Source organism: Macaca thibetana, chromosome 6 (assembly GCF_024542745.1).
Source record: "Macaca thibetana thibetana isolate TM-01 chromosome 6, ASM2454274v1, whole genome shotgun sequence".
Lineage (NCBI taxonomy): Eukaryota > Metazoa > Chordata > Mammalia > Primates > Cercopithecidae > Macaca > Macaca thibetana.
This window is the reverse complement of record NC_065583.1, coordinates 122,535,534-122,679,712: the sequence shown is the minus strand read 5'-3', so window position 1 is coordinate 122,679,712 and position 144,179 is coordinate 122,535,534. Positions and strand designations below refer to the sequence as shown.

The following is a 144,179-nucleotide window of genomic DNA, read 5'->3' as shown; positions in this document are numbered from 1 at the left end:
CATTGAGCTGACCAATCTATCATAGTCTTTCATTTCTTTCACATTGCCATAAAATGTTGAGTGCTTCTCATTATTAGTTAGTTTTTAGATAAGAGAAATGAGTTATATACCTGGCAGGGTTCTCGAGCTAGCTCCAGCCTTTAACTCAAGTCTTTACATACTTTACTTCCTTATGGATCTGCATTTCTTTTGAGAGCAGATACTTATTTCGTATTAGGAATGTCAAGCATATTTTTATATTTTCTATTTTCATTTAGTTTTACTTTTTCTTGTAATGCCTCTTCCAAAATAGATGAATTTTTTTTTCTTACTTTGTGAATTTGTAGGTGCATGTACTTGTAATCAAAAGAGTGAGGGTGGCCATATTCAAAGGGAACTCTGAGATATATGAAAAATGTGGGTGCTCTTCCAAATTATGATTAGGAATTTGGCAAATTGGATGACATACTGCAGATGTATTGAGTTCCTTTTACTCTCCAAACTGTTAAAAGTCTTTCAGGCCGGGCATGGTGGCTCACGTCTGTAATTCCAGCACTTTGGGAAGCTGAGAAAGGCAGACCACTTGAAGTCAGGAGTTTAAGACCAGCCTGGCCATCATGGTGAAACCCTGTTTCTACTAAAAATACAAAAATTAGCTGGGCATGGTGGTGGGCACCTGTAATACCAGGTACTTGGGAAGCTGAGGCAGGAGAATCATTTGAACCTGGTAGGTGAAGGTTGCAGTGAGTCAAGATTGTCACACTGCAGTTCAGCCTAGGTGACAGAGTAAGACTGTCTCAAAAAAAAAAAAAAAGTCTTTCAGATCAATCAATGGCCACTATATTGGAATGAACCATGAGTGAGACACTTGCTTTAGGGATGTTTGATTCAGGTTCAAGGATATGTGAAGAACCTGGATATATATGTGTTTGTATATATATGTGTGTATATACACACATATATATGTATTTTAGAGGTTCATCAAACTGAAGGTTGGGAGGACTAAAATTCTGTAACCAAGGAAAAGTCCGGGGTAGAGACATCCACCAAGGAAGTACATTTACAATATGGCCACCTTCCATTATTTAAACGTTTATTCATTTGCTCAACCAATAGTTACAGACTCTAATACGTAATTTCAACTGTTGTGTATCTGGGAATATTTTTGTATTTGGAAATACAGATATTAAAAAAGGAGGCCTATCCTTCACGAAGCTCTTCCTCTAGTAAGGAGACAGTGAAGTTAACTAGGCAGCATCATGAGCGCTATGACAAGCATAAAAGCAAGTTAATAGAAGAATCTGATTCAAGCTGGTACAGTGGCATGCACTTGTCATCCCAGCTACGTAGGAGGCTGAGAGGATTGCTTGAGTTACAGGCTACAGTAAGCTATTGTGTCTGGAATTGGTTCCTTCCAGTGGGTTCTTGGTCTCACTGACTTCAAGTATGAAGCTGCGGACTCTCATGCTGAGTGTTACAGTTCTTAAAGATGGTGTGTCTGGAGTTCGTTCCTTCAGATATTCAGATGTGTCTGGAGTTTCTTCTTTCCGGTGGGTTCATGGCCTCGCTGACTTCAGGAGTGAAGCCACAGACTTTTCGCAGTGAGTATTACAGTCCTTAAAGGAGGCGCATCCAGAATTGTTTGTTCCCCGGGTCTCGCTGACTTCAGCCCGGAAACCTCAGACCTTCATAGTGAGTGTTACAGTTCATAAAGCTAGTGCAGGCCCAAAGACTAAGCAGCAATAAAATTTATTGTGAAGAGCAAAAGAACAAAACACCCACAGCAGGAAGGGGACCCAAGTGAGTTGTCGCTGGTTGCTGTGGTGGCCAGCTTTTATTCCCTTATTTGGCCCCACCCACATCCTGCTGATTGGTTCGTTTTACAGAGTGCTGATTGGTCCATTTTACAGAGTGTTTACAGAGTGCTGATTGGTCCGTTTTTACAGCATGCTGATTGGTGTGTTTACAAACCTTTAGCTAGACACAGAGCGCTGATTGGTGTGTTTTTACAGAGTGCTGGTTGGTATGTTTACAAACGTTTAGCTAGACACAGAGCCCTGATTGGTGCATTTACAATCCTTTAGTTAGACAGAAAACTCCAAGTCCCCACCTGACCCAGAAGCCCAGCTGGCTTCACCTCTCACTATGATTGCACCACTGCACTCCAACCTGGGTAATAGAGTGAGACCCTGTCTTAAAAACAAAAAAGGAAAGGAAAGGAAAATAATCCGATCTTTGTTTTGAAGAACAATTAGGTGTTAGCTGTATGGTGGAAAAAAAGGTGTTTCAATAGAGGGGCTAGTGTGTGAACGACATTGGAGGAGTGCATGTGGAGGAGTAGATGAAGGCTAGAAAGGCTGGTTGCGTTGGCTCACACCTGTAATCCTAACACTTTGGGAGGCCAAGGTGAGAGAATCACTTGAGGCCAGCAGTTCAAGACCAGCCTGGCCAACATGGCGAAATCATGTCCCTACTGAAAATGCAATTATTAGCTAGGCATGGTGGCACAGGCCTGTAGCCCCAGCTACTCAGGAGGCTGAGGCATAAGAATTGAACCCTGGGAGCAGAGGTTACAGTGAGCTGAGATTGCATTCCTGCACTCTAGCCTGGGTGACAGAGCGAAACTCTGTCTCAAAAAACAAAACAAAACAAAAAATATAGAATAAAAAAAAGGCTAGAAAGGCAGGTAGAAATCTTGAGACTCTAACTAAACATCTGGAATGCTTTCCTGGAGGCCAAAGAAATACTGCAGGTTACACTTTGGCCACAGTATAAAGAAAAGATTGGGCCGGGCACAGTGGCTAACACATGTATTTCTAGCACTTTGGGAGGTCAAAGTGGGGGGACTGCTTGAGGCCAAGAGTTCAAGACCAACCTGGCCAACATAGCAAGACCCCATCTCTATTATTTTTAAAAATTAAAAAATTAAAAAAGGAAAAGATTGGAAGGGGTAAACTAAGAAATATGGAGGCAGTTAAAATGTTGCAATGCTACTAGAAAGGAATGAAAAAGAAGTAAGGTCATTGTAGTGGGAGTAAATTGAGATGTTAAGGAGACAGATCAATAGGGTTTGGTTGGTAAGGGAGTGAAGATGATAAGGATGCCTGCGCTGTACTTGGCTTATATGGTTGTGCCATCCATTATGATGAGAAATTCAAAAAGAAGAGTGTATTTTTGAGGGGCAGGGGAAAAGAGTTCAGCTTTGAATGTTGAATTTAAGACATTCAAATTGCAGTTTGTCATACAGTTTGAGAAGTCACAAGTGGTGTACTGGAGGGAGACCACCCAGCAAAATCAGGCAGGGAGTTAGCCCTGGAAGAAATGAATGGCATTGGCTGAGTTTCCTCTTTTCATGGCCTTTAAGTCAAGCCTTAATCAGGAACAGCTAAAACTCCAACAGAAAACCTGCAATCTTTTTGGCTTAAAGAAGCACAGAACAGACCTTGAGGCAACCACAGTTGCTGGAACTTTACTGGAAGACTTCTAGAAATAAGAAACCTACAGATGAGGAGGTTCATTTTCAATGTCCTTTCTTGATATCCATGGGAGATTGGTTCCAGGACCCCCACAGATACCAAGATCCAAAGATGCTCAAGTAACTAATGTAAAATGGCGTAGGATTTGCATATAACATATATAATCCTCCCATATACTTTATATCACCTCTGGATTACTTGTAATACTTAATACAATATAAATGCTATGTAAATAGTTATATTTTTAACTTATATTATTTTTAATTGTTTCTTCATTGGTTTTTAAATAATATTTTTGATCCATGGTTGGCTGAGTTAGCAGATGCAGAACCCAAGGATATAGAGGGCCAACTGTATAAACTCTGCCAACATCCATTGGGAAGACTTAGGTTTGAGCCTTAGTAGATGACCTGGGTCAAGGTACTTCACCCTTTAGTTTCCTCATTTTTAAAATGCAAAAATAATATTTTTCAGAGTAGTTATGAGCAGTAAAAACAAGTACTTGTAAGATATTTAACACAGTCTTGCCACATAGCTGACTCTCAATAAATGACTGCTGTATTAATCAGTACCCCGCTAGTGGCAAGTGACAGGAACTGAACTCCAGCTTGCTTAAGTGGCAAAGGAAGTTGATCAATGGCAAGGTAGAACAGGAGGCAGAGTCAGGGTCTCAGTGTCATCAGGTCTCTCTCTCACCCAGTCACACCTTGCCTTATCTCCTGAAGTTTATCTTTCACTTCTGTGGATGGCCTCCTCCTTTGGGAATGGGTGTGGGTACAAGTGTGGGTGTGGGTGTGGAGATGCCTGATCCAGGATTACACCCTCAATGATAGGCAGAAGAAAAGCCCCCAAATAAGCTAATTTCTTAATCTCAGAAACCTGTAAATATGTTTCCTTCATAGCAAAAGGGAATTAAGACTGCAGATGAAATTAAAATGGTTAACCAACTGATTTTAAAATAGAGAATTTATCCTGGATTAGCTAGGTTGGCTAAATGTTATCACTAGGGTCCTTAGAAGCAGAAGAGGGAGGCAGGAGAGAGTCAGAGGGAAGTATGACCACAGAAGGCCAGAGTGATATGATGTGAGGACTCGACTGCTGTGGCTCGCTTTGAAGATGGAGAAAGGGGCCATGAGCCAAGGAATGGGGGAAACCTCTAGAATCTGGAAAAAGCAAGGAAACCAATTTTCCTCTGGAGCCTCCGGAAGGAATGCAGCCCTGCCACTAATTTTAGCCTAGTGAGACCCATGTCGGACTTTTGATCTACACAACTATGAGACAATACATACGTATTGTTTAAGCCTCTAAGTTGTGGTAGTTTGTTAAAGCAACTATATAAAACGAATATGCCATCCCAGTTTTGTTGGGGTGATATGTGTTTTGTGGAGCCTAAAATGTATGCATTTTGGGGGTCTCTCTTTAAGGAAAATTCAAAATCACAAAATAAAGAGAATATTTAGAATGAGAAAGATCACAAAAAATTGCAAAATTTAAAAAGATGACAGGCAAGAACGCAGAATAGATGGCTCCACCTATCATTCCCCCAACAAGGGCAACAGTTTAACAACTGTCTATGTAAAAAAACGCCTTCATAAGAACAAAAAATTAGGTGAGCACTCACAATACCTGGTTTTAACTTATCACTGAAAGAAGCACTGAAGACATAGAAAAAACCGTCTTGAATCATTAATGCCACTGATATTAGTGGCATCTGTGTGCCCACCCAAATCTCATGTTGAATTGTAATTCCCAGTGTTGGAGGTGGGGCCTGGTGAAAGGTGATTGGATTATGAGGGTGGTTTCTAATGATTTAGCATCATTCCACTAGTGCTGTTTCGGATAGAGTTCTCATGGTATTTGGTTGTTTAAAAGTGTGTAGCAGGCCAGGCGCGGTGGCTCAAGCCTGTAATCCCAGCACTTTGGGAGGCTGAGGTGGGCAAATCATCTGAGGCTGGGAGTTTGAGATCAGCCTGACCAACATAGAGAAACCCTGTCTCTACTAAAAATACAAAATTAGCTGGGCATAGAGGCGCATGCCTGTAATCCCAGCTACTCAGGAGGCTGAGGCAGGAGAATCACTTGAACCTGGGAGGCCGAGGTTGTGGTGAGCCGAGATTGTGCCATTGCACACCAGCCTGGGCAAGAAGAGCGAAACTCCATCTCAAAAAAAAAAAAAAAAAAAAAAAAAAAGTGTGTAGCACCTCCCCCTTCACTCTCTTCCTCCTCTTTTGGCATGTAAAATGTGTCTGCTTCTCCTTTTCCTTCCACCATGATTGTAAGTTTCCTGAGGCCTCCCCAGTCATACTTCCTGTACAGCCTGCAGAACCTTTTAAGTCAATTAAACATTTTTTCTTATAAATTACCCAGTCTCAGGTAGTTCTTCATAGCAATGCAAGAACAGACACTCCTCCTCCAACCCCTGGAAGTGGTGGCATGGTGTGGCAAGTGTTTTGATGTTCTTGGGAGAGAGAGATTGCAGCATTTGTGAGGCATTGAACTCAGTGCTGCCCTATTATAACAGAAAACAAAACTGGACCAAACTCAGCTGATGTCCACCACAGAGGCAGAATTTAAATCAGCCATAACCAGAGGGGAATTGCTGATCCCAGTGATCTGAACTTGAGTTCCTGCAAGCCTCGCCACTGTGGGCTAAAGTGTTCTGGGGCCCTAAATAAACTTGAAAGGCAGTCTAGGCCACAAGGACCGAAACTCCTAGGTGAGTTCTAGTGCTGAACTGGGCCGAGACAGTGGACTAAGGGGGCATGTGACCTACTGAGACCCCAACCTGGGCAGCCAAGGGAGTGTTGGTCTCACCCCTACCCTAACCCCAGACTGCACAGTTTGCAGTTGCAAAAGCGACTACTTCCCTCCACTTGAGGAAAGGAGAGGGGAGAATGGGGAGGACTCCGTCTTGCATCGTGGATACCAGCTCAGCCACAGGAGGATAGGGTACCAGTCAGAACTGTGAGGTCTCCTTTCCAGACCTTAGTTCCTGGATGACATTTCTAGACACATCCTGGGCTAGAAGGGAACCTGTTGCCTTGAAGAGGACGACCTAGTCCTGGAAGGATTTATCACCTGCTAACTGAAGAGCTGTTGGGCCCTGAATTACCAGCAGCAATACCCAGATACTACGTCAAGGGCCTTGGGTGAGCCTCTGAGACTTGCTGACTTCAGGCAAGACTGAGCAACACTCCCCGCTATGGTTGCTGCAGGGCAAGATTCCTTCCACGTGAGAAAAGTGTAGGGAAAAGCAAAGGGGAGGTTGTCTTGCAGCTTACATACCAGCTCAGCCATGGGAGAGTAGAACACAAACGAGCTCTTGGAGGTCTCTGATTCCAGGACTTGACCCTTGGATGGCATTTCTGGAACTGCCCTTGACCAGAGAGGAGCCACTGCCATGAAGGTGAGTCCCAGGCCAGGCAGCATTCACCACGAGCTGACTGAATGGCACTTGGACCTTAAGGGGACATTGGTGGTGGCCTGGCAGTATTCCCTGTGGGCCAGTGTTGGTGGTAATCATTGGGGGAGGTTCCCTTACCTTTGGAAAGGGGAGGGAAGGGAAGAAATAACTGCATCTTGTGGTTTGAGTGCCAGCTCAGCCACAGGACAGTAAAATACCAGGTAGACACCTAAAGTTTTTGACTGTAGTCCCTGGCTCCCGGATGGGACCTCTGGACCTACTTGGGGCCTGAAGGAATTCGCTGCCTTGAAGAGAGCATAGGCCTGTCTGGCTTTGCCATCTGCTGATTGTAGAGCCCTAGGGCCTTGAGCTCCAGGGCTCTGAACATGGGCCATAGCCAGGGAGTGGTTACAGCAGGCCTTGGGTGAGACCTAGCTGTCTTTAGGTCTGACCCAGTGCAGTACCTGTGGTGGTGGCCACAGGGGTGTTGTGTCACATCACCCCCAGCTGCAGGTGGCTCAGAGCAAAAGGAGAGATATTCTATTCATTTGGAAGAAAGCAAGATAACAGAATAAGAGTCTCTGTTTGGTAATCCAGATAATTATTCTGGATCTTTTCCAAGACCATCAAGGCAGTACCTCTATGAATCTGCAAGAACCACAGTGTTACTGGGCTTGGGGTGCCCCCTAAAGCAGATACAGCTTAGATCACAACACTCAAGTCCTTTAGAATACCTGGAGAGCCTTGCTAAGAAGGACAGGTACAAACAAGCCCAGACTACAAAGACTACAATAAATACCTAACTCTTCAATGCCAAGACACTGAAGAACATCTACCAGCATCAACACCACCCAGGAAAATATGATCCCCTCACCAAGTGAACTAAATAAGGCACCAGGGACCAATCCTGGAGAAACAGAGATATGTGATCTTTCAGGCAGAGAATTCAAAATAGCTGTGTTGAGGAAACTCAAACAAATTCAAGATAACATAGAGAAGTAATTAATTCAGAATGTTATCAGGTACATTTAATAAAGAGATTGAAATAATTAAAAATAATTGGCTGGGCACGGTGGCTCATGCCTCAGCACTTTGGGAGGCCGAGGCAGGTGGATCACCTGAGGTCGGCAGTTTGAGACCAGCGTGACCAACATGGAGAAACCCCGTCTCTACTAAAAATACAAAATTAGCTGGGCATGGTGGTACATGCCTGTAATCCCAGCTACTCAGGAGGCTGAGGCAGGAGAATTGCTTGAACCTGAGAGGCAGAGGTTGCAGTGAGCTGAGATTGTGCCATTGCATTATAACCTGGGCAACAAGAGCGAAACTCCGTCTAAAAAAAAAAAAAAAATTAATAATAATCAAACAAAAATTCTGTAGCTGAAAAATGCAATTGGCATACTGAAAAATGCATCAGAATATCTTAACAGCAGAATTGATCAAGCAGAAGAAGGAGTTAGCTTGAAGACAGGCTATTTAAAAAAACACAGTCAGAGAAGATGAAAGAAAAAAGAATAAAAAAAAAAGCATGCCTACAGGATCTAAAAAATAGCCTCGAAAGGGCAAATCTAAGAGTTATTGACTTTAAAGAGGAGGTAGAGAAAGAGATAGGGGTAGAAAGTTTATTTAAAAATATAGTAACAGAGAACCTTCCAAACATAGAGAAAAATATCAATATTCAAGTACAAGAAGGTTATAGAACACCAAACAGATTTAACACAAGGAAGACTACCTTCATTTAAAAATGAAACTCCCAAAGGTCAAGGATAAAGAAAGGATTCTAAAAGCAAGAAGGGAAAAGAAACAAATAACATAAAATCAAACTCCAATATGTCTGATGGCAGACTTTTCAGTGGAAAACTTACAGGCCAGGAGAGAGTGGCATGACATATTCAAAGTGCTGAAGGAAAAAAAGCCTTTTATCCTAGAATAGTATATCTGGGGAAAATATCCTTCAAACATGAAGGAGAAATAAAGTCTTTCCCAGATAAACAAAAGCTGAGAGATTGGATCAACACCAGACCTGTCCTACAAGAAATGCTAAAGGGAGTACTTCAATCAGAAAGAAAGACATACTAATGATCAATAAGAAATCCTCTGAAGGTACTAAACTCAGAGGTAATTGTGACTACACAGAAAAACACATAATATTATAATACTGTAATTGTGTTGTATAAACTACACTTAGGTAGAAAGACTGAACAATGAACCAACCAAAAATAACTACAGCAATTGTTCAATATAGGCAGTACAATAAGATGTAAATACAAACAACAAAAAAAGGTGGGATGATGAAGTGAAGGCATCAGTCTTTATTAGTTTTCTTTTTGCTTGCTTGTTTGTTTATGCAAACAGTGTTAAGCTGTTAGCTTAAAAATAATTGTTTATAAGATAGTATTTGCAAGCCTCTTGGTAACCTTAAGCCAAAAAACATACAACGGAGACACAAAAAATAAAAAGCAGGAAACTAAATCATATCACCAGAGAAAATCACCTTCACTAAAAGGAAGACAGAAAGCAAAGAAAAAAGGAAGAGAAGACTGCAAAACAACCACAAGACAAACAACAAAATGGCAGGAGTAAGTCCTTACTTATCAATAATAACATTGCATGTAAATGGACTGAACTCAACAATTAAAAGACTTAGAATAGCTGAATTGATATAAAAAAAAGACCCAGTGATCTCTTGCCTACAAGAAACACACTTTACCTATAAAGACACAAATAGCCTGAAATAAAGGAATGTAAAAAGATATTCCATGCCAATGGAAATCAAAAAAGAGAAAGAGCAGCTATACATACTTCAGATAAAACAGATTTTAAGGCAAAATTAGAAGAAGAGACAAAGAAGGTCACTATATAATGATAAAGAGGTGAATTTAGCAAGAGGATGTAACAATTTCAAATCTATATGCACTGAACGCTGGGCACCCAGATATATAAAGCAAATATTATTAGAGCTAAAGACAGAGATAGGCCCCATTACAATAATAGCTGGAGACTTCAACTCCCCACTTTCAGCATTGGATACATCTTCCAGACAGAAAATCAACAAACATTGGACTTAATCTGCACTATGGACCAAATGGATCTAATAGTTACTTACAAAATATTTCATCCAATCGCTGCAGAATACACTTTCTTTTCCTAAGCACATGAATCATTCCCAAGGATAGACCATATATTAGGCCACAAAACAATTTTTTTTTTTTTTTTTTGAGACGGAGTCTCACCCTGTCACCCAGGCTGGAGTGCAGTGGTGCGAACTTGGCTCACTGCAACCTCCACCTCCTGGGTTCAAGCAATTCTCCTGCCTCAGCCTCCCAAGTAGCTGGGACTACAGGCATATGCCACCATGCTTGGCTAATTTTTGTACTTTTAGTAGAGATGGGTTTCACCATGTTGGCCAGGCTGGTCTCAAACTCCTGACCTCAAGTCATCCGCCTGCCTCAGCCTCCCACAGTGTTAGGATTACAGGCACTAGCCACTGTGCCTGGCACAAAACAAGTCTTAAAACATCCAAGGAAATTAAACTTTTTTTTTTTTTTTTTTTTTTTTTTTTTTTTTTTTTTTTTTTTGAGACGGAGTCTTCTCTGTTGTCCAGGCTGGAGTGCAATGGCACGATCTCAGCTTACTGCAACATCTACCTCTCAGGTTCAAGTGATTCTCCCTGCGTCAGCCCCAAGTAACTGGGATTATAGGTGCCTGCCACCACACCCAGCTAATTTTTTGTATTTTTGGTTGAGGCAGGGTTTCATCACGTTGGCCAGGCTGGTCTTGAACTCCTGACCTCAGGCAATCCGCCCACCTTGACCTCTCAAAGTGCTGGGATTACAGGCGTGAGCCGCTGTGCCCAGCCAAAATTAAACTAATTTTAAGCATTTTCTCTCTGACCACAATGGAATAAAACTAGAAATTAATGACAAGAGGAATTTTGAGAACTATACAAACACATGGAAATTAAACAATATGCTCCTAATGACCAGTGGGTCAAGTAACAAATTAAGAAGGAAATTGGAAAATTTCTTGAAACAAATGATAATGGAAACACAACATGCCAATATCTATAGGATATATAGCACGGCAGAAGCAGTGCTAAGAAGTTACTAAGGGGGCCATTTATAGCTATTTAAATACCTATATCAAAAAAGAAGAAAAACTTCAAATAAACGATCTAACAATGCATCTTAAAGAACTAAAAAGCAAGAACAAAGAAAACTCCAAATTAGTAGAAGAAAAGAAGCAATAAAGAATAGAGCAGAGATAAATGACATTGAAATGAAGAAAATACAAAAGATCAATGAAACAAACAGTTGGTTTTTTGAAAGTTAAACAAAATTGACAAACTTTTAGCCCAACTAACTAAAAAAAAGAGAGAAGATCCAAATAAATAAAGTCAGAGATGAAAAAGAAGACATTACAACCAATAGTGCAGAAATTCAAAGGATCGTTATTGTCTACCATGTGCAACTATATGCCAATTGGAAAATTGGAAAATCTAGAAGAAATGGACAAATTTCTAGACACATACGACCTACCAAGATTGAACCATGAAGAAATCCAAAAGCTGAACAGACCAATAACAAGTAACAAGATGGAAGCTGTAAAAAAAGTCTCCCAGTAAAGAAAAGCCTGTGACCTGATGGCTTCACTGCTGAGTTTCACCAAACATTTAAATAAAAAATAATACTAATCCTACTCAAACTATTCTGAAAAACAGAGGAGGAAGGAACACTTCCAAACTCATTCTACAAGGCCAGGGTTACCCTGATACCAAACCCAGACAAAGACATAACAACAACAACAACGACAACAAAACTACAGGCTGATATCTTTGATGAATATTGATACAAAAATCTTCAACAAAGTACTAGAAAACTGAATTTAATAATACACTTAAAGATCATTTATTATGACCAAGTGGGGTTTATCTCTGGGATACGAGGATGGTTAAACATACACACATCAATCAGTGCAATACATCATATCAACAGAATGAAGGACAAAAACCATATGATCATTTCGATAGATGCTAAAAGAACCATTTGATAAAATTCAACATCCTTTTAAATCCTCAAAATTTAAATCCTCAAAAAACTGAGTATAGACTAAGAATATCTTAACATAATAAAAGCCATATATGACAGACCCACAGTTAGTATCATACTGAATGGGGGAAAACTGAAAGCCTTTCCTTTAAGATCTGGAACATGACAAGGATGCCCATTTTTACCACTGTTATTCAACAGTACTGGAAGTCCTAGCTAGAGAAATCAGAAAGGGGAAAGAAATAAAGTATATCCAAATTAGAAAAGAAGAAGTAAAATTATCCTTGTTTGCAGATGATATGATCTTATATTTGGGGAAACCTAAACACTCTGCTAAAAAACTAATTCAGTAAAGTTGCAGGATACAAAATCAACATATGAAAATCAGTAGCATTAAAAAAGAAGTAGTCCCATTTGCAGTAGCCATAAATAAAATTCGATACCTAGAAATTAACCAAAGTAAAAGAGTACTATAATGAAAACTATAAAACACTACTACTAATACAAGAAATTGAAGAATACATGAAGAAAGGAAAAGCTATTCCACGTTCATGGATTGGAAGAATCAACATTGTTAAAATGTTCATACTACCCATAGCCGTCTCCAGATTCAGTGCAATTCTTATAAAAATACTGATGACATTCTTCACAGAATTAAAAAAAATCCTAAAATTTATATGGATCAACAAAAGTCCCAGAGTAGCCAAAGCTATCCTAAGCAAAAAGAACAAAACTGGAGGAATCACATTACCTAACATCAAATTATATTACAGAGCTATAGTCACCAAAACAGCATGGTACTGGCATAAAAACAGACACATAGACCAATGGAACAGAATAGGGAACCCAGAAACAAATACACACAGCTACAGTGAACTCATTTTCAACAAAAGTGCTAATAACACATGCTAGGGAAAAGACAGTCTCTTCAATACATAGTGTTGGGAAAACTGGATATCCGTATGTAAAAGAATGAAACTAGTCCCCTATCACCATATACAAAAATCAAATCAAAATGGGCTAAAGACCTAAATCTAAGACCTCATACTGTGAAACTATTACAGAAAAACATTGTGGAAACTCTCCAAAAACTTTTTGAGCTAGTACCTCACAAGCACAGGCAATCAAACCAAAAATGGACAAATGGGATCACATCAAATTAAAAGGCTTCTGCACACTAAAGGAAGCAATCAACAAAGTGAAGAAACAACCCAGAGAATGGAAGAAAATGTTTGCAAACTACCCATCTGACAAGGGATTAATAACCAGAATATATAAGGAGTTCAAACAATTCTATAGGAAAAAATCTAATAATCGGATTAAAAAATGGGCAAAAGGTCTGAATTTCTCAAAAGAAGATATACAAACGGCAAATAGGCATATGAAAAGGTTCTCAACATCACTGATCATCAGAGAAATGCAAATCAAAACTATAATGAGATATCATCTCATCCCAATTAAAATGGCTTATATCCAAAAGACAGGCAATAATAAATGCCGGCAAGGATGTGGAGAAAAGGGAACCCTTGTAAATGGCTGGTGAGAATGTAAATTAGTACAGCCACTATGGAGAACAGTTCAGAGGTTCCTCAAAAAACTAAAAAGAGGGCCAGGTGCGGTGGCTCATGCCTGTAATCCCAGCACTTGGGAGGCTGAGGTGGGTGGATCACCTAAGGTCAGGAGTTCGAGACCAGCCTGGTCAACATGCTAAAACCCTGTCTCTACTAGTAATACAACAGTTAACTGGTGGTGGTGGTGCATGCCTATAATCCCAGCTACTCGGGAGGCTGAGGCAGGAGAATCGTTTGAATCCAAGAGGCAGAGGTTGCAATGAGCCAAGATCATGCCATTGGACTCCAGCCTGGGCAACAAGAGCAAAACTCCATCTCAAACAACCAAACAAAACCCCTGAAAATAGAACTATCACGTGATCCAGCAATTCTACTGCTAGGTATATACTCCAAAGAAAAGAAATCAGCGTATTGAAGAGACATCAACATTCCCATGACTGTTGCAGCACAATAGCCAAGGTTTGGAAGCAACCTAAGTGTCTATCATCATATGAATAAAGAAAATGTGGTAGTGCTTATATACAATGAAGTACTATTCAGCCACAAAAAAGAATGAGATTCTGTCATTTGCAACAACATGGATGGGACTGGGGGTCATTATGCTAAGTGAAATAAGCCAGGCACAGAAAGACAAACATCACATATTCTCACATATTTGTGGCATCTGAAAATCAAAACAATTGAACTCATGGGGCTAGAGAGCAGAAGGATGGTTACCAGGGCTGGGAAGGGTAGTGGGATGGGGGAGAGGAGTGGGATGGTTAATGCATATAAAAAAATACTTAGAATGAATAAAACCTAGTGTTTTTTAAATAGAGAGAATAAAAAGATAATCCACTCTTCCCTCTTTAATTATTGATAGTTAAGAAAAGTTTCTTTTGGTTTAATGACTTGTAAACTTTTAGAACAGTTAACTTTGAGATACCCTCTATCAAGTGTGTTTCACATATAAGTGAGCTGTTAGGCATTTAAAGTTTTCTTGTTCAGTTACTAATGTTAAATAATCTTTGAAATGATGACACTTATTAACCAGTTTATTGCCAATGTTCTTGTAGGAATATGTTCTAAATTATGTATTTTCTTTAAGTAGGTATTTCATTTTAAAAATCAGCAATAAATTAACAAGAAATGTATAGATGGGATCGGGCAGAGGAGGAGCCTGTGCAGAGGGGTGGGCTGGCAAAACAGGGGCTACAGGGGGCCTGAGAAGAGTGAACATGCAGGGCAGCAAGTGGGTAATGAGACCAAAAAAGTATATTGGAGCCAGGTGCTGTTTGTGCTGAAGAGAGATCATGTTTTAAGTTAAACAACCCAAAGCCCAAGATGGACTCCTAACCAGTTGAAGAACATCATGGAAATATTAAGGTCATTAACAGCAGAGTTGGAAAAACTCTGGTCTGAATCCTGACCCTGTCACTTACTAACCTATGGCAGCAGGAATAACTTGCTAGCAGTAACTTTCCTATATACATAACTGGCAGTGAATAACATAAATATGTCCCTTAAACCCAAACTAACATAACTATGTCCCACTACAACCTAAACACAAACTAAATGTGTCCCTGATTCAACTTCTCCTTCACCAGGTTTCAAAAGTGCCTGTGGCTGTTTCACATGCCAAGCACGCATTGTTTCATTTAAAAGGAGAGCTCCCCAGTCCTTTATGTTGTGCTGTGTTTGTTGATCTCTCTCCCAAGAGACAGAGAGCTCACAGAAGTCAGGGACTGGAAGCTCTTCATCTTTACACTTCCCAGCACTTGGCATAGTGCCTGCACATAGGGGGTACTCATGCTCTATTTGTATATTGAGGGACTCCACTCCACGCAAGCATTATGGCGTGTTTGGTTTGATGTGAGGATATCTGTATGGGCCTCAACGCTGGCCTAACTGTACTTCTGATAAAGTCGGTATTCTCTAGCCTGACCCAGAATAAGGAAACCCTTTAGAGCAAGGGTTGCCAAACGTTTTCTGTAAAGGACCAAATACTAAATATTTCTGGCTTTGTGGGCCATTTGATCTCTGTTGCAGTGAATTGACTTTACCTTTGTAGTGAGAAAGCAGCCATAGGCAATATATAAACAAGTAGGTATGGACATGCTTGAATAAAACTTTATTTATAAAAACAAGTGGTCACCCTTGCTGTGGATCACCAGGCTGATAACTGGTTCATGTTATGAACCAGCCATTTGGCTCAGCCTCCCAGGTAGCTGGGATTACAGACATACCACAATGCCTGGCTAATTTTGTATTTTAGTAGAGATGGGGTTTTACCATGTTGGCCAAGCTGGTCTCGAACTCCTGACCTCAAGGTGATCCTCGGCCTCCCAAAGTGCTAGGATTACAGGCATGAGCCACTGCGCCCAGCCATAATATGAACTTTCTTTCCAGGGTCAGAACAAAGAGCCAGAGGTACTATTCATCCTGGTATTTATTTATCTCTAAATGACCTGCATAATCTTGAAAATTTCTACAGAACATTGTACTTTTAGAATATGCTTATATCTTACCAACTATGCATTCAATTTTTTTTTTTTTCCTGTCAAACTTAAATTCATTCTGCTTTTAACTTAAACATGATCCTTCTTATTCTACTCAAGGAAAGGAGTCCACCAGCCTGGGAACCTGGGTATTACTTTATCAAATAGTTACTTCTCTTATGCTTTCAGGTAGTTCTTTGTTTTGTATAGTTTTCTAGCATATCAATGTATTTAAAAACAACTTGCCACGTGTGGGGACTCATGCCTGTAATCCCAGTGCTTTGGGAGGCCAAAGTGAGGTGATTGTTTGAGCCTAGGAATTCAAAAAACAAAAACAGCCTGGGCAATACAGGAGACCTCGTCCCTACAAAAAAAAAAAAAAAAAAAAAAAAAAAAAAAAAAAAAAAAAAATTAGCCAGGTGTGGTGGTATGTACATATCATGCCAGCTACTTGGGAGGCTGAGGTGGGAGGACCACTTAAACTGGGAGGTTGAGGCTGCAGTGAGCCGTGATCACACCATTGCCCTCCAGCCTGAGCAACAGAGTGAGAGATTGCTTCAAAAAAACGTAGTAAGGCTGGGCGCAGTGGCTCACGTGTGTAATCCCAGTACTTTGGGATGCTGAGATGGGCGGATCACCTGAGGTCAGGAGTTCGAGACCAGCCTGGCCAACACAGCGAAGCCCTGTCTCTACTAAAATACAAAAATTAGCTGGGTGTGGTGGTGAGTGCCTGTAATCCCAGCTACTCAGGAGGCTGAGGCAAGAGAATCACTTGAACCCGGGAGGTGGAGGTTTCAGTGAGCTGAGGTGGCGCCACTGCACTCCAACCTGGGCGACAGAGCAAGACTCCATCTCAAAACGAAATAAAACTTAAAATGATCTTCAGAAAGAATCATAACGACGAAAGCACATGACTGGGAATTTGTTGAATTAAAAATTTTTTAGGCTACAAATGATAAAAAAACAAGCTGAAATTGTCTTCACATTCAGATGGATCGAATTCTAAAATAACATGTAGGGGAGGGGCCTGTTTCTGCCTTCTCTCAGCTCTGTCCATTTCTGTATCACTCTGTTCTCAGACAGGGTGTCCACTCATGGTGGCCCCAGGCAGCCCCAAGCTTACATTTTTGCCAGTAAAGCCCAGTGAAAAATAGAAATTCCGTTTTCCAGTTAGTTCCAATACAAGTTCTGAGTCTGACTTTCATGGGTCAATACTGAAGATCTTCCAATCATAGAGGCCTGAGATGGTGTATGTATGCTGATCACCAGAGCCTGGGCCATTTGCCCTAGGCTGACTTTTCTGTAGTCCTCATCCAAGCTACAGAGATGGGAGTGGGCAGCGGTGTTCCCTCCCATGTTAGTTTCTTATTGCTGCTGTAACTATTTACCACCAACTGAGTGGCTTAAAACAACACAGATTGGTTAATCTTACAGTTCTGGAGGTCGGAATTCTGAAATGGCTTCTACCGGACAAAAATCAAGGTGTTGGCAGGGCTGTGCTCTTTCAGGAGGCTCTCAGGACAGTCTGTTTCTTTGCCTTCTGTGGCTTCTAGAGGTCACGTGCATTTCTTGGCTCATGGCTTTCTTCTCCCTGGGAAGCCAGCAGTCACTTCGCTCCAATCTTTGCTTCTGCCCTCACCTCTCCTCCCCCTGACTCCTCCTCCTCTTTCACTTATTAGGATCCTTGTGATTACATTGAGCTCACCTGGATAATCTCCCTGTTCCAAGACCCTTAATCACATCTGAAAAGTCCTTTTGTCATGTAAGGTGGCATATTCAGATTCCAGCCATTTGGAAGTGGGCATCTTTAGGGGGTCATGATTCTGCCTTCCACATCCCTTAAATCAGGTAGCTGTTACTAGGTGAAAGGGGGATCAGATTCTTAGGCAGGTGAACCTGCAGGCTAGTTTCCAATTCAATTATTTTGGTAGCTGCATGATTTAGGTAGATAACTTAATCTTTTTAGGTCTTAGCTTTCCCACTTGTAAAACAAGAAAGTTGTAATGGGAAATCTTGCTTAGACTCCCTTCCACATCTCACATTTGGTAATAGATGGGTAGCATCCAAAGCTGGTGAGTGTGTGGTGGAATGAGGACTTCATGCACTGTTGGTGGGAACGTGCATCTGTTGGGAATATAGCCTCGTTATCTAATCAAATCATAAATTTGTACACCTTTGATCCAGCACCCCCAGAAAAAACTGCCAGAATATAAAGATAATTAGTTCTATTTTTTCTTTTTGCTGTTTCATATAAGTATATATTTCTATATATACATCTGAATCTTTGCAGCCATGTTATGTATATATGACACATGTATGTCACAGTAGCTCACATCTGTAATTCCAGCACTTTGGGAGGCTGAGTAAGGAGGATCATTGAAGCCCAGGAATTCAACCTGGGCAACAGAGTGAGACTCTGTCTTTAAAAAAAAAATTAGCTTGGCATGGTGGCATGCGCTTGTGGTCCCAGTTAGTTGGTAGGCTGAGGTGGGCAGATCATTTGAGCCAGGGAGCTCAAGGCTGCAGTGAGCCATGCCATGGCACTCTAGCCTGGGTGACAAAGTGAGACCCTGTCTCAACCAAAAAAAAAAAAAAAAGACACGTATATGTATCATATACATGTATCATGGTAGCAAAAAAATCACTTGTTTCTTCAGTTGTTTCTACAATGGAAAGGTTCAAAAATAAGGAAATTTAGAATAAATTATGATATATCTGGCTGGGCGCAGTGGCTCACACCTGTAATCCCAGTACTTTGGAAGGCTGTGGTGGGCAGATCACTTGAGGTCAGGAGTTTGAGACCACCCTGGCCAATGTGGTGAAACCCTGTCTCTACTAAAAATACAAAAATTAGCTGGGTGTGGTGGCTTGTGCTCGTAGTCCCAGCTACTTGGGAGGCTGAGGCAGGAGAATCACTTGAACCTGGGAGGCAGAGGATGCAGTGAGCTGAGATCATGTCATTGCACTCCAGCCTGGGCGATAGAGGGAGACTCCATCTGAAAAGCAAAAATCAAAAAACAAAAGAATCCAGTATGTCTATATATTAGTTCAAATTACTTTGAAATTTTATTAGGTAAAAAAAGAAAATTGTAGAATATTATGTATAGTCTGATCCTATTTTAGAAAATTAAAAAACAGAAGAGAAAAAAGTATATGTGCATATGTTAGGGTAGGTAGCTAGGCAGACATGAGCAGGGCAAGAGAGCCTCCCAAAAGGAATGTCAGGTGACCATCACGTGATTACCAGGTGGTTGTTAAACTGTCTTTCTGCAATAATTGATCACAGCGGTGCCAGGGGAAGGCAACCTCCAACAGATAGAAAATACCTGAAGCTAGTGATCAGCAGCTTCCTAATAAGATCTTGGGAGTTGGAAGAGTGAGCTCAAGCATGTGCACTAAGAAGCAAAATGGCAGAGTTTAACTGGTATATGACCTTCCCCTAGGAACAACTGACTGGTAAGGGAAAAATGCCTCAAATGAGCATGTGTACAACTTCAGTAAGTGCACTGCACATGCAGCCCCTCCCAAGTGCTGGCAGGCCATTGCACATGCAGACAGCCCAGCCCAAGGAAAAATTAGAGGAGACACACAAAACCCCAGCAGCATGACAATATATAAAACCCCATGTCAAAGGTCAAACAGGGCACTTGGATCTTTCAAGTTGCCCATTTGGCCCTCTTCCAAGTGTATTTTACTTCCTTTCATTCCTGCTCTAAAACTTTCATAATAGACTCTCACTCCTGCTCAAAAAACTTGCCTTATGCCCCTTGGATATATTCTTTGCTCTGAGGAGGCAAGAATTGAGTTGCTGCAGACCCCTAAGGGTTCGCTGCTGCTAACACATCTGTATTTGTGTATCTTTGTATGAGCATAGAGAAAGTTATGAAAGCCTCTTAAAAGTGATTACTTTTGGGAAGGTGTGATTGGATGGGGGTGGAGAGGTCGTTACCTTTTTAAATTACTCAAGTAATTAACAAAGCCATTATGTTTGAAAACAAAACTTTAGAGCCAAGGCTGGCCCTATTAAATACACGCCCCGTCCTCTTTCCTCCCTTGTTATATGTGGGTTTCCTGAGATTTTCTGTGTATTTGCATGGGTATATATGTACATGGGGAGAATTTAGAATTTTTAAAAATACATGATACCACGTTGTATGGCTCTTTCTATAATACACCTTTTCACTCCACAGTGGTTTTTTTGTTGTTGTTGTTATGTGTCCATGTTAGTACATGTAAACTCTCTAATCCCTTTTTAATTGCTGCATAGGATGCCTTAGCAAATAACCATCTATTTAGCTATTCCTCTACTGATGGGCAGTTAGACTGTTGCCATTTTTTAGCTATTAGAAACAGTGCTACAGGGGCCACTCGTGTACAAGCCTCCTTGAACGCATGTTTATGTTTCTCTAGGAGAGACACCAGTAGTAAAATTGCTGGGTAATAGTGTATGACACTTGAAAAATAGTTTTAAAGTAGATTCAGGCCCAGTGTGGTGTCTCTCGCCTGTAATCCCAGCACTTTAGGAGGGCGAGGTAGGAGGATTGCTAAGGCCAGGAGTTTGTGACCAGCCTGGGAAACACAGTGAGAATTCATTTCTACAAAAACTTAAAAGAAAAGAGACTACAGCATATTCTGTAGAATTGCCTTTAAAAGACGCCATGACAATTTATATTTTATAATCTGAAGGATATTTTAAACATTATTGTCTAATTTAAAGCAGGCATGTCTTACGTAATAAAAAACAAAGAAAATCCATAAAATTGTTCTTGAATTCCCTTTGTTCTCCAAATGTGTAAAAGAGATACGTGGATTTTCACCTTTCCTGGCTTCCTCCAGGGAGTCCTCCCAGGTGAGCAGGAGATGGAGAAGGTAGCTTCAGACAGCAAAGATTAATGAGAGTCTTTAGAGAGCTTGTTTCTGTCCCCTGGAACTTACCTGACAAGCAAGAAAAAGTCACAAATTTACTACATATTGAGTATGCCTAGTCTCAAAATCTGAAGTCCCAAAGGCCCCAAATCTAAAACGTTTTGAATGCTGACCAGCATAAAATAAATGCTCCTTGGGGCATTTCAGATTTTCCCACTGGGAATGCTTTGCCAGTGTAAAGTAAGAATTCCAAAACCCAAAAGGTTTTGAAATGCCAAATACTTCTGGTCCCAAGCAGTCCCAAGAATTTCGACCAAAGGATGCTCAACCTGGGCCGGGCGCAGTGGCTCAAGCCTATAATCCCAGCACTTTGGGAGGCCGAGATGGGCTGATCACGAGGTCAGGAGATTGAGACCATCCTGGCTAACATGGTGAAACCCCGTCTCTACTAAAAAATACAAAAAAACTAGCCGGGTGAGGTGGCGGGCGCCTGTAGTCCCAGCTACTCGGGAGGCTGAGGCAGGAGAATGGCGGGAACCCGGGAGGCGGAGCTTGCAGTGAGCTGAAATCCGGCCACTGCTCTCCAACCTGGGCGAAAGAGCGAGACTCCGTCTCAAAAAAAAAAAAAAAAAAAAAAAAAAAAAAGGATGCTCAACCTGCATTTGGTGTTTTATTTATAGTTCCAGCATGAGAGAAAGGCATCTCTGAGTTTCAGAAAAGATTTTGATTGAGCATATGAAAATATTAGCTGAAGAAAGAAAAGGCCTTTGGAATTTACAGAAACATGAAATGGAAATGGCTCTTCCTCTGACTTAGGCAGTGAATGTAGAACACACCCGGAGAGCTCAATGGGATCTTTCCTAGAAATGAAACTCCTCAACAAATGTTCCTCAGCTTAGGTGAGGTTCTTAGCTAAGGCACCTGTAGTGGACTTCAATATTCTTTTACAAGTGTATCACTCACCAGCAGAGGGGGCCAAAGAGCTTTCCACGGTTTGGAAACTTCCTGGCGTCAGAGAAAGCATCAGTATCACCTTTGCCTAACAGTGCAGCACATATAAAAATGTTTAAATTTGGTGTCCAACAAGAAATGCCATAGCGGTCATTTTCTTAAAGAAGTAATTTTAACTTATATATAGAATGACATACGCACATTGTCAAACTGCAAATGCAAAGAATTAATGCAAGAAGGCTTTTTGTATATAAAAACATAAAATGTTTTAAAAGGCAGCGTGGGGCTAAGGTTCAGAACTCTGTATTTTAGACACAGCTCCCCCAATAACCAGTTTGGAAACCTCCGGGGCAGCTAATAGCTTCCCTTAGGTAGGGAGTTGTCCTCTCCTTAAAAAGTCCCTGCTGGAGGGACAGAAAAGGTGACTTTTGTGGTTCTGGCTTTGTCCTATGGCCCTTTGGATTCCTTCCCACCTTAGTGGTCATGGCAGTGGAGTGGGTGGTGGCTGGAGGAGAGGCAGAAAGAGCATGTTTCTGTTCTAAACAACTGTCATGTAGGGGCTCTGTGTTGATAAAAACACCCATGCTTTTAATTTAACATAATTTGTGGTTTAATTTGGCTATTGCAGTGACAGTCAAGAGATGATTTTCTTGAAGAGGCTGAGAAGAAAAGGAGAGACTCCTATCAGGGTGTGTTAAACTGTTTAAATAAACGAACACTAGGGGGCAGCAAACCACAGTTCGGAGGAGCGTTTGCACAAAATTTCGTGAGGCCGAAAGATTGATTTCCTGAACACGTGATGTGTTTGTTAAACATCATATAAAAAGAGATGTCGGCTGTCAGGCTGCTTTTACGCTGTCTTTACTTTTCATTTCCCTCCACACGTTATCTGCCATCTTCTCATGGAGCACATTCACATGCGACACTCAGCGTTGCCGCACACTGGGCTTTTTTTTTTTTTTTTTTTTTTTTGAGACGGAGTCTCGCTCTGTGGCCCAGGCTGGAGTGCAGTGGCCGGATCTCAGCTCACCGCAAGCTCCGCCTCCCGGGTTTACGCCATTCTCCTGCCTCAGCCTCCCGAGTAGGTGGGACTACAGGCGCCCGCCACCTCACACACTGGGCTTCTTACAGGGAGCCCTCTTAGGGCCTCCCACAAAGACAGCTACCACTGATCCTCCAAAACCACGCACCTCGTGGGGGAACAGGCGGCTTGAACAGCTCACTTCCTGCATCTTGAGGGATGAGGAGCTGGAGGCCTCCACCCGGTGGGTCTCTGTATTAGTCTGTTTTCACACTGCTGATAAAGACATATCAGAGACTGGGTAATTTATAAAGAAAAAGAGGTTTAATGGACTCACAGTTCCACGTGGCTGGGGAGGCCTCACAATCATGGCGGAAGGTGAAAGGCACACAAGAGACAAAAGAGAACCAAGTAAAAGGGATTTCCCCTTTTAAAACCAACAGATCTCCCCAGACTTATTTGCTACCGCAAGAACAGTATGGGGGAAACTGCCCCCATGATCCAATTATCTCCCACCGGGTCCCTCCCACAACATGTGGGAATTACGGAAGCTATAATTCAAGATGAGATTTGGGTGGGGACACTGCCAAACCGTGTCAGTCTCTAAGTTAATACAGATTCTGCCAAGACCTCCTCCTGCCCCCCAGGTGATAGGAGAACTCTAGGGGTCCTATTCAAGTAAGCATGTTCACAGGGGTGACCTTGCACTGTCCCGAGGGACGTTCCATATAGGCAAAAGCTTCATTGTGTTTGCCTAGATATTTTATTCTAAATCACCTAAGCCTATTTCCTCTGTGGACTCTGGGAATTAGTCCCAAGATATATATAATTATATAATATATGTTAATTTTAGTTAATTATTCATTTTTAATTTCAATTTTTACTTTAGATTCAGAGGGTACCTCTGTAGGTTTCTACATGGGTATATTGCACCCCTGTAGTGAATATAGTAGCCAGTAGATAGTTTTTCAACCCATGCCCCTCTTCTTCCCTCTCCCCTCTAATAGTCTGTTTTTCTCATGTTATGTGCATGTGTGCTCAGTGTTTAGCTCCCACTTATAAGTGAGACTATGCAGCATTTGGTTTTCTGTTCCTGTGTTAATTCCCTTAGGATTATGGCCTCCAGCTTCATCCATGTTGCTGCAAAGGATATGATATACTTCTCTTATATGGCTGTGTAGTATTCTGTGGTGTATATGTACCACATTTTCTTGACAGGATACCTTTGCATAATTAAATTATTATTATTATTATTTTCAAATTAAAACTTTGCACAATTTGTCCAAGTTGGTGGGGGGCGGGTGAAGAAGGCACGTTGCCTTTTGCTTGTATGAAGTGGTCAAATATAGCTGTTATTGGCAAGAGGAAGGCGCTTTTCAGCTAGGACTCATATGGGCCTTGGTACCATGTGATGTTTTCTGGTAAGTGCTGCTGAGGTGCCATCAGAGTCCAGAGTATTGGGTTATAGTGTCATTTATCCGTGAGCTGTGTGGCCTTGAACAGACCATGGAACCTCTGTTTCCTCATTTGTAAAATGAAGAAGCGAGCCTGGAAGTGAGCCTAGAAGGGCACCTCTGAATCTGATTTGAAGCAAGTAGATCCCCATGCCCCATATTCTTTTACAGGATCACATTTGTAACTGCCTCTGATGGTTAATATTGAGTGTCAACTTGACTGGATTAAAGGTTGCAAAGTATTGTTCCTGGCTGTGTCTGTGCCAAAGGAGATGCACATTTAATTCAGTGGACCGGGAGAGGCAGGCCCACTCTCAATGTGAGTGGGCACAATCTAACCAGCTGCCAGCGTGGCTAGATTAAAGCAGGCAGAAGAATGTGGAAGGACTACACTGGCAGAGTCTTCCATTCTTCGTCTTTCTCCAGTGCTGGAGGCTGCCTGCCCTCGAACATCGGACTCCACATTCTTCAACTTTTGGACTGTTTGACTTACATCAGTGGTTTGCCAGGGGCTCTTGGACCTTGGGTCACACACTGAAGGCTGCATTGTCAGCTTCCCTAGTTTCGAGGTTTTGGGACTTGGACTGGCTTCCTTGCTCCCCAGCTTGCAGACAGCCTATTGTGGGACTTCATCTTGTGATTGTGTGAGTCAATATTCCTTAAAAAACTCTCTTTCATATATACATCTATCCTATTAGTCCTATCTCTCCAGAGAGCCCTGACTAATTACACTGCTCACTGGGTTCTTCTTGCTCACTGCCCAGATGAATTGATTTACTAAGACAGGATAATTATGATAGAGAGAGAGTTTAATACACATAGAACCAGCTAAACGGGAGATCAGAATCAGCCTTCCTGAAAATGTGGAGGCTAGGGTTTTTCAAGGATAGTTTGGTGAGTAGGGTGAACTCACCCTACTGATTGGTTGGGGATGCGATCAGGGGAGTGGGTAAATCAGTTCTCATGCGCTGAGTCCACTTCTGGGTGGGGACCACAGAGGAGGTGCTGGTCTAGGTGGAGTCATCCAGTTGTCAGAAATGCAAAAGGCTGAAAAGACATCTTAAAAGGCCAATCTTAGGTTCTAATAATTGGGGAAACTGCAATTCTTGTGACCTTTGGAACAATGACTGGTAATCGTTTATGCCTACATTTGACAGAATTTAGGCCCCTCTCATAATCCTAAACTCATGGCCTTTTATTAGTTTAACAAAGGTAGCATAATTTTGGGAAGCACTATTATCATTTAAACTATAAACTAAATTTCTCCCAAAGTTAGTTCAGCCCATGCTCAGGAATGACCAAGGGCTGTTTGGAGGTTAAAGGCAAGATGGAGTTTGTTAGTTCAGGTCTCTTGCACTGTCATGATTTTCTCAATGTTGTAACTTTTGCAAAGGTAGTTTCACAGTCTCCAGTGGTGGGCCCCTGGTATGCATTTGCGTGTGGTGGTGGTGGTAATAGTGGGGGGACCCCCAGGTAATTCTGGTTTGCTCCCCAGGATGTGAACATCTAGGCTAGATCATTGCTAGTATTCCTTCTGACATTCATTCATTCATTCATTCATTCATTCATCAGATATTCATCAAAAATATGTTGATATAAAGGTCTTTATGAGTCAATTTTGAATTCTGATCCAGTAAAAAGTTGCCAGATAGATTATACAGACTATGCCAAGCACACCTACACACACACACACACATGCACACATACACAATTTTTGGTGTGTTCCAATTAATATGGTAATAAGTACTTGGTTAGGTTACATTAATATCATTATTTATTTTCCAAGTCAGAGTGACTTCACCGTAGTTGACAAAATGAGACCTCCTAGGACACATAAACCAAGAAATGAGTAAAATTGAATTAAGTAGTTGTACTAGTCCATTCTCACGCTGCTAATAAAGACATGCTTGAAACTAGGTAATTTATAAAGGGAAGAGATTTAATTGACTCACCGTTCAGCATAGCTGTGAATCATAAAGAGCTATAACCCTTAATATTAATCTTGCCTTATTGCTATCACTACTCTATCAAGCAGGGGCAGTGGTATTTTCCTTTCAGGTTATGACTCTTAAAAGTAGCAATAGATGATCTTGGTTTTAGTTTTTAAGTGGTGAATAATCTCTCTGGGTTTTCTGTCACTTTCCATGAAGTGTAACAACCCATGTCTTCATATTATTGGCCTTAGCTGACACCTCTCCAAAGCTTCCTCCAGCCTCATCCACTAAAAAATGCACCTTGTGGTCCCCAGTGCCTCAGCTGAAGCCTTTTCCACTATGGTTCTGTAAATGTGAGGCTTTGTGGTGAGCTGTGGCCGTGGAGATACAAAAGCTGCATCGTGGTTTATTTGGGACTGGCTTTCTAGGAAAACAAAGCAGAGTGGGAGAGATGCTGGCTTCAGTGTGTTTGTGCATTGTCCTCCTTATCCCTTCCCTGAGGCGTGGGGGACTTTTGCAGCCCCATTTTGGGCCTCAAATTAAGCCTTTCCTGCTTCATATGTTGAGGGTCCTCATCATGCTCCCTCTTCCTTTCTGGATTGAGAAGAAGGGTTGGTGCATTTGTGTCCTGCCTTACAAGAGGGATGAATACAAACAGCATATTTACTGAGAGACACATTTTTGATGTCAGATAGACTAATGGAATGGGTCTGGAGGTGCACACAGCAGGATGCTATGATTCCTGGGGAATGTGGTGCCTTGTCTCCTCATGTTTCTCTTCCCCAAGGGAAAGGGGAAGCATTAGATGACCTTATCAGGGTCACTCTTAGTATTCATTCTCTAATGAAGGCTCTTCGAGCAGCTGAACCACAATTTATTTGTAACTTTACACACACACTAGTGGCGGAAATTTTGGGATCACCAAAGATGACTTAGGAGATGGCCAACCTCGTACCCTGCACCACTAACTCCTGTAGCCCCTATACCTTCTCTGTGGGGCAGTGGCTCTGTCCTGGGACACATGCTCTGCCATTAGCAGTGGTTCCTACTGAAGACAGGTGGGATGTCGGGTCCTTCTCGTCAGTACTGAACTTGGGCAGTCTCTGAGCTTTGGGATCAGGGCTCCTCACACTCTCCGTGGTGGAGGAACAGCTTTAACAAAATTTCCAATCCATCACAGACTGATATTTGTGTAAAAAGAAATTTTTGCCTTTGTAAAAAATGAAATGAAAAAACCCAATACAAGCCCCATTTAAAGATTATTTGATTTTTAACAGATATAATAGTCTGTCAAATTGCTGTCAAAGCTTTAGAAGACTTTCCATTACTGGCACACTTAGTTTCTCAAGCTGCCCACTTGGCCCTCTTCCAAGTTGTACTTTTCTTCTTCTTTTTCTTTCCTTACTGTTCTAAAGCTTTTAAATAAACTTTGACACCTGCTTTGAAAAAAAGAGACTTTACATTACTACAGGAAACAATTCAGGAACAAATGTTTCTCCCCCCTGGGGCAGGTGCATTGACCACACTTTGGGAAGCCCTGCTCTCCCGTCTGGGGCCCACCACCATGTGACAGGCAGAGGGCACACTCCTGGTGCCTCAGCTTCTTTACCTGTAGAACAGGGGTCCTGACAGTGCCTCCCTCATAGAGTTGCTGTTGTGAAGATAAAATGGGTTAGTACGTGTGCGTCTTAGAATAGAACATGGCTACTGTGCTCAGGTGTGAGCCAAATGTGATCAGTCTTCATTTACAATCAACTCCTTAGGCTGGAGGCTGTTTGTATCACTGGGATAGGAGCTGAGCCACCTGAATTTTTGAGCCACCTGTCTTGTGCTCTTCTTGTTGGATAGCAAGACTTTGCTTTTCTTACAAATACTCATTTAGGCACATTGCAACTGTTGGAACTGCAAACATTTTAGGCTTTTGCTTTTTCTCCTTTTTTTTTTTTTTTTTTTTTTTTTTTTTTTTTTTTTTTTTTTTTTTTTTTACAGTTTGCCTGTATTTTTGCTTGGAAAAGGAGACTTTATTGAGCGAATCTGTTTATCTTCTTTATTTCTGGTTAGTTTCTCTTTCTAGTTAAAATATACAAAAATTTTTAGACTCATAGTATGGCAGGGGGATGTTTAGATCTAAAATAAACTGTTTTGTCAAAACCAAAAAACAACAAGAACTCGTTTAATCCATGTACCTTTTCCTTTAGGAATCACAAATTTTCTTTTAGACTAAGAGCACTATTCCTTTTAATTAGTATAGAACATCTTAATTCTGGTGATGTTTTAGGTTTTTACATGCCCTAAAGGCAGAACACATTAGTGCGATGTTTTAAACAACTAAATCATTCTTATCAAGTCATTGATCTAAAACTGAAATCTATAGCATAAACATGCTAAAATGACTGTTTTACTGTATTTCACCAGAACTTAGCCTCATGTTTGCATTAGACTTTTTCTAAAATACAACCAAAAAAACCGAGTGAGAAATTTCTACTTACATTGTGAATCCTATTTCTCCACAGGCTTCTGTTTTGTTTAGGAGTTGCCTTTCACAGTGTTTTGATTTGAGCACAAAATAAAGGCTGTGCAGTATTTCTATGTTCTAATGTCGCATTCAATTCTGGAGGGAAAAGTTAGTCATATGAACAATTGATCTTTCTCTATGCAGAGTAAATACACTACAGTAACATCATTCCCAGGGATCTCAGTTTTCTATGGTGATTCCTAAATACTTCACCTGTGTGTTACTAGGACTCACCTGCTCATGAGTTATGAAGAAGCTAAATGGACAATAATAATTCACTACTCACAGGGTTGGGTATCCACTTCAAGTGCTAATGGGCACCTGCTTCACAATGGCTCCTGCCTCTGCTTCGGGCTGTCCTCTAAAAGGTGTGCCCAGGGTGCTTTGCTTGCTCCTCCGGAGTTGCTGACTGATTGCTTCATTCCTTAAAATCTTGACTGAACAATTGCCAAGCTGTGTTCCCTGATGAACTGGCGGCCGCCAACTGCCAACTCTGAACTATCCTCTGTCTCATGTGTAGCAAAGCAGTCTGCACTTCCTATAACTTCTGCCAGAAGGCCATCTCAGGATGGAGTCCAATCCTAAGTCTTGGGTGCTTGATTGTGAGGACAATGGACAGACTGTGCTGTTGGCTCCTCTTTTGTCTTTCCCTTCAGGCACAGCTACCCAAGATTCCTTAACTGTACTCATTCGGCTGATAATGCCCATTCAAATCAACTCTTGCAAAACCCTTCTCCCAGTCTTCTGGATTTATTCAGACATAGTATATAAATGTACATGATGAATTTATATACATATGTATTATTTTATATAATATATAATAATATATATTATATTATATATATATCAGCTCACTGCAGCCTTGACCTCCAGGGCTCAAGTGATCCTTCCACCTTAGCCTCCAGAGTAGCTTGGACCATTGGTGTCTGCTACCACACCTGGTTAATTTTGTGTATTTTTTGTAGAGATGAAGTCTTACTATGTTGCCCAGGCTGGTCTCAACCTCCTGGGTTCAAGTGATCCTCCCACCTTGGCCTCCCAAAGTGCTGGTATCACAGGTGTAAGCTACTGTGCCCAGCCTTGCATGATACATTTGATTAGAGTGTTTCTTTTTGGATAATCTGGTAACTAACCACTGGTGTCAAATTTATTATTTGAAGTAGTCATGAGAAAATAATGTAAATATCTGAAGCATTTCAACTGTATTGATTGAAGAAATATTTATTTGAAATGGATAAATACTATTGGTCCCTCTCTAACCCTTTCAGGCACAATGTCTGCCACTAAGTGGTAGAGTGTGGAATCACTTCCAAGAGCCCCATGAAAGTCATCATCTTGTCTGACAGAAAAGGGAAGTCACCTGAGCATATCTGCTCTGGCCCATTGTCTCTTCTCTTTTCTGGGTCTCCAATTTAACCTACATTTGATCTTCTCACTGTGGCCTTTATGTCTCTCATCCTCCTTTCTACATTCCATTCCTTTGGCTCTCTGTGTTTCATTCTATTTCTTGTGACATATCTTCCAGTGCACTAATTCTTTCTTCAGCTTCCTTTACACTGCTGATAACTCAGTACAATGTTTTAAATTTTGGTTATTGTATTCTTTACTTCCTGAATTTCAACTTGTTTCCTTTTCAAATCTGCAACGTAACTTTCTACCTTTTCCAGTTCTTTGCTGAAATCATTTAGTTTTTGTTTTGATCTCTTTGAGCACATTAATTATAGTAGTTTTATAGTTTGTGTCTCATAATTTCATTATCTGGACTACCTGTGTGTACAATTCTGTTGCCATTTGTGCTGGCTGTTGTTCATGTTGCCCTGTCTCCTTGAGGACTGATTATATTTTATTGGATGTTGGACCATTGTCTTTGAAAACATTTCTTGCAGAAATAATTTGAGACCTAGAATATATATTTTCCCAAGGAGAATTTTCTTTTGCTTCTGCTAGGTGTTAGAGGTACCTGGAAGTGCAATCCAGGATCACATTAATTTAATTGCAGGGCTTGAGACTTTGTGGGCCACACAAATGACTTGCAGTTAGACTGCAAGTGAGAGCAGGTTTAATTGCAGTTTGCACTTATTTCTAGGATGCAGCCCTCAGCATACCAACCCCAAGCACTGAAGTCTCCTTTTAACAGGGTCTAGATGCTGCCTTTCCCCCCGCTATTCTCATAAGGTGTCAAAAGTCTTGCTTTGCCTTTTATCTGTCTCTTCAGGACAAAGGTAGCCCAGGTATGGGTCCCTCTCTCTGAATTTTTATTTTTTACTAGATCATGGCCAAATAATTCCTCACTCTCTTGTTAGCTGTTTGATCCTTTTACATTTTTTTTTTGTCTATTTCATCTGGCTTTTAAAAATTCAGTTCAGCAGAAGAGTTAGTTTGAATTATCCAGTCTATCTTTAATGGAAATAGAATGTGGGAACAGATCTGTAAAGTCTGGCTAGTGCCTGTCTTCAAAGAGAAAAATTTCCAGCTGCTTGCTTTCTGCTCCAAAGCCCATCAGAAGTCAGCTCTGAGCCCACCAGAGCCCTCAGGTGCAACAAATAAAGCAAATTGCCTGAGGTCCTGTGGCCCCGTGATTTGATATCACATAGCCAGGCAAAATAAAACTTGCATGAGTCTTTTTTTTTTTTTTTTTTTTTGAGGTGGAGTCTGGCTCTCTTGCCTAGGCTGGAGTGCAGTGGCCGGATCTCAGCTCACTGCAAGCTCCGCCTCCTGGGTTCACGTCATTCTCCTGCCTCAGCCTCCCGAGTACCTGGGACTACAGGCGCCCGCCACCTCGCCCAGCTAGTTTTTTTGGGTATTTTTTTAGTAGAGACGGGGTTTCACTGTGTTAGCCAGGATGGTCTCGATCTGCTGACCTCGTGATCCGCCCGACTTGGCCTCCCAAAGTGCTGGGATTACAGGCTTGAGCCACCGCGCCCGGCCATGAGTCTTGTACAGTATTAGCCATTACAGTCTCACTCTGGTGCCAACAACCCAAGCCTGTGAAATGTGAGGAAAGCACCTGGTGGCTAAGATAAGACAACAAAATGATGCTCTCCAGACCTGAGCTGTAGCTCAGGCAAAGCAAGTGCCTACTTTTGCACTGCCTTGTAATATAGACTGTGCATTTGTATGATAGTTTCTCATTTTTTTTCAAGTGTCAACTGCACTAGCTTTCAAAATTTAGCATGTATGAGAGTTTTAGGAGAGCTTGTTACAACATAGATTGCTGACTATACCCTGAGTTTTCAATTTGGTAAGTCTTGCCTAGTGTCTGCAAATTTGTATCTCTCCCAAGTTTCCATGTGATGCTGCTGGTTTGGAAACCACATTTTGAGAATTGAGAAACCAAATTGAGAATCCCATGTCTACTCCATTCTTTGGACTGTAAGACTTAGGTAGGGACTGTAACTCATCCTCCTTGGTCTCTCTTACCAGCTAACTCAGTACTATGATCCACGTAGGACCTTTTAATGTAATAATCTGATATGGTTTGGCTCTGCATCCTCACCCAAACTTCACCGTGAATTGTACTGCCATAATTCCCACATGTTGTGAGAGTGACCTGGTGGGAGATAATTTGAATCATGGGGGCAGTTTCCCCCATCCTGTTCTCATGATAGTGAATAGATCTCATGAAATCTGATGGTTTTATCAGGGATTTCTGCTTTTGCATCTTCCTCATTTTCTCTTGCTGCCACCATGTAAGAAGTGCCTTTCACCTCCCACCATGATTCTGAGGCCTCCCCAGCCATGTGGAACTGTAAGTCCAATTAAACCTCTTTTTCTTCTCAGTCTTGGGTATGTCTTTTTTAGCAGTGTGAAAACAGACAAATACAGTAAATTGGTACCAGTAGAGTGGAGCATTGCTGAAAAGATACCTGAAAATGTGGAAGTGAGTTTGGAACTGGGCAAAAGGCAGCAGTTGGGACAGTTTAGAGGGTTCAGAAGAAGACAGGAAAATGTGGGAAAGTTTGGAACTTCCTAGAGACTTGTTGAATGGCTTTGACAAAAATACTGATAATGATATAGATAATGAAATCCAGGCTGAGGTGTCCTCAGATGGAAATGAGAAACTTGTTGGGAACTGGAGCAAAGGTGACTCTTGTTACGTTTTATCAAAGAGACATTTTGCCTGTACCCTAGAGACTTGTGGAACTTGAACTTGAGAGATGATTTAGGGTATCTGGCAGAAGAAATTTCTAAGCAGCAAAGTATTCAAGAGGTGACTTGCGTGTTATTAAAAGCATTCAGTTTTAAAAGGGAAGCAGAGCATAAAAGTTTGGAGAATTTGCAGCCTGACAATGTAATAGAAAATAAAATCCCATTTTCTGAGTAGAAATTCAAACTGACTGCAGATATTTGCATAAGTAACAAGGAGCTGAATGTTAATCCCCCACACAATGGGAAAAATGTCTCCAGGGCACGTCAGAGACCTTTGTGGCAGCCTCTCCCATCACAGGCCCAGAGGTCTAGGAGGAAAAAATGGTTTTGTGGGCAGGTTCCAGGATCCCCACGCTGCATGCAGTCTAGGGATTTGGTGTCCTGTGTCTCAGCTGATCCAGCTATGGCTGAAAGGGGCCAACATAGAGCTTGGGCCATGGCTTCAGAGGGTACAAGCCCCAACCCTTGGTAGCTTCCACATGGTGTTGAGCCTGATGTTGCAAAGAAGTCAAGAATTGGGGTTTGGGAACCTCCACCTAGATTTCAGAAGATGTATGGAAATGCCTGAATGCCCAGGAAGAAGTTTGCTGCAGGGGCAGGGCCATCATGGAGAACCTCTGCTATGACAATGCAGAAGGGAAATGTGGGGTTGGAACCCCTACACAGAGTCCCTACTGGGGCACCATGTAGTGGAGCTGTGAGAAGAGGGCCACCGTCCTCCAGACCCCAGAATGGTAGATCCACCTACAACTTGCACTGTGCACCTGGAAAAGCCACAGACACTCAACACTAGCCCATGAAAGCAGCTGGGATGGAGACTGTACCCTGAAAAGCCACAGGGCAGAGCTGTCCAAGGCCATGGGAACCCACCTCTTGCAGCAGTGTGACCTGGATGTGAGACCCAGAGTCAAAGGAGATAATTTTGGAACTTTAAAATTTGACAGCCCGCTGGATTTTGGACTTGCATGGGCTCTGTAATCCTTTTGTTTTGGCCAATTTCTCCCATTTGGAATGGCTGTATTTACCCAATACCTGTATCCCCATTGTATCTAGGAAGTAACTAGCTTGTTTTTGATTTTACAGGCTCATAGGCAGAAGGGACTTGTCTTGCCTCAGATGAGACTTTGGGCTTTTGGATTAATGCTGACTTGAGTTAAGACTTTGGGGGACTGTTGGGAAGGTGTGATTGGTTTTGAAATGTGAGGACATGAGATTTGGAGGGGCCAGGAGTGGAATGACATGGTTTGGCTCTGTGTCCCCACCTAAATCTCATCTTGAATTGTACTCCCATAATTCCCACATGTTGTGGGAGGGACCCAGTGGGAGATAATTTGAATCATGGGGGATAGTTTACCCCATACTGTTCTCATGGTAGTGAATAGGTCTCACGAGATCTGATGGTTTTATCAGGGGTTTCTGCTTTTGCATCTTCCTCATTTTCTTTTGCCACCGCCATGTAAGAAGTGCCCTTTGCTCCCCTCTGCCACGATTTTGAGGCCTTCCCAGCCATGTGGAACTGTAAGTCCAATTAAACCTCTTTTTCTTCCCAGTCTCAGGTATGTCTTTGTCAGTAGCATGAAAACAAACTAATAAATAATCATTGACTGAATAATTCAGGGGTTTTCTTTGGGTTGTTGTTTTTGTATGTTTCTATATGGAATTTCCTAGGGTGTACTAGAGGTTTCATGGTAGCTCTGCTGTCTATAGTAAGAATCATAGTCTATAGTAAGAATTATAGTAAGGACCATTGACTTTTAGGTTTTCCTCACTCCATTTGTGGAGAGAGGCAGCATCAGGATCAATAACTGTTGTTGAGGAACTTTCCCATTGAGGATAACTCTTCACTTTGCTTTCAGAAATGCACATACTCTTTTTTATGAACAAATGCTAGTTGTGGCAGGCTATGATTGCTAAAAATCAGGGGTGGTTGATTTAATCTGATTACAGAGACAAAAGCGTGTGGAGCCAGGAAGAGAAGCAAAATATGTGGGAAGATAAAGAGTCTAAAAAAGAGATAAAGAAAGAACCTTCAGAGCCTGAGCAGGTGGCCACATATGACCCCTGGTGCTGCCTGAGTGTATCTGAGATAAAGATCCCTGTAGGCAGGCCTTGTGTTTACTACTCTCCCTGCTGGTGGGTGGAAACAGACTGCCTGGTGGGGTAGAAGTGGTGCTATGATTTGGGTGTGGTTTGTCCCCACCATACTCAGGTTGAAATGCAATTACCAATGTAATGGTGTTGGGAGGTGGGACCCTTGAAAGGTAATTGGGTCATTCAGAGGGATTAACGTCTTCCTTGCAAGATTGCATTAGTTCTCGTGGAGATGGTTTCATTGTCAAGAAGAGTTGGTTGTAATAAAGCAGATTGGCCTTCTCCTTTGTCCCCTCTCTTGTGCCTGTGCCTGCTGCTGCTCTCACATGTGCTCCCACCACGTGATGACTTCTGCCACGTTATGACCACAGCACGAGGCCCTCACAATAAGCTGAACAGGTGCAGCTCCCTGATTTTGGACTTCCCAGCCTCCAGAACTATAACGAGTACGTTTATTTTTTAAATAACTTACTCAGGCTGGGTACAGTGGCTCATGCCTGTAATCCCAACACTTTGGGAGGCTGAAGTAGGAGGATTGCTGGAACCCAGGAGTTTGAGACCAGTCTGGGCAACATAGTGAGACCATGTCTCTGCAAAAAATGAAAAAAAAAAAATAACCAAGTGTGGTGATGCACATCTGTGGTTTCTGCTACTTGGGAGTCTGAGGAGGGAGGATTGCTTGAGCCTGGGAGGTTGAGGCTGCAGTGATCATGCCACTGCACCCCAGCCTAGGCCACAGAGTGAGACACTGTCTCAAAAAAAGAATTACCTAGTCTCAGATAGTCTGTTATAGCAACAGAAAATAGGCTAAGATGGGGGTAAAATAGGTAAAGTCTTTTTTGGCACTTGCTAGTCTTTTTTGGTGGGTTCATCTATCCTCTATTGCCCCAGTGTTCTGATATTTGGGGTCCCTCCTTTCTGGTAAGCTGGTAAGTGATTGGACAGTATAGTGTTAATGACTGAAGAACATTTCTATTTAATTTAGCTAAATTCAACAAATTACTGGTTAGCTGCCATATGCCAGGCATCTCTAGCCACTGGAAGTAAAAAAAGAAATGCAACACAGTCTCTATTGCTTTCATTCTAATGGGAGATGCAAGGCACTATGGCAGGGGCAGGCAGAGGACAAGAATGAATAAGTAAGTTGACCATGAACTTTTTAATCAAAATTGAGAAATTTTAGAAAGTGAAAGAGAAAGCTAAAAAATTATAGTGGATCAATGGAAAGGAAGATGCAGGGTCACTCTATCTTTTCAGGGCCTATGAGAGCAATGAGAAGGGGCTATTCAGTACAGCTCGGCCTAGCCAGTAGGTTGTGGGTGGGGGCTTAGAGCAGAAATGTAGAGCACTACTTAGTGGATATTGTGCTTGAGTTGAGTCTTGGGCCTGAACTTATGCATTTTAAAGCAAGACCCCCTGAAAAGGAGCATTGTTTTCCCCAGATGACTCTACTGGTGGAATTTAAGGTGTTATGATCCCTGGGAGTGCAAAAGGAGAAAATTTCCAAATCGTACTACTTTGAGTGATGAGTGATAGACCTCATGTTCTTAATAAACATTTATCATGTGTACAGGGAGCAAAAATCACTTGGTAGTTCACGATTCCTCATTTCAGAAAAATGGAAGTTCAGTTGATTCACTCAGAACTCTTAGAAAAAAAAGAGAAGCAATTTACTCATTCCTCCTCAACCCTGTCATACCTCTCTAACATTCTCTCTCTATCTGTCTCTCTCTTTTAGTACACAAAGTCAGTAAAGCTGATCCTTGAACCAAGGTTGTAAAATGATCAGTCCCAGGTTGAAAACAACTAATCTCATTGTAAGACAGCTCTCAATATTTAGACAAAGCTAAAATCTTTGCATTAGAGCTCAACGGTATCTCCTTGAAGTCTGTATTTCGTTACCTAGTCTCTGCCCCAAGCTTTCCCTTCATTGCTAAGTTTCTTTCCTAATTACCTTGCCTGCATTTACTTTCTCACCTGCTGAGAACATATTCTCACAGTAGCATAATTGCGTAGCTGTGGCTTATATTTTGCTACTACCTTGGGTACTGTTTGCTGCAAGTAAGGACATTTACAATCCCTGAGAGATGTTGAAACAGTCCCAAAATAACAGACATGCAAACGCTTTGCCTGATTAGCTGCTACTTATTAAAACATGGTTTAAGGGCTGAGTTGCCAACTTTATGTTTCCATAAAGTACTGCATGGTCTTGAATAATGAAGCAAATTGCAGAATACTGATGTTTATGAGCGGTCAAATCTGGGTTTCCAGAGGCACAGACCATGACTTCTTACTTGTAGTTTCAATAGTTTCAAGTTAATACAAACTTTTTGCATTATGTATTTTTAACCTCTTTTGCTCTTATAAGGATTGGGCTCTATTTGTTTTCTTTGTTGTGTTGTATCTTAGTCTGCTACTGTCTTTGACCTTGTTGATGTTGCTGGGTACAAGCAAAATGGAAAAGGCTTAAAGTTTTCCTTTCAGAGGTTTTGCATAAAAGCCCGGTGTTTGGCTATTACAGGTTGAATTGTGTCCTTGAAAAGGATACATTGAAGACTTGGCCTCCAGAACCTCAGAATGTGACCTTATTTGGACACAGGTTGACTGAAAGTGTAATTAGTTAAGACGTAATACTGGAGTGGACAGGGCTCCTTATCCAATATGACTGGTGTCCTTATATGAAGCTGGTTATGTGAAGACACAGACACACAGGGAGAATGCCATGAAGATGGGAGACGGTGCAACTACAAGCCAAGGAATGCCGAAGACTGCTGGCAACCACCGCAAGAAGCTAGGAAGAGACAAGCAAGGATTTCCCTCCAGGTTTCAGAAAGAGTATGGCCCTGCCAACACCATCCTCTGAGACTTCTAGCCCCCAGAACTGTGAGAAAATACATTTCTTTGTTTAAAATCACCCAGTTTATGGTACTCTGTTCCTGCAGCCCTAGGAATCTAATGGCTAATGAAGTCTGGGCCCGTGGTTCCCCCCTCTGGATGCCTCTTTCACAGAAATGGTTCCAGGTGACCCAGGTGGTGTACAGCAGTCCTTGCTTATCTGCAGTTTCACTTTTCACAGTTTAAGTTCACCTATGGTCAACAGCAGTCTAAAAATATTAAAGGGAATAATTCCCAAAATAGGCAATTCAAATAAGTTTTAAAATTCTGAATCGAGAGCTGAAATCCGGCACTGTGCCCACTGAGTCCTGCGGGGGACATGAATCGTACCTTTGTGCAGTGTGTCAGCGCTGCCTCTGCTCCTTGTCAGTTAGCCACCTAGGAGCCATCTCGGTTATCAGATCGACTGCCACGGTTTCAGAGCGCTCGTGTTCAAGTCACCCTTATTTTACTTCATAATGACCCCAAAGCACAGGAGCAGTGATGCTGGCATAGTGTTTTAATTGTTCTATGTTATTATTGTTACTCTGCCTAATATATAGATTAAACTTTCTCATAGGTGTATTATATATGTACTGTATAGAATAAAACATAGCATTTATAGGGCTTGGTATGATTTGTGGTTTCAGGCATCCACTGGGATTCTTAGAATGTGTCCCCTGCAGATAAGAGAGGACTAGTATAATATGAGCAGACAGCAACAGGGCTGGACAGGAAGGTGGACAGCCACCCTTCACTTAGGCGGATCCATCTGCCTGGTAGTTCGGAGCCTCCTGTAGTGGTGACTGTTCTGCTCAGTAGCTTTTCCTTCCCCCTTCTTTTTGGTTTCAGCCCCTTTAATGATGAGTGTGGGGATAAGCAGGGTGCTCAGGACCCTGGCCTGGCTAATGGATGGGTTGCATCCCCTGCCAGCAGTGGCACGGAACTCAAACAGAGCCCAAATGGTTCTTCCTGGAATGGATGGAGAGGCATTGGGAGAGAAAGCTCTTTTTTCCCACTGGTGCTGCTAAGCTGGGATGGCAGGCAGCCAGGCATATGTTTTTCTGAAGTGGAGAGGGCTTGCCTGCGGTGACTGTGTCATGGAAGCCTCATGCTTCCGAGTCTCTGGGTCTCATTCCCAGGTCCCAGCTCCTGCAGTTCTGACCTTCATCTTGTGAACTACTCCAGGAATCCTCCCAGGTATAAGATTCACTGCATTTCATTTCTACTTAGTTAGAATTTCTTCTTGTGATAAAGGCTATTTTTTTTTTTTGCTTCCGTCTCACTTGTAATTCCCTCTCTTAGAATATTGAGCAGTCGTTATTCGGTTTACATGCAGTTGGATCCCATTACACCATGAGTTTCTTGAGAATAAGGCCTGCATTATTTTTTTTTGTTACTTCTTAGTGACATGCCTGGATAATATCTGGGCACTCCAGTTGTTTTGGGGAGGGTGATTGGCTGCCAAAATGATCAAATGAATAATAGGCAAGATCTACTGGGATCACAGAATGTTTAAGTGGTAAAGGAATGTACAGTTGTTCCTAATCTAGTGGTTTTCAAAGTTTAGATGCAGAATCCTTTCCTCAAGTGGAGTGTTAGGTGGAAGCCCACATGGAGAGCACAGGGCGTAGAGTTGCTCTGGTTGGGGTGGAGGTGGCGGCCCAGGGGGCTGCCCTCTCTTCATTTCCTCAGCATGGCCTCTGTGAGGCTTTTAGAGTTTGCTGGGGGCCACTGTTTTATCCTCATTGAGCTACAATTTTCCACCTCCAATCCCTGCTGCCCTCTCCTCATTTCCTCAGCATGGCCTCTGTGGAGGCTTTTGGAGTTTGCCGGGGGCCACATTTATCCTCATTGAGCTGCAGTTGTCCCTCTCCAATCCTGGCTTCCTTTCCTTAAAAAGTGGTTGTGAGACATCATAAGTTGATGCTACTGCACTACAGCTACTTTCTTTCTCTCTGTCTCTCTGTCTCTCTGTCTCTCTCTCTCTCTCTGTCTCTCTCTCTCTCTCTCTCACACACACACACACACACACACACACACACACACCCCTCTCTAGGATCCTGGTAAAAATAATGATGAGTGTGATATGTAATGCTAAAAGTCTCAAAGAATGATCGATGAATTTCACAGTAGCTTTTGGACTTTTGGGAATAGGATCAGCTCAAAGGATCCAAATTTAACCAAAGTTTTAGTGAGAGAATCTCTTTCCTGAATTATGACACCTTTTCCAAACCGTGCTTAATTCTTAATTCTACTTTCCCATCTACCACCTACCATCAACAGAACACTCCATGTCCTGTCATAAACCACTGCCCTGTCATCAAGGCACCAGGCTGGTGCTATTTTTCTTTATTATTATCAGTTTTTTTTTATTGTGGTAAAAACACATAAGGTAAAATTTACCATCTTAACCATTTCTGAATGTATAGTTCAGTAGTGTTCGTTACATTCGTATTGTCATGCAACCAATCTCTAGAACTCTTTTCATCTTGCGAAACTGGAACTCTGTGTCCATTGAACAACAACTCCCCACATCCCTCTTCCCTCAGCTCCTGGGAACCACCCTTCTATTCTTGTGTCTCTGAATTTGAATACTCTAGGGACCTTATGTAAGTGGAATCACACAGTATTTGTCATTTTCTGCCTGGCTTATTTTACTTAGAATAATGTCTTCAAGGTTCATCTATATTGTAGCATATGACATGATTTCTTTACTATTTATTTATTTCCAGACAGGGCCTTGCTTTTTTCCCGGCTGGAATGCAGTGGCATGATCACAGCTCATGCAACCTCCATCTCTCAGGCTCAAGCCATCCTCCCAACTCAGTCGCCCGAGTAGCTGGGACTACAGATGTGTGCCACCATGCTTGACTAATTTTTTAATTTTTTGTAGTGACAAGGTCTCACTATATTGACCAGGCCAGTCTCGAACTCCTGGGATCAAGTGATCCTCCTGCCTTGGCTTCCCAAAGTGTTGGGATTATAGACGTGAGCCACCATGACTGGCCTCCCTCCTTTTTTTTTTTTTTTTTTTTTTTTTTTTTTTGAGACGGAGTCTCGCTCTGTCACCCAGGCTGGAGTGCAGTGGCCAGATCTCAGCTCACTGTAAGCTCCGCCTCCCGGGTTCACGCCATTCTCCTCCCTCAGCCTCCCGAGTAGTTGGGACTACAGGCGCCCGCCACCGCGCCCGGCTAGTTTTCTGTATTTTTTAGTAGAGACGGGGTTTCACCGTGTTAGCCAGGATGGTCTCGATCTCCTGACCTCGTGATCCGCCCGTCTCGGCCTCCCAAAGTGCTGGGATTACAGGCTTGAGCCACCGCGCCCGGCCTCCCTCCTTTTTAAGGCTGATGGGACAGAAAGCTTTTAAAGAATCTAGGCAGGAGACCACGTTGGGGGCACATAAAGAACACTTATACTGAATACTCACTGGATGATTTTAATTTTTCTGGTAATGTCTTTTTTTTTTTTTTTGAGACAGAGTCTTGCTCTGTTGCCCAGGCTGGAGTGCAGTGGCACGATCTCTGCTCACTACAAGCTCCACCTCCCAGGTTCATGCCATTCTCCTGCCTCAGCCTCCTGAATAGCTGGGACTAAAGGCGCCTGCCACCGTGCCCGGCTAACTTTTTGTATTTTTAGTGAGACTCTGGTAATGTCTTTTAAATATTTGTGTTTTCTAGTTTCAATGTCAGATTCCCTGTGGACATGGATGAAAGAAGAGACCAATCTGAGGATGCTTTGAGAGTACCTGAATGTTCTACAAACTGTCCTGTCCTTCCTGGCCTTCATAAAAAGAATGTTGCTTTTAACTTTGAGTAGTAGTTCTCAATGCAGGTGAGTGGGTGGAGGGTGGTTTTCTCCCCTCCCCAGAGGACATTTGGCAATGTCTGTAGGCAGTTTTGATTGTCAGGACTTGTGGGAGGGTGCTACTGGCATTTAATGGGTAGAGGTCAGGTTGCTGCTAAGCATCCGGCAATGCACTGGACGGCCCACAACAAAGCATGACTCAGTCCTGTGGTGATAGTGCTGAGCTTGAGAAACCTGATGCGGAAACAGCAACTCAAGAAGGTCATGCCGCGTATGGAGGGTTTGCCAATGGGGGACTTCCAACCATTACACAGAGCGATGATTTGCCTCTTTAAGAAGGCCTGGCATATATTGAAATAGAACAACCTCCATCTACGTCAAAAGCTCAAAGTTGATACAAAACATCACATCAACAGTGGCTTTCTTATCTAAACACCATTTGTCAAAACAGAAAGCCCTTCAAACAGCTCACATTCAGGGAGTGCAGCCTCTGCCCTGCTCTGGGAGCTTCAACCCGGGATATTTCATGTTAACGTAAACAGGATAAGCCTTTTCAGCTGCAGCGCTGTTTACCGGGAACCTGCTGGAATAAACTAGGTTGTTAAGTTTAATTTACTGAGCAGCAGTAATCACCGTAGTTCTTCCATTTGTTGAGAAACAACAAATGCGTGGGCACATCTGACAGAATCTGGATTTGCCAAATGGTGAGGGTGACTTTGGAGTGCTATCCCAGCAGATGAGGAACGTAAGGATGACGGGCTCCCTCCCTCAGAGGAAAGAATCAACTTAAAAGCAAAAGAAGCAAGCCTCACTGCCCTCCCTGCTCTGAGGCAGGAATGGAAACGCATTCTGGAAACACATTGCTGTCAAAGCCAAACATCAGCAAGTCAGTGACTAAGCTGAAAAGGAAATGTGGTCAAAGGGTACAAAGTTTCAACGACACTGGGGGAATATCCTTTAGTGATCTATTGTACAACACGGTGAGCACAGTTATTAATAATACATTGTGTTTATGCATTTATTTTTATTTCAGTAAGATTTAATAGCTTTTTGGATTAAGTAGTAGAAAAACTTCCATACTTAGCTGAGACATTTTGTTAAGGCCAAAAAAAATGTCTCACAAAATGGCGCAGCAGACTGACAGGCTGACGCAGAAAATCAACTTTGCCCAGTCACAACTTGTGACTCCTCTCCCTGGAGTGCTGACTGGCACCAGTAAGACAGAATCTCTTTAAATCCATTACTCCATGCCCAACTGAGGTACTGTTGAAGAAATCTCACTTTTCACTCAAGATGCTGGTTCTGGTACACTTGGATCATAAGTCCATTTGGTGAAAACTCGTTTGTAGAGGTTCATCAGTTCTGCGTTCTGAGATTTTAGCTTCCCATCAAAGCTGCACTTCATGTGGCCATGGGTACCTAAAGGCTCCTGGATGTGTCCTCTGCGGCCCCACTTTGTTCTCAATTTCACCGGTTTAAAACACTGCACATCCTTTCTATTGAAGAACATACCACTGCCATCTTAGTACAAATTTTGAAAGGATGACCACTCAGGACAACTCTCTTAATGACCATTCTGTTTGGATCCACCAACAAAAGATGGCCTGTAGCAATGAGATTGTGCATTCCATTGTTTTCCTGCTTGAAAAGCAGCAAAGATGAATGAGGAAAAGTGATTGGCAGATATACCGTCACCGCCAGGGCCATGTCAGCAGTCAGGAATCTCTGAAATTTAGGTTTGTCTGCTGCAGCGTGCTGAGAGAATAAAGGTGAGGCTTGGCAGTGCCTGGATCGACAGTGGAATATGAGCTCCTCCTTAGCTTTCACAGAGTCAGGGCTGCCAGGGTCATGCCTCACCACCATATTCAATACTGACATCTTCTGTTCATGAGGTAGTGAAGAAAATGCAGTCAAGGGTGCTCCTTGCCTGAAGCACTCAACCCCTGAGACAAGGACTTCAAAGACATGAAGTGTGACATACCAGCCAAAATCAGCTCCTTCAACCTCTTTTTCTTCAATCTCTTTAAAGATGCTTTTCCTACTAGTAGTAAAGTTCTGCAACTGAAATATTCAAGCATAATCTTGAGGAAGATTTTTCCTTAGGTTCCCATGGAGATGTCCGGAAGCTCTTGAGGCCTTTGTATTTCTGAAATTGAATTCTGGCAGCCGCATAAGGGGAGGTGTCCACTTTATCTGGAAACATCTCTTCCAGTCTTTCTTGTTTACATTTCTCCAACGTTTTTGCCTCAGCTTCTTCATCCACTTTCTCATCATAGAGATCATCATGCACAGACTCCCTTGTAGTCATAGTTTCACATTCCTTCTCTTCTTCATCTTCACACTTTCTTCCTGAGATTCCTCCTCCACAAAATCCTCATGTTCTATATCATCATATTCTTTACCACTTTAGAAACTCCCTTCAAGAAATCCTTTGTCTCACTCAACTCCTCCTCATTGGGCCAGGTTTACTCCCCCTGCCTTGGATCTGGGATAACCTGTTTGTCAGGATTCCTGTCTAGCAGGGTCTGCCTTCATTAGGACTTTAAGGTCTTCTTCCATATCATCGACAGTATCCATGGCACAAATCTCTATTGCCATGTCTGGGTCCTTTTGGGATTTAATTACTCTAGGATTTAAAGGGAAAGGGTCCATGGGGGCATCTATGTGTTTCATCTGGAAATCACCACGTCCAGTGATATGCAGCAACCTATTTACATTCAGAGTCTGCCCACAAACATAGCCTGAAATTTCCAAGGTGCCCACCAAGTTATTCTCTTCACTAGAAACAAAATCAGCAGTATGGTCAAATAGGTAGGCCTGCTGATCTCAAAAAGCAAGATGCCATTGCTTCTGGTTAGCCAACTGCCTAAACAGCATCCCTGTCTCCTGTTGAGTGTCTAACGAGAGGAGTTTGTCATCCAGAAAGTGCTTCTCCACTGCTTTACTTAGCTTCTTTCTGGCATCTATTTGTTTCTTCAGTGGGAGACCAGATAATCCCTGGACAGCTAGTGCTAATGAGGAGGGCCATCCTTGCTTCCCAGCTGTCTCTTCTCTGCCAGAACCGCCTCCTTCTTCTGCTTTTGGAGCTGGCTGGCAGGATGCCTCTGGTCTACTCTGCTGAGTTCTTTTCTCACCTTCTTGCTTAGGGTGTTCAGTGCTAGACAGCCCTTGCCATCCTGCTGTGCAGATCCCCAACCCTGATGCCACCCACTTTTATGAGCTTTATTCTGCGGCTTGAGTGGGCTGGAGTGGTGGGCTGCCATGCTGCAACTCACGTGTACAGAGTCAGCCCATTGTATTTATTTTATTTTATTCTTTAATTTTTTTTTGGTAAAGTCGGGGACAACACTATGTTGTCCAGGCTGGTCTTGAACTCCTGGACTCAAGTGATTGTCCCACCTTGGCCTCCCAAAGTGCTGGGATTACAGACATGAGCCACCACACCCAGCCAATAATGTATTGCATATTCCAAAATTGCTAAAATAGAGTTTTAATGTTCTCATCACAAAAACATGGTAAATTAGTGAGGCAATGCATATGTTAACCAGTTAGATTTAATCCTTCTATAACGTATGCATAGATCAAAACATCACATTGCCTCCTTTTCCACTGTATAGCAGAGGGATGGCACAGATACTTTGAAGGGAGCAAATAATACACAACAAACACACCAACAAATGAGTGGAAAACATTGTACTCCATAAATATATACAATAAAATAATTAAAAATTAAAGAATAAAATGTGGAAGATTTGGATATTGTTTTTCTTTCCAGAGTTAAAATAATACCCTTTAATAAAATTTGTACAAGCTTTCTTTTTTTTTTTTTTTTTTTTTTTTTTTTTTTGTGTTTGCCATGTTAGAATTCCCATACAGAAGACCAGGGAAAGAATGAACGTTCTTAGCAGTAAGAGGAAATATAGTCTAGCCCAGCAGCACTCGGAGATCCAGTACTCTCTCAAGTACCACCAATCGAGTGGATGCATCCCTTTTTGATAACCATAACTATCCTTCCGTGCCAAAATTTACTGTTTTGTCTAATCTCTGGCCAGCCCAGTTGAGCTAGAGAAAGGTTGTGTTTAAGTGCAGTAAATACCTCACAGAGAAACAAGTGAGTTTTCATACAGGTGGTTCCCCTTTCAGCGGCAACTTAATTTCCTCTCGTTTTTTGCTCCATTGACATAGTATAGTTACCATCGGTCCTCAGTGCAGTGGTTAGCAGTTCAGACTCTGGATTAGACTAGCAATGTTTGAATCCCAGCTCTGCTGGTTACTAGCTGAGTGCCTTTAGGCAAGCTACTAAACCTTTTTGTGTGTCTTGTTCCTCACCTTTAAAACAAGAATCACAATGCTGGTACCTATCTCATATAGTTGTGCTGACTTAAGTGATTTAATATTTGTAAAGCACATGGAATAGTTTAGGTGAATGGTGAATACTATATTTGGTAAATAAATAAAAATAACACCTACTATCTTAAACTGGTATCTCTAAATTCACACATTAGACTGCAACTAAACAGACTTTGGAGTCTGGAGCTAAATTGTAACAGGGAACAGGTATCCTAAAAACAAACACGAATTTACCAAACAGCCCTCAGTGTCCCCGGGGCTGATTTTTAACTGCTATTGCAAAGCATTCCACCCTCCCAGGGCCTGTAGATGCTGAGGGTATACGGCGGCCTGGAAAAAGTGTCGACTGGTTTTCATAAGCTCGGCACTGACTGATCATCTAATTTCTTATCCGTTGGGTAGGTGCTAACTGTAAGTTGAGTAAAATAGAAGTTTTACGGGAGCAGGGGGCTGGGACGTCAGAGAACAAGCCCTGCACTCCCTCTGACACGGAGGTGATAACAGCAATTCAGTCAGGAGGTGACAGTCTGGACCAAGGGTGTGGTTAAAATGGCACAGGAGGGACAGAATCGGGAGCAGGTATAAGCTGCAGGCCAGGACTGTCCTTAGGGGCAGTAATGATGGGAGAGACCAACCCAACAGCCCCATTCAGTGATGAAAGTTGACTTGGGCATGGCCAAGGAGGGAAAAGACCAGCACCTCTGTCTCAGCCCTGGCAGTGGCTCATCCACCTGCTCTCCCTGGAGCCTCCTTTTCCACTGTGTGGCAGAGGGATGGCACAGATACTTTGAAGGGAGCAAATAATACACGACCAACACACAAACAAATGATTGGAAAACAATTCTACACAGCAGTTCTTGCCTACTCCCTTGAGGCCTGACAAAGTTCAATCAAAATCAGAATTAAAGAATGCCCGTACTGGCCACCACAAGCAGGGGCTCATGGGCTTTGGAATCCAGGAGAGAGAGAGGACTCGGGAACGTCAAACACGTTGCTGACTGCAGAAGTTTCACTTTTTCACTCTACTGTTTTCCTTAAAATTTCCCATGGATGGTATTCTTGGTTTTTGGGGTGGAAGAGAGAGAGGCAGAAGGGAAACAGGAAGGAAATATTTCAAGGGGGAACAAAGTTGAATTAAGACTGGAGGTTGAAGGCTGGTGATTAATGCCCCATCTCTTACTTCTCTCCTTCCATTAATGTCTAAGGGGAAGCAACAGAAAAGGTCGGTTCTGAGTAGGGGAAGCAAAGGCTGAGCGGTCACACTGCTCTCATCAGATTTAGTGAGATTTTTGCCCAGCTGTTTGCTGAAAGAAAAGCAGGAAAATGAAGAACCAGAGGGCGCAGGCAGGACCACTCTGTCTTGAATGGTCTCATTCCTCATTCTCAAAGAGAATCTTTCAGGTGTTAGCTCTTCCTTGAGAATTTCTGTGGCTCAGAAAACTGCCCTTTGAAGCCCAGGATGACCACTTTTTTTTAACGTTCATTTTTTGAGATGGAGTCTAGCTCTGTCGCCCAGCAGGCTGGAGTGAAGTGGCACCATCTCGGCTCATAGCAAACTCTGCCTCTTGGTTTCAAGCAATTCTCCTGCCTCAGCCTCCCAAGTAGCTGGAACTACAGGCATGTATCACCACGCCCGACTAATTTTTGCATTTTTAGTAGAGACGGGGTTTCACCATGTTGGCCAGACTGGTCTTGAACTCCTGACCTCAGGAGATCCGCCTGCCTTGGCTTCCCAAAGTGCTGGGATTACAGGCGTGAGCCACCACGCCTGGCCATTTTTTTTTTTGGAAAGACCTATCTGTGATCCTCCCACTGGCTGCCCCAGGCAGGGCTGTCAGCTTTGTTGTCAGGATGTTTCATGTTGGACACTGTTATAGATTGAGTTGTGTCCCCTACAATTTATGTGTTGAAGTCCTAACCCTTAGCAGCAGTGAATGTAACCTTATTTGGAAATAGGATTTTTGCAGATGTTATTAGTTAAGGTGGGCCCTCATCTGCCGTGACTGGTATCCTTAAAAAAAGGGGGAATTTGGGCCGGGTGTGGTGACTCACGTCTGTAGTCCCAGCACTATGGGAGGCTGAGGTGGGCAGATCACGAGGTCAGGAGATCGAGACCATCCTGGCTAAGATGGTGAAACCCCATCTCTACTAAAAATACAAAAAAAATTAGCCGGGCATGGTGGTGGGTGCCTGTAGTCCCAGCTACTCAGGAGGCTGAGGCAGGAGAATGGCACGAACCTGGGAGGTGGAGCTTGCAGTGAACCGAGATTGCGCTACTGCAGCCTGGGTGACAGAGCAAGACTCTGTCTCAAAAAAAAAAAAAAAAAAAAAAAAAAGGGAGATAGGGGGAGGTGAAATTTGGATGCAGACACATGCACCCAGGGAGAATGCCATGTTCAGATGAAGGCAGAGTTGAGGGCAATGCTTCTACAAGCCAAGAGATACTGAGGATTGCCAACACACCACCAGAAGCTAGGAGAGAGAACACATTCTTCCTCACCGCATTCTAACCTCCAGAACTCCAGAACTATGAAACAGGGAATGCCTGCTATTTTAACCCACCACTTTGTGGTACTTTGTTATAGCAGCCATAGCAAACTAATACAGGCACCAACTTGAAGGTTTGGACTTACTGGAAATAAACAAACTTTTCCGTGGCAGGTGGATCTACTCCACATTGTCCCTCAGCCTTATATTTGACTTTTGCCAGTAACGGCTCGTACAATGACCCTTGGTGTGCTTCTGCTCCAGATCCCCCTATATCTCTCTGGTGGAAAATTTCCTAGCTGCTCCAGGCTGTGTGGGGGGGATCAAGAATGGAGTTCTTTGTTTAGAGTTTGCGTGGTGTACATAAATAACGAGCATATGGGGAATTTTCAAGCCAGAGGCATTTCAGAACTAGGCAAGGGAAGAGAGGTTTCATTTGTTAAAGACGTTTCCTGTTAAAATTCATCACAAGCTTCTCTACATCCTCCCTTTCCAGTGTCCTGCCCCCTCCCCACACACCCCAAATATGTAAGAGACTTTCTTAGCAGCGTAGGCCCAACAGGATGTTGTGAGAATGAATAAGAAAAAACTAATACATCAAACCAGATGAATGGAAAAAGCTCTGTTTCTTTTTGTGCATATAACTTCAGAACTGTAAAAAGGAAACGAGTAAGAGAATTTCTCATAAGTGAACATGCTGTCAAGTGTGTCTAAATTGTTTATACTAAGGGTTGCCTTCAGAAAATCACCCCAGTTGTTCCTTTTAGGTTATGGGGACATGCACTGAAATTCTACCTTCAGGATTTTAATGGAGACTTCTTGTGTTACTAGCTTATGTGCCTAGCTGCCCCAGGCTGTAAAGTAGGGGGGTCAAGTTTCAGGTGTAAGAGCTGGTCTACTCCAAGGCAGTCCACCCAGAAAGCAGGAGGTGGGCCTGGCCCTGGGGAATAATTTTGGATTCGCTGAACGCAGGGTGCCCCACTTAGTTACTGCTATTTCCTATTATCCTGTGGATGCTTGACAGCAACCACATCTATTGGCTCGGTAAAAGCCCTTTTAAATAAAAATATTTCATTAGCTGCCAGGGAATTGGTGAGGCAAGCTGTGTAAAAGGCAGCTCCATTTGCTTGGGTCTGGGAAGGAGGTTGACTCCTGGTTAGCACAAGCATCCCAGTTTCACACCCCATTAACAAGGTGTCAGTTGGATTTCTCCCTTTTAACCCAAACCACAGCCCTGGGGAAGCTGGCCAGCCTTCCAGTTGCTTCTGGTACAGATATTCATGGTTTCATGGTCTGACTTAGTTGAAGTGATTTCTTGCAACGGTTTCAGAATAGGCACGTCCACATTCAGATGTAACCATAGGAACATATGGCAATGATAAATGTTCATCACACAAGGATTGCCTCGTATTTTGAATTATGGTGCTTTCTGGACAAACCTCCTGAAGATCAATATGTATAATTGGTGATTTGCAGTAATGTTAGGAAATCAAATAGAAAAAGTAACAAAAAATAACAAAAAGTAACAAAAGAGTAATAATTCCTACTCTTAAAAATATTTGTTAAATGGTAAGGTGCAAGAGAGAATACAGAATATAAAGCATAAAACCGAAGGAAGTCAGATTAGGGTACAATTTATTGAAGAGCTACAATGAGCCAGGAAATGCACTAAGTTCTTTATTGTGTATCCTTATCTTGGGAGGTGAGAGAGAGGGGTGGGGGGTGAGGGAGAGAGAGAGAATATGAATAGATCCATTTGGATAATTTATCCTGAATTATTGAAGAAGGGTAATTTATAAGAGTGTCATGTAGGAGTTTGAGGGGCAACAGAAGAGAGGTAATTATGTATCCCCAAACCCTAAACTCAACAATCACATTTTTCTGATTTACAGAAGGGTCTAATCCCTGAGTAATGTTTTTAAGATCAAGGTCCAAACTCTGGCTTTGGAATAATTGGCCTGTTGCCTGGAGTCAGGGCTTTGGCTTTTAGAGACAAAAACAGTAATCAAAAACAGCTTTCAGAAAGATGTCACTCTACTCCAAGCCTACCACAGTGACTTGCACATAGTATGACCTGAAATAAGAGTTTGTGTAATGGATGAACAGAGGATTTTATATTGAAATGCTGTTTGTAGCAGACAATTCCTGTACTTCTTTTTCCACTTGAAGATGATGAAGAAAGACTTGTCTGAATTGCAATAAGAGAAAATAGGTTAGAATTCCCAGCTGCAAGCAGAAAGAAATCTTGGTAAGAGCTTCAGGAGGGTTAATGAAGTTCTTTCTGGAGTATCTATGGCAACAGAAAGGCTAAACATAGCCCTATGTACTATGTAGAAGAATAGGGTAGATTTTTTTCTTTTTTGAGACAGAGTTTCACTCTTGTTGCCCACGCTGGAGTGCAATGGCACAATCTCGGCTCACTGCAACCTCTGCATCCCAGGTTCAAGTGGTTTTCCTGTCTCAGCCTCCCCAGTAGCTGGGATTACAGGCATGCAGCACCACGCCCAGCTAATTTTTTGTATTTTTAGTAGAGATGGTGTTTTACCATGTTACCCAGGCTGGTCTTGAACTCCTGACCTCAGGTGATCCACCCGCCTCGGCCTCCCAAAGTGCTGGGATTACCAGCGTGAGCCACTGCACCTGGCCAGATCTTTAAAATCTGCTCCTTACCCCTTTCCTGCGTGCCTTTTCATTTACTACTTTGTGGGAGACATAGTCACCTAGAATTATACTAAATCTCCCGGAATGATGGAACTCTTTCTTTTGGTCAAGATGCTCAGTCTTTTTGAGGACACAAGTATCATGCAGCTGATGTTGCCTGACCCATGTTATGGTATAAAAGGATGCATATCAGTTAGGGATTGGTTCAGCTGAGAATGAAGGCAAACCCCAAATAAAATGGCATAAACAAAATAGAAATTGAAGAAGTTCAGAGGAAAGTATCCTGTTCATGACATTGTCAGGAGCCACCTTTTTCATCTTGTGGCTTCTCTACCTCATAGCCCAAGGTGGTTGCTTGAGCTCCAGCCATCATGTCTACATTCTAGCAAGGAGGAAAGAAAGATACATTTCATTTTTTGAGACACGGCCTTGCTCTGTTACCCAGGCTGGAGTCTCGTGCCATAATCACGACTCACAGCAGTCTTGACCTCTCCTGGGCTCAGGTGACCTCTCACCTCAGCCTCCTGAGTAGCTGGGACTACAGGCATGTGCCACCATGCCTAGCTAATTTTCGTATTTTTAGTATTGATAGGTTTTGACATGTTGCCCAGGCTGGTCTCGAACTCCTGAGCTCAAGCAATCTGCCTGTCTTCGCTTCCCAAAGTGCTGGGATTATAGGTGTGAGCCACCACGCCCAGCCATATTCTATTCTTACAAGGACACTTCCTAGAAGTTGCAAGAAGTACCTTTGCTTTTATAGCATTGGCTAAAACTTACACATAGACATCCCACTTTCAGGGAAGGCTAGTAATGTGGTCTCTATTTTGGACATTAAGCACTAGTGAAATACAAGGGATTCTATTATGAAGAAAGCAGACGAATTGGGTTAGAAGGGGACAACTTGCAGTCTCTACCATGAAAGTAAAATGGGCATCTGAGAGGTTTAATGACAAGGCTTGTCACCCTGGCCATGAAAACACTACTTTCCTTCCTAACTGTTCATTGTTAGCTTCTCGTTTGAGAGTAGGCACCAAAGGGAATCCCTCTACACTCACCTTGGTTTTTCTCTCAGTTTTAACTTGATTTTGAAATCTTGACAGTAGGAACATCTTGGCAAACCCTGAAGGTGTTCACTGGACTCTTGGAGGCAGCCTAGGTTCTCAGGAGAAGAGCACTACTTTCAAACTCTAATGGAAAAATGCACTGTGAGGCAGTAGGTCTGGACTAGGGCCTGAAATTCTACATCTCTAACAAGGTCCCTAGTGACGCAGTGCTGCACTGCACAGACCATGTTTTCAGTGCAAAGGTTTAGAGAACGTTCTCTATGGCTATCTGAGTCCCAGTCTGTAGTAGGATATTCAGGAAAGGATAGCGTAATTGCCCAGTGAGTTCTTCTTGCCTGCTGTACAAATAGAGTCTATTCACTGAGACAGTGCTGTTTCAGTAGAGAAAGAGCTTACTAAATGCAGAGCTAGCCAAGCCAGAACGATGGGAGTCTGTTACTCAGAACAGCTTCCCTAAAAGGTCAGAGGCTAGGGTTTTTCAAAGACAGTTTGGCAGGAAGAGGGGTAGGGAATGGAAAATGCTGATTGGTTGGGGATCATAGGGGTGGGAAAATGGTCCTCTTGCACTGAGTCAGCTTCTGGGTGGAGGCCTCAGGACCGGTTGAGTCATGACTCACCAGTCCAGGTAGAGTCAGCTGGTCACCAGAATGCAAAGGCCTGAAAGAAAATATCAAAAGACCCATCTTAGGTAACACTCTAGTGATGTTATCTATAGGGGCAATTAGGGAAGTTACAAATCTTGTGACCTCTTCGAACGATGGCTGGTTATTGTTTAAGTATGCCCACTTTTAGCGGAGTTCTGGCCCCTCCCATAATTCTAATCTTGTGGCCTTCCTTTAGTTTTACACAGGCAGTTTCCGTTCCCAACAAGAAGGGGGTAGTTTTGGGAATAGCTATTGTCATCCTTGCTTTAAGGTATATTATAAACTAAATTCCTTCCAAAGTTAGCTTGGTCTATTGTCCAGGAATGAACAAGGACAGCCTGGAGGTTAGAAGCAAGATGGAGTCAGCTATGTCAGATTTCTCTTACCATCATAATTTTGCAAAGGTGGTTTCAATGGGGGTGGTAGTGACCAGTATATCTGTTAGTGGTTTTCATATACTACTGTTCATAAGAATGCCCTTATGGAGCTTGGTAAAATACAGACTTCTAGGATCTTGACAATCGCTTTCAATGTGACAGGTATACAGTATACAGGTATACAGTAACAGATGTCTGATTTTTATAACAGGCACTCTGAGTTACTTCTGATAAAAGTGGTCAAGGAGCAGCATTTTGAGAAATATTGGTAGTCTGTGTGGGTGAGGGTCTTGACTTCTCGGATCATAAGTTTACAGAGATCCTGGTGTTCTGGGAAATGTGAGTTTTAGATAGTCTGGTTTAATTTATTAAAGGAGACACATATTGCTAATCTTCGTGGCCCAGGAAAATTTTATCAAAGGTACATTTTCCTCCATTTTGGAGTTAAGGGTTTTGTTCTTGCAGGAAGTTTGAGGGTGTCTTGGTCAGCTCAGCTGCCATAACAAAAGGCCATATATGCAGTGGCTTAGATAATAGATATGTATTTCTCACAACTCTGAAGAGTGGAGATCTGAGATCAGGGTGCCAGCATGGTTGGATTTTGGCAAGGGCTCTCTTCCTGGCTTGCAGATAGTCTCCTTCTATAGCCACCTTCTTGCTGCGTTCCCACATGGCAGAGAGGGAGTGAGCTCCCATCTCTTTCTCTTCTTATAAGGACATTAACCCCATGAGAATTTCATCCTCATGACCTCATCTAAACCAAATGGCCTCCCAAAGGCTCCATGTGAAATACTGTCACATTAGGGGTTAGGGCTTCCACATACAACTTTTTGGGGAACCCAAGCATTCAATCCATAACAGGAGATTCTGCATCACTATGAATGGTACTGGCTGATTAACAAGAGGTTTGGTGTGGATAGAGGTGGATGTGAGGGCAGGGGCAGGGGAGAATCAGAAAAGGGAAGAAGGAGAAGGGGCGGGGCAGAAGCTGATCTCTAGAGGGCATTGATGCATGCAGTCATGGTGCTGGCCATTGTAGAGGTGTTACTTCCTTTAACATGGTAGAGGTAGTGGGGAGTGTTTCATTTTACCTTAGACATTTGTTTTAATATTCTGTTTGCACATATTAAATATTTAATCTACAAAAGGGTTGGAGGAAAGAAATCGCTTTTCTGATGACCGAGTACCAGGACTCCTTTTTGCCTCTTCATCTTCATACCATGTACACTGCCTGAAAGGTGTTCCTCCCTCCCTTCCTCCTGCCTCCTTCCCATTCCCAGATCCACATCTCCAGTTCGGTCTTTGAATCCCATTCCCAGATCCACATTTCCAGTTTGGTCTTTGAATCCTCTGTACCTATAAGGGACTAGTTCAAGTGCTAGGTTGATACCTCTGTCACCCTTTTCAGGAGTCCCAGATCATAGTCCCTTCCATGGATTCAATCCTTCATTCATGTGGATTAAGTTTCCCACATTTCTGCAATCAGCCTGGGATTCAGGTCAAACCCCAAATACCAGTAATCCCAAACCAAGCAGCGATGGTGTTCTGAGATTGAAGAGTTGGTGGATGATTCATTCTCGTTTGGTTGCTTCTCCAGTGCACTCAATAGCTTCAGGCCCTGTTTCCCAGGAGATTACTGTTCCACCTCTGAGGAGAGAAAAATGTGGTGGCCCTAGGGGTTCATTTCTTTTGATCTTTCAGTAAATTAGCAGACAGCTGGCTCAGTGGGTCTGCATTAGCTTGATTAAAGAACAGGCTGATTCCAGCCCTGGGCTCCAGAGGCTCCATTTCCAATAAGGACACTTCCTTGACAAGAGAGCACCCAGTATTTATAGCTATATAGATATTTCCTGTCCTTGTCCCCAAAAATGTTTGGAACTTGATGCTGGCGAGCTCTATTCTACCTATCAATGTATTGCATTGATCAGGGTGTAGATTCCAGTCTGGGTCTGAAGACCTGAGAACAAAAAGCGGCAAAGGCAGAGAATATCAATATTCAATATTCAAGCTCAAGCAGTCAGACAGAGAGTGAATGGGACCTTCCTCTGCCTTTTTCTTCCGTTTGGTCCCTCTACAGATTGCATCATGCCCACCCACATTGGGGAGGGCCATCTGCTTTCTTATTCCACCAATTCAAATGCTCATCTCTTCCAGAAACACCCTCATAGACACACTAAGAAATAATGTTGGATCAGGCTGGGTGTGGTGGCTCATGCTTGTACTTCTGACACTATAGGATCATTTGAGGTCAGGAGTTTGAGACCAGCCTGGCCAACATGGCAAAACCCTGTTTCTACTAAAAATATAAAAATTAACCAGGTGTGGTGGAGCATGCCTGTAGTCCCAGCTACTTCAGTGGCTGAGCCAGAAGAATAGCTTAAACCTGGGAGGTGGAGGTTGCAGCGAGCCCAGATTGTGCCACTGCACTCCAGACTGGGCAACAGAGCGAGACTTCATCTAAAAAAAATAAAGTTTAATCAGCAATCTGGGCATTCCATGGCCCAGGCACGATGACACATAAAATTAATCATCACATGTATTGTATATATATTTAAAATGTCTGTATACTAATATGCCTTGGCATCTTAAAAAATGTTTCCAGCTGGGCACGGTGGCTTATGCCTATAATCCCAGCACTTTGGGAGGCCAAGGTGGGTGGATCATGAGGTCAGGAGTTCGGGACCAGCCTGGCCAACATGGTGAAACCCCATCTCTACTAAAAATCCAAAGATTAGCTGGAAGTGGTGGCACACACCTGTAATCTCAGTTACTCAGGAGACTGAGGCAGGATAATTGCTTGAACCCAGGAGGCGGAGGTTGCAGTGAGCCGAGATTGTGCCACTGCACTCTAACCTGGGCAACAGAGCAAGACTCCATCTCGAAAAGCAAAGAAATCCCCAAAAAACAAAAACCTGTTTCCATCTCAGGATAGGCTGTCCCTCCCACTGCTGGCCCATTCTGGGATACAGCAAAGGGCTCATCTGGGAGCATGCTCTAGGTATTCAAATTGCCCAATCCAGGGCCTTATCTCCTCTATCTGGTCCATGCACCCCAGGAAGCAATATTCTTCTGCCTTAATCATCCCAGGGCCTGGTACCGGGCAACTAGGGGCACACTTATAGCTTTCAGCTTGCTGAAATTATTCAAACTAGCCAATCCTAGTTTGTCTTTCCTATGGAAACTTCAATAAAGACTCTAGCATAAACCTTTTACTTGCTTCTATCTTCTGCTTCCTGACCACCCGGGTGTCTTTCCTCGTGGCCCTGAGTGGCCTGTTGTAGCTCCTGTCTCTAGGACCTGTGAGTATAATACACTTTGTTTTCTTGACACTCACCTCTGTCTCCTCTTGTGGTGGGCACCGGCTGAACATTTCATAAAAGAATGCAAAACAGTTGACCATGGGCTTGGGACTTACATATGCCTGGCCGAAGCTTTTGGGATAATGAGGGCTCAGGGAACTCTGTGCCCTGTGCTACTTCTCTGCTTGTCATCTTCCCCCTTCCACAAAGCCTATTTTCTATCTGTATCATGAGGCATAAATGATGTATGTCTATGGCTTCTCTGTAAAACAGTTTCCAAGTTTTGGTTATTAACCACTCCTGCATTTGAGGATAAAGTGACCTCTGTGGTGACAGATCATGGGATTAATAACAAATGGTTGGACCATTGCTTTCTTCCCACTTAATAAATATTCCATGAGTAATTGAATCCTGTTGAATTAGTTGGGCCATAAAGGCTTCTTCCTCCTTTGCTAGAAATGCAGCCAGAGTTGTGCTTTAAAAGACACGTGCACACGTGCTTACACTGAACAAATTCCCTGGCAGAAAGAAAGTGGTGGAGGAGTTAGAAAGGCAGAGAAAAGCAGAAGGCAGCACCAGAGGAAGGATGTACGTGAAAGCTTCAGTACATTTTACAAATGAAATGGTGATATTCCCCAGTAGAAGGAGACAATGCTGTTTGGGGCTTCATACATCCTGTTTCTTCTTGTGGTTAAATTGAAAGAAATTAATGATGTTGGGAAGGAGGGAAAGCTGAAGGAAGACCAGAGCCTGATGCCTTGGGGTAATGATGCTGCCTCCGTCTGTGTCTTTTTAATGTTGAAAGGAGCCACCCCTTCGGCCTAATGGAGAAACATACCCAGTTTCCATGCAGCTTAGAATAGCTGGGGTTGAAGAGAAGGTGCAGGGTTTTCCTTTTTTTGGCTCAGTGCCTTTTTAGTTAGTTCCACCAACTCAGCTGGGGGACACTGGAGATAGAAGTGGGACTGCTGTTCCCCATCCATAGGGGCAGGCCACATGGGCAGACTACCTGACATTTGTATCCTGCTTCCCTGCAGGGTGAGGCAGTCTCATGAACAGAATCCCCCAAGCTGAAGCAGGGAGAGGGCTCTGGAGAAAGAGGGCCTGGGTGCAGATCCTGCCCATTTAGTGATCCCAAGACCTTGGGCAAATTTCGCTATCAACTTGCCAGGGAGAATTTCCAGTGCTGAGGATAGGGTGGTGAACAAAGGAACTTTGGTTCTTGCGGGGAAACAGTCTAAGAATAAGTAGCAAGAAAAGAAAAGAATGGCAAATTTTAATAAAGATTTCAAAGGGCACACTGAGGGGCTGAAAGAGTGATGCTGGGGTGGGCTGGGAAGAGGACCAAGATATACTTCCTACATTCCGGGCACTCATATCCTACTGGGAGTGAGACACACACATACATACACACCTGCACACATGGTGGAATGCTGCAAAGAAAGCAAACAAGGGCCTAAGAGAGGAAAAGGCAGGGGATGCAGGTGGATGAATCCACTTCAGGTGGGTTGGTCAGGGGAGGCCTCTAGGAGGTGACCATCGAGCTGATAGAAGATGAGAAGGCTGCCCTTCAACAACAGGAGCAGAGCATTCAATCTGAAAACCAAGAACAGCCTATGCAAAGGGACTGAGGAGGGAACGAGCTGGGAGCACCCAAGGAAGTGAAGGAGGCTCAGTGCAGCTGGAGCCTGTGAAACAGGTTGTCCGAGGAGAAGCTGAAGCCAGGAGCCAGGTTGGAGTCCCATCACATGAAGTTGTGTGGGCTCTGATGGGGACTTTAGAGTCTCTTCTAAGTGCAGAAGAAAGCACTTTAGGCAGGAAAGTGATCTAATCCAGTTTATTTTAGAAGACATTCATGCTTGCTGTTCTTCTTAAACCTCTGTATAGTGGGAATAGTCATAGTACCTACTTCAGAGGGTTGTGTGAGGGTTAAGTGAGGCCTGAATATAATGCACTTGGCCCAGTGTCCAGCACACAGCAAGTTCAGGGCACATTACCTATTATTGGTATTCATTTACATGCAAAGCTGGCTTCAAAGCCATTGAGCCCTCCTTATTCTAACTTTGGCTGTTCTTGCCATAGCCACTTGGAGCTGCCTTACAAGGTGAGGTCAGATCGTGTTTGTGTGTCTATGTCTCTCTACCTACCTGCCTGCCTACCTCTATCTCAGTCATCTTTATATATAACTGGAGTAGCCAGAGGTAGGGTTTAGATGTTTCTCAGAACACAAATTTGGATCTAATCCAACAGTCAGACAAATGGGCAGTCAAGTTCCCAGGTTCTTGCTGTTGTTATCATTTTCACCCAGGGGCTATGAAATACATACTTTGGTCATAACATTCATGGCAGGCCACCATAGAATACTAAACTTTAAGCTAAAACTATCAATGTTGGACATTTTCTTCCACCTCTTTTTTGTTCTCTACCCTGCTGTCTGTGCTGGGGTTGACCTCCAGGGACCACATCCCTTCTGACTGCTGGATGATGTGGCCAAACGCAGGAGACTGGAGGACAGACTGACTGAGAGGTCAGGATATGTATTCCTTCTGCTTCCTCCCTACCCAGCCACCTTCCTCTACCAAAAGCCACAGCCACTGTTGTGGTGAACTCCTCTACATTGCTGGTTTCTCTGGGTCCAGGTGACCTCTCTTTCCTCTTAGATCTTCAGGTCAGGGATTGTAGCAATTTTCTGCTATTTCTAGCCCAGAGGTGCTTGCTGGTTTCCCTCGATCCTGATAAATAGTCTCTTTGATAAATAGTCTCTTTGATAAATAGTCTCTTCATTGAAATTATTTTAAATCACCCCTTTCTGTGTGTGACATCTATTTCCTACTGGGACCCAACCCATATACTCTCTAAGATCAAATGTTTTAAAAATGTACCCTGGTTATTAGGGCAATAGCCAGCTAAATGCAGGTATATTTTAACTTTCATAATATTTTAGTGTTTCTAAGATGTGCCCCCCACACACATATTTTAGCACTTCTGAAATCAGGATCAGATTTGCAAATGGTGATGTTTTACTCTTGCTACTGGCTTGGCATCTGTGGGTGTTTTCTTGTGCATGTGTGAACTTGGTCATTCATTGCTGGTCATGGAGTCCTCATTTTAATGGAGTTATGTTTGTTGTTGGTACTACTCACTGGTGTTTAAAGTATTTCAGTAGGTTTACAATATGATTCAGCTCTGGAATGAAGTCATTATGTACACAGAGGCAAGAAACAGAGCAGCGAAGCTTAATTTTGATGTCAGTGAAGCAAATATCCGTCTTGGCAGAATGGAGGAAATTCCATATTTTTAAAGGGTTTTATGGGGCTTAAAAAAGGAAGATACTGATAAGTAGTTGGAACTGTGTTATATGTGTTACTGAGATATGTGCAAAAGGATTGCCTATAATAGGATGAGCAATGTGACTAAAGGAAGTAGGAATTCCCAAATCCTTTGGAATAAATCAAAGAAATTTCAAAGAAGCAAGGAGTTGGTGTCATTGATTGGCAGTGTTTTTTTTTTTCTTTTTCTTTCTTAGTGGCACATACAATAATGGTGTACCTTACAGATTGTTGACATCTTAGATTTGATGAACTATGGTATTTCCTAGAATGCTATTTTCCGGTCTCTAGCCCATTTATTGACTCCAGTCTTACCTCTCTGGCAAATTTACAGAGAAACAAAGGCATAGGATTCATCTCCAGGCTGGTGGAGGATGTGCTTCTTAAGTCTCCTTCTTCTAGCCCCTGATCCCACATACTCTAAGGGTTTGAAATTTGAAGGTTGATGAGTTACTGAACCTCTAGGGGAGTCTAGAACCTCTCAGAGGCCAAAGGCTTGCTGAATGTGCTGGGGTAGAGAAAAGACTGCTGCCTCAGGAATGTTCTCCTTAGCTGAGGTAATTGAACATTTTATCTCATGGTCTTCATGGAATAACAGAATAGGCCTTAAAATATAATTCTAGAAAGAAATTAGGGGGCAATCAAGTAACAATTCAGTGGAGTAAGAACATTCAACCCGGGGCATCACTGCTCTTTTCTTCCAAGATTCCAGTGCAAGACCACCTGTGTCTTATGGCCCTGCTGGGTAAGCTGGGGAGGGAATTACCAACAAGGCTGCCCCTCAGATCCAGGATGCAGATTCAAAGCACTTTATTTAGGAAGAGTTGAAGGTACTTACACACACCTATTTCCCCAAATGGCAAGAAATATGATCTGTTTGAGTATACATTTTGAAAGTATTTGAAATACCCCTTTTGAAAAATACCCCTTTTCAAATATGATCTTCCCAAGGGCCATGTGCTGATGGAGAAATGACTTGAGTGCAGAGTGAATTTGTGAGATGCCTTTAGAACTCTGTCCTCAAAATTGAAAAAATAAAAAAAGCAGAATAAACTTAGTACTTAACTCTAAAGGTCTGCTAACAGGTCATATACATAAAGATGGGAAAGAGGTTCAGAGACAGATGAAGAAATTCATGAGGGACAGATTCTGTTCTAAAGATAGTTCAACTGCTATGCCAGCCTCCTTTTGTCCCTGGTCCCTCCATCTCCCCTCCCCGATTCTCCCACTTTTTGCATCTGTCTTTCTGCTCAGAAAAACTGGCCTATATGGACCCATAAAGGGTTTCCATGTCTTCATCTTCTGGGTTTGTCCAGCGAAGAAGGAATCCCAGGACGAGATGAGAAGGAAGGGATTAATGGGGTCAAATTTTGATTGCCCCGGCTCCCTGCCTGCTAGGTTGCCTGGAACTGCTGTGTGCATCTATGGAAGGTCACAGCTCTTCTCAAGGTGTGGTCTCTGCATAGTCTCTTCTTTGGTAACTTCTCCTCTTCTTTTTAGGCCCAGTCAGTCCCAGTTCTACTAACTATTAAACTGCAGGTTACAGCGCTATCTCTGTGGCTCCTCTACACCTACAGCTCTGTAAGTATATCCTCCTCAGAATATGCTATTTGAAGAGTGCCATCTGCTTCTCAGTGGAACCCTGATGTTCGGGTGCCACATACTCCCATTTTCATGGAAGATATTATCTGCTATAAAGTTCGAGAGATTGAATTACCCTGGTTCAGTTTCTTTAGCCTTGAATTTCAGGAGGTAAATGCAAAGCCCTGACAATGATGACCTAATTCCCTCAGTTCTTCTTGGTGTCAGAGATTTGGATGAGTTTAGAACATTGATTTTTGGACTGGGCACGGTGGCTCAACCTGTAATCCCAGCACTTTGGGAGGCCGAGGTGGGCAGATCACCTGAGGTCAGGAGTTTGAGACCGGCCTGGCCAAAATGGCAAAACCCCATCTCTACTAAAAATATGAAAATTAGCCAGACGTGGTGGCACATGCTTGTAATCCCAGCTACTCAGGAGGCTGAGGCAGGAGAATTGCTTGAACCCAAGAGATGGAGGTTGCAGTGAGCCGAGATCACGCCACTGCACTCCAGCCTGGGCGACAGAGTGAGACTCTGTCTCAAACCAAAACAAACAAACAACAACAACAAAAACATTGATTTGAGTTTTGGGAATTTGGAGCTCTAGGTCTGGGACAAGGAGTGTGATTTGTTTGTAAAGTGATGTGTTGGGCTTCAATGTTCATTTGAATAAGTCATTTAGTGATGGTCATTTCTATATCTCTTATTATTCAGTCCCTCCAACTTACCTAAGAATAACAAAATCACAGATAATTTGTAGGCTAAAATTAGTCTGAAAAGCTATTTTTGGCTGGGAGTGGTGGCTCATGCCTGTAATCCCTACACTTTGGGAGGCCGAAGCGGGTGGATCACTTGAGGTCAGGAGTTTGGGACCAGCCTGGCCAACATGATGAAACCCTGTCTCTACTAAAAATACAAAACATTAGCCGGGCGTGGTAGTGCACGCCTGCAGTCCCAGCTACTCAGGAGGCCGAGGCAGGAGAATTGCTTGAACCCAGGAGGTGGAGGCTGCAGTGAGCCCAGATGGTGCCACTGTACTCCATGGGCAACAAGGGCAAAACTCCACAATTTTTTTTGTCTCCCCTCAACAGACCTTGAATAACAGTGCAAATTTGCTGAATATAGAGTTTGGTGAGTTTATCTTTCCAAACAGATTAGACTTTGACATTTCATAATTACAATTGCAAGTGATACCTAAAGGGAAGTTGGACTGCTGCGGACAGTTGTTGAGGATGTGCACTGATACCTGTAGGGGGCACCATTCATATATACTGTGAATTCGCATGCAACTTGCACAACTGTGTGCAGTGACCCTAGGAGGGGCCATAATCACCTCCAGCACCGATGGGCAGAACAAGGTGGAGTTTAACCATTGCCCACACTGCCTCTGGTTATCTGCATTTTAAGCTTATGCCTTAACCTCAAATATCTGATTCACGGTGTGAATTTTGCCTTTACTGTAGCTCTTTGTATATTGCAGCTAAATATTTCACATACGATGTTTCAATGCTTGAGAATATTCTATGGCAAATTTAATTTAGGGTGCACCAAGATGAAGAGAAGAAGCACTGGATCTAGCGCTGGGTACCTGGATTCAAACCTTGGCAGAACAATCATGAAGCAGTTCTATCGGGACTCTCAGAATCTCAGGCTTCTAAACTGTAAAACAGGGTAAATAGTAGCTTTCTTATAGGTTTTGATGAATAAACAAGATTACATATTTGAAAGAGCCTTACACACAATAAATGCTGAGTAAATATTGGTTTACTCTTACAAGGCAAAACCTGTATAAGTGACATTTTCAGAAAGGATTAATAGGTGAATCTCTCAGGCATCAGTTTACAATAGATTTTTTTAATGCAACAGAAACTGTTTGGGAGGCTTGAAAGAGTAGGTTAGCTGGGCTTGAGGCTAACTGCACATGACACTCAGCTCCAGGGGCAGAGGCCTGATACCTAGAGGTTCAAAACTATTCCTGGCTTTTGCGCTTTTCTCTGACATCTTGAGTTTTCCTATTTATCAACAGGGCCAACTGGCAAAGAGGTATTCTTCTTTGCCTTTGAATGTTTGTACAGCCTCCTCTTCTGATTAGAGAAATCAGGTAGAGCTGGGATCTTTCACCTTTACCTTAATTGGTACATAGCACATTGCAACATTGTGTCTATTGGAGTAGAGTATGTGGGCGAGGATTTTTTTTTTTTCAGAGTCATACTTTGTCTGGATCTACAAGTGCACACCACCACGGCCAGCTAATTTTTAAAATTTTTTGTAGAGATGAGGTCTCATGTTGCTCAGGCAGCTCCTGGGCTCAAGCAAACCTCCCACCTTGGCCTCCGAAAGAGTTGGGATTCCAGGTTTGAGCCACTGCACCCAGCCTAGACATTATTTTCTATGGTGATAGGATTAGGGAGTGGAAGTGAAGGATGTTATAATGTAGGCTTTAACTTGAAAAGGGATATAATCTACTCCCTCTTTTAGGTGACTCCTCATTCTCAAAGCCAAATTTTTCCATCTTCTTTTGTAATTCCAGGAGCCAAAACAACCAAGGAAGTTCCAGTAATAATAATGATATCTTATATTTGTATAATGCTTTGTACTTTGGAAAGCAGCTCTATAATCTCATTTGACTCTCACATAAACCCAGTGAGGTGGCTTGGGAGGCATTCATTCCTTTATTTTACCGTTACGAAATCCAAGAAGATATTAAGTGTCTCGCCATATGATCTCATAACATGTAAGTGATAGAGTCCAGGTCTCCTGGATACTAGTCCAGCATATTTTACTGTACACTGCATCATCTTGAGCATTCACATTCTTTTAAAAAATTATAATAAAATTTTTAATGAATATATAATGTGTGTTCATGGTTTCAAATTTAAAAAGGTACGAAAGGATATACGGTCAAAATTAAGCCCTCTTCCTTCTTTTCTACTCTCTTAAGAATGTATTGCCCCTTCTGGATATGACCACTATTCCCTGTTTCTCATGTCTTCTTTGGTGATATTCTGGGCATTTTAAAGCATAAATGTATATTTTCCCCTTCCCCGATGGACTTAAAAAAAAATACGACAGTGGAAATACCCTAGAGAAGTGGGCTTGGAGAAGTTGGTAAGTAATCCCACTTGGGCTTTTGTTAGAAATATACCTAATCTTTGTGGCTTTGCTTTTGGGAATCTAAATGGTATATTTTAGCTTTTTTTTTTTTTTTTTTTTAGATGGAGTCTCACTGTGTCACTCAGGCTGGAGTGCATTGGAGCTATCTCAGCTCACTGAAACCTCTGCCTCCCAGGTTCAAGCAATTTTAATGTCTCAGCCTCCCAAGCAGTAGCTTGGATTACAGGTGTGCACGATCACGCCAAGATAATTTTTATATTTTTAGTAGAGACGGAGTTTTGCCTTGTTGGTTAGGCTGGTCTCGAACTCCTGGCCTCAAGGGATCTGCCTGCCTTGGCCTCCCAAAAGTGCTGGGATTATAGGCATGAGCCACCATGCTTGGCCCCTAAGTCTTTCTCTTCTTCTGCCTAACATTATGCTTGAGGATCAGGAGTTTGCTTTCTGGTTCATAAAGTTATTTCCCATCTTCCTCCATAATTCGTAAACCAGGGCCATAAGGGCTTCCTCTCCTGTAAGTATCGGATATTGTTTTCTGGAACATGAAATCATCAAGATAGTACTTGAGAATTGGAAGTTGGAGAAAACCACCAAGCATAATAGAAATGTGAGTCCCTACATTCCTGGTCTTTAAATTAGCTCCTCTGATAGTGCCTCGCTATTCCACAATATCACAATGCCTCAGCTCTTCGGATACGGTGTGTTATTTATGGCTCCGCTATAGGGCCAGGTTGGTTTTTCCCAATCTATCACACACCAATGCTAATACTCAGTTCATCCTACCTGAAACTCACCAAGAAAGCTCCATGCCTGAACTGGCCCACACCTTTTTCAACAAGATGAATCTGCTGGAGCTTGTACTTGGGTATCGTGTCACAGTCTAGTTGCAGACACTTCTAAGCACTGACATTTTGCAAATCAACAGTGGGGACTGGCAGTGGTGTGAGGACCACACTTTAAGCAGTCCCGTGTACAAAATGCTGTGAACGGTTCAGCCAAGTAAATGAATGCTGGCACTGGCTGCTTAATTAGGAGAATAAAGCTAGTGCTTTCATCTTATTTCTTCATAGCTTTTGATGAGGTGATGCTCTCCTATTTATTGTCCCTCTTTTTACTGTTTTTCTTTTTCTTTTCTTTTTTTTTGAGACAAGGTCTCGCTCTGTTGCCTAGGCTGCAGTGTAACAGTGTGAATACAGCTCACTCCTGCAGCCTCAACTCCTGGACTCGACTAATCTCCCACATCAGCTTCTCAATTAGCTGGGACTGCAGGTGAGCACCACCATGCCAGACTAATTTTTTTTTAATTTTTTGTTTTGTAGAGACAGGGGTCTCACTACATTGCCCAGGCTGGTCTCGAACTCCTGGGCTCAAGTGATCCTCCTGCCTAGGCCTCCCAAAGCACTGGGATTACGGTCGTGAGCCACTGTGCCTGACTCATTTTACTTTTCTTCTTTTGGGATGGATTGGTGGACATAACTTGTGTCTGACTCTACCAGAACAAGAAATCCTACTACAAAGATGAAATTAAGTTGACTGTGTGTTGAAGCACACAGTTTTCACCCTTATGTGTTGCTGGAAAAAAATTCATATGTGGCAGATGGGGAAGACCAAATAGACACATAGCAAAGGAGAAATCTACACACTAAAGAGAGACACCCAGTCATTGTTCAGGCTGTGGCAGGCTCAACCTGCTGAGTACCTGTCATTCATCCCAAGCCACCCTGTTGCCAACCACCAAGAAGAGAATCTGCCATTTAGTTGACAACCTGGAATCCAGTTCCTGGGGACTTAGTCTCTAGGTTATTCCATTATAAAAGTGATATCTGTAACCAAAATTTCTTTCCCATGGGTCAGTGAAAGAATTTCCAGAAATACTGTTGATAATTTCTGAGCATCATTAACCGATCCATGGATCCCAGAGACTTTTTTGCTCTGTGAGGAAGAAAGTCCCTGTGATACTTTATGGTAAGCTTGGACCACTTAGGCTATGCAAGAGACTCTGACACCCAGCTCCCTACTATGGTGAATGTTGCTGCACATTGTTGCAAATTTCCTTCTTCTCCATCAGTACATAGGGATAAGCTGAAAACCTCATCAGAATTAACAGGGAGACGGGAACTGCTTTTCATGAAAGGCCAAGAAGAGAAAGCTCTCAAAGTACTGAGTATTGTCCAGTCCAGATCACCGGTTGCTTGTAAAAAATGCAGATACCAGAGCCACTGAATCAAAATCTCTAGAGGTGGGATTGTGGAATCTAAAATGTTAACAACCTCCCTGTGGAGTCTTAAGCACGCTAAAGTTTAATAACCACTAGTTTAGGGGTCCTCATTTTAACTTAATCCTTAGCATCTGCCTACACACTTCCAGGTGCTTCTCCAGACTCCATCATCCCCAGTGTGTTAAAATGGAGGAATCTGTGTCAAAATAACGCTAGCAGCAATGAAGAGGCCTCATCTTCCCAATTGTCTGAAGTGTCCCCTCTGAAGCTGTCATTGTTGCTGATGGCTCCCAGTTCTGGCTCCCCTTGCTGTCTGCTTTCTCACCTGCATGGCGCAGCTTTGCCCCTAGCCCAGGCTACCAGAACTTTCTTGTGAGTGCATCACTGGCTGGGTTGCTGGCAGCATGTAATAGCTCAGATTTGGTGGTCTGACAGACTTGGGGTAGATCCTGCCTCTTTTGCTTGCCAAGTGACTCTTGCTGGTTAAATTCTCAGGCTCAGGTTCCTTATTTCTAAAAGAGAAAATGGTTTATACCTTAAAGGATTGTGTTAAGATTTAATAAGATAATTCATGTGTCTAACATATAATGAACACTCAGTACATTTTAGGTGTCATGATATTAATATTACATATGAAACCACAGCATTTGTCATGATTCTTGCCAACATCCCTAGATACAGGACTCTATCTTTGAGCTTGAGCCTCAGTTCAGGTGGTGACCTCTCAGCTCAGTCCAAGGGCAGAGCAGTTCTTGCCACATGGACATTGTCTGACTTGGTTAGAACACCGCTCATGGATACACAAGTCCACTGATTATTCAACTGGCTGCTCAACATCTTTTGTCTGGAGCTCCTAAAGGATGCTCAAACTCAAATGTCCAACGGTAAGCTTGGCATCTTCCTCTCCCAGGCTGTCCCCTGTCAGCTTTCCTTTCTTGGAGAAGAGTACCATGGTTTCCATGGTTGCATAAAACAAAAAATCTGGAAATCATCCTTGACAACACTTTGGAATCTATCACCAAGGCCAGTCAGCTATACTTTATAAATTTATCTCCAACCCATTTCTCTCATGTCCACTGCCACTGCTCTGATTCAAGTGGTTGTATATATGTATTTTTAAACATATATATATCTTTTAAAACACACACATATATACATATGTTTTTTTTTAAACTGGGCCACCAGTTTAAAAATCTAGTTAAAAATCTCTTAACTAGTTTTCTGATCTCACTAGTATACCCTGTGCCATACAGAATAATTAAAACACGAATCTAATTATAGCACTATCCACCCCTCTCTAGTCATTTATTCTAGCAAATTCTTTTTGATATTTATTTTGCTTGACAGGCTTGACAAATATATTAGTTGATATTATATTGCATATTTTTTGTTTATGGCCTGGCTTTCCCACTGGAATATAAGTTCCATGAGGGCAGGAACTTTGTTTTATTCACTATAGATGAGTGCCTGGTGCTGGCAGGCATGCAATGAGCATTTGTTCCATGAAAGGTCTTACTCCCTTTCCATGCTTTCCCACTGGTTTCAGGATACAGAGCAAATGTGTAGCACAACCCATGAGGCCCTGTACACAGTGGCACATATAATCTCTCTAGCTTTAGCTCCTCTCCTCTTCTCATGCTTGACCTTTCTTGAATAGGTTAGGCCTCCCCTGTGCTTCAGGGCCTTTGCACATGCTGCTCACTCTGCCAGGAAACCTGCCTAACAAATACTTCTCAATTGCATCTTAGCTTTGTGGGGATGTCTATACCAGCCTTTTCAACCCTGTAATTTTTTTGTAGCACTCATCACAGTATGCAATTATATACCTGTTTCATGGATTATTTAATTAATATCTCTGTTCTGGTAGAACAGAGATTGGCAAACTATGGCCATATGCCATACTGGGCATCCCATCTACTTTGTATGATCTGCAAATATATCTATGCTTGTTCATCTATGGATTGTCTGTGGATGCTTTCATGTTACAGTGGCAGAGTATGTGACCTCATGGACTGCAAAGCTTAGATATTTACTATCTGGCTCTTTATAGAAAAATTATGCTGACTCTTCTCTAGATTGTAAACTCCAGGAGAGCAGGGGATATTTCTGTTTTATTCATTAGAGCACATATGATGTGTTCCATAAATGTTACATAGATGAACAAATGATTTCGAGTAGGCCAACATTATTTTCCTACTGCTTCTCTAGAAAGTAATAATAACCTCCATTACAGGTATATTCCTAAACTTTTGATAATTGGCTCACATTAGTAATTGCAAAAGGTAAAATTATGACTCTCAGGCATTCATTGTGATTAATATTGCTTAAATGTGATGAATTGTGGGGCTGGGTGTAGTGCATGTTCCACAGTGGCTAGTGCGATGGGTATATGAGCAGAACTGTGAACAGTATTTACATATAGAGATCAACCAAAGACAATAGAATAAATATCTATTGTCATTTATTTATAATGAAAGTATCATATAACTTTAAGAGAAATGTTTTAGGTAAAGTAGAAGTGAGTGAATGAGAGGCAAAGGAAAGATCTGAATACTTAAAATTCTATCCCATTAGTTCTTTGCTTACCTTGCTCTGTGACACTGAACTCTTCAGTAATGGCTCCAGGCTATAGAAAACATCACTTATTGGAAAATAAAGTATCCAATGACCAAATACTAGAAAGCTTTCTGGGTCAAACTAATGTTTTTTTTTTTTTTTCTTTTCTTTCTTTTTCTATCTATTTTTATAGACAGCAATGGCATCTAGTAAATTCTACTTGGGTGATTTCCTGGGATTACATAGAATAGTATATTTGATGTTCATTTTACCAATTAGAATACAGTGGGCTGCAAGTAACACAATATCTTTATTCAAGTGGAGTGCTTTGATAAAGACAGGTATGGCTTCACAAATGAGAAGTTCAGAGGTGAGGCAGCTCTAGGCATGGGGCATTTGCTTATTAAACAAATACATCCACTATGAGCCAGGCATTGTTTTAGGAGCTAGAAACATGGAAATAGATAAAACTGACAAAAATCTCTGCTTTCTCAGAGATTATATTCTAGTGGGGTGAGGGAAGATCATTACTGGCCTCACTAGGCCATTGTAAGACTTTGGGTTTTACTCTGAGTGAAATTGGGAGCCACTGAAGGGCTTTGAGTGGATGATGAACATAATAAACTGATTTAGTTTCTAGGGGGCAAACTGGCAAGAGTAGAAGTGGGGATCTCTTGGCTAGTCATATGGCTATTGCAACAATTTAGGTGAGAGACAACCAGGGCTCGGACCAGGGTGGGAGTGGTGGAAGTGGGAGGAGGTAGTTGGAATCCACATACTTCAAGATAAAATATACTCACATTTCAAGGGCTAGAGATGACCCTATGGCTTTGAGGATTGTGAAATGAGCCTGGAAGAAACGTTTGGCAATGAAAATCTTTGTAGGCATAGAAAGGTTTTCATTAAAACAACAATAACAACAACAGAAACATGAAAAAGAGACTCAAATTCTACAAACCACTGAAGGGTGTTTGTGTAAGTTATCAACTTACTGCTTCTCAGTTCAGTTCCATATGAGTCCTTCATTACCTGCTCTGAGATAATGAACCTGGACCCTGTTTAGCATTTCTCCTCTGCAGCAAACATGATAATGTTGAGCTTTGTTAACAGACAGCCCTGGAGGGGCATTGCTGGAGGAAGGGGGTTTCTCTTGCTGGTTCCCGTACACTTGGCTCATGAGGCTTCCACCCTGACAATGGCTGATGAGTATTGATACTGTGTGCCTGAAATGACATTTTGGCAAGCTTGTCTGACATAAGGACCATAGGCAGCATGGTGGGTGATAAGGTAATGTCCATTCTACTCCTAATGATTAGAATATGCCACAAAACAACCGTATGTTTACCTTATTTGGCTCAGTCATGATGATGATCTGATGCTATGACCCCCTGGCCCACATCAAATGGTCTCTACCCCAGTCCTAGCCTTTTCTTGTTGTTCAGAATGAACGCCGACTGTATTTCCTCTGCCCTTTTCTCAGAACAAACAGAGGGCAAATGAGCAGGTATTCGCAGTGGTGATTGTGGATTTAAAAATATTTATTCTCTTTTACTCTTTTGTGTTAAATTTTCTGCAACACATACACATTACTTTTGTTATAAGAAAATAAGAAAGTTGTTTTCATTTTTTTAATAAAGAAAAGAAATGTATTTTTTACCGTTTTGGAGGCTGGAAATTCCAGGGTCAAGGGGCTGCATCTGGAGGGTCTCCTGCTGGTGGGGACCTTCTGAAGGGTCCTAAGATGGTGCAGCACATCACGTGGTGAGACGACTTACGAGAGGCAGCCACACTGGCTTTACAGCGGACTCATCTTCTTGATACCCAGCCCACTCCTGTGATAACCCATTCACACGTCAACCCACTAATCCATTAATTCATGAATGGATCAATCAACCGGTGAAGGCAGAGTCCACATAACCCAGTCACCTCCCGAGTGTTCCAGCTCTCAACACTGCCGCATTGTAGATCAAGCCTCCAACACAAGAACTTTTGGGGGACACATTATTTATTTAAAAAATATTTTTATTTTTATTTTCGTTTCAGAGGTACATGGTCAGGTTTGCTGCATGGGTAAACTCGTGACTCAGGGGTTTGTGATGAAATAATCTGTACAGAAAGTTATTTTTAGTTAAAAAATGTGTAGCAACTCTTCCTTTTCTACAATGAAAAACAATGGCATGCATTCCTGATTCTTTTTTTATTTTTTTGAGACGGAATCTCACTTGGCTAGAATGCAGTGGTGTGATCTCGGTTCACAGCAACAATCTCCACCTCCTGGGTTCAAGCAGTCCTCCTGCCTCAGCCTCCTGAGTAGCTGGGACTACAGGCAAGCAGCACCACGTCAGGCTAATGTTTGTAATTTTAGTAGAGACAAGGTATCGCCATGTTGGTCAGGCTGAGCTCGAACTCCTGACCTCAGGTGATCTGCCTGCCTTGGTCTCCCAAAGTGCTGGGATTACAGGTGTGAGCCACTGCACACCTGGCTGCATTCCTGATTTTTTTTTTTTTTTTCTGAGACGGAGTCTGGCTCTGTTGCCCTCCTGATTCTTTATGTTACAATTTCCATAACACAGAAATAATTTGGAGATAATGTCATTTAGCTACGATTAGGGAAGGGAAAACTTTTTGAGCTCTCTAAAGGAGGTAAATCTTATTTTTATAATTTTGCCTTGTTTTATTTTCATTGCCATATGCACAGCTCCAGGGAAAAGTTATCTTTTTTGGACATTTGAACTTCCTGAATACAGCCTAGTTAGAATAAACAGCTTTCATTGTTAGAGGGACCTCAGGGACTAAGTGTTACTGAGAATTTGAATATGTCCTCCAGTTTGGAAGACAGGCTATAATAAGGACATGCCTACAGTCGTCTTGGGACCTCATTTGCAACTCTTTCCTAGCATACTTGCAGTTTGGACAGGGCTCATGTGCCAAGGTGTAGGATGAAAGATAACCAGATCCAAAATAAACCAGGCAGTAGGACAAGTTTTGAATTTTAATGCGTATTAAAAATGTTGCCCTGTCCTGGGGCTGCATTTCAAAGAGAGATTTAAAGATAAATGTAGGTATTTGAATGTTGCTACAGTGCAATGAAGGTTGACAACAGCTGCTCTGGACACAGCTACTTAGAGACTCAATCACCATGAGTTTAGTTCTGAATTCGTGGAATGCAGGGGTTAAGAGCATGGATTCTGAAACTAAGCTGCCTGGATTTGACTCTGTCACTTACCAGCTGAGTGACTTTGGGAAAGCTACTTACCTTATCTGTGCCTGTTTCTTCTTCTGTAAGTTAGAAATAGTAATAGACTCTAACTATCCAGTTAGGAGGATTATTCTTTGGTGAACTTGGTGGATGAAGAATTGCTGGGGACTACAATACAGCAGAGGTTCTTTGGCTAAACTGGCAGTCATTCTCCATCCCTTTTTTTCCTCAAGCTTTTCACCACAGAGGCAAGACAAGCTAACATTTGCTCATTTGTTTGCCCTTGCAGATGGTGATGGCTATTTATACAGTTAGCCAATGAAACATAAGTGAAACTCTCCCCAGAAAAGGGACAGTTGCAAGCTGCACTGCTTCCTCCTCTGCTTGTCTTGAACATGATGTGATGTCTGGAACTATGGCAGGCAATTATTAACCATGAGGTGACAAGCAAACAAGAAGCCAAGATAGTCTCAGAGATGCCAATCCTAACATCCATGAACTGCTGAACCAGTGCTAAAACCTAAATATTACAGACTTCTTGCTTCAGCAGCTCAGGCTTTCTGTTACTTACAGCAGAAAACATTCTTCTTAACTGATATGTATGGTAGATACTCCAGAGTTACCACTCTTTTTGTCCTAGTCCTGTGTTTCTCAAAATGTGGTTTTTAGAACACCTCCCTTAAAATCACTTTGGGCTCCCGCCAGTGATTCAGAAATCTCTGGGAGTGGGGTCTTTGAATCTGTACGTGAAAGAAGTTCCCTAGGTGATCCTGATGCACGTTCCAATTTGAGAACTCTTAATCGGGTGTTGGCTTACCGAGTTCATTTTTGTCAGGCAATCATTGAGCGTTTACTACGGGCTAAGCACTGCATTAGGCATTGTGAATGACAAGATGAATAAAATCACCTTGCTTTTGAGGGGCTTACATTCTCGTGGCAATTTCAGTACAAGGTGGTAATTGCTTTAAAAATAAAAAAAGGTTAGCAAAGCAGTAGGCCAGTCTGAGAGATCAAGAAACTCTACCTGGAAGGGAAGGCTATTTAAAGTCCACAGTTTCAATCAAATGGATGTTTTTAAACTGCTAATTTGACTCCATAGATGTTCCTTTTCTGTATTTGTGAATGTAAACTTTTAAACAGCATTACACCAATTTTGATAACATTTCATGACCACATATTGTGTGGAGCTAATTCTGTAAAGCTACCTCAATGCCTTAATCAATTTTATCTTCTGGGCAGTTAAAATTATTCATTATTTTCAATTTTCATTATGATTTTACCAACATTATTTTTCATGGAAAATTCACAAGGACAATTTTCCAGTTTATAGTTATTGTCATATTGCTTCATTTTGTGGTTATTATAACAACTAAGCCCAATTTGCCCAATTAAAATGTTACAGATCCAAATTCAGTGAAGAAGGACTTGTCTGTCAACTGTTTACCATATGAAGTTTTAGTTGTGGCTAGTTTCATATTCTTTTGATGAATATTTCCCCATGACAATTTTTAGTTATTGAGAAAATGTGATTCTTCAATCAAGCTTAAAAATAAATCTGTTAAAAATTCTCTATGCACATTTTTAGTTTGTCAGTTATGTTGAGTTTACTATTTCTAGTGGTAATATTTATTACAAATTTAATGCAAATTAAGAGTTTATATGATATTTTTCTCAGCTAATCCAGGAGGACACTGGAGCAATACTTCTCAGCTATTTCAAGGCTGACCTGTTAGGCGGATTGGCCTATTATTTTGAGAATCCAGTCATTCTATTCGTTTTGAATGACTTTATGTGCTGGATACCAAAGGTCCAGACTTGGTGGAGAGAAGAGAAACTGGTAATGCCAAAATGGTGTGGGTATTGAAGCAGGTGGGTTGGGAGTGGAGAAGTGTTTTGCATGGTTCAAGTCCCTGGAAGTGGATGGGCAGTGGGTCCAGAAGCCAGTTTGCTGTGACATTGTGGTTACAATGAGAAGCAAGTGCAGAGAGTAAGGATTGTACCTTGAAGAAGCCTGACTGAGAAGAGGGGGGGGAAATACACACAAGAGCTAGAGGTTTGAAACTTTTTAGGATGGTGCGGATTTGACATGTTTGTGGGCTAGCAGGAAAGCATCAGTTGGGAGAAAAGATGAAAATGCAGGAAAAGGAGATTACCAACAAAACGGTACCAATGAAGAAAAATGAAGGAACAAGAGCAAGTCCTCACGTGGAGAGCTAGCTTTGAGTTGGAGGAAAGGAGATTAAAATTGTTGCAGGTGTAGGTAAAATATTCTTAATGTTCTCAGTGAGCCAGGAGGCAGAAGTGGCCTGCTGAGTGGGCTTAGTTGAAGCTGGGTTAGTAATGGGCTTGACAACTCTTGCTTTTGGTTTGCCCTGCAGGTTTTCCCATCTCCCTTCTGGTAATGACATCCTCTTTCATTTGGGGAGCTCTCCCTGTGGATCAGAGGATTTGGCATGTAACCCAAACTGGGTCGTTTACTGAATGGGGGAAGCCTGCTGTAAGAGTAAGTGAATAGAATAAGAAGGTTAATTTGGGTCCTACTAGATTTAAGATGTCTATTACACATCCAAAAGGAAATGTTAAGTAGGCAGTTGGATATATAAGTTCATAGCTCAGGGGACAGGTTAGACATCATCTGAGGAAATGGCATGACCTAGAACTGGATGAGATCATCTATGGGGTTAGTCTCTGTTAGTTGGAGAGAGGGCCATACAAGAAGTCCTGGGGAGTTCAAGGCTGCAGTGAACTGTGATTGCACCACTGCACTCCAGCTTGGGTAACAGAACCAGATGCTGTCTCTAATAAATAAATACAATTTAAAATGAAGGAGAAAAGAAGTCCTGGTGCATCATTCAGCACTCAAAGATGAGGAAGAGGAGAAAAATGTTCTGAGCTAGGAATAAACCTGGAGAGTAGGCTGGGTGTGGAGGCTCATGCCTGCAATCCCAACACTTTGAGGGGTCAAGGTGGTAGGCTTGCTTGAGCCCAGGAGTTAGAGACCAGCCTGGACAACATAACGAGAACTCGTCTCTACAAAACACAAACAAAAAGTTAGCAGGGCACAGTGATGCGTGTTTATAGTCCCGGCTACTCAGCTACTCTGGAGGCTGAGCTGTGAGGTTTGTTTCTGCCCGGGAGATTAAAGCTGCAGTGAGCTGGATAGCACCACTGTACTCCAGCGTGGGTGGCAGTGTGAGACCCTGTCTCAGTGAAAAACAAACAAAATCGCCTGGAGAATATGGATTTTATTGAAGGCATGTGAAGAAAGCAAAGAGGGAGGTCAAGGGGAGAGGATAGCTTGAAGCCAGGACTTTGAGACCAGCCTGGGTAATATAGCAAGACCCCCATCTCTAAAAAAAAAAAAAAAAAAGAGAAAAAAAAGAAAAATTAGCTTAGTATGGTGGCACATGGCTGGGATCCTAGCTACTTGGGAGGCTGAGATGGGAGGATCCCCCCAGAAGTTGGACGTTACAGTGAGCAGATTGTGCCACGCCTCTGTACTCCAGCCTGGTGGAGGGATCAACTGTGAAAATGATGCTGGAGGTCAAGTGAATTGAGGGCTGCATTAATGATTGGATTTGGCAAGGTGGAAGTCATTGGCTTCGATAAGAGCAATTTTAGTGGAGAGGTGGAAATTAAAAGCCTCCTTAGAGTGGGTTGAGAGAGGGAGAGAGTGGGTTGAACAAGAGGAGGCAGGAAGCATAGTAATCCTTCGAGGAGTTTTGTTCTAAAGGGAAGCAGAGAAATGGAGCAGTGATTGGAAGAGGAATGAAAACAAGGGAGAGGTTTTGTTTTGTTTTGCTTTTTAATAAGGAGGTATTACAGCATGTATATACGCTGCTGGGAAAGATTCCATAGAAAGGGGGAAAATTGAAGATGTAGGGCAGAGAGGGAATAACTGTTACAGCAAAGAGAGGATGGAATCAGTATCAAGTGGAGAGTTTGGGCTTAGGTAGGATTACGTATGGTTTATTTTTTGTCATTAGGATGTGTTACAATATACAGTATAGTTGAAGCCAAGTTGGCAAAACTGCTGATAAGAAAATGAGGCCATTTCATATTAATTGCTTTTAGTTTCTCAGTGAAATAAGAAATAAGATCACTGGCTGTGGGATTAGCTGTGGTGCTTTCCTAGGGTAAGGGAGACAATCAGTTTGGATAATGTGAGGAGTGTAAATAGACCACTGGATTTGGAAAAGTGCAGGTCATTGGTGACTTTGGCGAGGGCCTTCTCTGAGGCAGTTTGTAGTGGTGAGGTGGGTAGTGTTGAGGCTGGGGAAGGAACTATCCCTCCAGGAGCAGGGGTTCTGTGCACCTCTCTAATATGCTGATGGCAGAACTAAGGCTGGAGGAGGGGGCAGGTGCTGGTGGTGACAGCAGTGGTTGAGGATATTACCAACGAGAGAAATTGGCAGAGGAGAGTTCTTAAGTTGTAACATGTAAGTCTGGTACTTTGCATACCTACTTGGAAGAAGGCAGACTCTAGAAGGGGAGAATAGCGCTGATACTCAGAGGGTGGCTAAGGCAAGCAATGGAGAGAGTGAGTTTTGGGGGCCTCACTTGAACTGCTGGATCCAGTGGAACCCTAGCTTCATCCTTCCATTAATTTCAAGCTGTGGGAATAAAGACTACTCAAATGAGAACAAGCAAAGACTATTTGTTCGGTGCTTGCAAAGGAGTCAGCTACCATGATTTGTGTTTGGCAGAGACCCAGAAGCAGGCAGATGAGAGGGAAAGCTTTACAGTGGAAAAATGAGGAGGCTTCAGGTATGCCCTGATTGGAAGTTGCTGGCATGGGGAAACTGGAGGCAGGCTAACCGAAGTGGGGGCATCCTTTGTGGTTGGCTAGGGGAACACATATGCATACATATATTTTTTTCCTGGTTGGTTCTAAGTTGGAAGCATGGTCAAAGAAGGAAAGCTGGAAGTTATTGACCAAATATTAATGTTTTGGGCTGATTGCTGCAGAGGTTGTGGTTTGGCTTTCTAGGATGGTTGCTGCAGAGGTTGTAAATCAGAGTTCATCTTTTATGTATGATCTGTTTGTATATTCAATCTCTCATGCCTGTATGTTCTTTTTTTCTGCTTAAATTACTCTGTGTGTTGAGTGTTTGTTGTTTGCAATGGAAGGAGTCCTGTCCTTCAATATAGAGACAGAGTTTGAGCATAATTTGAAAATGAGTCTGCAGATGGAAGCCTGGGTGAGTAAGCAAAATAAACCCCATGGAGGATAATCAGCACATTTGAACACCTACTTTCTGCCAGAACCCTACATAAACCATCTCATTTAATTCTCTACAACTTATAGTTTAAACCTCTTCGCTTTCAGACGGAGAAAGGGACTCACAGTGGGCAAGTACGTTGCCTCATGTGGCAAAGACAAGGATTCAGTCTTGTGTTGTGAGGTTGAGTATCTGTTCTCAGGTTGTGCTACTTTGGATCAAACAGGAAATGGATTTTCCTCCTTCAAGGTCACCCACGACACCTACATATTATCATTATATTTACTGCATTCTAAATACAGGGTCCCCACGAACATGTGTTAACACATCCCTGTGGCTGATTCACTGGACTGATGTCTATTTTGTGATTGTGCCTTTTTAAAGAACAGTTGTGATTTGGATGAAAACTTAATTTCGAATCCAGATATTTTCTAATCCTCATAATATTATTTTGAAAATCACATAGTGTTCAAAAATGAGTTATTGATGTTAACAAAGATTATGATGGATAATTAATTCTGCTATGCAAGTTGATCAATAAAACTCACATCTCGTGGCCCAAAACAGACCATGTCTTGATGTTAGTAGGTATATATTAAAATAAATAAACAAACAATAAGAAAACAAATGATCTCTGTGTTACTGAAGGAATGTTTGGTGGGAAAGTTATTTTCAAAGGTCCAGAAAAAGTCGATGGGATGTTGGGGCTTATGCCTATAATCCCAGCAGTTTGGGAGGCCGAGGCAGGCAGATAGCTTGAGCCTGGAGTTTGAGACAAGCCTGGCAACATAGTGAGATCTCATCTCTACGAAAAAGAAGCAAAATTAGCCGGGTGTGGTGGTGCATGCCAGTAGTCTCAGCTACTCAGGAGGCTGAGGTGGGAGGATCGCCTGAGCCCAGGAAGCAGAGGCTACCGTGAGCCAAAATTGTGCCACTGCACTCCAGCCTGGGTGACCCTGTCTCAAAAAAAAAAAAAAAAAAAAAAATGTACGTCCCTTGGGATGGCTGTGGGGTAGTGAGAGAAACAATATGAGAGTGGGAGAGTTCAGTAGAACCAATTAGAAATTGCTTCGTCTGATTGGAGGGTCCCTCTCTCCACTAGGGGTAGATTGCATTGCCTTAGCCAAAAAAGAATCTGTTTTTTCACCCTCTAAGGATGGCTAGGAAAGTTCACTGCTTTCTGGATCCGGATGGAATAAGTAAAACAAATTCACCTTTCCTCTTATGTAAGATCCCTGTTCAGAACTCAATTTTTCACTTATTTAATATTTCCCGCTTTCTATCATTCTCCCTTAGAAACTTGTTGCAAAGCTAACATGCTTATTATGTGCAGGTGATAAAATTATTGATGTCCCTAATGAGGCATTCTTAGTCTGTAAGACATACAGGACATTTCTTTTAAGATTTGCATGCATGGTAGACTTCAGTCGTTTGGCATATCAAAACATTATAGGAGGGGGAGAAAAGACGCACCTGGATGGTTATAATCATTTGCAGGGTGGTCCAGATTCTCAGACCTTGTGAATTTGTTGTGGTCTACCATGTGTGAATTTGGTTAGCACCTCATTAATTTATTAAAGCCAAAGAACAAAAAAAAATAAAATAATGGCTGTGTTCCCGGAAAAATTTTCCACAGATGGCTAAGTGAGTCTAGTAAACAAAATAAAACAAAACAAAATCAAGGGTATCATTTGGCTTGTCTGTTGATAATAGCCTGTAAAATTTTATATTTCCTCTTTAATGCTTTGGAGATAGAATGAATAACCAGCCAATGTTTCAGCAGTACTCAGTACTGGTTTTAGCAGTCGTCAAAGTATCCGTTTTGTGATAATGGACAACCAGGAGCCTTTACTGGGTTTTGTCTGCTGAAAGCCATAGTGGCTTCTTTTGGGGATATTTTACCTGATGACCATCTGGGTAGAAGTGATTTCAAGTGGTGACATGTAAGCTTCCGTGTAAAGGGTAAATATTGATATTTTTCTTTTTCCTTTTTTTTTTGAGACGGAGTCTTGCTCTGTCGCCCAGGCTGGAGTGCAGTGGCTGGATCTCGGCTCACTGCAAGCTCCGCCTCCCGGGTTTACGCCATTCTCCTGCTTCAGCCTCCCGAGTAGCTGGAACTACAGGCGCCCCCCACCTCGCCCGGCTAGTTTTTTTGTATTTTTTGATAGAGACAGGATTTCACCGTGTTAGCCGGGATGGTCTCGATCTCCTGACCTCGTGATCTGCCCGTCTCGGCCTCCCAAAGTGCTGGGATTACAGGCTTGAGCCACCACGCCCGGCCGATATTTTTCTTGCAGTGAACAACTTAGTGGCTTGTTTTAAAAATTATGAATATTTTGTACATATAAGAAAATATTGATAATATAAAGACTAGCAAAATAGCACTCATGTATTCAATATTCAGCACAAAAACTAGAACATTACTGATAAGAATTAACCCCTTCCATGTCAGTCTTTCACCCCAATCTCATTTCTTTTCCATTCCACACACCTCCCCAGGAAACCACTATCCTCAATTCTGTATTTATCATTCCATTGATTATGTTTTTCCACACACGTATAATTTGTAAACAATGTATTATTTAGTTTTGCATTTAAAAAGTTTTATACAACAATATCTATGTTCTGTAATTTTCTTTTCCACCTCTCAATATAATATTTGTCAGATGGTGTTTGTTGATCATTCCGGGACGTGTACATCAAGGGCTATGAATTCCATGGAGAGGACCAGAAGCAGATACACAGATGACTGAAGTTTCAGAAAACAGAATCTGCGAAAAGAATAAAGGTACTAGACTGATATATGTGCAAACTAAAAGGTGGTTGGCAAGATATGTGTGTGCGTGTGTGTGTGTGTGTGTGTCTATACATAACAAGTGCTTTTATAATGGATTTTTTGTTTAGTTTTAAAATGATTTTACTCCTGATCTGTATTAAATCAAGTCGACTCATATGGTACCCTTGCAAATACTCTATCTCAAGTAATATTCAAGACTATAGTTCTTCTGAATCATGCTCAAGAAGCTGATGATATGCATTTTGGCAGTTTCCAAGAAACAGTGGTCAAACTATAATAAAATTGCAATGTATCAGTTAATATTTACCAAGCACCCCTCTTGCAGTTAGCATGGGACTAGGTGCTTAGGACAAATAGTTTGACTCAATAAATTAAAAAAATACACACTTAAGGCTTATTCTTCATAGATTCATGGCATAGTTTTACTTAAATTTCTACTGCTGAGAAATGTGAGGTTTTGTTGTTGCTCTCTCAGCCCCCAAAACTCCAGTTCGAGTTCTCCAGGCTTTGTTGGAATTTCAGATATTATCAGATCCAGTGGGTGGGACCTGTTTACCACTTCCGCTCCTTGTGCACATGGCCAGGAGGCTGGCTGCAAGCATTTTCAGATGGACAGAGACGTGCCTCAGGCACTGTCAGTGGGTGTGAAACACACAGGGGCTGGGCAGCAGGCCAGAGGGCAGGCGGAAGTCTGTAATTGGTTATTATAAGACTCTGAATTCAAGCAGGCCTAGATTCAAATCCTACTTTCACCACTGCAGGGAATTCTAAAATATGTATATAATTTTGCCTTTGGAAAAAGTAGGGTGAAAATCATTCTGAAAAAGTTTAGGTTAAGATATTGAAGATAGTTTGGATTTGAGTGATTTATTTTGAATAAATAAAATCTCACCTACCTCGCAGAATCTGTCCTGGAAAGATTGTTCAGGATGAAAATATTCTGTCTTGGGGTCCTGGTAGGATGTTTTGGGTCAAGGTGAGGTGGGCACAAGTGGTGGGATGAAACATTAAATACATTTCCTCCACTTTTTCTCCTTTGACTTATTTCTTTTTTAAATGTGTCTAGTAATAAGAGCTCGATTCAATTGCCCTTGATGGATGAGTTAGAGAAAATCTGGATGTGCCCCAGTTCATGTTTCTCTGGCTAGTTCATTGATTTCATTTAGAAGAACCACATACTCACCATGTGATCCCTGTCAAGTGTCTTGCCTTTTCAAAGACTTAGTTTTCTCATCTGTAATGCAGAGATCTTATCTGAATTGTCACTGTAACAAATGATGATGCATGTGAAAATGCTTTGTCCATAGTTGAACTATTATTACTATTATTATTTCTATGACTTATCTTAAAGACTCAATAAAGGAGTCATTGAACTATGGAAGTCTTCCCTGACTTTTCTCTGTCCCCCATTGGGACAGATCATCTTCCCAAATCTTTTATGTGATGTGTCTTTTAAGCACTTCGTGGTTTTTTTTTTTTTTTTTTTTTTTTTTTTTAGCATTCATTGTTTATGCCATTTGTAGTGCAAAGCTTGCTTACTGGTTGTCTTTCTCACTAGACTGTGAGTTCCTTCAAGGGAGCAATAGTACCCAATCCCATATCCAGAATATCAAGCTACTCAATAATTTTTGCTGCATGAATGATAAAAATTAGTATTCTTTAAGATATGAATATTGTATTTATTAAATATGAACTCAAAAGATGCTCTCATTTTCAAATAATTTATGAGTGACAGTTTGTTAACATTTATTTAGGGTCTGTGTGGTTATTTATTTTTAGATATAGGGTCTCTCTATGCTGTCCAGGCTAGCCTCAATCTCCTGGGCTCAGCTATCCTCCCACCTCAGCCTCCAGAGTAGCTGGGATTACTAGTGCATGCCATCAATCCTGGCTTATGAGCTGTTAACTGTCCTAAACACTGGATCCAGAAAGCATCAGGTGACACAGTAGCCTTGTATCATCATGAATGGGGAGCCAAAATAAGACACAGAATACAACACTGGGAAAATACATATCACCCTCAAAGAGTGGCTAATGCAGAACAATGAAAACAACAAATTAGGGCTCAAAACACGCTCCTCAAGTGAAAACATCTATCTGTGTTTTCTAAAAGTCTGAAAGTTTTAAAACTTGTATTATTAGTTTAATTGAGAATCTGTTAAATAAATCTGGGGGAATCATTCTCATCTCTGACGAATTGCTTCTATGATCCCCAGTCCAACAGGATAGCTGTAGATGGGAGGAAAATGCTTACCAAAATAAGGCATTTTAAAACCCATTTTTGGCCACCCTTTTTACAAGAGCTTAGATTCTTCCTTTTTTAAAGAACAAAGCTCTGAAGCTCAAGGTAGTTCACAAATTTATCCAAGAAAATTTTCAGGGTGGCAAATTATAGTTTCAGGTTTTACATTATTTTTCTTAATTTGATTAAAAAGTTCCAGTCTGTTCTGATGTGCATGGGCCCCCAGGCATGATGGCCCTTGGAGGGTACTGGAGCATCTGCACCTGGTGTCATTAGCGGGGTAAGATACTCTAGGCCATAAGTCACAGTTAAAATGTTCCTTAGAATTAGAAACTGCCTTTGTGTGATTTTGTTTTTGAGGGTTTAACCAAATGGCCCTGGAATATGGGCCCACTCTCCCTTTTGGATTGAGTCTCTGTGTTCGAGCCTGATAACTGTTTTGAGCAGGAAGAGGAGGAAGGGGAACCAGCCACCTCTAGGAATGAGTTTAGGTCCTATTTACATAGCGGGTCAAGAGTGTGAAGTCCAAGGGGAACTCTAGCAGGGTCAATGAGATGGGTGGAGAACCTAGCTGGTCTGTTTGTTTTTCCACAAAATATTCCAGGAGCAAGACAACATCCGCTGAGGAACAACATTAAGAAGTGGCATCTTTCATCAGAAGCACTCAAAGCATTCATGAAGACTTACTCATTGAGCTGTGAGCCACACCTATGTTGTATCTGTGGCTCCCTTAAAGATTAAGACACCAAATTCCAGAAAGTTTGACCCTGTGGCTGAAAGGGAGGCTGGGGAATGAACAGATACAGACACAGGTTCCAAATCTCACTCAAAATTAACCTGGCATAGAATGGGATGTCGAGAAATGACAGTGAGCGACATTGTTATTGCTGACATCAATTGGCCATTATTTTTGACTATGAGGATTCTACACAGTGAAGAGGCAGAGTTTCTGCCATAGGAGCTTCTGATCAGTTTGGGAGCTTTGTCTCGTGCAAAACCGAGAAGTATGTGAACCTACCCTATGTTAGGTGCCAAATACAAAAATACAGATAGCAAGTTCAGAGGAGGAGCCATCACCCAGGCTGTGGCGGGCGTGGAAACTTCATGGAAAAAGACCTCGAGTTGGGCTTTGGAGAAAGATAAGATTCGTGCATGCAGGAGGTGTGGGAAGGTGATTTTCAGTCTGAAAGACAGGAGGGAGGTTGGGGAATGCGTGGAGTAATTGAGGGTACTAGAGGCACCCAACTGTGGTGGACCAGCTGTGTGTAAGATCCCCCACAGGGATCCATGGAGTGTCAACCTCACTGGTTTTTAGAATCTGTGACCAAGGGAATAAGTTCCTTTTTCTCTGAATTCTGTGACATTTAATTTGCTTCAGTCAGAGGTAAACATCTGACCCTGCCTGGTAATCCCTTCCTAGGTTGTTATGATGAACAGTCAGCGGTTCAACTTTATCACCCAATTTCTTACTGATCAGAATTCCAGTTAGAGACGTAGTTCCCTCACTGTTTCCTCCTTCTGAACAGTGAAATTGTTCTTGCCTACAAGAAGTAGCCTGAAGCAAAGTACAGTTTTGTGAAAATCAAAAGAAGAAAGGATATTAAAAAGGAGAGAATAGTCAACAGTTTTCATGGACGTGGAGAAATCAGGGAGAATCAGGTTAGATGTGTCTAATTTTCTATGGTCAGTAAAGTAGAACCACATGTTAGCTTCTTGGATTAAGGGAGAGCAGATGCTATGAGTCAGTCATTGCCAGCTCTCCTTCACAAGCTCGAATACACTCTCCTATGATTCCTGTTTATGTGATTAAGACATTTAACTGTCATCTATATATATGTTAAAAATTAAACTCAGCTGTGATTTTCCCTCCCCGAGATGCATATAACTGATGTATATGTTCTGTAGGATTTTATGTTAAAGAGTTACTGCCACCTCTTATTAAAATTGAGTGCCTTATTTTGACATTAGGCAGAGGAATTTGACGGATGTTAACTTTCTGAGAGAAATATGTGGGAAACGATTTTGAGGGTAAAATACTGATGCAACTGATACTAATTGCTAACATCCCAGTAAAGCTCTTAAGAATCTATTTTGTGGCTGGGCGTGGTGGCTCACGCCTGTAATCCCAGCACTTTGGGAGGCCAAGGAGGGCGAATCACGAGGTCAGGAGATTGAGACCATCCTGGCTAACAACGTGAAACCCCGTCTCTACTGAAAATACAAAAAATTAGCTGGGCATGGCGGCGGGTGCTTGTAGTCCCAGCTACTCGGGAGGCTGAGGCAGGAGAATGGTGTGAACCCGGGAGGCGGAGCTTGCAGTGAGCTGAGATCGTGCCACTGCACTCCAGCCTAGGTAATAGAGTGAGACTCCGTCTCAAAAAAAAAAAAAAAAAAAAAAAAAAAATTCTATTTCTATGGAAATTGAAAAGGACCATCAAATGGAAGAAGGGCTCAATTTATTTGGAAATTTTAGAAAGTCCAGTAATAAAGAAATGATTTGATAAGGGAAGTAGAAGAAAACCAAAATGAGCAGATTATTTTGAAAATGTTACATTGTAATAGAAAAACATTAAAGAAAAAAATGACACAAATCCTACCACAGTATCATAGCAATTATTATGATCTTTTGAATTTTTAAAAAGAGATGGTGTTTTACTCTCTTATCCAGGCTGGAGTGCAGTGGTGCAATCATCACTTGCTGCAGTCTTGAACTCCTGTGCTCAAACGATCCTCCCATCTTAGCCTCCCAAGTAGCTGGGGCTACAGGCGCTCACCACCACACCTGGCTGACAGCACTTATTTTTGCTTTTTGAAAATATCCTGTCCTTGCCTTACCAAGTTTTAAATCCATAGTCATGTGTTTTTCAGAAACATTGTTGCAACATGAGAGACAAAATTAAGTATTTTGCATCATTTTATGCTTCAGGACTTCAGGCATGCCCAACACATGTCACTATTCCTACTTAGTCTTCATGATTATCTTTTGAAATTGCTCTATAATATTCCAGTAGGGGTTTCTTCTCGTTTCTTGCGTCTGGCCACTGACTTCTGATTCTCTCTGGATGGTTATCATCTTGCAGTCTAGATGTAGAGCCAGTGGGAAGTTTGTTTAGGATCTTGAAGATAATTGCTTGTAGATGTTCTTGCCAGGGGTATGCTGTCACGGGGTGTCTCATGCCACCCTCAGGCTGGGTGTGATAAAGGAGCAAGAGGAACAGTGCTGTAGAGTGGGAGAGAAGGGGGAGAGAGGGAAGGCTGGGGAAGACGACTTCCCCTCCCAGCTTTGCCCTGACTCTTTCTTCCTTGGCTTTCTCCTTCTGCCATATACAGTCCTTCTCGTACCCATCATAGCTTTTCCTCTCTTTTGTTCTGGTTCCTTCTTCTGCCTCTCTTTCCAGGGACCTCCCCTGCGCTTGCCGTAGTTCAGAGATTCTCAACCCTGTCTATGCCTACCCTTTAAAACGTATTTTGTAATGTCCCCTTTATCCTGAAATGAAATTTGTAGGTTATAGATGCTCAACACATATAATTTAAAAATTAATCTAATAGTCTAGTTGTAATATAAAGAAGAAACAAAAGGAAACCACTGTGAAATAAATGATGTAAATGCTCAGGCACAGCTGTATTAGAAGTCATATAGAAGGAAACAGATGTTGGCACATGATGAATACGCTTGTCAGAGAAACAGACAACATTCAACTGGATATTGCTGATACTTAAAAATATATGTGACACTGTGTAATAAGGACTAGAGAAACACGGCACCTTCCTATCCAGGCATCTGTGCTCGGGTAAGCAGTCTGTGCTGCACCAGGGCACCTGGCAGAGGGACCAGTGGTCGATGCAGCTCTTGCTTTTCTTTCAAAGCTGTGGGCCCCTGGGACTCTGTCTATTGGAGCCTTAAAATGGTCACAAAGCATCTACGTAAGTTACTGGCTGTCCTGGCATGCCCTGTCCCCACACATGCACGTACACATATATACATGTGCACTTAGATTAATAGTGGAGTGAGCCCTACAAAACGCAGAGTAATACAGGTGTGCTATTTTCGTGACTCAAATACTATGAAAGGTGTTGCTCTTTGTGACATAATCTTCTGAAATGAATAATTTTTGATATAGTTGGGAATAAAAGCAAGTGCAGTCTTCCCTGGATTTACATGGTAGTTGTATTCCTGGAAAACTCAATGTATATATAAACATTGCAAAAATATTTATATAAAATAGAGTTAGATTCTAGGCTCAGATAATTAGAAGCAGATTTTTTTTCATTTTAGTTCAACAGTCATGGTGACCAGAAAAGTTCTTAGTTTTCAGGGTTTAGCATCCTTGACTCCTGCTCATTAAATTCCAATAGCACTCCCAGTCATTGTGACAATCGAGAACACCTTTTAGAGTATGATACAACTTCCACTGACAATCACCTATGTATTGAAGAGAAGGCTGAATTCTCAGCTGGGAAACGTGGATCTAAGTTTTACTTTCCTCCAGCTATTATTTCTGGGTGAAGAGGAATAGTGACTTTTTTTATGGTGCTGCACTTCCTGATTGGTCTCTGGGAAGGGCTGCTTGAGTGGGAGCCAATCTTGTAGGGAGAACCCCTGTACCCTGATCTCTAAAAAACAGTGGCACAGTGTTCTTGGCCTAGTATGCATGCATCTCCCCATTTTATGGGAAATGCACAGCCTTTTTTTTTTATTTTAATGAATCTCCTCTCCACTCCAGGCATGAGATTCTCATGTGGACTCTCAGGAACACAGCATATAATGCATACCACAGTGCGGGATTCCAGGCAGTACCCTGCCCTCCTACCCACAAAAGTGAATATGGCATCCAGTCTGAGCCAATCAGAGATCTTCCCTGGGAGTTCTTTACATTGCAGTTGATGGAGAAAAACTTTTTCTGTTCTGGGAGTGATGTTGGGTAATATAAGTCCAGAACCTTCTGGCAATTGTACTTCTAGCCTGTGAGGAAAGTTTGAGTGAGGGAGCAAACCTAGTAAGGGGAAGAAGCAGAAATGAGAGAGAGATTGATATCTGATAGTGATATTATTTTATTTTATTTTTGTAGGTTTTTAGGGCAGAGGTGGTGTTTTGTTACGTGAGTAAGTTCTTCAGTGGTGATTTGTGAGATTTTGGTGCACCCATCACCTGAGCAGTATACACTGTCCCCAATGTGTAGTCTTTTATTGCTCACTTCCCTCCCACCCTTTCTCTTAAGTCCCCAAAGTTCAATGTATCATTCTTATGCCTTTGTATCCTCATAGCTTAACTTTCACTTATGAGTGAGAACATGCGATGTTTGGTTTTCCATTCCTGAGTTACTTCACTTAGAATAATGGTCTCCAATTCCATCCAGGTTGCTGCGAATGCCATTATTTTATTCCTTTTTATGGCTGACTAGTATTCCATCATACATACATACCACAATTTCTTTATCCACTCATTGATTGATGGGCATTTGGGCTAGTTCCATGTTTTTGCAATTATGAATTGTGCTGCCATAGACATGCATATGCAAGTATCTTTTTTGTATAACGACTCCTTTTCCCTGGGTAAATGCCCAGTAGTGGGATTGCTGGATCAAATAGTAGTTCTACTTTTAGTTCTTTAGGGAATCCCCACACTGATTTCAATAGTGGTTGTACTACTTTACATTCCCATCAGAAGGGTAAGTTCCCTTTTCACCGCATCCATGCCAACGTGATTATTTTTTGATTTTTTGATTATAGCCATTCTTGCAGGAGTAAGATGGTATCGCATTGTGGTTTTCATTTGCATTTCCCTGATCATTAGTGATTTTGAGCATTTTTTCATATGTTTATTGGCCATTTGTTTATTTTCTGTTGAGAATTGTCTGTTCATCTCCTTAGCCTATTTTTTTTTGGGGGATGGGATTGTTTGTTTTTTTCTTGCTAATTTGTTTGAGTTTGTTGTAGATTCTGGAAATTACTACTATGTTGAATGTATAGATTATGAAGACTTTCTCCCATTCTGGGGATTGTCTGTTTACTCTGCTGATTGTTTCTTTTGTTGTGCAGAAATATTATAGTTTAATTAAGTCACACCTATTTATCATTGTTTTTGTTGCACTTGCTTTTGGATTTTTGGTCATGAAATCTTTGCCTATGCCAGTGTCTAGGAGGGTGTTTCTGATGTTATCTTCTAGAATTTTTATGGTTTCAGGTCTTAGATTGAGTCCTTGATCCATCTTGAGTTGATTTTTGTATAAGGTGAGACATAAGGATCCAGTTTCATTCTTCTTCATGTGGCTTGCCAATTATCCCAGCTCTATTTGTTGAATAGGGTGTCCTTTCCCCATGTTGTTTTTGTTTGCTTTGTCGAAGATCAGTTTGTTGTAAGTATTTGGCTTTATTTCTGGGTTCTCTATTCTGTTCCATTGGTCTATGTGCCTATTTTTATACCAGTACCATGCTGTTTTGGTGACTGTGGCCTTATAGAATTGTTTCAAGTCAGGTAATGTGATGCCTTCAGATTTATTCTTTTTACTTAGTCTGATTTTAGATTTTATAGCTATTATGCTTCTTTTTTTAAAAGAAAAAGCTGGCATTTAGAAACTTTTCTGCTAGAAATAAGGCACCAAAATAGAGCCAAAAGTCACTCTAAACTCTTTAACAATGAAAATTATGACATCAAAATGAAAACATAAACTCAAGAGCAATAGCAAACTTATTGAGTGCACCAAGTCACCTTTATTAACTCATCCCATTAAAAGAAACCTACAATCTGTAATATCTGAGTTAAGCTCTGCATCACCCTAATACCAAAACCAGGAAAGGACATAACAAAAAAGGAAAACTACAGACCAATATCCCTAATGAACATAGATGGAAAAATCCTTAACAAAATATTAGCTAACTGAATCCAACAGCACATCAAAAAGATAATCCACCATGATCCAGTGGATTTCATATCAGGGATGCAGGGATAGTTTAACATACACAAGTCAATGAATATGATACACCACATAAACAGAATTAAAAACAAAAATCACATGATCATCTCAATAGATGCAGGAAAAGCATTTGACAAAATCCAGCATCTCTTTATGATTACAACCCTCAGCAAAATTGGCATAGAAGGGGCATATCTTAATGTAATAAAAGCCATCTATGACAAATCCACAACCAAGATAATACTGAATGGGGAAAAGTTGAAAGCATTCCCCCTGAGAACTAGAACAAGACGAGGATGCCCACTCTCACCACTTCTATTCAACACAGTACTGGAAATCCTAGCTGGAGCAATCACACAAGAGAAAGAAATAAGGGCATCCAAATCAGTAAAGAGGAAGTCAAACTGTTGCTGTTTGCTGGTGATATGATCATATACCTAGAAAACCCTAAAGACTCCTCCAAAAAACTCCTAGAACTGATAAATGAGTTCAGCAAAGTTTCGGGATACAAAATTAATGTACACAAATTAGTAGCTCTGCCATATGCAAACAGTGACCAAGCTGAGAATCAAATCAAGAACTCAATCCCTTTTACAATATCTGCAAAAAAAAAAAAAAAAAAAAAAAAAAAAAAAAACTTAGGAATATACTTAACAAAGAAGGTGAAAGAACTCTACAAGGAAAACTGCAAAACACTGCTGAAAGAAATCATAAAACAAATGGAAACACATCCTATGCTCATAGATGGGTAAATCAGTGCTGTGAAAATGACCATACTGCCAAAAGCAATCTACAAACTCCATGCATTTGCCAACAAAATACCACCATCATCCTTCACAAAACAAGAAAGACAATTCCAAAATTCATATGGAATCAAAAAAGAGCCTCGCGTAGCCAAAGCAAGACTGATAGTGGTATTGATACCTGCAATTGCTCAGGCTAATTTAAATTGCATTTCTGAGACGGGCAACCCAAAGAATCCTGGCTGACATGAGTGCGTTTCCATTCAACCTTTTCCTTATCCAGGGCTCTATGAGACAGTCACTAGGGACGTGTAACTTTTGAGTGCTTGAAATGTGATTAGTCCAAATTAAGATGAAGTTGTAAAGTACACACTGTTTCAAAGACTTAGTACTAAAAAAGTAAAGCATCTCAATAATTTTTATATTGATTATATGTCAAAATGATACTCTTTTGGATATATTGGTTAAGTACAATATATTGTCAAAATTAATTTTACTTCTTTCTATTGTCCTTTTTAATGTGGCTATTAGAAAATTAAAAATTACCTAGTGACCCACAGTGTATTTCTTTTGGATAGCTGTGTTCTAGAATATCTACCTCAATGCTTACCTCCCTCTATCAAATTTCTAGTAATTGAATCAATAGGTTAATTTCAGAGACTCATATACCAGAAGAGATGGGCAACTCAAATAACCCTGGCTAATACAACTGCATTTCCATACAATTGTATATGCAGATTCTGACTTACGAGTGAGTTTTTGGTGCTATTTATGCGTGAGCTTTTGCAGGACTGAATGGATTTCCAGGAACACACAGAGGTTCAGCTTCTTGTTCCTCATAAACACCTATGTCTGAAGTGGCAAGCAGTGCCGTGGCTTAACAATCCTGGTTAATGACACGCTGCTGGTTTTCAGCCAGTAGACAGTAGTATTTTTCTATGAGAAGAAAGAAGCCTATAATCTGCACCCATCACATCATTGACATTTATTAGAGCTTTTCAAACAGTAACACATGGAGCTGTATTGTTCAGAGAGAGAGAGAGAGAGAGAGAGACGGAGACAGAGGGAGAGAGAGAGAGAGGGAAGAGAGAGAGAGAGAGAAAGAGAGAGAGAGAGAGAGAGAGAGTGAGAGAGAGAGAGAGAGAGAGAGAGAGAGAGAAGCAACACAGATTAAGGAATGCAAGTTGCAAGTGCAGTTTCCACTGTATTTTACAGCGATGTTGATGGAACAAGAGATTTTATGAGGCTGTCAGCACCTCCAGTTTAGTCGCTAAAAGTAATTGTGGGGTTCGTGAACATCAGAGATCCTTAAATTATAGTTTGACACTTCATACAAATTTGGTCCTGATTAACCCCTGGAGGGGTTTGGTGGTAATTTATTGAGAGAGGTGATTTGGTATGTGCACACATGCATGAACGTGTGTGCGTGCACACACACACACAGATACACAAATGCATATATGTGTGTATTTATTATCTAAAATGTTCCTCCTTCCTGGAAAATGATTGAGTTCTTATAAGTGAGCATATTTAGTCTAGATGCAGATGAATTCACTTATTCAGAGAACATTTATTAGGGTTATGAGCATTTATTGAGGGCCCCAGAGCTAGGCAGAGTGCACTGATTAGTATATGGCTGTTTGGGGACTAATGAAAGTAATAGTCCCTTTTAGAAGACTTATATGTAGGAGTCTACAGAATCACTAACCTAGCAGAAAATGGGAAAATGCAGAAAGATTTTTTGAAAGAATTATAGTGCAGTGAAAAGAATGTGAAATACTAAATTATAAGACCCTAGAATTCATCATTTACTAGCTGCTCTGACTTCAGGGAAGTTGATTAGCATAGTTTTCAAACCTATAAAATAGTAATGGTGTTAATAAAATGAAATAATAATCCCCAACTTACGGGGTTGTTTTGTAGATGTGAGATGACATATCTAAAAGCAATTTTGTTAATAGAAAATTAACTCCAGAATGTTAGATTAACACATTTTATTGTGATGTGGTGCCAGCTTCATTTTATTTGCAAGCACTAGAGGGTCCCAAATTTATAAGTTAGCCTGTAGCAATAATCAGAACCTTAGATTTCCTACTTGAAGCATGCAACATTATTTTGAATTAATGCGTAATCTGAAATGAGGTAGAAGATGTAGTAGTATAATGCAATAAGATTTAGTATAATGAAGGAAATGACTGCACAGGTCACAAGATCGCATACATTTGAATGATACGAAGCTTAATTAAAATTAATTTGTTTTATCCTTACTGATGAGGCCAAAGCATAACATTATTTTTCTGTATTTTACAAGTGATGTCAAATAACTAATTCTGAAGCAAGAATTAGGTTAAAAGTAAAATTTACCAAAATCTGTGAATTTGATAGGGAAAATAATGTCCTATATTGCAGTATTGAAGTTTATAAGAATCAGACTACACTTTATACTTACATTTTTTCCCTTTGGTTCATCTAAGGCAGCTACTTGCTGGGACTTTGCATACTTTTATTTATCTATCAATCAGCCTGTACTCTGGCTTTTAAGCAGGTTGGTGAAAATCCTTACCATGTGATTATGAAATGATTTCTTTTTTTGATGAAAATGGTAGGAAATTTAAAAGAAAAAGAAAATTAACTTTATAAGTATTACTTAACTTCTTAATTAATAAATAAATTGGTTACAGAAAATTGTCACATAGCATAATGTATATATATAGGGTGGCAATTTTCCAAAAATTTGAACACAATGAAATACATTAGTAGAAAAATTCCACAGAGCATTTAATATTTTTGGATTATTCTGAAGGCATGTTGGGGTTTTTGCACGTCTTTAAATTGCCATACCAATTACCCCAGTAGATACGGGATAGTAGGATAATCAGATACAAGACTTTACTACACAGTGTTTAAAAATAAACCTTGTCTATCCTATGATTTTCATAGATGCTCTGATTATCATCTTTAGCTAAAATCTAAGACCCATTATAATTTGCAACATTGTCCCTTCTCAATGATTCTGTTTTAAAATATAATTCCCTTGAGAGGGCACCAGCATGTTATTGGGAATTAGTTTTTATCTGCTTTTTAGACTTCTTCCGTAACGGGAACAAGGCAGGATAAACACCCTCATTCTCTGTGGGATGAAATGAGGTTTAGAAAGATGGAGTTTTTCTAAGTGGAAGTAGAAGTATGAAGCGGGTGAACATGTTTGCAGTGACTTCTACTTACTGGAATTGTTGCACATTAATCTTCCCAGATCCCAGATCCTGTCATGTTACTCACGCACTCAACAACCTTCAATGGCTCCGCATTGACTCCAAACTTTCCACTCTCCCATTACTCCCCTCTACACCTTATCCTATCTTTCATTTAAACTGGACATCTTATTCTTTCTTAAACATGGCCTAGTGTCCTTCTTCTATTTCTTTGCTTCTCCATTATCTCCCTCTTCTCTAATCTAGTTTATGTTTCATGACCCCACTCAAATCTACTTTCTTCATGAGTTTTACTTTCCCCCTCCGTCACCCCATCCAAATAAATATATTACCTTCCCTCTCATTCCCAAGGCACTTTCTTTGTGTCTTTTTCACATCATGTATCACAGTGCGCCTTTTATCATAATTATTTTAGTGTTTGACTAATCCAGTCACACACTGTAAGCTTATTGAAAGCAGAAAGAGACTGTGTCTCCCTCAACTTTTTAACATATGCATAATATGTTGCAATTATAATCCAGGTGAAATGGATTATAAATAAATTTTCACTGATTATTTAAATTTAATGTACATGTTTTATCTCCCCCATTAAAGGAGATGTTCCTTGATGGTGGGGATCATATCTAACTTACTGCCATATCCTCCAGAGCATTTAACCAGGGTTCTGCACAGAAGCAAAGTTCTCAATACACATGAATGAAACGAGCAAGGTGATAGATTGGACACATGAATGAAAGAATAGATGAATGGACAAATAGATGAAAAGATGGATGGATGGATAGATAGATGGATGGATGATGGATGGATGGAGAAAATTTATCCACTTCTCTCTAGTTCCTTGGCTATTAGGTCTTCTAGTCATTGGCCCAGTAGCCAACTGAGTTTGAAAGAAGCAATACTCAGCAGGGACCGTTGATGCAAAAATGGAGCATAGAGGAAATTTCTGACCCACTTTTGGCAATGTGGACACACATAGACCCAGCCCTTCTCTCTGAAAGACCGACAAACTGGGAGGGGATGACCTCCCAGCAAGGTGAATGTGGCTCTGTATCTGACAATGGTGACCAACTGAGGGAGAGCAGCTGGGCCAAAGTGACCTGTCCAGCCGTTGCCCAGAGCAGGCTCTAATCCTCACTGTGAACAAGCCCACTGAGTTTGCTTGTGGAGGATAAATGCAAGACTGACTGTATAGAAAGCTAAAGAAGCATCACCTTGGCCAGGGAAACCCCGGACAAAATCAAGAAGCAGGTGAATATGTTTGCAGTGACTTCTACTTATCCTTTTTGCCCAGTGTCTCCACCTTTCTAAACCTCATTTCATCCCACAGGGAATGAGAGTGTTTATCCCGCCTTGTTCCCATTATGGAAGAAGTCTAATAAAGCAGAGTAATGCTAAGCATTCATTGTTACTCTCGTGACTTTGCAGGTTGGCTGCAGCCTGGCTGAGCTAGGCTGGGCTTGACTGGGTGGCTCTGCTTCAGCTGCAAGCCTGGCTAGGCTTGACCTTTTGCTGTGAGTTGGACTCATGTCTACCCCCATATGATCATGTTAGAGTCCAGGCTCAAAGGGCAGCAGCAACCTGAAGAAAGCTCTTGTCAAGGTAATGGCAGAAGCATAGGACAGGTGTTAGTTTCCTAGGGCTGTCATAACAAAATACTTCAAGCTTGGTGCCTTAAAATAATGAAAATTTATTCTTCTACAGTTCTGGGGGTAGAAGTTAAAAATCAATGTGTAGGCAGGGCTATGATCCCCCCAAAAGTTCTAGGAAAGTGTCCTTTCTTGTCTCTTGCAGTTTTGGTGGCTGCAGGTTTTCTGTGGCTTGTAGCAGCATTACTCCAATCTCTACCTCCGGCCTCTGACATTCTTCTCATGTTTCTGTGTCTTGTCTCATACAAGGGCACTCTTACTGGATTTAGGGTCCGCTTTACTTTAGTATGACAGTATGATCATATTCCTTTCAATCCTGACCTTAATTACATCCACAAAGACCCTAATCCCAAATAGGGTCATATTCTGAGGTTCCAGGCAGATGCACATTTTTAGGAGACATGATTCAATACACTACAGGAGGGCAAACCCAAACAGGCAAACACATTATGTCTGCTCACATCTCATGAGCAAAACCAAGTCACATCAGTTGGTAATTATCTTCTATCTCTAGTGTGAGGAATTGTAAAGTCACATGGAACAGATGTGGATACACAGGGAGGGAAAGAAATGGGGCCAATAATTCAACCTACTACAAAAGCCTAGTTTGCTGTGAACCCAGAAGAGGAGATGGTTGGTGGTTCTGCAGTGCTTCCTAGCCCTCCAGACTCTCATCTGTATAAATGGGTTTGCTGAGAAGTCCGTGCCTCATGGGGTTACGGTAATGATTCAATGTTAATACATGCAAGTTGCTTAGCACAGTATGTGCCACACAGTAAGCACAGAATTAACGTTAACTGCTATGATCCTTATGAACCTACCATCCTTTCTCTACCATCCCCTTCGCCACTCTCTGTTATTCCTTATGCTTCCCCCTCCTTTCCTAGTTTTCAACACACGTAATTTCCATTTTGCATAATTCACATAAACCAGCAAAGAAATTCTCCTGGTGAAGAGTCTTGTTATACTAGAATTTGGAAAAAAGGGGGTCCCAATTATAGGGAGAGATAACTATTTAGGACATTAACTATTAAGACAGTGGATAATTGTGGGCAATAAACAAGCTAAACTAGTGCTTTGATCTCCTGAAAGGGAACTTGCTGTAGGTTGAGGGATTTCTGTGGCTTTCATCAAAGAAGTGGGAATCACGCTGGGCCATTACCTTTGCAGAGCGGAAATGATCCAGCTCAGTTTTGAAGCAAAAGCTGATCAGATAAGGGCAAGACAGCAAAGGATGCTGCATCATCACCCGGGCTGGCCTCTTGGCCAGCAGGCGGAGAGATAAGAACATTGCTCTGGGGAATGAGTTCCCCAGCAGTAATTGCAGTCTCTGTTTGGAATATGAGTTGTTTCATGCTAATGAGTCATATTTCATCATTTCCGGGAGTTGATGCCCCAGAAGGCAGTGTTGTCACATAAAACCTTTTTATAAAAACTGTTTATTTGGTGGAGTCTTTATGTTTAGCTTTTGCACCAAAATAATTTCTAAATGATGATTCACTTCCAACCTACATGACATGCATAGACGCAGCTAATGCAAAATAGTGTTGATGCACGTTTTTTACATTTTTTTCATTTTAAAGAACCATTGTACAGTTTTTGCTAAGGTCTCAGGATTTCTTGAGATTCCTGTGAACACAGTGCTGCAGAGCTGCACCTGGGACAGGATCTGATGGGAAAGAGTGCTGACCTGTTAAGGGCTGGATGATCATTGTGGATAGAATGTGCAGGAAGCTCAAACACTGAAAATGGACTTAGGGACTGTCTTTGCCTCTGTTGGCTGTTAATGATCTTGGTAATCCTGAGAATTTTAGAAAAGAGAGCAATAATTTTTACTAGTTGTATGGTTGCTAATTTCTAATCATCCAAATATAACCTTTTATATTAAAATAGGTGTGATTACGGGCACAGAAAACCAAACATCACATGTTCTCACTTACAAAAGGGAGTTGAGCAATGAGAACACATGGAAACAGGGAGGGGAATAACACACACTAGGCCTGTCTGAGGGCGGATTTGGGGGCATCAGGACAAATATCTAATGCAAGTGGGGGTTAATAACTGGGTGATGGGTTGATAGGTGCAGCAAACCACCATGGCACATGTTTATCTATGTAACAAACCTGCATGTCCCACACATGTATCCTGAAACAAAATAAAATAAAATAAAATGATAAAAGTCAAACAGGTGTGATTAGTAAGATGAATTCCCCTTTTTTCAACACACTGCTGTGCATCAACAACATCAGACAAGGTGTGGTGGCTCACGCCTGTAATCCCAGCGCTTTGAGTGGCTGTTGTAGGAGGATCACTTGAGACCAGGAGTTGGAGACCAGCCTGGGCAATATAGCAAAATCCTGCCTCTACAAAAAATAAAAATTAGCCAGGCATGATGGTGCATGTTCGTAGTCCTAGCTTCTTGGGAGGCTGAGGCAGTAGGATTCCTTGAGCCCAGGAATTCAAGATTACAGTTATCTATTATTGTGCCACTGCACTCCAGTTTGGGTGACAGAGTGAGACACTGTCTTAAAAAAAGTGTCTTCTGGCCAAGAGAAGTGAGTACGGGTCAGCAAACATGAAGTTCTTGCCCAGAGATGGAGAGAAGCTGTTGGCCTTTGAAGGGGGAATGGCCCTGCCCAGCAGAGGGTAGAGCTGGAAGGGACCCTGCCAGGAGATTTTGCCCATGGGTCACTTGGAGAGTGAGGAGTCACTCTTCTCTCATTGACCCTGTGCTTCTTGGTCCTTTCTCCACCAGCCATGAATGTGTGCATGTATACAGGTGTATGTGTACGTGTATGTGTATGTGTTTGTGTATGTGTATGTGTGTAGCAGGGGTGGGTGAGGAGGCTGGGACACCAAGGTGTCAGCGATCCACCCCTCTTTGAGCTCTGCCACTGCCAACAGCATACAAACACTCATATTCAGCCTCTCCACGCAGACATAGCTACATAGGTCTCTCCCACTTCTACATTCTGCAGCAGACATTGCCTATTGCCTAAACAGAGCCTTATTCTTCCTCAACTCCCTTCTTTCCTGCTTACAGAACCTGATTTATTCAGGGAGCAGGTGGAGTGTAGCAGGTTGATCTTGGGGAGCATAGGCCCATATGCCAGCCATGTAAGATAAAGCACTGAAATCAGTTAAGGGACTCTCATTCCCTTCAGCCAGTGATTGGCCTAAGAGTTTGCACATAACCCTGTTCTGATGAACAATGTAAGGGAGATAGATGAAAGGGAAGATTCAAATAAAAGCTTCATGAGAAGGGTCCTTTCAGCCTTTCCTTTTCTTCTCACCTGGAAAATATATATGAAGCCCGGAGGTTTAGTAGCCATGTTGCAGCCATGAGGGCAAAACACAGAACACTAAGGAAGTTAGAGCAGAAAGACCACAAAAACCAGCCTTGGTTAGCCTACCTTCAGACTTTCTTATTATGTAAGAAAAATGTCTCCTTACCCAAATAAGTGTAATCCACTGTTTGTTACTCTATTTTTATGAGACTGATAGCCAAATGCTTTGTCTGAGTTTTACTATTGGCTAGTTTTCTAAGCTCTGCAAAATGTGGGACTGCCACTGATGCAGGAAATAGGTGGCAGTGTTGAGGATGAGAAGTAAGAGGGGATCCAACCAAATGGTGCTATCCCTTAGCCCACCAAAATTTCAAGGCGCTACCCTTGAATTATAACACTGTTATAACCAATGCGACACCAAAGCTGCAGGTGTACACTGCACCAAACAGAATGGGGCTTTGGACTACCTGTCAAAGCTTCTCAGGGAGCCTAGAAGTGATGTTCTTATTGGCAAAAAATGATGGAGTGAAAAATCACAGGAAATTGAGGAGAAGATAGGGTTGTAAAGGAAATAAAGCAGGTCTTCATAACTCTTAAACACCTTTCACCATTCTGTCGATTTCAGATTAAATGAGACGAGCTGCTGAGGATGTCAGGGAGTCCGGGTAGGCCAAGGCCAGGGAGCGGAGAGTTCTTGGTCCCTAAGGCCACATATGAGGGATGAATTTTGGCAGCAATGCTGCAAGGCTTCTCACATGTAGAGACAAAATGTACAATATCTGGAATGTGCTGGCATGGGAGAAGGGCTGCCGGCTGGTCTTATATACCAGCCACAGAGTGAGTGCTGCCACATCCTACTTTACATGTGTGCGAATCTACATAATGTTGGAAATAATGTGATTAAACCAGGGATTGGACCCAATTGTTTTAAATGACCATGTGGTTTCTGTAAATGATTGAAACACAAATGCCTCATTTAAAGGGAGCAATTATTACTAACCTCCAGCCCACTGCTGCCAGACCTTAAAAATTTAAGTTTTCAAGAGGATATGAAGAAAATATCGATTTTTGTGTGAATTCTTCTAATTTTAAAAGTTGGCAATGGGCCAGGTGTGGTGGCTCATGCCTGTAATTGCAGCATTTTGGGAGGCCGAGGCAGGTGGATCACCTGAGGTCAGGAGTTTGAGACCAGCCTGGCCAACATGGTGAAACCCTATCTCTACTAAAAATACAAAATAAATTAGCCAGGCATGGTGGTGCATGCCTGTAATCCCAGCTACCTGTGAGGCAGAGGCAGGAGAATTGCTGGAACTGCGGAGGCAGAGAATGCAGTGAGCCGAGATCGTGCCACTGCACTGTAGCCTGGGTGACAGAGCAAGACTCCATCTCAAAAAAGTCTAAGTTTTAAAAATGCTGTATGACCAAACCAAACGTGGCTGAAGACACATGTGGCTGGTGGATCACCAGTTTACAATCTTGGTGCTATCCAGGAACTCTCCAAGGTAGTGTTGATAGAGTCATGTTCACATGTACTTGTAAGAATCCAGTAATATACCTAGAGAGGACAGGTAAGAGAGACACAGAGAACCTCTCTCAGAAAACAGTATGACAAACTGTTTTCATTAAAAAATAAAAACTGGGGGGTCGTGCCCAAGATGGCCAAATAGGAACAGCTCCAGCCTCCAGCTCCCAGCGTGAGTGACACAGAAGACAGGTGATTTCTGCATTTTCAACTGAGGTGCTGGGTTCATCTCACTGGAGAGGGCCAGACAATCAGCGCTGGTCAGCTGGTGCAGCCCGAGCAGTGAGAGCTGAAGCAGGGGGAGGCATCACCTCACCTGGGAAGTGCAAGGGGGAAGGGAATCCCTTTTCCTAGCCAAGGGAAACTGAGACACACAACACCTGGAAAATCTGGTAACTCCCACCCTAATACTGCGCTTTACCAAGGGTCTTAGCAAATGGCACACCAGGAGATTATATCCCACACCTGGCCTGGAGGGTCCCACGCCCACGGAGCCTCCCTCATTGCTAGCACAGCAGTCTGATATCTAACTGCAAGGCAGCAGCGAGGCTGGGGAAGGGGTGCCCACCATTGCTGAGGCTTAAGTGGGTAAACAAAGCCACCAGGAAGCTCGAATTGGGTGGAGCCCACAGCAACTCAAGCGGGCTGGCCTGCTCTGTAGACTCCTCCTCTGGGGACAGGGCATAGCTAAACAAAAAGCAGCAGAAACCTCAGCAGAGGCAAATGCCCCTGTCTGATAGCTTTGGAGAGAGCAGTGGATCTCCCAGCACGGAGGATGAGATCTGAGAACGGACAGACTGCCTGCTCAAGTGGGTCCCTGACCCCCGAGTAGCCTAACTGGGAGACATCCCCCACTAGGTGCACCTCACACCTCACTCAGTGGGGTACACCCCTGAGATGAAGCTTCCAGAGCAAGAATCAGACAGCAACACTTGCTGTTCAGCAATATTCTATCTTCTGCAGCCTCTGCTGCTGATACCCAGGCAAACAGGGTCTGGAGTGGACCTCAAGCAAACTCCAACAGACCTACAGCTGAGGGTCCTGACTGTTAGAAGGAAAACTAACAAACAGAAAGGACACCCACACCAAAACCCCATCAGTATGTCACCATCATCAAAGACCAAAGTCAGATAAAACCACAAAGATGGGAAAAAAGCAGGGCAGAAAAGCGGGAAATTCAAAAAATCTGAGCACATCTCCCCTTCCAAAGGAACACAGCTCATTGCCAGCAATGGAACAAAGCTGGATGGAGAATGACTTTGACAAGTTGAGAGAAGAAGGCTTCAGTCGATCAAACTTCTCAGAGCTAAAGGAGGAACAACGTAACCAGCTCAAAGAAACTAAAAACCTTGAAAAAAGAATGGATGAATGGATAACTAGAATAATCAATGCAGAGAAGACCTTAAAAGAACTGACAGAGATGAAAACCATAACACGAGAAATACGTGACAAATGCACAAGCTTCAGTAACCAACTTGATCAACTGGAAGAAAGAGTATCAGCGACTGAAGATCAAATGAATGAAATGAAGCAAGAAGAGAAGTGTGGAGATAAAAGAGTAAAAAGAAATGAACAAAGCCTCCAAGAAGTATGGGATTATGTGAAAAGACCAAATCTACGTGTGATTGGTATAATTGCCCGAAAGTGACGGGGAAAATGGAACCAAGTTGGAAAACATGCTGCAGAGTATCATCCAGGAGAACTTCCCCAACCTAGTAAGGCAGGCCAACATTCAAATTCAGGAAATACAGAGAAAGCCACAAAGATACTCCTTGAGAAGAGCAACTCCAAGACACATAATTGTCAGATTCACCAAAGTTGAAATGAAGGAAAAAATGTTAAGAGCAGCCGGAGAGAAAGGTCTGGTTACACACAAAGGGAAGCCCATCAGACTAACAGCAGATCTCTTGGGAGAAACTCTCCAAGCCAGAAGAGAGTGGGGGCCAATATTCAACATTCTTAAAGATTTTTCAACCAAGAATTTCATATCCAGCCAAACTAAGTTTCATAAGTGAAAGAGAAATAAAATCCTTTACAGACAAGCAAACACTTAGAGATTTTATCACCACCAGGCCTGCCCTACAAGAGATCCTGAAGGAAGCACTAAACATGGAAAGGAACAACAGGTACCAGCCATTGCAAAAACATGTCAAAATGTAAAGTCCATCAATGCTAGGAAGAAACTGCATCAACTGGCAAGCAAACTAACCAGCAATATCATAATGACAGGATCGAGTTCACACATAACAATATTAACCTTAAATGTAAATGGACTAAATGGTCCAATTAAAAGACACAGACTGGCAAATTGGATAAAGAGTCAAGACCCATCAGTCTGCTGTATTCAGGAGACCCATCTCACATGCAGAGACACACGTAGGCTCAAAATAAAGGGATGAAGGAAGATCTACCAAACAAATGGAAAACCAAAAAAGCAAGGGTTGCAATACTAGTCTCTGATAAAACAGACTTTAAACCATCAAAGATCAAAAGAGACAAAGAATGCCATTACATAATGGTAAAGGGATCAATTCATCAGGAAGAGCTAACTATCTTAAATATATATGCGCACAATACAGGAGCACCCAGATTCATAAAGCAAGTCCTTCGAGACTTACAAAGAGACTTAGACTCCCGTACAATAATAATGGGAGACTTCAACACGCCACTGTCAACATTAGACAGATCAACGAGACAGAAAGTTAATAAGGATATCCAGGAATTGAACTCAACTCTGCACCAAGCAGACCTAATAGACATCTACAGAACTCTCCACCCCAAATCAACAGAATATACATTCTTCTCAGCACCGCATCGCACTTATTCCAAAATTGACTTCATAGTTGGAAGTAAAGCACTCCTCAGCAAATGTACAAGAACAGAAATTATAACAAACTGTCTCTCAGACCACAGTGCAATCAAACTAGAACTCAGGACTAAGAAACTCAATCAAAACCACTCAACTACATGTAAACTGAAGAACCTGCTCCTGAATGACTACTGGATAGATAACGAAATGAAGGCAGAAATAAAGATGTTCTTTGAAACCAATGAGAACAAAGATACAACATACCAGAACCTCTGGGACACATTTAAAGCAGTGTGTGGAGGGAAATTTATAGCACTAAATGCCCACAAGAGAAAGCTGGAAAGATCCAAAAGTGATACCCTAACATTACAATTAAAAGAACTAGAGAAGCAAGAGCAAACACATTCAAAAGCTAGCAGAAGGCAAGAAATAACTAAGATCAGAGCAGAACTGAAGGAGATAGAGACACAAAAAACCCTCCAAAAAATCAATGAATCCAGGAGCTCGTTGTTTGAAAAGATCAACAAAATTGATAGACCGCTAGCAAGACTAATAAAGAAGAAAAGAGAGAAGAATCAAATAGATGCAATAAAAAATGATAAAGGGGATATCAGCACCGACCCCACAGAAATACAAACTACCATCAGAGAATTCTATAAACACCTCTATGCAAATAAACTAGAAAATCTAGAAGAAATGGATAATTTCCTGGACACTTACACTCTTCCAAGACTAAACCAGGAAGAAGTTGAATCCCGGAATAGACCAATAGTAGGCTCTGAAATTGAGGCAATAATTAATAGCTTACCATCCAAAAAAAGTCCAGGACCAGACGGATTCACAGCCGAATTCTACCAGAGGTACAAGGAGGAGTTGGTACCATTCCTTCTGAAACTATTCCAATCAAGAGAAAAAGAGGGAATCCTCCCTAACTCATTTTACGAGGCCAACGTCATCCTGATACCAAAGCCTGAGAGAGATACAAAAAAAAAAAAAAAAAAAAAAAAAAAAAAAGAGAATTTTAGACCAATATCCCTGATGAACATCAATGCAAAAATCCTCAATAAAATACTGGCAAACCGAATCCAGCAGCACATCAGAAAGGTTATCCACCATGATCAAGTGAACTTCATCCCTGGGCTGCAAGGCTGGTTCAACATACACAAATCAATAAATGTAATCCAGCGTATAAACAGAACGAAAAACAAAAACCACATGATTATCTCAATAGATGCAGAAAAGGCCTTAGACAAAATTCAACAGCCCTTCATGCTAAAAACTCTCAATAAATTCGGTATTGATGGAATGTATCTCAAAATAATAAGAGCTATTTATGACAAACCCACAGCCAATATCATATCGAATGGGCAAAAACTGGAAGCATTGCCTTTAAAAACTGGCACAAGACAGAGATGCCCTTTCTCACCACTCCTATTCAACATAGTGTTGGAAGTTCTGGCTAGGGCAATCAGGCAAGAGAAAGAAATAAAGGGTATTCAGTTAGGAAAAGAAGAAGTCAAATTGTCCCTGTTTGCAGATGACATGATTGTATATTTAGAAAACCCCATTGTCTCAGCCCAAAATCTCCTTAAGCTGATAAGCAACTTCAGCAAAGTCTCAGGATACAAAATTAATGTGCAAAAGTCACAAGCATTCTTATACACCAGTAACAGACAAACAGAGAGCCAAACCATGAATGAACTCCCATTCACAATGGAGTTGTGAACTCCCATTGCTTCAAAGAGAATAAAATACCTAGGAATCCAACTTACAAGGGATATAAAGGACTTCTTCAAGGAGAACTACAAACCACTGCTCAGTGAAATAAAAGAGGACACAAACAAATGGAAGAACATACCATGCTCATGGAGAGGAAGAATCAATATTGTGAAAATTGCCATACTGCCCAAGGTAATTTATAGATTGAATGCCATCCCCATTAAGCTATCAATGACTTTCTTCACAGAATTGGAAAAAACTGCTTTAAAGTTCATGTGGAACCAAAAAAGACCCTGTATTGCCAAGACAATCCTAAGCCAAAAGAATAAAGCTGGAGGCATCATGCTACCTGACTTCAAACTATACTACAAGGCTACAGTAACCAAAACAGCATGGTACTGGTACCAAAACCAGAGATATAGACCAATGGAACAGAACAGAGCCCTCAGAAATAATACCACACATCTACAGCCATCTGATCTTTGACAAACCTGGGAAAAAGAAGAAATGGGGAAAGGATTCCCTATTTAATAAATGGTGTTGGGAAAATTGGCTAGCCATAAGTAGAAAGCTGAAACTGGATCCTTTCCTTACTCCTTATACGAAAATTAATTCAAGATGGCTTAGACATTTAAATGTTAGACCTAAAACCATAAAAACCCTAGAAGAAAACCTAGGTAATACCATTCAGGACATAGGCATGGGCAAGGACTTCATGTCTAAAACACCAAAAGCAACGGCAACAAAAGCCAAAATTGACAAATGGGATCTAATAAAACTAAAGAGCTTCTGCACAGCAAAGGAAACTACCATCAGAGTGAACAGGCAACCTACAGAATGGGAGAAAATTTTTACAATCTACTCATCTGACAAAGGGCTAATATGCAGAACCTATAAAGAACTCGATCAAATTTACAAGAAAAAAACAACCCCATCAAAAAGTGGGCAAAGGATATGAACAAACACTTCTCAAAAGAAGACATTCATACAGCCAACAGACACATGAAAAAATGCTCATCATCACTCGCTATCAGAGAAATGCAAATCAAAACCACAATGAGATACCATCTCACACCAGTTAGAATGGCCATCATTAAAAAATCAGGAAACAACAGGTGCTGGAGAGGATGTGGAGAAATAGGAACACTTTTACACTGTTGGTGGGACTTTAAACTAGCTCAACCATTGTGGAAGACAGTGTGGCGATTCCTCCAGGATCTAGAACTGGAAATACCATTTGACCCAGCCATCCCATTACTGGGTATATACCCAAAGGATTATAAGTCATGCTGCTATAAAGACACATGCACATGTATGTTTATTTTGGCACTATTCACAATAGCAAAGACTTGGAATTAACCCAAATGTCCATCAGTGACAGACTGGATTAAGAAAATGTGGCACATATACACCATGGAATACTATGCAACCATAAAAAAGGATGGGTTCGTGTCCTTTGTAGGGACATGGATGCAGCTGGAAACCATCATTCTCAGCAAACTATCACAAGAGCAGAAAACCAAATACCGCATGTTCTCACTCATAGGTGGGAATTGAACGATGAGATCACTTGGACACAGGAAGGGGAGCATAACACACAGGGTCCTATTGTGGGGAGGGGGTGAGGGGAGGGATCACATTAGGAGATATACCTAATGTAAATGACGAGTTAATGGGTGCGGCACACCAACATGGCACATGTATACATATGTAACAGACCTGCACGTTGTGCACATGTACCCTAGAACTTAAAGTATAAAAAAAAGAAAAAAAAAAGGTTTCTAATAAAAAAAAATAAAAACTGAATCACAGCAATTTGTATCTTGAGAAAAAACAAGATGTTTAAATAACTGTTGATAGAAAATTTAGTAGTAAAAGGTCACACTTGGACAGGTACATAAAATAAGAAAATCTGTGACTGATTAATAAGAAGGGAACTGATATAAAAAAAGACCGTCTCAGCATAGAAAATGTGGAACAAGAGAAACATAAAACAGGTGAAGAGGACTAGACAGGATGGGAAAATGTCCCATCACCCACAATATTCATTGTCACCATTTTTCTTTAGACGGAGTTTCACTGTTGTCGCCCAGGCTGGAGTGCAATGGCATGATCTCGGCCCACTGCAACCTCTGCCTCCTAGGTTCAAGCAACTCTCCTGCCTGAACCTCCCCAGTAGCTGGGATTACAGGCACGTGCCACCATGCTGGGCTAATTTTTGTATTTTTAGGAGAGACGGGGTTTCGCCATGTTGGCCAGGCTGATCTTGAACTCCTGACCTCAAGTGATCCACTCTCCTTGACCTCCCAAAGTGCTGGGATTACAGGCCTCCCACATATCACCATCTCCCATCAGAGTGGTACATTTGTTGCAATTGATGAGCCTATGTTGATATGTCATTAATAACCAAAAGTCCATAGTTTACATTAGGGTTCACTCTTGGGGTCTTACATTGTGTTGGTTTGGACAAATGTATAGTGACTTGTGTGCACAATTATAGCATCATACAGAATATTTTCCCTGCCCTAAAAAATCCTGTGTTCTACTTATTCCATCCTTCCCTCCCTAGTAATCCTGGGTTTTTCAATGTCTCCACAGTTTTACCTTTTCGAGAATATCACATAGTTGGACTCATACAGTATGTGGCCTTTTAAAATTGTCTTTTTTCATCTAGTAATATGTATTTGAAGTTTTTCCATGTCTTTTTGTGGCCTGATAGCTCATATCTTGTTTGTATTAAATAATATTCCATTGTCTGGCCATATCACAGATTGTTTATCTATTCACCTACAGAAGGATGTCTTGGAAATAATGAGGCTGCAATAAGCATCTGTGTGCAGGTTTTTGTGTCACATAAGTTTTCAGCTCCATTGTGTAGATACCAAGGAATGCAAGTTGCTGGATGATACGGTAAGAGTATGTTTAGTTTTATAACAAATTGCCTAAGTATCTTCTAAAGTTGCTGTACCATTTTGATTTCCACCAGCAACGAGAGTTCCTATTTCTGTTGCTGCACATCCTCACCAGCATTTGATACTGTCAATGTTCTGCGTTTTGGCCATTCTAAATTGGTGTGTAGTGTCATCTTGTTTTAATTTGCATTTCCCTGATGATATATAGTGTGGAGCGTCTTTCCTATGCTCATTTTCTATCTGCATATCTTCTCTAGTGAGATATCTGTTAAGATCTTTGGCCCATTTTTTGATCAAGTGGTTTGTTTTCTTATTATTGAGTTTCAAGAGTTCTTTATATATTTTGGATAACAGTCCTTTATCAGATATATTGTTTGCAAATATTTTCTCCCAGTCAGTGGCTTGTCTTTTCATTCTCTTGACAGTGTCTTTTGCAGAGCAGAAAATTTTAATTTTAATAAAGTCCTGCTTATCGATACCTTTTTTTTTCATGAATTGTGCCTTTGGTGTTGTATCTAAAAAGTCATTATTGAACCCATATCATCTAGAATTTCTCTTACGTTATCTTCTAGAGTTTTACATTTTACATTTAGGTACATTTTACTTTTATGATTAACTTTAATTTTTGTGACAAGTGTAAGGTTTATCTCTAGATTTTTTTTACATGTTTAGATGTCCAGTTGTTCCAGGATCATTTGTTGAAAAGACTTTCTCTATTGTATTGCCTTTGTTCCTTTGTCAAAGATCTGTTCACTGTATTTATGTGGGGCTGTTTCTGGGCTTTCTTCTATATTCCATTGATCTATTTGTCTATTATTTCACCAATACCACACTGTCTTGTTTACTGCAGCCTTATAGTAAGTCTTGAAGTCAGGCAATATTCATCCTCTAACTTTGTTTCTCTTCTTCAATCTTGTGTTGGCTATTCTTTGTCTTTTACCTCTCCATATAAACTTTAGAATCAGTTTTTTTTTTAATATCTACAAAATAACTTGTTGGTATTTTGATTGAGTTTGCATTGATCCGTAGATCAAGTTGGTATAACTGACATCTTGACAACATTGAATCTTCCTTTCCATGAACACGGAATAGCTCTCCATTTGTTTAGTTATTTTCTTTCTTTCATCAGCATTTTGTAATTTTCTTCATATAGATCTTATACATATTTTGTTGGATTTATACTCAAGTATTTCATCTTTGGGGATGCTAATGTAAATAGTATTGTGTTTTAAATTCAAATTCCACTTGTTCATTGCTGGTATATATGAAAGTGATTCACTTTTGTATTTTAACCTTATATCCTGAAATCTTGCTATAATCAGTAATTAGTTCTGGGAATTTTTCTTATTGATTCTTTCAGATTTTCTACATAGACAATCATGTCTTCTGTGAACAAAAACAATTTTATTTCTTCCCTCTCAATCAGTATAGCTTTTATTCCTTTTTCTGTCTGATTGGATTAGCTAGGACTTCCAGTACAATTTGAAAAGGAGTGATGAGAGGGGACATCCTTGCCTTGTTTTTAATCTTAGTGGGAAAGCTTCCAGTATCTCAACATTAAGTATGATGTCAGTAGTAGATTTTCTGTAGCTTTTTTTTTTTTTTTTTTTTTTTTTTTTAAATCAAATTGAGGAAGTTCCTCTCTATTCCAAGTTTGCTGAGAGGTGGTTTTTTTTTTTTGGTTTTTTTATTTTTTATTTTTTATGGAGCCTCACTCTGTTACCCAGGCTGGAGTGCAGTGGCACGAACTTGGCTTACTGCAACCTCAACCTCCTGGGTTCAGGCTATTCTCCTGCCTCAGCCTCCGGAGTAGCTGGGATTACAGGCGTTCACCACCATGTCCAGCTAATTTTTGTATTTTTAGTAGAGATGGGGTGTCACCATGTTGGTCAGGCTGGTCTCGCTTGAACTGCTGACCTTGTGATGTGCACACCTTGGCCTCCCAAAGTGCTGGGATTACAGGTGTAAGCCACCACACTCGGCTGCTGAGAGCTTTTATCATGAAAGAGTATTGGTTTTTGTTGAATGCTTTTTCTCCATTTATTTATTTTTGCTTGGTTTCTATTTTTTAAAAAAAGTTTTTATGGAGATGGGGTCTTGTCATGTTGCTCAGGCTGGTTTCAAACTCCTGGCCTCAAGTGATCCTCCCATCTTGGCCTCCCAAAGTGCTTTTTCTTTATTTTTTATATGACCATTTGCTTTTCATTATTTAGCCTGCTGATTGATTACATTGATCGATTTTTGCAGTATCCTTGCATACTTAGGATCAATCCCACTTGGTTGATTTTTGTGCTATTGTTTGACTTGTGTGCTATTGATTGATTTTTGTGCTATCCTTGCATACTTAGGATAAATCCCACTCAGTTCTGGTGTATAATCCTCTTTACATATTGTGGGATTCAAGTTGCTCATATTTCGTGAGAATTTTGCATCTATGCTCATGGGAATTGTTGGTTTTTAGTTTTCTCTTCTTGTAATGTCTTTGATTTTGGCATTAGGGTGATACTGGCTTGACAGAATGAGTTAAGAAGTATTTCCTCTGCTTATATCTTCTTAGAAGTACTTCTTCTGCTTATATCTTCTTAAAGAGATTGTAGAGAATTGGTATAATTTTTCCTTAAATATTTGGTAGCATTCACCAGTGACCCCATCTAGGCCTGTTGCTTCCTGTTTGGAATGTCATTAATTATTAATTCAACTTCTTTAATAGGATGACCTTTTCAGACTGTCCTTTTCTTCTTGTACGAGTTTTGGCAGATTGTGTCTTTCAAGGAATTGGTTCATTTAATCAAGGTTATCAAATCTGTGAGCAGGGTGTTGTTCATAGAATTCCTTTATTATCGGCCGGGCGCGGTGGCTCAAGCCTATAATCCCAGCACTTTGGGAGGCCGAGACGGGTGGATCACGAGGTCAGGAGATCGAGACCATCCTGGCTAACACGGTGAAACCCCGTCTCTACTAAAAATTACAAAAAACTAGCCGGGCGAGGTGGCAGGCGCCTGTAGTCCCAGCTACTCGGGAGGCTGAGGCAGGAGAATGACGTAAACCCGGTAGGCGGAGCTTGCAGTGAGCTGAGATCCGGCCACTGCACCCCAGCCTGGGCAGCAGAGTGAGACTCCGTCTCAGAAAAAAAAAAAAAAAAGAATTCCTTTATTATCCTCTTAATGTCCATAATGTCTGTAGTAATGTTGCCTCTTTCATTTCCAATGTTAATAATTTGTATCCTGTTTTGAATTTGAATTTTCTAGAGGGTTATCAATTTTATTTTTTCAAAAAATCAACTTTTGGTTTCCTTTATTTTTCTCTATTAATTTTATGTTTTTAATTTCATTGATTATGCCTTCATTTTCATTATTTCTTTTTTCCTGCTTACTTTGGATTTAATTTGCTCTGCTTTTTCTAGTTTCTTAAGGTGGAAGCTTAGGTTGTTAATTTAAATCAGAAAGATTTCTTTTCTAATGTATACCTTCAATGCTATAAATTTCCCTCTAATCACGGCTTTTGCTCTATTCCACACATTCTAATAAAATGTGTTTTTATTTTTATTTACTTCAAAATATTAAACAATTTTTTGAGGACTTTTTTCTCTGACCTATGTTCGTTTAGAAGTATGTTGTTTAATCTCCATGGGTTTTAGGATTTTCCTGTTATCATTTTGCTACTTATTTCTAGTTTAATTTCATTGTGGTCTGACAGCAGATGTTATCTGATTTCTCTTCTTTTAAATTTGTTATGATTTGTTTTATGGCCCATAATGTTATCTATCTTGATGAATGTTCCATGTGAGCTTAAGAAGAATGTGTATTCTGCTGTTATTGGATAAATTACTTTATAGATGCCCATTATTCTAGTTGATTCATGATGTTGTTGAATTTGACTATGTCCTTACTAACTAATTTTCTGCCTGCTGGATCTGTCCATTTCTAATAGAGTAGTGTGAAAGTCTATAATACTGGATTCATCTATTTTTCCTTACAATTCTGTGAGTTATTGCCTCACATAGTTTGGTGCTTGTTGTTAGGCACATACACATTAGGGATTGTTATGTCTTCTTGGAGAATTTAGCTATCTATTATTAGGTAATGCTCCTTTTTAGCCCTAATGACTTCCTTGCTCTCCTCTGTAATTACTGTAGCTACTTCCACCTCCTTTTGATTAGTGTTAGCATAATATATCTTTCTCTATCTCTTTACTTTTTTTTTTTTTTTACAATAGTCATTCTGTGCAAGAACATTAATGTATCCTTTTACTTTTAATCTATATGCATATTTACATGTAAAGGAATTTCTTATAAATAATATATGGTTTGATCTTGCTTTTTGATCCATATTGACAATCTCTGTCTTTTAATTGGTGAATTTAGGCTATTGATATTTAAAGTGATTATAGATCTAGTTGGGTTAAAATCTCCCATATTCGTTTTTGTTTTCTATTTGTTGTCCTTTTCTTCGTTCCTAGTTTTGGCTTTCAGTCTTTTTCTGCCTTTCGTGGTTTTAATTGAGCATCTTATATGATTTCATGTTTCCCCCTTTCTGAGCATGTTGGTTATTCTGCTTCTTTTTTTCCCCTTTTATCTTTATACTTTTTAAAGTGTTTGCCCTAGAGTTTGAAATATAGATTTACAATGAATCCAAGCCCACTTTCAAAGAATATAATACTGCTTCATGGATAGTGTAAGTACCTTGGTCATGTTCTTTTAAATTAGAGTTCCCATATAAAGATGCTTCAAGAGAGGAAAGAATCATGACAGTAGCCTTTTGTGTGCTATATCCTTTAGGAAAAAACATGTTTCTAAAAGATGATAAACCTACTTGTTCTTGTTGGTGGCTGGTGACTGGCTTGAATAGTGCTCCCTTAGAATTCATGTCCACTGAGAATCACAGGATGCAGCCATATTTGGAAATAGGATCTTTGCAGATGTAATTAGTTAAGATGAATTCATACTGGATTAAGGTGGGCCCTAATCCAAAGACTGGTGCCCTTATAAGAAGGCCATGTGATCACATAGACACACACAGAAGGGAGAAGGCCATGTGATAGCGGAGGCAGAGACTGGAGTGATGCAGCTACAAGCCAAGGAACACCAATGATTGCCAGGAGTCTCCAGAAGCTAGGAAAAGGCAAGAAAGAATCCTACCCTAGAATTTCCAGAGGAAGCATGGTTCTGCTGATACCTTGATTTTGGACTTCCAATCTCTAGACCTGTAAGAGAGTAACTTTCTGTTGTTTAAGCCACTCAGTTTGTGGTAATTTATTATGGCCGCCCTAGGAAATGGATACAGTAAGTGGTGGGGGAGTTTTCTTCACTCTGATTGCTGTCATGTGATTGGCATTCCACTGTAACACACCTGGCCACTCACTCACTCAGTCACTCACTCAGGGGAGGAAGAATGACTTAAGTCTGCTTGTTGACCTGGGAAGGATAAACTGGACACTTGTATGTCAGCCTTTTCCCTTCTTTTTTTCTCTTGGGTGTGAACTGTCCCCAGATAGCATGCAGGCTATGTGGGAGGCCTGCAGAGGACCAGTATTACGAGGCCCCTGGATTGCAATATAAGCAACATCTTCCGATATCGGCCTTAGCAGTGATAAGTTTACATTTTAATTGTACCAATGTATTTTTTAATCTTATTTCTCAATTTGTTCAGTACTCAGCATGTGTATGGATGGATTGAGGTAGGGAAAGCAGAGCCCCTTTAAACTGGCAATACCATCCAAATTCCTTCTGTTCTCAGTAAAGATTTGTTTAGTTTCCCTTGAGAGGGACATTGTATGGAGAAAGAACACCCTGAGGGATGAATTAGTCTTTCTGTCTGCCTAGCCAGGATCAGAACACCTCAGTCATACGCCACACACAAGAGAACACATCCAGTTTTCGTATCTTCCAGGAGAATGACTTCAACACCTTCTGAAAGACCCCTGGAGTACTGCATACACTTTTTGTGTATTCCTTCCTTAAATGGCTGAGTTGATGGAAAAAAAAAGTCTGGGACAGACTTTAAAAAACTTTTCTCTCTAAATTTTATTTATTATTATGTTTCAGTTTTACATTTTTATTTGGAAATAATTATAGTTTGACAGAAAATTACCAAAAAATGTATGGGGAGGTCCTATGTACCCTTCACCCAGTTTCCTCTAATGGTAACACTTTGCATGACTATAGAATATTATCAAAACCCAGACATTGACATTGGTACAATTGGCAGAGTTTATTTGGCTTTCAAGGGTGATCCCAGCCTTTCCCTGGTCCCTGGCTGGGCAGGGGTCAGTCCCTTCCCTCATTTGCCCCCATCAGTAAGACCTTACTCTCCCAGACTTGTTCTCAGACTTTCTGGGGACAAATGAAGGAAGCAACTGGGGAGAAGAAAATAACTAGAGGTTTGGAGATGTTTCTTAGGTTATTTTCAGAATAGCAGATCTGGTAGGTGAGAGAAGTGGGTAAGAAAATAAATGGGAAGATTTTAAATATTGCTGTTGAGTGTGAGTAAACTCTGTTTTTCCTTTTCTCTCACACCCCAACAATTAACACAGAAGACTTCTGTGACAAAATGTGGTGGTGGGGGTTCCCTTACACACCAAGCTAGCAATCGCTTCTGCAGCAGGCACCCGCTGGGCATCCTCCAATTCAAATCTGACATTGTTTACTGGGAGATACCATCAGAGCCCACAGGTTGAGGGCTCAGTCCCACAGACCACCCTTTCCTCTTACCAGTCGTTAAGTCTGGGCCTTCTGAACTTCTGACTGACTGGCTTCAAGTTGGGGTTCCCATGACCCCCTCTTTGAGTTTAATTAATTTGCTGGAGTGACTTACAGAAGTCAGGAAAACACTTACTTGTGCTTACCAGTTTATTATGATGGATATCTGAAAGGATGCAAATAAACAGTCAGATGAAAACATGCATAGGGTGAGGTCTGGAATGGTCCTGAGTGCAGGAGCTGCTGTCCTTATGGAGCTGGGATACGTGCCCCCGACTCTAGCAGGTGGATGAGTTCTTCGCCTTCCGGCCAGCCTCCATGTGTTCAGTGCCCCGGAAGCTCTCGAACCCTGTCCTTTGGGCCTTTTTTGGAGGCTGCATTGATTGTCCATAATTGAAGCAGTGACAGCTGTGTCGAAATGTGATTGGATAAGAAGAGTATGCTCTAAACCCAGCAAGGCCTGTCTGTTCAGATTCTTTTTGGCTTCTCTGTGCAGCATTCCTTCCTCCTGGGAATGAGGCAGGACCCCTTCTGAAATGGGGGTCTTATGACCCACAGTCAGACAAGGTAGGTCAGAGAGTTTCTTTATGGCCAGTGCAAGACAGAAAGGTGGAGAATAATTAGAGTCTATTTTTAGTTCCTAAGGCCTGCCTTGGGGAAAAAAGGGAGCAGGTGAAAGGAGGGCAGGAGACAGTCAGAGAGAGATTGTATTTTCCCAGGCCTGCTTCTGGGATCTAAAGTGCTCCAACATTGCAACAAAACACTGTCACAAGGGCTGTGGGAGTTATGAGCCAGAAACCTTGGATGAAAACATATATATAAAATAGTGTCACAGCTCTAGTCTCTGGGTGTGCCCCTTCCCAACCCACAGTGTTAGAGAATTTAAAGTAACGGCCTTTATTTTGCAACCTCTTTCAGGTGTTGTAGTATCGTTTTCTAAACGCTGTCTTGACCCAGTTTTGAGGCCCTGTCTAGAGGCTAGTTTCCCTGCCTAGACAGGCGACTGGCCCACGCTTTGACTACCTCCACTGGCTACTGTTCACCCACCCCGATCACCCCAGGGCCAGTACCAGACAAGCAGGGACAGCCCCTGTGCCCCAGAGCCCACTGAAATTATTCCAACTAGTCCATCCTATGCCTTTTGACCCTGACTGGCAGGCTCCTTCCCTGTAAGCCACAAAAAAAGGCTTTCATCCACAGATCCCCCTCCCTCTGCCTCCTGAGGGGGTCCTGGTTCCTGGTGTGACCTTTATCTTTTCAGTGATGTCGTTTCCTGATCTCTTGGCCTTATCACCCTTAAATAATTAGAAACCTATTAAGACAGGTGGGTGGACCCTTTCACCGTACTACTTCTTTGGAAAAATAGCTTTATTCGTTTCAGGTCAAGTATGGCAACAAAAGAAAAGAAAGGATCACTCCGTGGGCAACCCGTGGCTTTGTTCTCCTGTGCTGTTCTGTAGGATTATAGAGGGTAGGGAGGATGTGTGGGTGTGGCAATGTGTGTGTGTGTATATGATGTTTGCACTATTTTTTTCATGTAACTTAACTTTCATGGAACTTAAATATATATGAATAATGCATTATTGTAATTGATCCATACTAACAGTTTTAACTACTTTATAATATTGCATTTTATGAATGTACCATCACTTACTTAACTGTTGCTCTGGTTTTGCCACTTTGAGGTTTTTTAAAATTTTTTTTACCGCTAAAATAATTTGCTCATGAGCATCTTTGTACAAAACCTCTGAGTGCTCTTGGGATTATTTTCTTGGAATATTTCCCTTAAAATTACAGTAGTCCCCCCATTATTGGAGGTTTTCATTTTGAAGTTTTAGTTGCCCTCAGTCAACTGCAGTCTGACAATAGCTGAATATAGTACATTCAGATATTCTGAGAGAGAGAGAGATGACATTCACATACATTTTATTATAGTATATTGTTATAATTGTTTTATTTTATTATTAGTTATTATCTCTTACTGTGTCTAACTTATAAGTTAAACTTTATCATAGGTATGTATGTATATGAAGAAACATAGTGTATATAAGGTCCAGTACAACCTGTGGTTTCAGGAATCCACTGGGGGTCTTGGGGTGTCTGCCCTGCAGATAAGCAGGGACTACTTCCATATTGAGTTAAAAGGTATTTATATGTTTTCTCTTTGTATGCATGTTGCCCAAATCTACAGCTAACTTTTGTCAACAGAAAATATTTATTTCACATTCCATACTTTTAAAAATTGCACTCCAGCCTGGGTGACAGAGCGAGACTCCATCTCAAAAAAAAAAAAAAAAAAGATGGCATACTTTTAAAAATTAAGGAAGAATTATAGAGTAGAATTTTAAAAATTAAAAACAAAACCTCTCCATGGACTCCATAAATATATACACCTACGATGTACCCATAAAAATGAAAAAGTTTTAAAAAAACAAACAAAGCCTCATGCACATCTTATGTTGTGGAATGAAATTTGGAAACTATATCTAGAAAATAAGATTCCTGCTCAAGACCTGCTGATCAAAATCTCTTGGAATGAGACCTGATAGCTTACATTTTTAACAAACTCTCCCAGTTATTATTATTATTACTATTATTATTGTAAACAAGGTCTCCCTCCATCACTCAGGCTGGAGTGCAGTTATGCGATTATGGCTCACTGCAACCTTGACCTCCTGGGCTCAAGCAATTCTCCTATCTCAGCCTCCTGTGTAGCTGGGACCACAGGTGCATGCCACCACGACTTGCTAACTTGTTGTTTTTTTTGTAGAAAAAAGGTCTCGCTTTGTTGCTGGTCTCAGGCTCCTGGGCTCAAATAATCTGCCTGCCTCAGCCTCTCAAAGTGCTGGGATTACAGGTGTGAGCCATTGTGCCCAGCCCCTCAAATTGTTCTTTTGTGCACTGAAGTCCATTTCATTTTACAAGTAAGGAATGGAGGCTCGGAGAGATTGAATGTCTTGCTCAGGGACACAAGTCCTGGTTTATAACACAGATGGTTTTGAGCATACTATGAAAATGCTAAGCCAGAAGTCATTTAAATGTCATTAATTCCTGCAGTCTCCTGCTCATGAGAGCCATCTCCTGATCTAACCTGCTGTAATTATGGGTCAAGGGTTGGTTCCATTACAATCTCTTTTTAACGTGGGATTGTCATTCAACTTATTTTTGCCTCACTCAGTAGAGAAAGCCTATTTATTAAGCCATTAGTCAATTTGCTCTTTTTAAAGACAGCTCATGTCCTTTGTTCTTTTCTAGTGCCTGTGAAGTCTCCATTTTCCCATTAGGAAATGTATTGTCACGACCTGGCGTTTAGTTAGTAATGTGGAGGAAATTAAAAAGCAGTTGGTAATGTGAGTCAGAGACCCTCAGGCCTCAGAGTGAAGGTTACATGGAATCCTCTGAGAGGTGGGTCTTGTCACCCCCGCTGTCTTGTGACTGTGGGAGAAGATCTAAATTAGCAAGTGCGTTTGAAGGCCTGACTTTCCAACTCCGTTTCTGAAGTTCCACTCTGAGCCCTAATCAGCGGCATTTTCTGGGAAATTGATGCAGAAGAGAATGTGTTTCTTTGGTGTTAATTCACAGAAATGTCAAGTTTTTCGAGAACATATAGTAGTAGAAAATCTAGGACATAACCTCTACTACGACGACATTAAAAAAAAAATACACATCCATCTATACCTTCCATTGACAACTTCATTTTTTTTTCTGATGAGGGAAATGCTGCCAAACATGTATGGATGGTGATGAAACCTCTAAGAACGTGAAGGATTGTATGGCCAGGGCATAGATGAGCCAGCTTCTCCACCTCAGGCCTGCCCTTTTTCAGCTCTGTGATCCAAATCAGATGAAGCAGAAGAAACTGGAGTGCATCATTTGACAAAAGGAAGTGACTCCCAAATCTTTTCTCTTACTTCCACTTACAGGTCTTTTCGGCAGTTAACCATCTTGCTCCTTTTCCTCTTACTCCTGAGATTCTACCATATTATGGAAGTAAAAGAATAAATGAATACAAGTTCCATGAATCTACTCACACAACTAAAGTTCCTCTCTTTTATTTTTTTAATGGACATATAATAATTGTACATATTCATGGGGTACATAGTGATTTTTTGATACATGTAATGTATAGTGATCAGAGCAGGGTAATTAGCATATCCATCATCTCCAGCGTTTATCATTTCTTTGTTTTGGGAATGTTCAATATCCTCCTTCTAGCTATTTGAAATTATATAGTATTTTATTGTTAACTGTAGTCATTCAACTGTGGTATAGAACACTATAATCTATTCCTGTTAATTCAACTGTGGTATAGAACACTATAATCTATTCCTGTTATCTAGCTATTATTTTGTGTCCTTTAACAAATCTCTTCTGATCCTTCCCTTCCCCCTACCCTTCCTAAACCTCTAGGATTCTCTGTTCTACTTTTCACTTCTATCAGATAATTTTTTTTTTTTTTTAGGCTCCATATGGGTGAGAACATGTGATGTTCAACTTTCTGTTCCTGGCTTATTTCACTTAACATAATGTCCTCCAGTTCCATCCGTGTTGCTGTGAATGACAGGATTTCATTATTTTTTATGGTTGAATAGTATTCCATTGTGTATATAGACCACATTTTAAAATCTATTCATCTGTTGTTATATGCATAGGATGATTCCGTATCTTGGCTATAGTGCTGCAATAAATATAGGTTCGGATGTCTCTGATATATTGATCTTCTTTCCTTTGGATAAATGCCCAGTAGTGGGATTGCTGGATCATATAGCAGTCCTATTTTTAATTTTTCTTTTTGGGGCACCTCCATACTGGCTTTACTAGTTTGCCCTCCCACCAACAGTGTATGAGTTCCCTTTTCTCTGCATCCTCACCAGCACTTATTTTTTCTCTTTTTGGTAACAGCCATTTTAACTGGGGTGGGGTGGTACCTCATTATAGTTTTGATTTTCATTTCTCTCTGATAATTGGTGATACTGAGCATATTTTCATATATTTTTTGGCCATTGTTATATATTTGAGAAATGTCTGTTCAGATCATTTGCTCACATTTTGATTGGATTGTTGGTTTTTGCTGTTGAGATGGTTAAGTTCCTTGTATATTCTGGATAGGGATCCCCTGTTAGGTGAATAGTTTGCAGATACTTTCTTCCATCCTGTAGGTTGCATTTTATTTTGTTGTTTCATTTGTTGTGCAGAAGCTTTTTAGTTTGATATACTTCCTTTTGTTTATTTTTGCTTTTTTTGCCTGTGCCTCTGAGGTGTTAGACTTTAAATCTTTTTTCACACCAATGTCCTAAAGTGTTTCCCCTATGTTTCCTTCTAGTAGTTTTTATGTTTTTTGATACAGAGTTTTGCTCTCGTTGCCCAGGCTGGAGTGCATTGGCATGATCTCGGCTCACTGAAACCTTTGCCTCCTGAGTTCAAGCGATTCTCCTGCTTCAGCCTCCCAAGTAGCTGGCATTACAGGCATGCACCACCACGCCCGGCTAATTTTTGTGTTTTTAGTAGAGATGAGATTTCAGCATGTTGGTCAGGCTGGTCTCAGACTCCTGACCTCAAATAATCCACCCACCTTGGCCTCCAAAAGTGCTGGGATTACAGGTGTGAGCCACTGCTCCCGGCCCTTCTAGTAGTTTTAAAGTTTCAGGTCTTACACATAGGTCTTTCTTTGACTTTGATGTGATTTTTATATAGAGTGAGAGGTGTGGGTCTAGTTTCATTCTTCTGCGTATGGTTATTCAGTTTTTCCAGCATTATTTATTGAAGAGATTGTCCACTCCCCAATGAGTGTTCTTAGCACCTTTAGAAAAGTCAGTTGGCTGTAAATATGTGATTAATTTCTGGGTTCTCCATTCTGTTTCATTGGTCTATGTTCTGTTTTTATGCCAGTACCATGCTCTTTTTGTTACTCCAGCTTTGTAGTATATTTTGAAGTCAGGTAGTGTGATGCTTCCAGCTTTGTTCTTTTGCTTAGGATTGCTTTGGATATTTGGGGTCTTTTGTTGGTTCCATACAAGTTAAAACTTTTACAAAAATTTCTGTGAAGAATGTCATTGATATTTTATACGGATTGTATTGAATCTGTAGATTTCCTTGGGTAGTAACAATTAAGGTTTTTTTGTTTGTTTGTTTGTTTTGACAGGGACTTAATCTGTTGTCCAGGCTGAAATGTAGTGGTGTGATCTCGGCCCACTGCAACCTCTGCCTCCTGGGCTCAAGTGATCCTCCCACCTCAGCCTCCCAAGTAGCTGGGACCACAAGCATGTGCCACCACGTCTGACTCCTTTTTTTGGTATTTTTTGAAGAGAAGGGGTCTTGCCTTGTTACCCAGTATGGTCTTGAACTCCTGGACTTGAGTGATCCACCTGCTTTGGCCTCTCAAAGTGTTGGGATTACAGGCATGAGCCACCACACCTGGCCCACAACTAAGCTTCTTAATTGACTACAAATATTTAGATTTTGCAATAGTTATCCCGAAAAGAAAGGTCACTACTTTGAATAGAGTTGCAACGTCAATGGATACAATTTTAATCTCTGCCTGCAAACATACAAATAAGAAACAGGTATTTGTATTTACATCTCTTGGAAAGTGTTTATTTGTTTTTTGGATACATGAACTATACAAATCATGCATGAGCTCTTCTAAATTCTAAGGAGAAAGATAAACAAAATGATGGTAAATAAATGTTTCATTACGATTTATTACTTCAGCTAAATATTTGTTTGGGCCAAATTAATGATTCTACAAGTTTTACTATTTTTTCCTAATCTGTTTACTCATCCATTGGGATCACTTATGTGATTATTTCCACTATGTGTGTGCCATGTCTTACAGTAGAGGACTCAATCTTAACTTATAATCTGGTTCTAGTGGGAACATGTAAGCTGCTTTATAAAGATGCCCTTTGAAATGATCTATGTCATACTACTTGCCTTTATAATGATCTGCTTTGCTATGCTCTTTTAAGGCATTACACTAGAGAGCAGAACAGTAGAAAGATCATAGGCTTTCAAAAATTCCACCTGTCATTCATTGCAAGCCCTTGCCTTTGGCATTTTCATCTTTCCACATCAGTTGCTACAATTTCTTTCAGGGTATAATTACGTCCACTTTATTTCACTTCCATTTTCTTTAGTCAGTTTAGGGGAAGAAATCCTTAGCAAAACAACATTTAAAACAACTGAGAGATTTCAATTTTGAAGAAAGACATTATGAAACTGCAGAGTAAGGGAATATAATCTTTTCAATTTAATTTAGTCCATATGTTTTGACAAAAGATAAAAAGAATTTCATATCATAAAAAAAATGTAACTCTAAGAATAGTGTATTCCCCCCCGCCCCCACCAAACAGTTTGCTCACTATTCTTAGAATGTATTTGGTCTTTGATATTTTTCCAAAATCAGAGCCAAAGTGAATATTGTCAAAGACTATCCGGTTAAATGTGTACATGGCTCCCTGCAGGCCTTCAATTTAGTGCAACAAGCATTTGTTAATCATGTCTGCATGCAGGGCAATGAAGCAGACAGAGAGAGACAATCAGTGCTTTGATTCTTTCTGAGGGAAAAGGACACTACCAGGATATATGCAATAATAGAACAATACAGAGTTTAATTCTAGGCCCAATAGCAAGTACTATTCATTACAATGTGGGAAACACTGAGCTAATTATTGTAGCTACAAGGGAGAATAAAAAGACATTGTCTTTGCCCTCGAGGAGTTTACAGTCTAGTGGTGGAGAAAGGAGAAAGAACAAGAGCGAGAGTAAGAGAGAGAGAATAAAAATTTATTACAGAAATTAATATAATTGCAAACTCTGATGGATGCTATAAATCCATAGTCAGGGTGCCACGTTATACAGGGCAACCTAGTCTGTGGATCCCATCACCGAACAAGTGGCAGTTAAGCTGAGATAAGGCCCCAGTCCTAGCTCACACAGATGATAATATTTGAAGAGAGTTTAATTCAGGCACCCTTTACAAAGATGTGGTGGGAGTAGGAGAGTCATGTGGGATAGTGAAGCATCTAAAGATAGTAACACTGGGGTCATCACATTTCTTGGGCTGAAAGGATTAGGGAGCCACTTCAGAACCCAGAAGGAGAGAGCCCTATGTAGAGGAGCTGGGATCTTTGGTTGAAGGACCAGAAATCCTGAAGTGGCCTAGCAGGGAAAGGAGCTGAGGAAATAAATACCTCTGTCCCCTCCAGCTCCTGCTGGGCTTCCTATTGGCTGAATCTAATGGGAAGCCAGTGGGCAAGGGAGACAGGCCCCACCAAGTTTGCTTCTTGGGGCAGAGAATAGAACGGGGAAGAGTGGAGAGCAGATCTGGGGAGGAAATAGGAACTATCCAACAGAGATGTGTAGAAATTGATAAGGAAAAGAGGCAGGGACAGAGGTCTAGGGTGTGAGGAGGAGGGCAGATGGAAATACACGCACAAAGGCGAGGTGGTGAAGGAGGTTCGTGTGAAATCCAGAAACAGAAGAGGATCCATGGTGACCATGGATTGGACTTGGGTCTATATATTTAGACCAGTGGGAAGAGACATTGGAGAGTTTCATAAGGAATGGGGCAGGGGAGGTGGGGAGGAGAGTTGATTAAACGATCTTTGAAAAGATCAGGAGGGACTGGACAATGCTAGACTGGATGACAAGGGTCAAGGTCAAAAGGTGTTAAAGTTGCTTTGTAATATTCGTGTGTTTTATAGTCTAATATGCTGTATATATGGCTCTGTAATTTGCTCTTGTTAAACTAATATATAGCGGATATCTTTCCAATTTAGTACCTCCTTTTAACAGCTATATAGTATTTTGTAGTGTATATAAATGTCTTTAATCTTACTGAAGGATATTTATATGTGGTCAGTTTTTCCTCTTGTGTGCAGTGCTGCTGTGACTCTTCTAGTATCCGAGGGGCAGATTTCTAGAGAAGAATTGCTGAGGGAATGCATGTGACGGCCAAAGTGACCTTGAAAAAGGTTATACTGATTTTCACTTGGGAGGACTATTTCTAACTAAATGAAACTTTATGTTTCCATAAACTAGAAAACTATACCTCACTTGTAAAATGCATTTTAATTTTTTCTTTACAAAAACAAATCCTGACTATTCACTTGACATTACCTTAGATGTGGGCTCCCTCCTCTACTCCTGTAACTAGTGACCATTATTCTTTTTTTCAAAAAAGAATTTTTTTCTATTTAAAAATAATAGCTTGAAAAATAGTAAACAATTAAAATATTATTCAATATTTGTTAAAAATCTCTAGATCTAATTTAAATATTGAAACATGACTTCGTTACAGACCTAAAATTGTTGAGGAAAAATACCATCTTGTGAAAAACTTCAGATATATCACAGATTGGAGTAAACTCCAATGGGAATTTTAATTTTTTATATGAACTATATTATTTATTCTATTGGATAAAATTGATACTTTTTAGTAGCCAATAAAATTTTGGGCAACTTAATACACAAAACAAACAACCAAAAGACAAACCACCAAACCAAGGAACTTATAAAACTCCTGGAAACACCACGCAAGTGATTTCATATGCCAGATATATTCTAATTACGAACTAAAACCACAATGTAGCTGCATTACTTCATTAATCGTAGTTTCATAAACACCAAAATGAAAAGAAAAAGAGAATAAAAGGTAGCAGTGATTTGATTGAACAGAGGGACACATTAGTCAGACTTTGGGTTGTAAGTGACAAAGCCTAACTCAATGAGGGCTGAGCACAAAAAGGGAATTTGCTTGTTCCAAAACTAGAAAATACAGAAGTGGCTACAGGTACCTGATCTGAACACTCAAAAGATGTTGACCAATTGTGTTCCATCTTCCACACTCTATCCTCCATCATTTCACCTTCCCTCATATTTTAACTCATTTCTCTCAGTGTTTCATTTCTTCTGTACATGGCAGGCAAGATGGCCTCCAGCAGTCCAGGACTAGAAGATCAGAGCTTAGCAGCCACAAGGGCAAGAAAGCTGCTTCTTTTCAGAGGAGACAGGGATGATTCCCAGGAAAATTGGCCCTAATCTTAAGAAACAATTTAAGCTCTCTGAAATACACTGTCTACATTTGTAAAAGTTTTGTGAGTTTAAATGAATGTTGTATGTAACATATGAATGCAGTGCCAGGTACAAGGCAGATGTCCAATAAATGGTAGCTCAAAAGAAAGAGAAAGTTGAGAAATAGTGTGCTTTGGAGAGGAAGACAATGCGTTGTCATGTTCTAGTGGTGTCTGAGGTGCTCATGAGAGACTTGGAAAGAAATGTGTAGCAGGCAACCAGTGACAGGGATCTGAGACTTGGAGGTAACATTTGGGAGAGACTGTGGTTAGAATCATGGGAGTTTGTTACGGATTTTAAGGCCTCTTTGTGCTGGCCAAAGAAATCCTAGCTTGTAGTTACAAACACGGGTTCTGTGCTGGGAAGAGCTCAAGGGTGGCCATGCCCTAGAAGTGGGTTGGAACAGTATCTCTCCTGGGACTCTTGTGCCAAAACAGAGTTGTGTTTTTCTATTGTTTTCTCAGGAGATTCTTGCCTAGAGCTTGGGTTGTTCCTTTTTCTCATTGCTATTTTTATCCACTTGATGGTGTGGATTTTTTCTGAAATTTCACTTCATTTATTTCAAGACAGTGCTTTAAAAAACATCTATGCCATTATTTTTTCCAAGTGCTATGTGAGGTCACAAGAGTGAACATTACAAATAGCAGTGAAGCAGATTAGAGCAGTTCTTTCTGGGATCAGATTCAAGATTTATCTATAGGACAGAGGTCTCTGGAGGAATCTGTGATATCAAAAGGGTGTAGTCAACTCCTAGCAGTCATAGGCAGAATTCAGGGCAGAGAAACAACTGTGGATATATTAAGATATATGTGTAATGTCCTGTTCGAGGCTGTAAACTACTAAGGGTCATTTGTAGAATCTGCAAAACTTTTAGTTTAATGTGGTTCCCTAATTAGTGGTAAATAATAATACCTACCATTCAGAATGCTTAGGTGATGTGAGAAGAAGTTTACTCCTAAAAGAGAAAAATGGAGGGAAATTACATTTGATAACAGGATGGGTGTCATAGTTTTTTATCACTACTGTAACAAATCATCACAAACTTAAGAGTTTAAAACAACACAAATCTATCATCTCACACTACTGTAAGTCAGAACTGTAGGTTGGCTAGGCTGATTTCTCTGCTCCAGGGCTCACAAAACCTAAATCAAGGTGTTGGCCAGGCTGCGTTCCTTCCTGGGGGCTCTAGGGAAGAGTTCACTTCCAAGCTCATTCAGGTTGTTGGCCAAATTCAGTTTCATGTGTTTGCAGGACTGAGGTCTTCATTTTCTTGCTGGATCTTGGCCAGGGGTCTTTGTCAGCTTCTAGAGGCCACCTGGATTCTTTGGCTCATGGCCCCTTCCTCCATCTTCAAAGCCAGCAATGGTGGGTGGAGTCCCTCTCACACTCTGCATCCCTCCAACCTCTTCTTAGGTCTCCTCCATCAGGTAGCACCTCTCTGAAAGACTCTTTTGCCTTCCTCTTCTGCTTCTAAGGGCTCATGTGAGCATAATTGTGCTGACCTAGGTCATCCAGAATAATCTCCCCATTTTAAAGTCAGCTCATTGGTAACCTTAATTCTTTCTGCAACACTCCTTCACAGTAGTATTTAGATTCATATTCCTTTGAATAATCAGAGATGAGAATCTTGGGGGGACATCTTCGAAATTCTGCCTACCACAGTGGGTTAAATGGGATTCATAGAGCTTCTTCCCCAGTGGATCTCTATAGGGCTTTTTAGAAGTTCTCGTGGTTCTTTCAGAGTTTAGGACATTGTCTATGATTATATCAACAGAATTGAAGAGTCTGATCTACATAGACCCGCAAGAGAGTGCAGAAAATACTGTGTGTGTGTATGTTTGTGTGTATATGTGTGCGCGTGTGTGTGTGTGAGAGAGAGAGAGCAAGAGTGAGAGTGTGAGCGAGAGAGAGAGAGAAAGAGAGAGAGAGAGAGAGAGAGAGAGAAAGAGAGAGAGAGAGGCACCAGCATAAGTCTGCATCTGCTGCAGTTAGTAGAAGCAAGAGCTGTAGGAAGGAAGAAAACCAGTGGATTTTTTTTGGTTGGTTCTTGGATATGTTCAGGAGGTGTAAGGGGCTGAACTATTTTATCCCCGAATTCATACATTGCAGCTGTAACTCCTGGTCCCTGTGAATGTGACTATATTTGGAGATAGGGTCTTTAAAGAGGTAATTGAGTTAAAAAAAAGTCATTCAGGTGGCCCTTAATCCAATACTGCTCGTGTTCTTTTAAGAAGAGGAAATTAAAACACAGAGATGTACAGAGGAAACCATTTGAAGACACAGAGAGAAGATGGCCACCTATAAGCCCAGGGCAGAGGCCTCAGAAGAAATCATCTCTTTGATCTTGGACTCCCAGCCTCCAGAATCATGAGAAAATAAATATCTGTTATTTAAGTCACTCAGTATGTGGTACTTTGTTATGGCAGCCCTAGTGGACTAATAGAGGAGGCTTCGTTTCCACAAGGAAGGCTGAAATCTTGACCAGGGAGAAGCTGGTAGCTCCAGCCTGCAGCAACTATCTTTCCTTCATCTGGTGGCAGCTGGGGTTTTCTCAGCTAGCATGGCCCTAGAAGGAATTCTAGTGGCTGCCCACATCAACTTTGGGGTTCATAATGGTGGGTTCTGGCCATTCCCACTCCAGACACCTGTCACGAGTATTTGGGTTGAGGGCACATGCTCAGAGTGGGTGTAGGAGGGATGTGGTTGCTTTCTTGGTGATTTCAGGACCTGCCCAGCAAAGGGGTGTGGGCAACTTGCTGTGCATACTCTGGCTTCTTTATTTTCTCGTCCTCCAGGGCCCTGCAACCCATAGTTGTGTGATTTTGGCAGAAGGGCTGTGGCATGCCTAGTTTTGGAATAAAAGGAGTACTGGGGTAGAAGGTCAGGTAGTCTGAGTTCCTATCCCAACATTGTAAATAATTAGAAATTTTACTGTGGGCACATTGCTACTTTTCTTCATCTGTAAAATGAAATGGTTGCATTCCAGAATTCTGTGATTCTGTGAATCATTGGTAGACATGGATTACCTAGATGGTTTAAAGTATGAAATCTGAGAAACACCACCATATAAAGTTAAAGCTCAAACTCAAACTTCTCTTCCTAGGAAGTGTGGAGAGCTTCATAACTTCCATGCCGTGGTGCTTCTATTGGTGAATTTCATTTAGTTATTCATTTGTTGTAGCTAAAAAGAAAGATTTCACAATAACCCCTTCTTGGACGGGATTAAAGTTCAACTCAGGAAATCTCAAAGGTTGGCTATTACTTTGCTTTCTATTTTTAACCACACTTCATTTCAGAGAATAATATTTTCCTCTGTGTCTGAGTGGTGCTCTAGAAACAGAATGAAAACATGCTTCTCAAAAGCCCTGTTGCTCTAATGAGTACCTACCCTGAAGGGTATGCCCAAGTTCAAGATGTGAAACTCTGAGAATGTAAAATTTTCATCTGTTGTTAATTATTGCTGTATGTATTCAGTTTTCTGAAGTCAGATGGTTTGTAGTAAGACATTGAAGTTTTACATCCAGTAAATATTTGTATACACATCCCCCAAACGTGTGGAATAAACAGAATGATTTGCAACTTCCTGTAAATTAAGGTTATTTTGAATTTGAAAATGCTTGAGAAGGAAAACAAGCGTCTAGGCAAAACTGTGAGGCTTAATTTGTACTCATCTACCTTAGGATTTCCTTCGCAAAGTCAAGAACATGAAGTGCAGGGTCTGGATGTGAAATTATAAGTTTTTGCTTGGGTAAAATTTCCATGAACTTTGGCCTACTCTCTAATTGGAATGTGAAATTTTGAGCAAGTCCATCCAAATTTTATTAATTTGGCAGACCATTATACCTTAATGAAAAATGAACAAAATTTGCAGTTTTTGACAAAGAAAATATTTTACCTCTAGACCATGAACCTCTTTGGAAAAATTTTATTTCTTCGATGAGGTGTCCTTGATGATAAATTTGGGAGCGCTCACAGACCCAAATGTATAATTTGTAGTTGGTCATCTGTTGTTTAATGATATTATTCCAACACTTCTCAAATCTTTTTTTTTTTTTTTTGGTCACCATGGAGTGGTTCTTATAGATTTTAAACGAAAGTTGAAGAGAAAGCTGTGATTTCCGTGAATTAAAAAAAAATTGTTGAATATTTTTTGAAAACAATTGTTAGGTAAGAGCTTAGTGTAATTAAGGACCAATTCCAAGAGCAGGAAAATGAGGGAGAACTAGCCATTTACCATAGCAACTGGAGTAAAAACAGAAAATGAAGTTTTTCTGTAGCCTCAAGTACAATTGAGAGAAGTGTTTTCAGCAGGGGCTTAGGTTTGAAAATTGAGGACTTTCTTTTGATCCTCTGGTACTAAATTGAAACGTTTAGCTGGAGCCCCAAAAGGCTTTACACTAACAGGAGGCTGCCACTCATGAGCTTGTGAGTGGGGTGGGGATAGGGGTCAGGGAAGAGTTGGGAGGATGTACCTATAAATAAAGAATTAGAATGCAAAGTAGAGTGAAAAATGTGCTATCTGGAGTGACACACTTATTGATGAGAGGTGGAAGGAGGAGCTAATGATGGTTTTTGACTAAGGCAATTGAGGAAGTTTCTGCGGGGAGGTGGCATTTTGTTGGAGTCCTAAAGGATGAGTAGTAGTTGATAAATACAGGCAAATTGAAAAAATAACAATGACCAGAACTAAAATGTGCACATTAGGCATTATGCTAAGCTTATTTAAATGTATTATCTCTTAAATCCTACAAAAACTCCATAGTACACATAATTGTTGTCCCCATCTTAAAGGTAAGGAAACTCAGGTAAAGTTAATTTGACCAATATGACATAAATGCATTTGAATTAAGATATGTTGATTCAAGCTCTCCTGGGCTCTTTCCAGGAGAGAGGGGTGGTCTACAAGAAGGAGACACCTTCATCAAAGAGCCAGATGAGCAATTTTGGAGGAAATGCAAGGTTTTATGTGGCTTACATATAGGACATTTGGGACAATGAAGTAGGAGAAAGAGAAATGAGATTGAGGCCAGATGGCAGAGTCCTGAATATTATTATAAGGATTTTTTTTTCTCCAGGCAACGTGGAGACACTAAGGGTTTTTGAGTGGGAGGGTAGTGTGATTTAACTAGTGATTGTAGGATAAGTCTGGTAGCAGCCTGAAAGATGGATTTGAGGAGGGAAAGTTTGGAGGCTAGGGAGACAGTTCCACAACAACTGTGGCACGCAGGTGCGAGGACAAGGAAAAAAGCCAAGGCATGGTTAGTGGGAGTGGGCAGAGGCAGAGCTGAGGGCCATTGCGGGAGTGGAGCTGGCTGGGTATTATAATTGCTTGTGTGGAAGGGTGAGGAGGGAGAGCTTCAGTTTCCTCTGTTTGGAATATAGTGATACCATTGACATAAGGAGTACAGAAGCAAGACTTGGGGAGGAAGAATATGTGTTGGGTTTGAAGTGTGTTGAGCTTGGAACAAATATATCCAGATAGAGATGTCCGAAGGGAATTTGGAAAATCTGGGCCTAGGGCAGAGTAAGAGAATTTGGCAGACACGACATAAACATAAAAGTTGAAGCATAGAACAGAATGGAAGAGAAAACGGAGGCAGACCAAGCTTAGATCCCAGCAAAATGCCTGGATTTAAAGGAGTAGGTGGGAGAATAGAAAGCAGTGGGGGAAAATGTAAAAGGTGTGGTCAGAAGCTTAAGGGCAAATATCCTGAGTTTATAAGTGCCCAGTGGGCAGTGACAATGTCTTAATAATTTGGCTCCTTGGCTTCAGTTAGTGATGCCTTCTGCATAATAGGAGCTCTATGGGTACTTGTTGGATTGAGTTGCATATTTCTGCTCTGAGGAACTAAGAATGGAATAGGCTCTGTAGAAAGGGTTGTGTGTGTCCCTTGAGCTGTCCCAGGAGTGACACAGTGAAGGACAAACCATTCTCACGACCAATTCCATATTAGTGTCATTCTTATGCTTTTGAATATTTCCTTTTTACAGATGTAACAATAGGGACCATCAGGCCCAAGAAAACAAACAAGTGGTATCAAGGCAGGAAACACACACTTGCCCAATTAAGGCACCAGATTTTAAGAAAAAAAGCACCCCAGAGGGTGGGAAAGGCAGGTGGAGAGAAGTAAGTGATGGATTTAGAGTGAACTATTGACTGAGAAAGCCAGTGACTGTTCTGTTTCTTTAGATATAAAATGAAGACCGTAATGCTCTTTTCATGACATTTACTTGACAATTGCACTAATTGTTTAATAACACGGGGGTGTATTTACAGAAAAACTTGGCAGTGATAGTTTTAAAATGGCCTTCCTGTCACTGGAAACCATCATGGACATATTTATATAAGAGACCTTGAAATGATATGGTAAACAGCTTTTCAATGTGATATTTCTAAATCTAATGAGAAATTAGGGAAGACTGATACAATCCACCAGGCTGGTCTAGGCTCCAGACCTCATGGAGAGCTGAGCTAATGGGTAGGATGGAATATGACTTAACCCTAAGGCTGAAGACAAGGGCTGAAGTGGCAGATTTTGGACATACATTGACTATTGCAGAAGGGGAGAAAATGGCCGTGACCAGATCTGTGCTTTATTTTCTGCTCTCTGCACTAGAAGTTCTGATAACAGTGTGGTTTATGCCTGAGTGCAGCTGACTCAGACAGTGGCAGACTTTGAGTCAGTGTTTAAAGGCAAGAGATGATGCTGTTGGCCAGAAGCAATTTCATTTAGGATTAGTATTGTCAGATAAAATACAATATGCTCACTTAAATGTGAATTTCAGCTAAACAACAAAAATTTTTACTGTAACTATGTCTCATGCAACATTTAGGGTATACATATACTAAAAATTTATTTGTTGCTTATCTAAATTTCAAATTTAAGTGGGTGTTGTATGTTTTTATTTGCTAAATCTGGCAATGTCACGTAGGACTGAGTCTCATTAGTGTGAGGTTGCTTTTCTCTTTTATTAGTGCAAACCGGGACCTGGCCTAGGGTGCCAGGAAAACTATCTTATTTTCAAATGTTTGGGTAGGTCCTGGAGAACTTCTGTGTATATCAGCTGTGAAGGTGAGAAATTGACTGAGAATTGGTGGGTTTGAAGATAACTAAGATACTCCTGGCTTTGATTTTATAGAAATTTTTTTATTGTGGTAAAATATACATAACATGAAGTTTACCATTTTAACCATTTTTAAGTGTACAATCCCTTGACGTTAAGTACATTAACATTGTTGTGCAGCCAACATCACTATCCATCCCCCGAACCTTTTCACCTTCCAGAGCTGAAGGTCTATACCAATTAAATAATAACTTCCATTCCCTACTCGCCCTAGTATCTGGCAATCACCATTCTCCTTTCTCTCTCTCAATGAATTATTTGACTATTTCAGGTACCTCATATTAGTGGAATCATACAATATTTGTCCTTTTGTTTTGGGCTTAATTTATGTGTTTGGCTTAGCATAATGTCTTCAAGGTTTATCCATGTTGTAGAATCCTATTAGAATTCCATTGCTTTCTGAGGCTGAGTAATATTCCAATATATACATATAACACATGTTGTCTATCCATTCATCTGTCCATGGTCATTTGGGTTGTTTCCACATTTAGTTTTTTGTGGAACTTTTTTGTGGTTGATTCCACGTTTAGTTTTTTTTAGGAAACTCTACACCTTTTTCCACAGTGGCTGCACCATTTAGGTTGTCACCAACAATGCACAAGTTTTCCAATTTTCCCACATCCTCCCCAGCACTCATTGTTTTCTAGTTTTTGAGTAATAGCTATCCCAATAGAATAGGTCTGTGTAAATGTAATTTTTCTTTTCTTTTTTTTTTTTTTTTTTGAGATGGAGTCTTGCTCTGTCCCAGGCTGGAGTATAGTGGTGCTATCACGGCTCACTGCAACTTCTGGAGACCCAGGTTCAAGCGATTCCCCTGCCTCAGCCTTCTGAGGAGCTGGGACTACAGGTGTGCACCACCACACCTGGTTTTTTTTGTATTTTAGTAGAGACTGGGTTTCACCGTGTTGGCCAGGATAGTCTTGATCTCCTGACCTTGTGATCCGCCCACGTTGGCCTCCCAAAGAGCTGGGATCACAGGCGTGAGCCACTGTACCTGGCCATATATACAATTTTTAAGGATGGCTTGTGGCTTCTGCTCCTAGTTTAAATAAAAATAGTTCACTCTTTCTTGCTCTGGCATCACAGTGGCCATTGGCACTGGCATAAAATTATATATTCACTGCATAAAACATTTCTACAAAGTTAGGAAATGGGTTTCCCAGAGGGACTTTTAAAGGGACTCTGAAGATAGTATCAAAAAGAAGAGTTCTAGAAAAGTTTCCAATTATGATAGCAGTGTTGGACTAAGCACATACCCATCGTTTACTTTGCAAGACACAGGGTGCTTTTCTTTCTGCAAGTTCAGGTTTGTTTGCTGAAGGACGCACTCACACTGAAACACATGCATCATGATTTTGTGGTCATACCTCACAGACCCACACCAATGAATCTGAATCAATTCTTGGAATAGACCTAGTGTCTTTTTCTGGATATTAGTTCCCAACATATTCTGAGTTTTCAGTAATAACACCCACGGTGGCAGTATCAGAGACAGAAGTGAGCTGAATTCAAGTTTGGGACAGAATGTGATTACTCTCAAATCCAGTTATTAACCACCTTTCGGAAAATAGAGGATGACTGTTCCCATGGCAACAGAAACCTTAAAGAAAGAGATCACTTAGCAGCCTGACGTTTTTAGCAAGCTCCACACTGATTCAACCTGCGGGTAAAGGGAACCAAGAACCAAAGTCAAATGTAGCCTCTGTGGCAGGGTTTTTTCCTTTTTACTCCAACAGTGCTTCCTTTTCCCCATAATTCTTCAAAAGAAATCAGTCTGGTGCTATCTTCCCTGTCTTCCGGCCTCTCCCAGGCCCGTTTCCCAACATCCTGGTGTGTGCATATGTGTTTCTATATCTGTTCGTATTCTGTCTGCCTTACTCATCTCTATGTCAATCTAGATTCATGTCCTTCATAGCTGTTAATGAATCATTCAAGGTGTACTTTTAGCTCAGAATTGAATAATCCACCAGAATAAAAAAGATTCCACTATTAAACATCTTTTGAGCAGGGCTTTTGGATTGCTTGTTAGGCAGAAGTCAAATTATCTTACTGTTCTTTTCTTTCTTTTGTTATGGAAATATTTCTCATGAGTGAACACTTCTGATTTGAATTGGTACTAGTGCATGTCTCATTGTTGTGTCTTTACTTGTGAGTGAACATTCTGAGCTGCCTGCCTGCAGATTCCAGTGACAAATGCCATGTTATTTTTAGTACCCTCAGTCACACTGAATAAATCCAATCTTATTTACATAATATGTAAGGCTGAACTCATGGTTTGCTTTATGCTTTTAATGTCACAAGCAGACAATGATATGAACAGTTGCACACTCAGCATACGTGGACACAGTTTTCTTGTTGAATCAAATAGATTTACTAATAGAATGGGTCTGATGTGTTACAGGTTTGCCTAACAGACATTGGTAAATACCCATAAATGATTGTTTGTGGCATTAGTTTTACCTAGAAAATGTTAATTCTTCGACATCTACAAACAGTGAATCATAAGTTTTTCTTGAAACTGTGTTCACTTTAAAGTAGACATGTACAAATGAAATGTGCATGAAATCTCTCCTTTTCCCCGTCCTCTCACAGAATGCATGTAGTCCAGAAGCACTTAGGCCAGGTAAAGAACAAGGATCTTGAATTTGACTATTCAGGCCTTAGTTTATTCTTGACTATAGAAGTAGGAGGGAGAGCATGAAGCCATGATCTTGAGTCAGCTGAGGGATAAGGACATGCCGTGTCTCCCTTCATGAGAGATACTTCCCCCACCATACACTCTCCACGATACACTTCCTCCACTATACACCCTCAGAGCAGTTACTCAAAGACAAGGCTGATTTTTTTTTTTTTTTTTTGAAATGGAGTCTCACTTTGTCACCCAGGCTGGAGTGCAATGGTGCCATCTCAGCTCACTGCAGCCTCCACCTCCTGGGTTTAAGTGATTCTCCTGCCTCAGTCTCCTGAGTAGCTGGGATTACAGGTGCCCACCACCGTGCCCAGCTAATTTTTGCATTTTTAGTAGAGACGGGGTTTCACCATGTTGGCCAAGCTGGTCTTGAACTTCTGAACTCAAGTGATTCGCCTGCTTTGGCCTCCCAAAGTACTGGTATCACAGGTGTGAACCACTGCAGACACTATCTCTAGCCAAGGCTGAAGTTTTAAACAGAACTGGGTTGAGTCTTAAATAATGAAAGAAATCTATCTTCATGACAGTATGTGACTGAAAAGTTATGAGGTAGTTTAAGATATGATTTCAGGAGCTTCTCATCCCATAGGAGATGGGAGCTTGAGAGCATTGTTGGTCAAATTTACTGGAAATAGACTTGTATCATGTTCAAGTCTAGCGTGGAGACTCTGCACTAACCTCCTTTCATCTCTTTGTCTGGGTCCGCCTTCCCTCACCCGAAAAATCTCTTAGTAGCACGTCTAGTTATTTCATCTTGGTCATTCAACCATGAAGGACTTGAGGGACTCCAGTCCATGGAAACACTGAGATTAAGCACTGTTGATGAGATAACAGACCCGAGTTCTGAAAAACAAACATCAATTTATTAAACTTGCCAGTCAAGTGAGCCCTGCATTTGGGAGCGGTTCCCCCCAGATATGCTTGAGCAGAGCTAATATATGTTACTAGGAATGCACAGATGGTTCTGATTAACAGAAGTGGTGACAAGGAAACTGATGGACTCCTAGACCAAGACAGAGCTGCTTTAACACACTCAGCATTCCATCTGTCTTAGGTTAAAGCTGGTTTATTTTGGCTTTGCAGGTCCTGATAGGATTTCAAACAGCAAAGTTTCTCGAGGGGGATGATTCTAAGGCATAAGGCTCTTCAGTACGATGTCCTTGATGTTGATTTGATTTAGAGAACATGATAGGTTAAGGCTGTGTCCTTGATGCTTGCTAGCAGAAGCCCTTTAACAGTTTCACAGCATGACAACTGTATGTGAAAGAGGCAGGACATGCAGGGGAGGTGGGGGAAGCCTGGCTAGAGATGGTGGCAGGCAGCAGAGAAAAACATGTTGTAAAGAGATCCTGGACCACAGCCACATAAATGTGCTTGTGCAAAAGAATGGAGAGGGGAATGCTTGCCCTTGCCTGAAGGCAGGGCGGACATTGGGTCTCCACTGCATCCCCCAAGCTTTGCATGGTACCTGGCACAGGGCAAATGCTCTCTAAGTATTTGTTGAATGAATGAATGAATGATAGGAAGATGGGGAAAACAGTCCAACAGGAGAACAATTTAAGACAGTAGAGGGTTCAAGGCCTGAGGCTGTGGCTGGGAGAAGATGATGAGAGCTTAGGTTCCCTGGCCTGGGTCATTTCTGAGACACAGACTTTACAGGCCCTTGCCCCTAATACATTCACACCAAGTGGTAACTGCTGTCAGGGTGAACTTTGCTCTCACAGAGGAGTTGTAGGGAGGGGTGAGGAGTGGAGAGGAGAAATCACCGGACTCTAGGTTCCTGAAGGAGTCGATGGAAAATGAGTGAAAACAAGTCCCCCTGTCTTTTTTAAACCACTGTACACTTAACTTGCTGCAGGTACTCTGCTAGACCCTTCTGACACTCTCTAGTCCTTGTAGCAAGCCGCTGCAGTTATAGTAGTGAAACCCGTATTACCAACCAATGAGGGAGGGAGCTGTGACTTCCCTAGGCGCGCATAGATGACAGGGACAGGCTGATGTCATAGTCCATTCTGTCTTGTCTTTGAGACCCTTGATGCCACTCTTACCTGAAGTTCACAGGCAAGGTGGGATCCAGAGAGCCCTTTGGCCAGGCTGCCCTGAGCATGACATTAGCTAAAGAGGATGAGGCTGGCCTTCCCGACCTTGGTGCCCACCAGGTCAGAGGTCTGCTGTTCCAGGGTGCTGGCTGCTTCTCTTACAGGGTGGAACACAGAGTGAGTGCAAGCCCAAGGAACCAAGAACTTCAGTTCTTCATTCTTTTCTTGCTTTACAAAAAAATTTCGTGGAACTTGAAAGCCTGATCGTGAAGTTGACTAAATGAGAATTGCGCTAAGGTAATTTTGAAAAGGAAGAATACTCCACAAGGAGTGCGGGGACTCTTTTGGCTTATCTCCTTACTTCAGATATAAAAAATCCATAAAGCTGGAGAATGAAACAATAGTGGCACATTTTTAGGTGGCAGTTCGGTATATTTATCAAAACTGACAATAAATAAGAATTTTATTTTTAAGAACTATTCTTGAGAAAAACTAAAAATTCATATATAGATCTATGTATTAGGGTGTTCATTGCAGCCTTGCTTGTAAGAGTTTAAATGTGGAAATGTTCCAGATTTACATCAGTACAGTAGAGGTTACATTAATTAGGATATGATCACACCATAAATACCATGGAACCATTAAAAGAAATTAAGCGGAGTCAAATATGCTGACTTGAAAGGACCTGAAATATATTGGGAGTGAAGGAATGAAAAAAGCAAGTCACAAAACAATATTATGTAATTATGTTACAAACACATTGGAATGTATTTGGAAGGATGCACACAAACAATTTTTAGTGACAAACTTTGCAATTAGAGAAAAAGTCAAGGGATGGTCTCACTTTTTTGATATACCTCTGCGTGGTTTTCCTCTTTTATAAAGAGCATATTCATGTGTTAATTGTGTATTTAATAAAATGATAATGTGGGGAAACAGAACCTGGATATTTGGGAAACGAGAAAGACAAGACAAATTAAAGATAATTTCAGGTTTAATCCTACAGGTGAGTTGACATGAAATTTAATGGACTAGATAGAACCCACTGCTATCACTGGTATGGGCTGCTTATTTGAAGGCAGAATATCTTTGAGCCCTAGTTACAGCCAAATTTTTGTGGCCAAAGAGATCATAGTGCCCTGAAGTATTCTGGGAGCGGTTAAGAATAGGTTTATTGCAGCCAAATTAAATGGGGTCTTAGTGGCTTTGATCGTAGAAGTTAGTACATGAAGAAAGGAAAAAAAGCAATAGGCTGAAACTGCTCCAGCAGAAGCAAGGAAGGGAGTATCCCCTGGAAAAGTATCAGGAAGCTGTGCAGCACTGCAGGTGGGGAAGAGGAGAGAGCTACCTGTCATAGCTGCAATTAATATGAGAGCATTCTCTTATCCAGCAGAAACATGAGTTAGATGCCTTTTAAGAAAATTGAAATATGACTTAATTACCTAGTAAAATTATGAATATGATAGAAGTATGAAGCCTAAAAAGAAACATTTCTTCTTCATTCCTGTTTCTAATTCTATACTTGTTCCCATTAATCACCACTGTTAGAGTTTGGTGTGAATTCTTCCAGAGCATTTAGGCTTATACATATGTACACAAACACACATAGAAGCACACTCACACACAATGACACGTGTGCAAAGTTAAAAAAAAATACCTAAATATTTTCCTAACGTAGTCTCGTTCTGAGCCTCAACAGGAGGCTGTGCCCACAGAACTGGCTCACCAAATTTTGGAGTTCTTCTTTGCGTTTCTTTGTGAAATGCTCTTCGGCGGCTCTGGAGAGAATAGCTCTTCCCGAGTGCTTTCACCAGCACACTTGGGAAAGCAATGCAGGGTGGTTGTAAGTGTCACTGAGGGGGCAGATGTTGATTTGGATTTAGAAGAAACGGGATGCAGGAGTCTTAGATTTGGGTGATTTGTAGTGCAGTGAGTTTAAGAATTTTAGCTCCAGAAATGCGGATTTGAACACGGGTTTTCGCACTATCTCTATAAGCTTAGGAAAATTACTTAACCGTTTAGAACCTGTTACCTCACTTATAAAGTGAGAGTACAATGGTGCCTATCTTATTGCAAGGGGGTTCTGAGGACTAAAGAGGCAATGCCTACAAAATGTTTATCACCTTGCAAAGCATGTACTGAATAATCAATAAAGTAGGCTGCATTTATTTTATTTTATTCCTGTTCCAGGTCACTTTTAGATCACTTTTGAACACTTAGAGTCCTCTTCTAGTCCTTCTAAAAACTGCTTTTCCAAAGGCTTGACTTGCTTGCCTTTGTTTTCTGATCTAATATTTATGCACATTTTCTACTTTTAATCTATCATGTTTGCTTCGATATGCCAAGACTCCCACATGGTGTTTTGAAAATGAACCAAGAGGTTGGGCGTGGTGGCGCACGCCTGTAATACCAGCACTTCAGGAGGCCGAGGTGGGTGGATCACGAGGTCAAGAGATGGAGACCATATGACCAACATGGTGAAACCCCGTCTCTACTAAAAATACAAAACAATTAACTGGACATGGTGGCATGTGCCTCTAATCCCAGCTACTCGGGAGGCTGAGGCAGGAGAATCGCTTGGACCCAGGATGTGGAGGTTGCAGTGAGCCAGGATTGCTCCACTGCACTCCAGCCAGCCTGGGTGACAGAGTGAGACTCAGTTTCAAAAAAGAAAATGAACCAAGAACAAACCAAAAGTGCTTCACACACAACTTCTTGGACTTACCTTAAATTGAGTTATAGTTGATCATTTCTTGCATTTTAAACAACTTTATTTCTTGGTTGATTTAGTGGCACAATTTTCCAAATTCATATTTGGTTTTTGACCTCAAGGGCTGAAGAGTCTCCTTGCTTTTGGCCTTGTAGAAATTTAGCTGCTTTCGTGCTTCTTGTCACTAGCTGACTCTTGACTCTATCAGTCCATATAGAATAGTCATAAATTAATCTGATGTTAGATTAAGTCTTAGTTGCACATCTAAGGGTTCTGTCAATTTATCTATTTATTCAATAAATCTTTATGAGTGTCCCTGAGTGTTAGGAATTTTACTATGTTTCAGGGATAGGGTAGTAATAGAGACAGCCTCTTCTTTCATGAAATGCAGAGTCCGGCAAGGCCCATACACATTAAGTCATGAATTACTAATGCGGTAGTGCTCTGCTGGGTGATATGCTGTGACAGGGACCCAGGCAGGGCTCCCTGGGGGAAGTGATACTGATATGAGATCTGAAAGAGGAATGAATAAAGTGAGAAGTAGAAGAATATTCTATACAAAAGCAACTGCATATCCAAAGACCCAGACATAAGAGAAGTCTTGTAGTATTTGAAGAACTGAAATAAAAGTAATGATTGGAGTGGAGAGAGTGAGGGTGTTGAGAGCTGAGGTGGGACTGAAGCCATATGAGGGATTTATGCCTTCCAGGAGTTTCTCTGACCGGTTTCTGATAACAAGTGGTTACATAGTCTAGACTGTTGCTGAGTTCGCAATGATGACAACATTGAACCTCCTTGAACACAGCAGCATTTTATTGCTCTTTGGCGACTAATGAAATTTTGTCTCTGGTGAAGTAATTGGATTCTTAGCATGACACATTTTAATTCAAGTCAAGAAGACAGAAATATAAAAGACTAGTGAGTGATTGCCTCAAGTTTATATAGAAATAGAAAGGACTTGGAACTAGAGAGTCTTTGTTTTGAATGGTCTTTCTGGACTTTCCTTTGTTAGCCTTTGTCTTTTGTCTACTTTTTGTCTTCTTAAACTTTGTCTACATGTAGTCAAACGGAATGGACAAAGCAAAAACAAAACAACAATAGATTCTGCTTCAGAGCTGCAAAGCTCCAGGCAACTTCGATGCTTCACAGTTAAAATTTTCCTTTCAGTAGCTGCAGTTGCAATCGTCTCTAGCATCAGCAAAGAGGTGGCAGGAGCATCATGTTTCCGAGATCCAACTTGTAAGGCATGTAGGAATGGGATACTACCTAAGAGGGAATTCTAGTCTTTCATTCTATGTAGAATTAAAAAGACTTATCTTTTAGCTAAAACCCCTGACTGTTTAGAATAATATGATTTAGGATAATCAATAAATATACTTATAGAGATATAATACTATATAGATTATTTGATATAAATGTTTAATTCGTTCTTAGTAGTATGTATCGAATTTTACCTATGGCTCTGTCTTGTCTTACTCGAAAAGCAGAACGATTTCTTTCTTAGAAAGAAAGCTACCAGTTCCCAGATGCCCACTCCTATTCTTTTTAAGGAATCATAATTTGTTCTCCTTCGAGCCCAGATTTCTCAGTGAATTCTCCAGTATGCTCACAGCTCTCCCTCCAGATATTTTGAGAGCTTGGAGTCATAGTCCTGCATTTTTAAGGAAGCTGTGAAAACCCACATGAGCTCTCCTTTTCCAGCCGTAGAAAAAACTAAATAGTGTCCAGCACCACTGTTGGTTGAGAGTCCTTTGGATCTAAGTTTTCTTCTTCTGTATTCTGCTGGGTTCTCGTGAAAAACTAATTTGAGATGATAGCAGAAAATAAAAGACACTGGCAGAAGGATTTTCAATGTTAAGAACTGACCTATGACAAAACTGGCCATTTTGCATCTTTGTCATATTTACAGGTTTACTTTTCTAATATTTATTCTTTGGATTTGCGGGGCTGGAGGGGCGGTAAGGTAGCCATAGCCAGGAATATTTGTACAATGACGGAAAACTAATAAAGATGTGAATTTTGTTAAAGAAAGATTCTCAGATCACAATATATTCTTGGCAGTGCAGAAGAGTATTCTCTTGGGGATAGAGGGAGTGTCCAGATAAGTCAGAATGAAAATGAGCGGGGAAGATGGGTATATTTCCCAACTGTGGAATTTGTGGCAGAGAGAGCAAATAACTGCGGCTCTCCTGGCGCCTGGTTGCTCGCACCACGTCGAGGCCCAAGCAGGCAAAACCCCAGCGGATCACCGCGGAGGAGGACCTGGGCAAGCAGCAGCCGACCACGGAGTTTGCAGATGTGGCCCCCACGGCGTCGGCGACGGGGGAGCTTGGTGCTCGGTGGGAGAAGACGCAAGTCTGAGAAATGCTGTGCGAAGTTCTTTAGCGTCTTTGAGTTGTTGGAACATAAGAAAAATTGCACTAAAATCCACCTGTCTTCATCATGAATGATGGCGAGGGTCCAGTGCCTTCAGAAGACATCTCTGGAGCTGTACTGAGCCACCAGCCACCCAGTCCAAGCAGTGAGGAAAGTCACAGGGAGAATGGGAGCAGCTCAGGGGACATGAAGGAGAAGCTGGTGCGGAATCTGTGATGTATCTAAAGACAAAGACGGGCCTGCCACCCACCCCCCAGTACATAAGATATTTACCCAAAGGCAAAGTGGCCAACACTGACGTGTCCTTGCAGGCACTACGGGACACCAAGGTGGCGGTGAATCAGCGGAGCGCAGATGCCCTGCCTGCCCCTGTGCCTGGCGCCAACAGCATCCTCGAGCCGATACTGTGTCTGCAGCAGCAGAGGCAGCTACAGCAGACCCAGCTCACCGAGCAGATCCGCATCCCGGTGAACACGTGAGCCGCTCATGCCTGCACTTCAGCGGGGCGGCCGACACCCTGAAGACCTTGGGCAGTCACATGTCCCAGCAGGTTTCTGCAGCTGTGGTTTTGCTCAGCCAGAAAGCTGGAAGCCAAGGTCTGTCTCTGGACACCTTGAAACAAGCCAAGCTACCTCACGCCAACATGCCTTCTGCCGCCAGCTCCTTGTCCCCAGGGCTGACGCCCTTTGTTCGGAAGCCGGATGGGACCTGGGTGCTCCCAAACGTCGTGTCCCGCCTCCCCAGTGCTTTACATCCTCAGGCCCCGGGCTCAGTGTTCTTCCAGGGCCCTTTCTCCTCTGTGGCGCCAGACCTATCCAAGGGAAGGGGAAGCCACCGAACATCTCCGTGGAGGAGGTCAAACCCAAAGATGAGGCAGTCCTCTCCAAGCACAGGTGTAAGTGCTGTAGCAAGGTTTTTGGGACTGATAGCTCCTTACAGATCCGCTTCCGCTCCCACACTGGAGAGAGATCCTTCGTGTCCTCTGTCTGTGGTCATCTTTTCGCCACCAAGAACGACTCGAAGTGCACTTTCGCTGACATCCCTAGGTGAAGGCAAACCCCCAGCTGTTGGCTGAGCTCTAGGACAAACTGGCAACAGGCAATGGCATCCCCTATGTACTCTCTGTACCCCTCCCTGTAGATGAATCAAGTCTCTTTCTAGACAGCATACCTGTCCTTGTAACCCCCTTGGTAGGGCTACCTGAGAATCCCTCTTTGGTGACTAACCCCAAGGACCTCAAGGGTGGCCCCCTGCCAACCAACTTGCAGCCTGGGCCTTCTCCAGAAAGTGAGGGTGGACCCACACATCCTGGGGTGGGATCAAACAATAATTCCCCAAGGACTGGTGGCTTCCAAGGGAATAGGACCATGGACCCCAACAAATGTCTCATTTGCCACCGATTCTTAAGCTGCCAGAGCTCCCTCAAGATGCATTACTGCACCCACAGTGGGGAGAGATTAATCCAGTGTAAGATCTGTGGCCACGCCCAAAGGTAACCTGAAGACACACCTCGGGGTTCACTGAACTAACACGTCCATTAAGACACAGCATTCTTGTCCCATCTGCCAGAACAAGTTTGCCAACGCAGTGATGCTGCAGTAGCAGATTTGCCTACTCTAAGATGGATGGCTCCCAATCAGGTATCAGTGCAGATGTAGAAAAACCAGGTGCTACTGCCAGCGTTCCCAAAACCAGTTTCTTCACTTCTTGGAAGAAAACAAGATTGCAGTCAGCTAAGCTAAAGGAGAACTTGCGTGGAAGGAGAAATGCAGACAGAGTGAAATCTCTAGAATCTGCTTTTTTGGTAAGAATTCATCTCCTGTTTTGTTTTTCTTACTGATATGCAAATGATGTTTACGACGGTTGTGATCACATCAGGCAAACTTCACGATCACCATTGTTGCTATGTTGCTTTGCAAAAAATTGAAAAATAAAAAAAAATCAAAACAAATACAGACATTTTTATTTTTTTAATTTTGGAAAGAAACTTTGTTACTTGTGACAAACTGTATACACAGAACCTTTGTACAACCCAGAATGACTTTTTCCAAAGACTGTTACCTATTTCAAGGTAGAGCCATTGGAACTTACTGAACAACAGTGGAAAAGACAACTGCATAGCCTAATTGAGAGGAGAGGGGTATACTTCTATGGTAACTGTATGCAGGTCTGCCATCTATTTAGGGACCTGTTTTATATGCCCCAACTCCGTCCTCATTTTATTGTTTGTTTTTTTGAATGTAATAATAATAAAAAAAACCCCGAAAAACTAAGGTTGTAAAATTGCTTCAACTTTAGAACTTTAAGTAGGATGCCTTCAAATGGACTTATGCTAGTCCTTGGGGAGTGAATACGTGTGTTGCTCCTTATTTAAATACAGTTCAGTTGGAGCCCCGAGAGTGTCAATGTCTTCCTCACACTTCTTAGATGCCTTCCTCTTCCTGAACTCCAGAAGAGGTGGGCATCTGAGCGGGGAATCTCAGATGACTTAATTTAGTTTGCCAGAACCTACTTTATTGAAGAACTGGGTTTTCATTCTTCAGAAGAAACTCATGGAAAGGCATGTTTCCTATCACAGGTTCACATGCCAATTCTTTTTGTTGTTGTTGAATTTCCATCTACAACTTATGCCAAGTAATTGTGAAGATTTTTTGGTTTTCTTGCTGAATATTTCATGAAGGCTATGAAGTTGGAACAGGCAAGTCCTGGGTGTAAAATCTTTAACTGATCTACCTCATTTATTTTTTATTTTTTGTACACATAGGGTCTGTTTTCCTATTTTACACTAAAATATTCCCAGGCCCTGTGTAAAACCAAGAGTTGATGTATTGGTGGGAAGAGCTGAACGTTCAAGATGTTTTTGTGATGTCTTTTTTTTCCCTGCAATTTCCTTTTGTACATGTAATATTGAGCAAATGAAACATTGCTCTTGGTTTAACAAGAAAGGAGAAA

General features: G+C 41.4%; 2 pseudogenes; one reads left to right on the top strand and one right to left on the bottom strand.

Moving 5' to 3' along the window:
* Positions 1-42,856: 42,856 nt before the first annotated feature.
* Positions 42,857-62,693, bottom strand: LOC126956173 (pre-rRNA-processing protein TSR1 homolog; annotated as a pseudogene).
* Positions 62,694-62,960: 267 nt separating this feature from the next.
* LOC126956172 (sal-like protein 4) lies at positions 62,961-142,829 on the top strand (annotated as a pseudogene).
* Positions 142,830-144,179: the final 1,350 nt, after the last annotated feature.